The sequence below is a fragment of the Muntiacus reevesi genome, chromosome 13 (genome assembly GCF_963930625.1).
Source record: "Muntiacus reevesi chromosome 13, mMunRee1.1, whole genome shotgun sequence".
Classification (NCBI taxonomy): Eukaryota; Metazoa; Chordata; class Mammalia; order Artiodactyla; family Cervidae; genus Muntiacus; species Muntiacus reevesi.
Window position 1 is genome coordinate 3453899 of NC_089261.1, and position 121896 is coordinate 3575794.

The following is a 121896-nucleotide window of genomic DNA, read 5'->3' on the forward strand; positions in this document are numbered from 1 at the left end:
ATTCGTTTAGCAGACTTTCTCTAGTTGCTGAGCACGGGCTCTAGAGCTTGTGGGCTCAGTAACTATGGTGTGTGGGTTTAGTCACCCTGCAACATGTGGGATCTTAGCCCCCTGACCAGGGATCAGGGCGACTAAGTTGGTGACTATATATATTTCCCTTTGGGATGATAAAAATGTTTTGGAACTAGACAGAGGTGATAACTGTATCACATTGTATTTGTACTAAATGCCACTGAATTATACCTTAAAATAGTTAACTTTATGTGGTGTGAATTGCACTTCAATTAAAAAAAAAAAGACCTGGGCTACCAAAGCCACTTAAATAACTTCGTGGGCACTGCCTTCTCACCAAACTGAACACCACCCCTCTGCTTAACAAAGACAGGGAACCACAGCTAGGGACCTTTCCAAGCCGACAAGCCAGGGAGCCGGGGCTCCCCTTCCTCACTCCGTCTCCACCTCAGCAACTCTGTCTCTCACTCTCTGCCTAGTGAGGCCACATTGCCCCCAGAGCCCTCAGAGGTGAGAAGGCAGGAAATCAGGGCAGAGGGGAGCTCCTGAGCACTGACCATCCTCCAGGCTCACTGTGTGCCTCCTTCACAGCCCCCACAGTAGTTCACCAGCTGCCCAAAGCATCAGTCCTGCTAAAGGGGTCTATGCAGGGGGCCCAGGTTCTATCCTCGGTCAGAGAACTAAGATCCCTCCAGCCTTGAGGCGCAGCCAAAAAAAAAAAACAAAAAACAGTTGTAAGACTACAGTTCAAAAAAAAAAAAAAAGACTACAGTTCAAGTCCAGGTCTTCCCTCTCCCAAATGAATGCTTTTAACCATGACATGACCACACTTTATTTGCAGGCTGACTAGTCCCAGAGGGTTCTTTATCTCCTTCCTTTCCCCATACAAGCTCCTGTTTCACACCCAACCTTGTCCTGTCCTCTGAGCACCAAAAACTCCAGGCAAGTGGTTTCTTCTACCTAAATGGTTTCTGTTTCTAAGCACTCTCCTCAATTGTTCCCGATTCTCTACAGTCTAAAGCCAAATTTCCTTAACCTGAGAATCAAGGCCTCTCAAGATCTGGCACCAGGTGTCTTTTTCTATCACTCTGCTCCACACACCCAATATTCTAGCCAAACAATTCTTTCTCTGCCCTTCCGTGAATCATGTCCTTTCTTGACATACCATGTCCCTGAAAAACCCTCTCTCCCCACCTCCACAACATAGCCAAATCCTGACCCTTTGCTCTGATCCCACTTCGTATCTTCTTTGAGTTCAAAATTTACACACATATACACACACACACACAGGCTTTCATTCTTCCTCTAGTTCTCATGGGTCTCTGTATAGACCTTTATGCATGTGTCCCTGTGTTAAGGTATTTCAACATATATTCCTTAGAACAGCACAGTAAACAATCCAGAGCACCCAGTCCCAGTGTTTGGCACATAGTGGTACTCACAAAAGTCATGCCCAACTAACTGAGGTGAATTCAATCTCACTCCCTCACTCAATTCAACTCACTCACTCAATCACCTCATTTCTCTTTTCCCCCAATGGAAGTTTTCCTGCCAATTAGAAACACTACAGGCAATTCGAGGAAGGTATTTAGAATGCTAATGAATGAAAATAACTTTCAGTCACATCTATTTCATATAATCACTATGAGTTTTATGACCTTGCTGGTGGCATGCCCGGCTCAACTCAAGGAGTGGAAGTGTTCCCCTACCAGATGATGTCAGCCAGGGGTAACATGAAGGGAATGAGAATTCAACATCTGAGGTATCCATATCTTCCTGAGTTCATTGAGATCCCTCCTGCCTCTTCCTCAACTCCAACTGAGAGAACCAAGTAGTTGGGAAGTCCAAAGGCTGTGCTGCAATTCTGATCTGACAAGGTCCCAGGAAGGCAAGCAAGAAAGGGCCAAGCCAACAATCCTCACTCTAGGTGTCATGTAAGGCTGCCCTCAGCAGAAGTGCCCTTCCATTTCCTAACCACCACTGCCCCCTGGTGCCCTGAGTGGCCACATCTGACAATGTTTGTGCAGCCCAAACCTCTAGTGCAGCACTGCCCAACAGAAATATAATGCAAGCAAAGATGTAATTTTTTTAATAGCTACATTTTAAAAGGTAAAAAGAAACAGGTGAAATTAAGTCTAATAATATAGTTTATATAACCCAATATATTCAAACTATTACTACTTCAACATGCAATCAATAGAAAAAATATTAATAAAATAGTCTATGCTCTTTTTGCCATGCTAAATATTCAAAATCTGGTGTGTATTTTATATCTATGGACACCTCAATTCAGACAAGTCTTTTATGTTAAGTGCCTAACAGTCACATGTATCTAGGGGCTACTGTAATGGACAGTTTAGCCCTAGTGCCTTGACCTGCACTGGCCTAACTAGCATTATCTCGTGTCCCAAGCCAATGGTAACTCTAGATCAATCCTCTCCCCTGAGCTCCAGGCTCAGAGAACTAGCTTCCTTCTTGGCCTCTCCACTTGCCTGTCTAACAGAAATCTCTGTAAGGTCTCCAAAACTGCACTCACTTTCCACCCCAAAACCTGTCTCAACAGCCCACTCAACTCAATAACATCACCATCCAACTGGTTGATGGAATTAAAATCCAAAGGGTTATCCTTTTCCTTCACCCCTGCCCCACTTCCAAGCAGTCATTCAGTCCTATCCATTCAGCCCGTAGATATGTCTGATTACTTGTCTCTACCTCCACTACCACCACCCTCATCCAGGCCAACATCATCGTTGCTCTGGACTACTTGCACCAGCCTCCAAACTGCTTCCACTCCTACTCTCCCAACCCCTCACTCCACACCCACAAGGAGCACCGAGGGATCAGACTTCTCATATCCCTCACACTGTCCACATCTTTCCATCAGCTTCCCAGTGCCTTCTAATAAAATCCAGAGGCTTTCCTGGCAGTCCACTGGTTAAGAGTTTGTACAACCACTGCAGGGGGCACAGATTTGATCCCTAGGCAGAAAACTAAGATCTCACAAGTCAAGAAGCACAGCCACATACATACAAAAAAAAATCCAAACTCCTCTCCTGGCTTGGCCACTCCCTTCATCACCTGCTCCCTGCACCTGGCTGCCCATCACTAAACTACCAGATATATTCTGCAAACAAAACCTGCTCAATTCATTTCCATGTCCCTCTGTCTGGAATATTCTTCCTCCTCCTTGCATGGCTGTCTCCTTCTCATCATTCTGGTTTGAGAAGCCTTCCCTCACCATCCTATCTGCCATAGTGCCCTCATCTTCAGTCATTTTATATCCCACAACCTTGTTTTTATTTTCTTTATAGCATTCATCATCCCCTGAAGTTGTCTTCCGTCTCCTCTGGCTAGAACATAAACTCCATGAGAGAAAGAACTTCCCTTCTATTGTCCACCTTTGTTCTTCTAGCAACTAGAACAGCACCTGGCACACTGTAACCTAGGAATGAGAGCGTGAGTAAGTGAACGCTATTCCCTCCATTTGGAGCACTCTCTCCCTTCCTGGCTTGGTTCCTTCTTCAGGTCTTAGGCTGAGTGGCACCAGCCCAGGGAACCCTCCCAAACTGCAGTGCTTTATCTTTTTTCTCAGCATCCTCTCTGCTGCTCTCATAGCACAATTTTGACCACAGTCAATTTGTTTACTTCATTTTTTGTCTTCTCTGATCTCTCTTACCACCGCTGTACACTCTGCACCCCAGAAACAGGGCGGCATCTGCTCCATTCGCTCTGTCTCTCACAGCCTAGCGCAGAGCTGCACTTGTGGGGTGGCGCACACATCCTAATGAACAGCTAACTCTTCTTGGTTCCTCCCAGACCCCCGCCCCCGGGGGTGTTCTGCAGGCCCGGTCCCCTCCGGCTCTGGAGCTGCGGTTCCACCTCGTGGACTCTGGCTCGCACCTGACAGGAGAGGGTCCCCCACCTGGAAGAAAGGGGAGGGGGCGGGGGCGGAAGGAGGGGAGACCAGCCTCCAGAGGGAGCCGAGTTCAGCACCCCCAACCCCGTCCCCACCTCCCTCTCCACGTAGGTAAAGCCTCCTCCTCGCGAAGGTCTCTGAATCACCGCAGGCCACGCTGCGGGCGCCTTCCGCCCGGAGACCCTGCCCCGCCAGGCCCATCCCCAGTCCGCTGCGTGTCTGCTAGAGCGCCCCCGTGGCCGCGGGAGATCCTCCTTCCCTCAGTCTCGGGCCGCGGGGGCTGCGGGGGACGCGGGGGACGCGAGCGCCGCGAGTCCGGCCGCCCAATCACTGAAGCTCGGGCAGGGGCAGGGACGCGGTCTGGCCTCCTTCTCTGAGTCCCTCCGTCGCCCCTGGGAAGCCACCGAAGCCGGGTGGTGACCCCCACTCCCCTGGCTGCGGCACCCGCAGAAGCCCCGCCGCGTCCGCCGCCAGGTCAGGGTCCCGCCACCCAGCTCCTCCCATCCCCACGGACCCTCGGCCTCGACGGCGACAGAGCCCCGAGATAGCACAAGGGCCGACGGGAAACTGCGGCCGTGTGACCTGACCAACTGACCTACTGACCGGCTGACCGACTGACGGGACCAACAGATTGACTGACAAACTGGCTGACAGGATGGTTGACAGAAATGACAGGCTGACTGGACTGACAGGCTGGCTGACTGGCTGAAGGAACTGACAGGCTGACAGACAGAACTGACAGGTGACTGACAGGCTTGCTGGCAGGATTGACAGGCTGAGTGACTGGACTGTAAGACGGCTGACGACATTGACTGGCAGGTCGGCGGCGGCGGTGGGTGTTACCATGGCCTCTCAGCCTCGGCCTCCACCTCCCGCTCACTTCACGCCAACTCACCCACCGCGAAAGGTTTCCACAGAGACCTGTGGCCGCGACTTCTTTCAGGGGCCAAGACGGAGACCTTACGCGGTCCGCGGGGTCACCTGGTGGCCTCACTCTGAACGAAGGGGCAGGGTCGAGGGGTGGGGCAAGGGCTGTGGGCGGGGCCATTGGTGGGGGGGCGCGGGAGGGCGGGGTCGGTTGGGCAAGGCGATGGGGGCGGGGCAAGGGCTAGGGGCGGGGCGACGGGTATATAAGGGGCTGTGATGGGAGGAGTCGGTGAGTGGGCGGGGATAGAGGCTGGACTATGGCTGGAGAAATTAGAAGACGCTTGCTCCTTGGAAGGAAAGCAATAACAACGTCGTAGACGGCATATTAAAAAGCTGAGACATCACTTTGCCGACAAAGATCTGTAGAGTCAAAGCTCTGGTCTTTCCAATAGTTATGTACAAATGTGAGAATTGGACCATAAAGAAGGCTGAGCGCCAAAGAATTGATGTTTTCAAATTGTGGTGCTGGAGAAGACTCTTGAGAGTCCCTTGGACAGCAAGGAGATCAAACCAGTCAATCCTAAAGGAAATCAATCCTGAATATTCATTGGAAGGACTGATGCTGAAGCTGAAGCTCCAATACTTTCGCCACCTGATGCGAAGAGCAGACTCATTTTGGAAAAGATCCTGATACTGGGAAAGATTGAAGGCAGGAGGAGAAGGGGACGACAGAGGATGAGATGGTTGGATAGCATCACCAACTCAATGGACATGAATTTGAACAAAATCCAGGAGATGGTGGAGGACAGAGGAGACTGGCGTGTTACAGTCCATGGGGTCCCAAAGAGTGGACAGGACAGCAACTGACCAGCAACAACAGCAACAGCTGGAGAATGGCAGATTTCCCCTTCACCCCTGGGCCTCCTCCTCTGGAGCAGAATGGGCGTGTCCCCTCAGGAGCCTAAGCCGTGCGGCAGGTCAGTCAGGTGACCTGTTGGAGAGAGAGGTTTCCGCCTTCCTTAGAACCTGGGCATTCTGGGCTTCCCAGCTTCAGCAGGGGATGGACAGGGCCTCTCAGCGACAGGCTAGCACAGAGCTCCACAGTGATGGAAACCTCAATATGCCTGGGGCCCCAGAAATCCTGGAGGGCTCTTCAGGGACCTGGGGGACCCAAGTGAGCAGGTGGGGAGAGGAGCCAGTGGGATATTCATTGTGTCTGTACTGAGCCCACACTCGCCCCCATCTACTCCCTCCCCCCACCCGCTGGTCCTGGCAGCTCATCAGCCAACTCATCTGCCTTCCCAGGGCCTGTCTGGAGTGCAGCGAACTCCGGCGAGCCCCCTAGGTGGCGGCAAAGGACCGATAAAGTGCTCCCAGAATGGCCTGTCGCTTCAGCCCTGAGCCCAGAGAAGTCTGGAAAGATGGAACCACCTCGCAGAGAACCGAAAGCCCGAAACGCAGGATCGCCTCACATCATGCGATTTGAATTCTGACTTCTGGTTCAGGAGCAGAGACAAAGCGAGAGAGGACAGGCCAACAGGAAGGGCCGGACACTTGCCATACCAAGGGGTCCTCACCCATCTGAGGCTGTTTTCTTACCTGTAGAATTAGGTCCAAGAAGGGCACCTGCTCTTACAGGAAACTTTGAGGATTCACTGATACACTGAATGGAAATCACTTGGTACGTTGCCTAATACATGTTAAGTCCTCAATAACTAGTCACGTTAATAAACATAAAGCAGCTTCCCACACACCTCCCAAACCACGTCCAGCTGCAAACTGAGTGTGATGGTCTTGTTTACTGTGTCAGCTTGGCCAGGTTATAGTCCCCAGTTATTGCAATCAAACACTAATCTTGGTGTCATGATGAAGGTAGATGCAATTAAGTCAATTGACTTTAAGGGAGATTATCCTGGCTAATCTGGATGGGCCTGATTCAGTCCTATTTGGAAGGACAGAGCTTAAGAACCAAACAGAGGCTTCCCTGAGGAAGAAGTTACTCTGCCCTTGGACAGTAGCTCCCGCCCTTGGCAGGAGTCCCAGCCTGAACCTCACGATTTCACACTCACTTTGCCAGCCCCACACTCACGTAAGTCAGTTCTTTGCAATAAATCTCTTAATGTGCATCTCCTATTGGTACCATTTCTCTGGCTGAACCCTGATGAATATACACAGAGGAAGCAGGGGTGAGTTAGTCTGTCTGTATATGTGTGTGCTGGCATCATAGGGCCCAGTCCTCTTGTTAATTCATTTTTTTTGCAGCTCAAGGTAGCCTATGTCTTTAGGGTCCTATCAATTCAGTCGCTCAGTCGTGTTTGACTCTTTACAACCCCATGAACTGCAGAATGCCAGGCCTCCCTGTCCATCATCAACTCCCAGAGTTTACCCAAACTCATGTCCACTGAGTCGGTGATGCCATCCAACCATCTCGTCCTCTGTCGTCCCGTTTTCCTCCTGCCTTCAATCTTTCCCAGCATCAGGGTCTTTTCCAATGAATCAGCTCTTCGCATCAGGTGGCCAAAGTATTGGAGTTTTAGCTTCAACATCAGTCCTTCCAATGAACACTCAGGACTGATCTCCTTTAGGATGGACTGGTTGGATCTCCTTGCAGTCCAAGGGACTCTCAAGAATCTTCTCCAACACCACAGTTCAAAAGCATCAGTTCTGCGCTCAGTTTTATTTATAGTCCAACTCTCACATCCATACATGACTACTGGAAAAACCATAGCCTTGACTAGACGGACCTTTGTTGACAAATTAATGTCTCTGCATTTTAATATGCTGTCTAGGTTGGTCATAACTTTCCTTCCAAGGAGTAAGCGTCTTTTAATTTCATGGCTGCAATCACAATCTGCAGTGATTTTGGAGCCCAAAAAAATCAAGTCAGCCACTGTTTCCACTGTTTCCCCATCTATTTGCCATGAAGTGATGGGACCAGATGCCATGATCTTAGTTTTCTGAATGTTGAGCTTTAAGCCAACTTTTTCACTCTCCTCTTTCACTTTCATCAAGAGCCATAAGGGTGGTGTCGTCTGCATATCTGAGGTTATTGATATTTCTCCTGGCAATAGCTGGAGGCTAAAGCAAAACCATGACTGTTTAATAGCAGGGCGTGGGGGGGGGGGGCGGGGGGCGTCGACTGGGAGGTAGATGGGGCGGGTGCCTGGGTGCAGATCTCTTATTCCCTTGCACCACCCCTGCCGCTAGGCTTTAACCTCATGGGTGTGAACTGCTTGTTTCCAGGCTTTTTCTAAGATGCCCTTTTCCCAAGGGAGGCCAGGCTCATCTTCCTCCCCCTGCAGCAAGCATAGGATTGGAAGGAGGGGTGCAAACTGTGCTGTCTTCCCGGGAGCCAGCTGGTGAGGAGGAGGCTTCTCCCTCAGCCATCAGCCAGTCTTCATGTCCTTGCCCCGCCTTTCCCACCTCCATCCCACAGGCCGTGTGTCACATGAACACCCCACACTCCCGCCCTCCTGCCCTCATCCTGATAGCTGCCGACACCCATCGATCCAGTCTATACTGGAGGACCATTCTGATCACTTTACTCACTTCATTCAGCCTCAGCACAAATCTATGGGGTGGGAACTCCTACTGTCATTATCCCCATTTTACAGAAGGGGAAGCTGAGGCATGAAGGTCACTCCTCCTGGGAAAGCAGCCTGGGGAAGGGCCCTAAAGCACAGATGACAGTGGTGAAGATGAAGAAGGTGGCCCTTGGAAATCCTGTCAGCTCTGTCTTCCAAATATATGCTCCTTTTACCTGCCTCCCATCACCCAACTCCCCCGTGCCAATACTCCCTCCTAGGCAAACTGCTCCGTTACTCTGCCCCACATTGCAACAAGATTTTGAAGATACAAACAGGACTGTGCTTCCTGCTCCTCTCAGCACATCCACGGGGCTGCCTAGCACTCTGGTCACCTCTCTGCTCTCATTTCCTGCCTGCCCACTCCCTCCTGCCCTGCAGACTGACACAGCTTCCTTTCCATTCTTGGTGCTCTGCACACTCCCTTTGCAGATGCTGTTCCCTCTGCCAAACAGACTTCTCCCCACCTACACCATCCCTCCCCCGTTACTAAGTCCCCTCCTGCCGCAGCTGCTTCAGTCACCCGTGTTGAACACACCCCTGGTGCCCTGGGCCCTCCCTTCCGAGCACTGCATTCAGTCTGCACTGCAGGACTCACCTGGTGACTGCGTGTTACCTCAGCCCCCACCACACACACACACACACACACACACACACACACACACACACACACACACAGCTGTGAGTTCTGTTAGGTGGGTTTTGCTCACTGTGGTATACCCAGTGCCTACACACCAAAGAGCAGGATCCATGCTTGTGGGATGAGCCGTAGGTGCGGAAGTAAGGCCAGGCACTAGCCTGACCTAGGCAGGAGCCACATGCCCTGGTTCACTGGGGGAGGCCCAGTTTTCACCTTTTTCATCCAGTGTAATAACCACCGTGCCCTTATTTACTCCCCAGTGTCCCAGTTTGGTGACATATTAAATGGTCAGCCTAGTTATTAGAAAGTAGAAGGGCTTTATCCCAGAGCTTCTTTTCCAGCCCCCACATTGGCTTCCCATTTTTTTCCCTACAGGCCCAAAGCTTTTACTTCTGGTTCTTGAGATCTTTGTAATGGCTCCCTACATTGTCCCCGCCCCAAGCCCCCAGAAATACATAAGAATTCTATTTGCCCATTTTACTGCAGAACTATCCTCCTGGAGGGTTGCCATGGTGATTGAATGATGTCACTGCCTTAGAAACTGTTGCCTAGGAGATGAGTGATGTCACTTCCAGGAGATGATTGCCATGGAAACCCTCTTAGTGGAACTAGGGGGTGGCCAGGAAAGCAAAGGGGGGGGGTGTGGAGGGCGGATGCAATAGGGACAAATGTGAAGGGCGGAAGGAAAAGGGAGGGGGAGAGCAGGAAAAAGGCCAGGAAGAGGATGGGGACCATCCCAGAGCAGTTGAAAATAACAGACCATCATAGAATCTCCAAAATGCAAAAGTACCCAAAGACCACCCCAACCATCTGCCTCGGTTTTAGAGGCTGCTGAGACGTCAGGACACGCTCAAACCAGTTTATAGGTGATGTTAGAACTAAGCTCAAAGACTCATGACTCTGGTTTTTCTTTTTTTTGGGGGGGGGGGGCCTACACCACTAGGCATACAGGATATTAGTTTCCTGACCAGGGATCGAATCCATGCACCTTGCACTGGAAGCATGAAGTCTTAACCACTGGACTCCCAGGGAAATCCCGACCCTGTTTCTTAAGTGGCTCATTGGTAGATTTGAGTGTGGAAGTGAAGGATTCCTTCTGTTCACTTCTTTTTTCAAAATTTTGGTGTCAGGTCAGTCATTTACTCATGAAGTCAACAAATTCTTACCCTGAGCTGTGTGCTGGGCCCTGAGAACTTGAGTGGCGTCTTTATAGTTATTGTATTATTTTATGTTTGTATTGTATCCCCCCCACTAGTTCTAGCCCCACAAGGACAGGTAATTCACCAAGGTATCCACCCCCAGCACCCTGACCAGTGCCTACCACATGGTAGGTAATGAGTTGTTGACAAGACAGGTGATAAATGCCATCATGCGGTGCAGACCCACAGTACAGGAGCCCAGGGGGGAGCTATAGATGAAGAAATCCAGTGTCAAGTTCGTTTTCCCACAAGCCATGAGGCGCTGAAATCATTCCTATCTTCCAGGGTCTCTGTAAAGACGCAGAGGCCAGGTACTTAGTGTCTAGAACACAGAAGGTGTTTGAAATGGCTGTGCCCATCAGCCCAACATCTGCGTTTTGTAACAGAAGATGATCTATTCAGTCCCACCCAGCTGCGACTCAGTGCCTGTGCCTGCCCCATAGCTGGGGGCGGGGACCGGGGGTGTCCTGAGAACGGAGGACTCCCTCGGCCTCTGGCAGGGCCCAACAGTGGAATGCAGCCTACTTTACAGAACCAAGCAGCGCCCTGAGCTCCCCAATCCCAAGTGATCTGAGATGGCCAAGTATTTACCCCACAATAGCACCATTATCAAGAGTCCTCCCCTTTCCTCCAAATCAAACAAATGGACCTTTGAGCAGGGTTTGAGGAGTTATTGAAAATCTAAGCATTAGCACCAATACACTGAGATACTCCTTGCCAAGTGTAATTCGTTGAACTGTAAGTGAAATATTAAAAGCACTGAAAAGTGTACCCAGAACAAGATGTGTGTGACATCCATTTTTTCTTCTCAACCCCAAAACTGTAGTCCAGTGAAAAACAACATAAACAAGGATTCCGGGGATCTGAATGCTAATCTAGGTTCTGGTACCAACGTTGCAGTGCAACCCTATTCATTTCTCTGGTCTCATTTCCCCTGCGGTAACACTGAGATGACCCTATTTCATTCCATAAATTTATCTTGACAAGGTTTTTTTCTTTTTTCTTTGATCTTGACAAGTTTTAAAACATCAGAGCATGCCGAACTGGAAGGAAACCTTTGAGACCACGCAACAGAGATGGTTTCAGCTTTACATCACGTGTTATTTCAGGTCCTCTCAAAGAACCCTGTTTATTACTTGTGGGGCTGACTGGAATTATGTGTCCATACTTCCCCACACCCTGTTTCCAGACCCAAGAGCCTGCCTTGCACATGGTACTCAAGAGTTGAATTAAAACTTATATTCCAAATTCGATGAGGGACCTGAACCTCGAAGGTTGTCAGCTGCCTGGGGCCCACCAGAGGGCAGTTAGGACTCTGAATTAGACTGTGAATTAAGACAGCCTTAGGTCATGGGCAGAGGCTGCCTGTGGCGCCAGCTGATTCCAGAGGTCCGCCAGCTCTGCATCTATTTCCTACCCCTGTAAGGGAACAAAACTTTTCATAAGACGGCTGTGAAGTGAAAATGTGCTTGCTTTTTCTAAATCCCTTTTTGTGAGGTGCATTCCTAATATAAGAAGTTATAATGTTTGAAGTATTTTCATCAAAGCCAAGTACCTTAGCCACATAAAGCTTATAGCTTTAAAACACGTGACCTACTAATTGAAGCAAAACTCAGTAATGATTTTTGCTAGCAATTAGGTCAACCAGAAATAGCTTCCTAAGGACTACTCATTAGCATGTGGGTCGTATCAGGGTGAGAAAACAGGTTAAGTGTCCATGCTGCTGTGCTCCACCACAATGGAGGACCAAGGACAGACTCGGCATGGCCCCCTTCACCAGTCTAGTGTTCAGCGTCAGTCAAGAAGGCCCTATGGGGCTCAGGGCCTTTGTGTAACCCACCCGCTGGACAAGCATATCCAGTCCCGAGTATCAGGCTGGCAGTGCCAGAAATCATAAGGGGCTGGAGTTCAAGGGTCCAGTTGGTGACACAGGGCTTCAGGAGTTGCCTGGGGTGGAGGCAGATGGCGGGGGGAGTATACTAGGGGCCTGGCCTTTCTTGTTCTTAAAACTCAGAGGGAGTTCTGTTATCCTATTTTAAAGAATACTCAGAGCTTTCTTAATTATGATTGCTCAAGATTGTACTGGGTATCCAAGCTGTGTCCCTAACATTTTACTCCACGCAGTGCAGAAAAACTATTAAGAAAAATGGTGAACCTACTTTGTGTGTTAAAAAGCAGCCAACATTCTGTGGGGTGGCTGGAGGTACACCCTCAAAGTCAGACACAGACACAGACACCTTCCAGAGGGGCTGTGCCTCAGAAGACGCACTAGGGTCTTCCCTTTAAAGGAACCAGCAACAGGAAGAGGGGACCAGAGAGGCCACATTAGCTGGGTTCAGAGAAAACTACTTAGAATTCATGAGTCTTATGTGTATGCTGCAAAACCTGTGATGGAATCAGGAGGCACAGCCTCCCTATTCCAGAAATGCTTTGGAGTTTGGAGAAATCAGATCAGGATTCAGAGCGGGGAGCTCTGACAGCTCTTCAAGTGAAAGAAATGAAGACCATACACGTAGAGGTAATATCCCCAAAGCAGCATTTTTATTTACCCACTGAATTCCAAAACATTTAATTTAGGAGTCTGGCATTTCATAATCACCCATCTTGATTGACATGGGCTGACACACATGGCGCTGTCAGGATACACAAGGACGATAGCCAAAGAGTTACAAAAAATAAATTCATGATTCTTAAACAATTGCAACCAAAAAAAAAAAAAAAGTTACAGGTATCAAAACTTTAGATGCATTGCATTGAAAAGAAGGTTTGTGCACGTCATAATTTAAAGAGGCGAACAAGGTGCTACTGAAACCTCACGTTAAAGTTTATTATTAAGCTGATGGAAAGGAGCAAGTGGTCTCTCGTCCCGGCTTCCCTTAATGGGTTTCCGTTAGCTAAGAAAGAAGAGGGAGGGGTGAATTCACTTTTGCATGCACAGATGTACTGCTTTAACAAAACACTAGCAGCTGGTTTGAAGTGGACCATTTAAATACCAACTGTAGCCTGGGTGGCTAATTCTCCTCTCTAACTTTCTGTGGCTTTCGCCTGCACTTCACCTAGACAGGCAAGCAAACGAAAATGCCTCCTTCAGAACGCACCTGTCTGCACAATCCAAAAAGGGAGCTCCTGTGGGCTCAAAGCAACCGTCAGTCCAGCAATGCCCATGAATTAACTTATCTGGAACTGCTTCCCGGGGCGGAGAGCAGGTCTGAGTAGCTGTGCTGCCGTACAGAGAGGTTGAGCACTGGATACTGGGTGAGTGTGGCGAGGAGGGACTGGTGGGGGGGCGGGGCGGGGCGGGCCGAGGCGCTCAGTTGCCTTCTCCGGCTTCCTCGTCCTGCTGGTCGCTCGTCCAGAGGGTGAGGTTGTCTCGCAGCAGCTGCATGATGAGCGTGGAGTCCTTATAGGAATCCTCGTTTAGCGTGTCCAGCTCGGCTATGGCGTCGTCGAAGGCTTGTTTGGCGAGGAGGCAGGCCTGCTCAGGCGCGTTCTGGATCTCGTAGTAGAACACGGAGAAGTTGAGGGCCAGGCCCAGCCGGATGGGGTGCGTGGGCTGCATGTGCTCCTTGCTGATCTCGAAGGCCTCCTTGTAGGCCGCCTCTGAGGCCTCCACCACACTGTTCTTCTTCTCGCCAGCAGCCACCTCGGCCAGGTAGCGGTAGTAGTCGCCCTTCATCTTCAGGTAGAAGACCTTGCTCTCGTACTGGAAGTCGTTGCAGTTCTTGATGAGGAACTTGTCCAGCAGCGCCAGCACGTCGCTGCACACCGTCTCCAGCTCCTTCTCGATCTTCTCCCGGTAGGCCTTCACCTTCTCCAGCTTCTTCTCATTCCCGTCAGCCATGGTCTTCTGCTCGATGCTGCTGATGACCCTCCAGGAAGACCTCCGGGCACCGACCACGTTCTTGTAGGCCACGGACAGGAGGTTTCGGTCTTCATTGGAGAGAGGCTCATTAAGCTCGGTCACCTGCAACATCCCCAAAAGATAAACACTGAGACCCAAGTTCGAAAACCTGGGAGAGATCTTCCCTTCAACCCGTCAACAACCCTCCTGAAAAACAGAGGATTATGTGGTACTTCGCTGGTGATCCCATCGTTAAGAGGCCATGCTCCCAATGCAGGGGGCACGGGTTCGATCCCTTGGTCAGGGAACTAAGAAGCCACATGCCTCACAATATGGATAAAAAATATCCAAAATGAAACAGGATTACAGAGAAGCCACTCAAGAAAAACCAATTGGACAAGGACCCTACCTCAAGGGAGACTGAAGTCTAACAGAAGAGACAGACACCAACTCAAAAATATTAGAACTTCAAGAGATTCATAATTCAGGCAGGCCTGTGCCAAGTTCTTAAAAAGTGAAACAAGCAATTGTCTATCACCACTTCCCTCCTCAATAAATCCCAGACAAAATATAAACACCCTCCCTCTTCTAGCTTTCCCCATTTCCCAATCCCCAGGACTCTTCCTCTTCTGCTACAAGCCCTTAGCCGGGGATGGTCTCCCCCTCTGCCCAATTCATCAACCCAACCACACTTCATTCTCCACAGTGTCTTCAGCTGCAAGCCTCCCCGACATTCCCCAGGAGGGTTGCCCACAAGCTGGGCTCCTTGGTACCATCACACAGATAGGAATGGTGTCCACACAGGTCTGAAGTAATCCCCTATTCTCTACTCACACACATTCCCAGGTCCTTCAAGACCTGGAACCCCACTGGTGTTCTCCAAGGACTGCCTTTAGACACTCACATACTCGTATCGCCTTACTACAAGTATAAAGAGATTTTATATTTTCCTGATAATTTGGCCTTTTATGGAAGCAACTCATATAAATCAAAATTCTATCTCAAATACTATGACAAATCTCAGAATGCCTGAATCCTTTAGAATGACACTTTTCTAGGACAATATAGCATAAAACAAAATGTGAGGCAAGAACAGAATTGAGAAAGCGCCTCAGATCTTCCAGTAAGCAAATCCCAACTAAGGCCACTTGATATTAAAGTGCAAATGACATCCATAAGAAGTCACTATATAATATACTTCATCCTGTGACCAATAAAACTGCTTTTGTTGGACTATTGCAAAGACACCTCAAGATACATCCCCGGAGTATATCATTAAAATTGAGTGCATACCTGAAATATTTATATATCACAGAGTGTTTGTACAAGAGGCAGTATCATTATTCAGAAAAATCCTAAGACATCTGGAACATAGCCTGAGCTAGTTGTGACCTTCAACAGAACACAACTTTTCTGGGCATCAAAAGTCAAATTAGTGAAGCCAGCCCAAACAACCTCCAAGGATTTCTTCAGCTCTAAAACCCTAGGATTCTGTTTTTCCTGAGCAATAATAGGTGTGGTTAAGGCCTGAGGTCAGTACTATAATGTGTGGGTCTATCTGTGGGTCCCAGGAATCCACAGGTCTGATCCCTTCTCCATCCAGAATAAACCGCCAAAAAAGGCTACTGGGCAATATTTGTAATGACACCTTCACAAGAAACACTACTGCCTAGGAGTGTCAGTGTTTATGTAACGATCACCTGGTCGCCTGCCAGTCTGAATGAATCACTATCGGCATCAGCTGAGTGTGACTAACAGCTAAACAAGCATTGTTCTCAGAACCCCAGCCAAGGCCTAACTAGGAAACAACTGCATATGTTTAAATATAGTGTTTTTTAATACTCCTGGATTACAACTTGGCTAACAAAAGGAAACTTATGGGAGGAAGATAGCTTTATTACTTGATCAGATAACTAAAGAAAAGTGGGCATTTTCCCCAGATTGGAAAATTATAGACTGAAGTGAATTCCGATGGCCTGTTGTAAAACAAGATTTACAGCCAGTCTTGACTATTGATACTTACTGCAAATAACCTTTGCTAATGTTTGTTAGTGCAAATTCTCAACACTTCAACTTCCAAAATACAGGAGCCAGGATACTTAAAGACAAGTCTGGTCACCCACTAAGAGGGGTAGATCCTGAGGGCAACGCAATGCAGGGCAGGAAAGTAGGAACTGCTGGTCCCAACCAACCCTCAGAGGAGCCAGGCGGGACAGCCACCTGCAGGTTCAGCAGAGAGGACTTCCTGCATCTCTAGGATCACAAGTTTCCGAACAGCTAATCAGGAGCAGAATGACTAGATACGGAATTCTCAAGACAGAAGAGACCTAGGCAAGGATTCTCAACCTTCTTTCTCCTCCAATGTTGGTTCCAACACTCTCATGTCCATCATGAGATGTCCACTGGGCCAGCTGTGCCCAGTGCAGCGCCCCCCTGCCGACACTGAGTCTTCACATGGCCACGCCAGCTTTGAGGGACTCCCCCACCTCTGCTCACAGCCCCTCTGTCTGGTTCTCCCGCCCCACTCCTCACCCCAGGTAATCCTACTTAGATGCTTCCTGAAAACCTTGAGATTGTTGAACCTTTCCCATTTGGGAAGGAGCTCCTCCCATCTCCTTTGAGGACTGGCCTCCCTGCCAGTCATTCTGCTCATGTGTGTCCTCACCAGGGAGCCTCTGGCTGCACCAACTCCCTTCACCCTTCTCTGCTCTGGACCACATGGCATTTCTGAAAGCATCGAATGACCTGGTCAGTTATGAATTTATTTATCTTCTTGTGACACCATTGGCTTATTCAACAATCCCCAAGGGCCTCCTCCCACTAACTCAAAGGGCAATAAGCTATGTGTTTGTGAGTAAAAATAGACCCGCTGCCAAAAATAGCACATGAACTATTTGGGAAAACTTAAAGTTCTCAATCTGGGAAACATCCAACCTCAAAAGTAACACTGAACAAACAAATGAAAAAAAAAAAAAAAAAATCACCCCTGAGCTGCCAGACCACATGGCTCACGCTGAGGTTTAGATACTCCTCCTCCCAAGAAGACTTCTCATCCTTCATGGCCAGACACACTCCTACCACTCCACACATTACAGCCACCCACACCTGCATGCTACCAACAAGCTTGCTTTTGATATAGAAGTTTACAACAGAGGAAAAAAACATCCTCAAGAACAATTACATAAACATAACCACATGATAGTCTTTAAGCTTCTTTGGCAGAACCCTATATAGATTTTTAAAAAAGAAAAGTGACCTTGAAGAATGAAAACTTTTTTGGGGGGGGGCTGATTCTTTCCCAAGTTAATGCCCTCCAAAGTGAGGATTCTGCCTGGTGCCCCACTGGCAAGGCACCCGTCATTGGTCTCCACTTGCCCTAACCTGGCAAGACCACCTTCTGTCCTCACCAGCGAGAAGCTGCAGGTTCTGCAAGGCCAGGAAGGGACCCGGCTTTGAGCTCACAGCAGGTGAGTTCAGGTAGTGACTGTTCCCTCTAAGCTCACTACCGGTCAAAATAGCTACCCTTGTATCGTTAAGAAACCACCTTTGTCTCACTCTGGGCTTAAGTAGACATTTTCACGGGCCGTGACTGGCATTAAACACAACCCCATCTGAACAGGGTTACTGCACACTACTGCCCTGAGGCACTAGCTCCGAAGTCTTCAGAAGCTGAGCCGGTTCCAACCAGGGAAGTGCCAAAACCCACCACTAAGGAGCGGACGCCACTGCAGGTGAGGAGCAGGAGGGGCAGTTTCAGCTGGCTTCTACCTGGACACTTGGAAGAATCTGACCAACCTAAACACTGAAACTTGGGGGGTCTCTAGGCTTGTAAAATATACTAAACACAATATGGAGAAACAATCTCTTAAAACTATAATTTAACAGTCTTGCACTTCTCAATTCGTAACAGGAACTCAAAATAATACTTTGCTTCCTAAGCTAAAAGAAACCCAAAACAAAACTGGTCTTTAAGAGACCAAGCACAATCCAGATGTGAGTCTGCCTATGTGAGACCAAGCATAATCCAGTTATGTTCCCCTGCTGTAGCTAAGACCCATAAGTGGCAGATTCTGTCTTTAATTAAACTTGGCATAAATGACTTATTTCTAATAGAGGGAATTATTTGTTCAGTAAGTCCACTTATGTGACTGGCTCAGAACTTAAGTCACCAATGATGACAATGGCTAACGGATGAGAAAGTACAGGAGAAAGAAACTTGATCCCTCAGCCTCATGGGGCATCATCACTGGGTTAAAGGGACAGCTCTAAACTTGAGAGCCGAAATCTTCACTTTACTCGACCTCTTTACTCTCAAGCTCGACCTTGAGAAAATTCATCTCTTCAAACCTCATTTGTAAAATGTAGTAACAGGATCCATCCAGAGTTGTTCTCAAGAGTAAATGAGAACATACACATGGAATCAAAGCCACCATTTATTGAGTGCCTAATAGGTAAAATGGTAAATTTAATAAACCTGATGAACTATAACATGGAACACAAACTTGTGTTAGCCCCCCGTCATTATTTCTGAAAAAGTGTGACAGTGAAGTCTTATCACTAATATTAAGTTCCAGACAAAGAAGAGAAAATACATTTTTGGTTTCTTTAAAGGAATGGTGGGGTTTTTGACAGCGGGAGCTCTTTTGGGGATAATTTAGGAACCCCAAATCCAGATGGGGACAGCTCATGTCAATGCAGCACAGCTATGTAAACTGCTCACCAAGTGAATGTCTTTTAACTGAGAATACTACAGGACTAATGCAGAGCCCTCTTCCTTCCTCAGCCATTAAGACAAAGTGGTACTTACATTGGCAACACGGCTTGCTGGTTCACATACATGTCAAGTGGTAGTACCAATGTGGCTGTATGATGCACACTGGTCAGTTCTGATCCACCTCAGAATCATCCTTAGTTTCCATATCTGCAACATGGGTTAAGTCCCAGCCTAGGACGCTCAGCTGTGCTCTCCTTTCACAGAGCACTTGCTCACTCCCTACTTCCTGAGATCTTACAGCTATTGGAATTAACAGCCTTTGGCCACCAGGCTGGACCTCAAAAGCCGCAGCTTTGTTGCCTGCACTTAAGATTTCTACAGATAGCCTTCAAGTACTTCAGGTGTATTTCTCTCCATCCTTTGTCGATGACTGTGCAACAATATTAGAACACACCATGCCATCCCAAATAATTTTGACATTTTGTAACTTCATGATTGCCACCTATGTTTCAGTATGGATGACTAAGGGTAGTGACATGACTGAATAATGTCTATCCATGAGTATTCACTAGAAATCTGATTAATTATTCTTTCCTTAGATCACTTAGTTTTATGCACTAATATTTTTATCCCACACTATGGGTCTATCTCATAGTTCTCAGGAGAAACTAGGCTCATTTTATGGAGGTGATGAATTGTATAAGGTCATTCCAAGACTGGTCTGAAAAGGACTTGGGTTCCAGAATCTTTCACAACTTTTCTTTCCACTATTCCACTCTAAGCAGTTAGATGTGAGATGAGCTGGAAGACACATCTTTATTTAACTTCAAAAACATTTCTTGCCTCTTCAAATTGAGGGATGAGGCAGGGAACTGCAGCTCTCAACCGATGTGAATAAACATGTTTGTTTTCAACATGCGTGATTTTCAGGCCTTACCGACACCATCCTCCAGGTGATGCTGGGAGCATAAGGAACATCAGTCATTACAGGCAGGCAATATTATTAGGTACCATTTAGACGATAAAGGAAACAGAAAACAAGTTAGAAGAATGAAAGCTAAAAACCCACTTGACAGTAATACCAACATAACTAGTTTTGCACTTCAGAGGACCAGGAGACAAGAGATTGTGAGCTTCAAGGTCACAGACTGGCTGCATTAGAGCATTTCCTCACTCAGGTGCTTTACAGCAGTCTACTTACCTGCCCTGAAGAAAACCCCCATAAACCTAGAGAGTTAACAGAATCCCAAATGTTCCCAAAAGCTGTATTTTAGGCCTAGGATATCAGTGAAATAGGGACCAAGCCTTCAAATAGGGACCAAGCCTTCAAAACATTAAAAATTTAACGTTCAAACGTCAACTTAGGTAAAATGTGAGAAAGTTTTCCACTGACCTTGCTGAGTCCTTTCCAATAAATATATCCGTTAATTTAGATGAGAAAAAAAAATTTCTTTAATAGAAGAAACAGGCATATTGACCAAAAAAGTTCTTGTTTTAATAGCAGTTACCTTGAGGAAATGATTCTCACAATTCTGAGATGACATATTAGAGCTTGGATTGAATTTTCAGGAGCCTACCCAACCCGAGCCTATCCAACCCACCAATCATCTCTGATACCGATGTTATGTTTCCAATACACGTTTGCAAAATCCTACCTTAATGTCTCAGAGAAAATCTGTGGCCACAAGTAGGAAGCTACAGGAAAGCATTTTTCAAGCCTGCTTACAAAGAGCAGAAAACCAATTATTTTTTCTCTGCAAACTCTATTCCTTTCCTGTTACATCTCTGCACTCTCTCCTTACTTCTCATTTCAAATTTCCTGTTTCCCACAGTTCCACAACTGCCTTCTAGTCATTTTCCCTTAATCTCACTCACTTTGTTTCCAGCCCCCTCTTTAGTCCCCAAAAGGCTTCTAACACCGCAGTCTTCAGGTCCCACTGGCAGGACAGGTGAGGGCCTCACTAAAATGTCCAGAGAATGGTCTCAACCTGCACAACCCCGGGGCTACTCAGTGACGAGGGAGAAGAGGCGCACTGTAGTGTGACGTGCTGAGTGGACAGGAGTGGCTTTATCCCAAAGATTAAGCTCAGGGCCCCTTGCGAGGAAATACACTCATAGTCAGTCTTATTTCTGTAAAATCTGCTAAATTATTAAATCTTTTTTTTTTTTCCTTATGAAATCCTCAGAATTACATAGACTTCAGGTTCCAAACCTACATCGTGCCTGGCCTGGATGAAAAGCTCCTTCTTATCTAGCCCATAACACCCTGCTTGGGCTCAACTGGAGATAAGCAATGAGTCAACAAATAGGCGGTGGTGATGGTGGTTTCCAGACACCTGGTTCAAGGTATGATGTGGAGAACATGGGAAAGATAGTGCTTCAAGTACCCTTCTCACCTGGATGTTCCTAAATTTGGACCCCAACAACAGATTTTACAACAGCAGATTTTGTATTAATAACAAAAATCTTAAAAGGAGCTTTTCACATGACTCTGAAATTTTAGGGAGCCACTGTATTTGAGGATTTTTCAGTACCAAATCTCCTCCCAAGGCACGAAAAAAGGGCAAAGGAGCTAAATAACCCGGGACAGTCATTCTTGAACTTAAACCCACTGGCACTTGCCTTGAGGGATGGGTAAAGGGCAGCTCTGAGACCCACCCCCCCCCACCCCGAGTATCTGAGTCTGCAGGTCTAGGGTGGGGCCCCAGCGGATCCGCCCCCGTCTCAGGAGGTTGTGCGCTGGGTGAACTGGGCAGGTTGCGGACTGTGGCTCTAGCCCTGTGACCTTGACGCAGAGAGAAGTAACGATCATTTAGAGAAGACGTGAAAACACTACTAGGAGACAGAGCAGTGAGGGGGTCGCTGGAACTCTAGGTCTCAGACACGCAGGTGGTGTCTAATCCAAGGCACTGGCCAGGGTGTGGCCGGCCACGATTCCGTCCCCGGAAATGGAGCTGCAGGCGGGTCTCCGAGGATCTCGAGAGGGCAAAGGCACATGGGTTCGGCTCGCCCAGGAGTCGCAACCCGTTTGGGGTTCCAGGCAGACGGGCGCAGCGTCCGACATGGGAGGGGGCCCCACGCCCTCGCCTGACTGCAGGGTAGGGGTCTCGGCACACAAAGCGGACCCCGGGCGTGGGAGGATGGAATTAGAGCGGTTCCGGGGAGCAGAAAGAAAGCGCATCGGGATTACACCGACTTCGGGTCGTGGCAGCGGAAACCAGTGGAGACAGGGCGCCACTCACTAGGTGATTCTTTATTACAAGTTGGGGTGCGTGGAGGAAAGCGAGGGGGTGCCCCAGCCTGGCGGAACGGGCCGGAGGAGGAATGCGGCTCCCCCACGCTCCCCCGGGCACCCTCCCCCATTCGGGGCTCCAAGCTGGGATGCCGCGCCCCCCATCCGCCCGCGGGGTCCCCGCTGCGTCCCCCCCGGAGACCCCACCCCGCCCGGCCGCAAGAAATGGCGGGACGCGCGGCGGGCGCGGGAAGCGAGGGCTGTGGGCCAGGGGCCGCGCCCAGTCGGGCGGCGGGCTCGCCCCGGGCCCGAAGGGGCTGCAGCCAGGCCGCCCACCCCTCCCCTACACCGGGCCCCCGGCCGACCACCCGGACTCCCGGCCCGCTCACCGCCTTCATGGCGGAGGCCATGTCGTCGTAGCGCTCCGCCTGCTCGGCCAGCCGCGCCCGCTGCAGCAGCTGCTCGCGGTCCCCCATGTCGCTGAGCCCGGCCTCGCCTCGCTTCCCGCTCCGCTCGCTCGCCCGCGCGTCCTCTCCGGTCGCCGCGGAGGCCGCCGCCGCGCACGCGCACTGGCTTGCCGGCCGGCCGAGGCTGCAGGCAGCAAGCAGCGCCTCTCGCCCTCTCGCTGGCTCGCCCCGCGCTCTGTGGCTCGCGCCGCGGACGCCGCCGAGGGAGGACAGGCGGCCGCGCGGGGGGCGGGGGATGGGAGGACGGGAGGACGCCTGCGCAGTGGGAGCGGCCGGGCCGGGCGGCGCGGAGCGGCGCGAGTGGGGGGGGGAAGGGCGGCCCGGCCCTAACGGTCTATTTCAAGGTGACGTCACCTTCTATAAATAGCTGCGGCCACCGCCCCGCCCCAGAGTCGCGCAGGCGCCGTGCGAGTGCTGCATTTTACCGCCGCAGAGGTGGAGGTACGAGCGGGGAGCCCTGGGGTGGGGACTGCGGAGCCGGGCAGCGGAGCGCGGTAACGGAGGCCCGCAGGCCGCGCACTGTCACGGCCCCATCCAGAGAGGAGGCCCTGAGCTCAGGATAGACGTCTGGCTTGAGGAGGGGCCCAAAAGCAAACACACTTAGTGCTTGGGAGAGCCAGGAGGCCGCGTGCCCGAGGGGCGGGCAGACCAGACTCGCGCCCGCCCAGCCTGGCCGTTGGGCTTCTGTGGACCACACCCTGCGCTTGGGTCCGCGCTGGCCGGGCGGGGTGGGGTCCAGTCTTCAGGAACAGCCCCACGCACGTTCACTCAGGGGGTCCCCACCCTGGGAGGTGGCCTTGGCCCTTCCGCCACGGGAGGAGGGACTGAGTGGCCCCGCTGGAACGGGTGACACCACACACCTGCTAGGAGCTGAGCCGGTGCTAGGCCCTTGCAGGCACGATGCTATTTAATGCTCACAACCCCACCCCCGTGGGCCCTGCTGGTCTCCCCATCTTTCAAAGCCGGAATAGTGACATGCTCAAGGTTACACCGCCTGTAAGTTGTGGCATGATTCCCCCTGTGGGAAAGAGGAGAGTGGACCAGCTGTTCACTGAGCCCAGTCCTGCCGTTCCACGCTTAGGACCCCTGATGCCAGGCCCTGGGCCAAGGAGGAAAATCCCAGTGACTGAAGCCTGGCCAGACTTAGTACAACATGCCAAGGGAAGTGCAGGAGAAGGGAGGGGCCTTTTGCTCGCTGAGGACCTTATTGAGCGCCTACTGCATGCTCAGTACTGGGGAAAGGAGTAGCTACAGAGTAGGATACAGTGCCTGCCTCTGAGAGGCAGAGACCTAAGTACTCAAGAGCAGGTGGGCTAGATGTTGAAGGAGGTGAGTCAGGGAAAAGGTCTTAGGGAGTGGGGTCCAGCAAGGGTGAGGGCTTGGCAATGAGGAGAGAGGCCTGGCAGTGGGACCTGAGGTTGAGTAGAACAAGATCATGGAGTGTTTTCAATGCCAGACTGAAGATCTGAGTCTTTCCCCTTGGGTGACTGAGAAATACCAGAGGCATGGGAGAGATATTTTGGGTCCAGAATCTTGCTCTGCAGAGTCAGATGCATTAGAATGGAGAGGAAGGGGACTTCCCTGGTGGTCCAATGGCTGGGACACCACGCTCCCATTGCAGGGGCCAGGGTTCCATCTCTGGTCAGAGAACTAGATCCCACATGCCACAACTAAGACCTAGTGCAGCCAATAAATATTTTTTTAAAAGGTGGGAGAGTCTCCCTGCTGGCTCAGTGGTAAGGAATCCATCTGCCAATACAGGAAACGTGGGTTCAATCCCTGATCCTGGAAGATCCCACATGCCATACAGCCAACTAAGCCTGTGTGCCACAGCTGTTGAGCTTGTGGTCTGGAGCCTGGGAATTGCAACTACTGAGCCCATGTGCCTAGAGCCTGTGCTCTGAAGCAGGAGAAGCCACTGCAGTGAGAAGCCCACACACTGCAACTGGAGAGTAGCCCCGCTCACCAAACCTGAGAAAAGCCAGAGCAGCAATGAAGATCCAATGCAGTCAAAAATAAACTTTAAAAATTATTTAAAAAGAAGGGAGAGAGAGGGACTGTACAGTGGGCCTTTTTTGGACCTCAGTTTACCACCTGTAGAACTAGACTTGAACTGTTGAAAGCACTGTAGAATAGGAGAAATCCTGGAATGTCAGAGCTAGCAGAACCCTTAGATTCACCACTGTCTGACCCCTCGTCCTGATTCGGGGAGAGTGAAGTCTCGGGGAGGAGGGGTTGGCCCCAGTTTGCACAGCCAGCAGAGCCAGGGCCTCCACACTCAGTCCTCTACCTCCCGGGCCGCCTTCTTCCTGCCGTGATGCTGCAGTGAGGGCCCATGACGCAGCATTTGAGCGTGTGTCTGGAAGGAAGCCCCCACCCCAGGCTTCTCCATGCTTTGAAGAGTCACCTTTGCTAACTACAAATGGAATCAAGGTTAAGGAACCAGGCTGATCTTTCCCCTAGTGAATATCTTTAAGGTGTGTGATGAGTGACTGTTAGTTGCTCAGTTGTGTCTGACTCTTTGTGACTCCATGGACTGTAGCTCCCTAGGCTCTTCTCTCCCTGGAATTCTCCAAGCAAGAGTAGTGGAGTGGTTTGCTATTCCCTTCTCCAGTGGATCTTCCCAACCCAGGGATCAAACCTGGTTCTCCGGCATTGCAGGCAGATTCTTTACTGTCTGAACCACCACGGAAGCCCCAAAGAGTGATAGATACTAATTTATCATACATCTTGGGCCCCAAGAGGATGGGTTCCTGTGACAGGCAGGAGGAGGGCAAGCACTAGGGGGTGCTTCCACAGTGCCTTCCAGTCCTTAGATGTATTTGAGCCCTTCTGGCTCCTGATCATGTTGGACTGAGAGTGATTTCAGAACAGTGAAAATCAGGTAGACTGGGGCATTCATACGTGTCAAATGGGGGACAGTGGTTCTCCCATAAGGCTTTTTTCTTCTCACAAAACATCAGTGTCTCCACCTCCCCCACCCCTTAATCCAGTGTACTCTGGCTCTACATCCACTCCTGCACCTGGCTGGCCCTCGCTGTGGCCACCAGTCCAAGGTCACTGCACAGTCCTCCCCTTCCTGGCCCTCTTTTCTGCACTTGGTACAACTGCTCACCCCTCCTTAGCAGGTTCTCCTCTTAGCTTTCATGACCCTGCCTCTTCTATATTGCTTCAGCCACCCCTCTCTGTCTCCCGTGTGGACTCGTCTTCTCAGCCTACACAGAAATGCTAGGGCTTCTCAGAGCTCTGCCCAGGCCCTCTGCCCTATCCTGGGTGACTTCATCCACTCCTGCTCTTGAAAGGAAGGGAACTTCTACCCCATTGCCAGCTCTGGGCCAGGGGCTTTGCAGAGATGTAAAGTTGGTAGGACCTCCACCTCCATCTAACAGATGAGGAAATTGGCTTGAAGATATTCCATGACTTGAATAAAATCATGCAGCAGACCCAGGATTCAAGCTCAAGTCTATCCACCTCCTGGGCCTGATGGCCCCACGATGTCTTGAGGTGTAGCTGAGAAGGGGTCAAGGTGTGACTCCCCTTTAACGGTCACTCAGACTGTGAAAAGCACACACAAGCGCCCCTCTTGTAGCCTACACATTTACCAGCATCCATCTCCTTCACCCTCAAGGGAGAGCTGCCTGCTCCCTAAAGTCTTGTAAACAGAGACCAAGATGACCACCTTAGGTCACCTTCTCCCAGAGCTCAAAGTACCATCAAAGAAACATTACTTCTGAGCAGTTTCCAAGAGGGCCGCTGAACCCGGGGATGGGGGCTGATGATCAAGGTCAGACACACTGTGTGGCCCCTCGAGCTCGGAGCAGGTGCCCAGAGCAGGGGCCAAGTGCGCTGCATCCTCACCTAGCAGGGTCTCACCCGGGGAATGGAGCAACACTCTCCCCACTGATACGTGCGTGTGACGGAGATCTGGGCTTGGGTCTGCTCTGCCGGTTACCAGCTGAGCACCCTTGGGAAAGCCACCTGTCAGGAGAACCCTGTTTCTTAGGGTTGGGGATCAGCAAGAGCAAGTTCCCACCCGCCTGCACCAGCCATCACAGCTGTAGAAAATTCCGTGCTATGCCCTACCCTGAGCCATTGGTAGCGACTGTTTCTCATGCGGGACTGGATTTCCAAAGCATCACCAGAACCCTCCGCCGGAGCCCAGTGAATAGGTGACCCAGAAAAGGCACGTCCTACTTTTATTTTTTTTTTTTTTTCCCCCTCTCTGGGACACTCTGAGCTCCCTGTGAAGTCTGGACACCAAGGGACGTGTTACAAAGAAGCCCTAGTATTGTTCTGGAGAGATGGCGTTCACACCGTCGGCATGGTTACCAGCTTGAGCAGGAGGGGCCGCCCGCCCACAGATTCGTGTCACCTAGATAGGATTTTCAATTTTATTTTTCTCCCAAATGCAGGCCTCCTGCTGCTTGAGTGACCTGGCCAGTTCCAAGCCAGGGATGATATCACCACCAGGAGCAGCAGCAGCAGCTCTCGCTGTTAATTGCTGGCTCTCTGCCTGCCTTGGGGGTAAACACTTGACCCCTCTGGACCAGCTCCCCAAGTCCTCACATCATATGGATGAGGAAAAGGAGACCTAGCTAGAGCAGTGAGGTGCTTGCTCAGTGGTCAAGGCAGTCACGCCCAGCCTCCTTGTCCACGCCCACTCTCTGCCAACTGGCCAGGCCCTTTTGCAGATACCAACTTCCATCGGCTGTGTCTAAGGTCAGATTTCCGGATCTGAGTGCACAGATTTCAGGATCAGCCAGAGTATCCCTCTGCTCTTTGAAAGCCCTCCTTGGGAGCAGATTGGCTTCCACGGCAGCTTTTGGCATTAAGAAGTGCGAAAATGTCCTGGTAGCCGCAATCTGTGAGCTGGTGGGGAGCTTGGAGCCCTGTTCTCAGCAACCCCCCATCCCCTCCCCCCCCTCCCCCGCAAGCTTGTTCAGCAGAGCTTGGCTCTGGGGAAGAAGGCCAGGCTGTTACCTATAGAATCATAGTGAAAACAAGGGCGAAAAAGGCTTCTGCTTCAGTTCCACAGATGATCAAGGAGTTTGTGTTTCTTAGCCAGAATTTTCTAGATCCTGTGGCTGGAACCATCTGGATAGTTGCCTTCTGTGTGGCTCTCAGGAGGTAGGCCCAGGTGGGAGAGGCTGTGGTGGTCCAGGAAAAGCTGGAGTGCAGTGACTTCCCTTCTCAGAGCCTTGGACTTCCTGGCTATGAAGCGGGAGGCTGTGCTGGCAGACGGCCGAGTTCTGTCTTTTTTCGAGCTCTGAAGGTCTAGGGTGTGACACCACTGGAAGTTCCATAAATGACATGGCAACTCAAGAGGATGAAGCAGTGATGCCTCAAAGGCCCAGTGTCTGGCACACATCCACACAGAGAGTGGAAGAGGGAAGCAGGACCTCCTCCTCCGCAGGCCGTGGGCAGCGGGTGACCCGTGAGCTCCCGCTCAGTCAAGGTAAGGACGGTGGTGTTGCTGTTCAGTCAGTAAGTCATGTCTGACTCTCTGGGGCTCTGTGGACTGCAGCACACCAGGCTCCTCCTCCTCCACTATCTCCTGAAGTTTGCTCAAACTCATGTCCATTGAGTTGGTGATGCTGTCTAACCATCTCATCCTCTGTCACCCCTTTCTGCTATTGCCTTCCATCTTCCCCAGCATCAGGGTCTTTTCCAACAAGTCGGTTCTTTGCATCAGGTGGCCAAAGTCTTGGAGCTTCAGCTTCAGCAACAGTCCTTCCAATGAATATTCAGAGTTCATTTCCTTTAGGATGGACTGTTTTGATCTCCTTGCAGTCTAAGAGACTCTCAAGAGTCTTCTCCAGCACCATAATTCGAAAGCATCAATTGTTCAGTGCTCAGCCTTTTTTATGATCCAGCTCTCACATCTGTACATGACCACTGGAGAAACACGAAGGTTCGGTATTTCCGTTCCGATTTTACAGAGGAAGAAGCTGAGGCCCAGGAGGTTGAGACTGTCCCACTGCAGCACAGGGAGCAGGGGGCGGGAACCCGGATCCTGACCCACCCCACCACCATCACCATCCTTCCCATGCCCGCCCTGACCTTGTGAGCACGTGAAAAGTTCTTTCAGTTGTTGAGCTGCGTGCATAACTGTCATTAACTGCTGCTTAAACCATAGCGTTGGAAGTGAGGGTGAGAGCTGATAAGTTTCTACCAAGGTTCTCTGCCAGGCAACTGTGCTCAAAAACAGCTTTTCCTCCCCAGTATGTTAGTAGGAGGCAAGCAGATTGCTGCAACCTTCTGTCTTCTTCCAGACGACAGTGGTGGGCTGGCCCCGACTCGGGAGACAAAGGGATCTAGAATCGCCAAAGCCAGGGGAGAAGACTGACTCTAGAGGGCTGGTCTCTGCAGACGGCCCTGAGTGGCCACCGGGGTCATAGGTAGGAAGAACGTTCTCACCCTTAAAAGATGCAAACCCCTCTGCCTGGCATTTTGTGACCTGGCCCTGGCCCACCTTTCCAAGCTACTACCTACTCTATGGACATCCTAAGACCACTGGGTTCACAGGCCCTGCCCCAAGTTTCTGCCAACTTTCCCATTCTTCCATCTTTTCCTCTAAGTCTTTAATACTCAGCTGAAAGCTCACCTCCTCTCAAGAGCTTTCCCAGGTCTCCACCAAGAAGCTCTCTCTCCTACTCACTCCCACCATGACTCTAGTATCCACCACCTGCATGGACTTCTCTTGGTAGGATTGGTATTTCCTGACCAGCTACTAGGCATCAAGCCCTATGTTATGCAATTTAATCTTGTTTAATCCTCATGACAACTGTAACGTGGGAGCATCCTCTTGTACCCATTTAAACAGACGAGGAAACGGAAGCTCTCATACCCAAGGTTGTGGAGCTAATGGGGGCAGAGTCAGGATGTGAACCCAGGCCTTTCTGACTACGAACTTCATGCTTTTTGTCACTTTTACCAGCTCTTCCTGCTTCCTAAAGGAAGTTGGCATTTCCCGCCTAAAAAGTAAACACTAGAGGACAAGCCTGCATTTCATTTCGTTCACCATCTAGGGGTCCGGGGTGCCATTCTTCATGAATGCTCAATCAAACCTGATCATACCTTGTGCCTACTGCAGAAATGCCACTACAAAGGACTTCCCTGGTGATTCCGGGGGTTGAGAATCACCTTGCAATGCAGGGGATGAGGGATCGATTCCCTGATCGGGGAACTAAATTCCCACATGCCACAGGGCAACTAAGCTCATGTACTGCAACTACTAGGCCCACACACACCAACTAGGGAGTCCGTGTGCCACACAATGAAAGATCCCACATGCTGCAACTAAGACCTGACATGGCCAAATAATTTTTTTTTAAAGAAATGCCACCACCAAGATCCCTCTTTGTAAGTGACCAAGGTCTTCTAGGAGGGGAATGTGCTTTATACTGGCCAACAACTGATTGGCAACCTCATGGAAGATAAGACAGGAGGGAGCTGAGGGAGGAAGGCAAGAGTGCAGGGCCCAGGAGGGGGCTGAGATGAGGAGGAGGAGGTCTCCCTGTTGAATTTGGCCACCTTGCAGTAACTTGGAGTATAAGATCAGGAGTTGCCTGATGGGGCCTCAAATCCCAGCTCTTCTGCAGTAGCTGGAGGAGCCTGGACAAATCATGGCACCTCTCTGAGCTTCAGTTTCCTCATCTGTAAAGTGGGCTTGTTGCTCCCCTGGCCCCTGATGCCAGGAAGAACAAGGATGAGGAAGAGAGTGGGTGCTGCCTGCCTGGCAGTTGTGGCTGTGCTGTTCCATCCTTTATGTGAGACGTTGGAGGACCAGGCCAAACTGAAATGTCCTCCTCATGAAATCGCTGGGCGCTGCAGGCCTGGGGAGCAGTACAGAACTGACTGAATCACAGACTTGTAATAGTGGTCCAGCAGTTAAGACTCCGAGCTCCCAATATAGGGAGCCTGAACTGTGGTGCTGGAGAAGACTCTTGAGAGTCCCTTGGACAGCAAGGAGATCAAACCAGTCAATCCTAAAGGAAATCAGCCCTGTATATTCATTGGAAGGACTGATGCTGAAGTTGAAGCTCCAGTACTTTGGCCACGTGATGTGAAGAGCTGACTCCCTGGAAAAGATCCTGACGCTGGAACAGATTGAGGGCAGGAGGAGAAGGGGGCAACAGAAAATGAGATGTTGGATGGCATCATCGACTTAATGGACATGAGTTTGAGCAAACTCCAGGAGACAGTTAAGGACAGGGAATCTTGGCGTGCTGCAGTCCATGGGGTCACAAAGAGTCAGACATAACTTAGCGACTGAACAACAACAGGGAACTAGATCCTACAAGCCACAATGAGGACCTGGCACAGCCAAATAAACAAATATTTAATTTTTTACCATTTTTCCTCACCAGGTATTGAACCTGGGCCCCCTGCATTGGAGGTGCAGAGTCTTAGCCATTGGACCACCAGAGAAGTCCCTAAATAAATGCATAATCTTTTAAATAATAAGGATCTTAGAGACAACTGAGGCTGGCTTTCCCACTCCGAGACCACACTGCATGATGGGCTATTAGCTAGCTCTGCCAGCAGATGAGCCTGGCTCCAAATCCAGCCCCCGCTTGCTCTGTGGCCTGGCTCCTCATCTTTAACAAGAAATTACAAATAATTGCTTTGCCACGGCTCTGTTGTGAGGATCAGAGACCCAGGCTGGTGTTAGTGTTAACTATGGGGATGAAGCTCAGAGAGGGAAGGAAATTCACTCAGTCACACAGCAGAGCAAGGCATAGGCCCTGCCCCCCCCCCACCCCCACCCAAAGCCAAGGCCTGGGCTGTCCTTGGGCAGCTGCAGCCTTAACCTCAAAGAAGGCTGAGGAATTCACACTGTGATCTCTCGTGGGATTCTGGGTCTCATTGAGCTGAGACCCCAGCTGGGTTGCCTGTGGCTGGAAAATGTCAGAGAGCCAAGTCAGAGCCTGGGGTCTTATGTCCAGCTGGGGTCTGATCCGCAGTATTACCCAGGGCTTGTGATGTCACCTCTCTGAGCCTCAGTTTCTATGCTCCCCAAATCAGGGTAAGGATCCCTGACAGGGTGAGGAATTCTATGAAGGCACAGAGCTATTTTCATAACAGTTACTCCTGAGTTCTCGCTGGGCATCAAACCCTCTGCCATCATTAGCTGTGGCTTCCTAGAGTCCTCATAGCAGCCGGTACAGTGGAAACCCAGCTGCAGGTAAATGACTGAGGAGTGATAGAACTCAGGTCTGAGATCTGATCCTAGTCCTTCTTGCTAAAACCCTCACCCGTCCTCTTTTCAGACCTAACTTGGGCTCCTTCTTTGGGTTTAGCATAATCCTAGTTTCCTCTGGGAGGATCTCTTGGTCGCAGGCAGGCTGGGGTGGGCGCCCCCCTGGCTCACAGCACTGGGTCTACCGTTCTGCATTAAGACAGTTTCTCCCTCTCCACCACCAGACAAGAATGTCCCATGATGAAGGACCCCGTCACCCTCATAACTGCATCCCCAGAGCCTAGACCTGTGCTTGGCATACTTGTTGTTCAGTCATTAAGTTGTGTCCGACTCTTGCGACCCCATGGACTGCAGCATGCCAGGCTTCCCTGACCTTCACCATCTCCCGGAGTTTCGTGTCCATTGAGTCAGTGATACTATCTAATTGTCTCATCCACTGTACGTGCTTGGCATACAGCAGGTGCTCAATAAATATCTAGCATCAGGATGCCACTGGGGCCCTGAGGGAGCCAGAGAGATGGGAGGAGAGCTCCTGGACTCCTGCCACGCCTTACATTAGTGGCATCTTCTCCAATAATCGGCCCCCAGGGACACCATCTGAGCCGGCTGAATTCCGGGCACCGCTTCACCTTGGAAAGAAGGCCACAGCTCTCATCAAACAGCCCAGTAATTGACGTCATAGCAGTGCCGGGAGCGGCCCTGTTAATGTTTAATGAAGACTCCACTGCGGCAGAGCTGCAGGCTAGGAGGGCTGCGGGGCCATGCTGAGTCCCCACGGGGTCGTGAGGAGGGCACAGATGGTAAAGTTTCCTAAACCGGAAAGCCCCCCCCCACCCCACCCCGGCAGATGAGCTTCACAGCAATGAGTTTTAGTCCCCCGGCTTAACTCAGAAAGAGCCAGGGTATCACGTGCCTGCCGTGAGACAAGGAGACTGCTGACCAAGCCCCGGCAATAAATGTGGGGGGATTAGGGGCTCCCGGGGACGTTTCCTGGAGACAGTGGGGGGACAGAGTCCTGGCGCCGAGCGGTCCCAGACTCCACCCCAGGTTTGCATTGCACAGCTGGGCGGCAGCTGTGCCACTGAGCCTCAGTTCTCTGATCTGTGCAATGGGAATCATGATACCGTCCCCGAGAGGCTCCTTTGAGAATTAACGGAGATGAATGCTGTAAATCGGGAACTCGCTGGTGGCTCAGTTGGTAAAGAATCCAACTGCAATGCAGGAGACACAGGTTTGATCCTTGGGTCAGAACGATCCTCTGGAGAAGGAAATGGCAACCCACTCCTATATTCTTGCCTAGAAAATCTCATGGACAGAGGAGCCTGGAGGGCTTATAGTCCAGAAGGTCACAAAGAGTAGGACATGACTGAGAGTCTGAAGCACCACCAGTGATGTAGAGGACCAGCCCAGCACACGGCAGGACCTCAGCAGACACTGTGTGCCTTCTCTCAAACCAGGTGTGGGGGCGTTTCATGCGTTCATCGGCTGGAGTGATGGGGGAAGGGAAGAAAGAGCAAGGGGGCGAGGGAGGGGAACTCCGTCGCTGTCTTGGGTTTGGACTTGTCACCGTGGTGGGGCAACGTCCCAAAGAGACGTCAGACGGAGGATGGACAGAAAGCCCAGGGTGGCAGGAACCTTGTGAACCGTCTCTTCTGATTATCTGACCCCTTCACTCGACAGAAGAAGATACCAAGGGCCCCGGAGGGAGCAGATCAGCCCAGAGGCTCACACTGCAGAGCCAGGGTCTGACCTGGTCTTCAGTCACCCACCTGAGACAGCATCAGCTGAGGGATGTACCCAGGGCCACCCGCATGGAGGCAGGTGACGTGACAAGAGGCCCTGTCCTCTGCGTCTCTGACCTGGACAGAGCAGGGCCTCATCATTCCGCCCCTCTTCCCGGTCTCCCGTCAGTGTGTTTTCCCACAAATTCCTGGAAGTTTCACAAAAATGTAAATCCAACCGTGTCATCCCCTGCGTAAAGCCCTCTGTGGGCCCCAACTCAGGGGTGCCAGAGACGATGCAGCAGGCCCCGTTAAAACTGAATTTCAAATAAACAAGTAATGGTTTTTAGTATAAGAATGTTCCACATATTGCGTGCCTATAATTATACTTAAAAATGTATTTGTTGTTTGGCTGAACTTCACAGTTAACAGGACAGCCTGTATATATATATATATATATATATATATATATATATATTTTTTTTTTTTTTTTAAACCTGGCAATCCTATGCAGACTACCTTCAGGAAAGAGCTGGAGTCTTTTAACTGGCCTCCAAAGCCCACTTTAATCCCATCCATGCTTAGCCACTCAGTTGTAACTCTTTGTGACCCCGTGAACTGTCGCCCACCAAGCTCCGTCCATGGGATTTTCCAGGTCAGAATTCTGGCCATTTCCTTCTCCAGAAGATCTTCCTGACCCAGGAATTGAACCAGGGTCTCCTGTATTGCAGGCGGATTCTTCAGCTGAGCTACCAGGGATGCCCTATAAGCTCCTCCTTTCCCCTCTGCTTCAGACACAGCTCTTTGCCTTTACCAGACAATCCCCAGCTCTCCCCACCCTCTGGCCTTTGCAGCTGCTGTTCTTCCGCTGGAACCATCTTGGTGTTTCCACGCCCCTGCTGCCCCACCGTGCTTGACCTGACAGCCTTCAGGCCTCCAAAGGATCATTGCTTCCTCCTGGACGACTTCCTGGCTCTCCAGGCCTGGGTGGTACTTCTTGGCTCCCACCACGCCTCGGGCAGGTTCCCCGTCCTGGTGCCTCAATGCAGAGTAGGGATTCAGCAGACATTTGTTGCCTTAGATTGCTAAATCCCACAGCCCCTCACACCTCGCCTATCAACGGTTTCCCCTTCTTTATCCAAGTTCTTTGCATTCACATATCACCTCCTCAGAGAGGCATTTCCTGACCATCCTGGCTGAAACAGGAAACACAAACCCCCTGTCCCAGTCAGCCACTGCCTGTCCCATTACCCTGTCTCATCCCGTGCACAAGTCCTTGGCGTTTTTTTTTTTTTTTTTTTTTTTGGCCGTGATTGTGGCATGCAGGATCCTAACTCCGTGATCAGGGATTGAACTCCCATACCCTGCATTGGGGGCACAGAGTCTTAACCACTGGACTGCCAGGGAAGTCATCCACAACATTTACTGCTGTCGGAAATCACGGCTTATTCACTTGTGTTCCATCGTCCATCTCCTCCACCAGGCAGCCGCTTCCCTGAGGGCAGTGCTATAGGGGCACATTCCTGTCCATCTCCCTAGCTCCTGTGGGGTGTCTGGCCCAGGGAGGATGCTGCAGACTTGCTGATGGTAACTCCTGGGCCTGCCCCTTACTGGTGTGGCACTTGGGGTGCAGAGTGATGGGCATGAGCTCCCATGTTCTGTGTCCTCCTCGATCCTCGCCTTTGGGAGGGCAGGCCAGGCTGGGCTGTGTTTCAGGGGCAAGAGCTTCAGGGAGCCCAAGCTGAGCAGGAAGGAAAGAAATCTGCCAAAGCATTCGTTTTCAGTAGGGGCTGAGATTGCAAGCAAGGACACCACTGGGTTTTCCTTCCTCCAAGTTGATGGCTGAGTACCAGCCACCCAGCACATCCTCCTGAAGGGTGGCAAAGCTGAGACCCTAGGCCACAGGAGACGGTGTTGGGGGCACTGGGTCACTCCTCAGCGGCCAAGGATTTCTAAATCCCTAACACAAAGTAGATCCTCTGAGCCTGTCTTCTCCAGCACTGCCTCCACTGTGGGAAATGCACACCCCAGAGCAACAGCACCTGCTCTCCGATGCCTCACGGAGCTGCCGCTCTGCATCCTGTGGGGGCAGAGAGCCCGTCACATGTTCAAGTCAGCCCACTTTCGAATCAGGTGGCCTCCTGTCAGAAGTGTGGTCACACTGCCACCTGTGTGACCTTGGCATGAGGCTGACCTTCCTCGAAGCCGGCCTCTGCATCTGTAAACAGTGGACAGTGAAGACCCAAGGCTGCAGTGAGGAGTCAGGCAGGCCCTCAGCTCAGATTCAAGCACAGAGCAACGTTAAACTGACTGTAATGTTTATGAGCGTATCTTCTTGCGTTCATGTAGCAGGGTAGACAGCAAGGTTTGCAGTGAAACAAGGACCCTTCCTGGGAACTGGAGCCACATTTAAGAATTGCCTGGCAGGGACTGGAGTTTTGATGTGAAACCCTTGGCCCACGTTAGAGACATTGATTCTATTCGGCAACTGTTCTCTAAACAGATGAGAGAACCCCTCAGAGCATCCCTTCAACCCTCCTGGGGGCCCCCTGGTATGGATAAGCCACTGGTTTCAGGGTAGACCCCTGACAAGGATTCAAGAGGCCTAGGTTGGAAGGCCAGCCCTGGCATGAATATCCTGTGTGATCTGGCACAAATCGCTTGCCCTCTCCGGGCCCTGGCGGCCTCATCTGTAAGACAGGTCATTCCTCCCTGACTTACCAAATTCACAGAGTTACTGGGAGGATCAGAGATTTGTTGGGGGAGTTTTTGTTGAAGGAGGATTGCTATTAAAACTGAAAGCACCATGGGAAACTGCTGTACCTTCAGCTCTGTGCCTTTGCTATGAACCTAAAAGTGCTCTGAAAAACAAAGTCTATTTTTTTAAAACAAAAGGACCCGTATATTTTCCACCAAAGACCCTCTAAGAAGCCTTTATTTAAGTCAGGCAATGTAATGAGGGTTCAAGTTCTAACTTGTAACTTGTGTGACTTTGGGCAAATGAGTTAACCGCTGGCAATGCTAGAGGTTTGATTTTTCATTCTGTGGAGACAGTAGCCCTGGGGCAAGAGAAGGATTGGGAATGTGCTGCAAGATACAGGATAGATGAGACGAGGAGGAGAAGCTCAGCAGCCTCCCAACACCTTGGGCAACTAAGAACTGACCCACCTGACTTTGAGCTGAGGTGGGGCTACCTGTTCGTTTGCATCCCCTGCAAGCAGCCCTCTGGATCTCAGCCCCACCCCAGGTAGAGAGAGACTCAAGCTGTTCTGCAGAGACTGGTCCCTCTGCTCCTGTTGCCATGGCGCTGCAGCACCAGCCTGGCCAATCAGGAAGGAGACGTGTATCTGAGCCTCTGTTGCTAAACCCAGAGCAGGACACCCAGCCAATGGGAAGGGTGGCAGAGTGGAGCCACCATGGAAACCTCAGCCCTGAGGTTCCAACTGGGTTTTTGTCTCCATATCTTGTATGCGGGGGTAGGGGGAGGGGTAGGCTGGGTTTTCTGAATTCCTTTTTCTGCAGAGAGTATCCTGCAGCCTGTGGAGGACACCCAGGAGTCACGGCAGGGGTGCATGACAAGCAGATATCTTCAATGAGTCAGAAAGGACCCCAGCTTAGCAGGACACAGCTTCAGATGTCCCCTTCATCACTCTTCCCCCAGATACTCGGCATCACCTGTGTCTGTGATCTTAGCTTATCCCCACAGCTCTGCCTAGCCCCATCTGTCCTAAGAAACAGTGGTAGGCTGCAGAAGAATCCCCACCCCCAAAGTAAGAAGAGGACAGTGGGGCTAACCTCAAAGGACGCTTTTCTGCCCTGTAACTTTGTGGTTCTTTGAAATATGTTCCCCCTGTTCTGCTACATGCAGGGTTGAGCAGGAGGAGAGAGAAAAGGATCAGTCAGACACAAGCGCTGCCCCTTTGTAAAATCAGAGGATGGGGCAAGCAGGTTCTGCGAGTCCTCTGAGCTCACATTCTAGACTCAATACTGATTTTTTTGTTTTTGTTTTGTAAATATTTATGTATTTGGCTGCTCTGGATCCTAGGTGCAGCATGTGGGCTCAGTATGCAAGATCAGCCTTCAGTGCAAACTCTTAGTTGAGGCATGTGGGATCTCGTTCCCTGGGCAGGGATCGAACCCGGGGCCCCCTGCATTGGGAGCACATAGTCCTGGCCATTGACCACCAGGGAAGTCCCCTTGGTGCTGTTTTAACCTTCAGGCTCTAGATAAAGGGGATCTACAAGGAATAACTTCCCAAGGGGGAGCCCTGTAAATAATGCCAGTGGAGACAAGTAAGACTCAGGTTGCTTTATGCCCTTAAGATGCCCGGCCGGCAGGGCTGTCCATTGTGGAGCCAAAGCCCACAGAGATGAAGCTGCCCCCTCAGGTCACACAGCTGCCCTGATGCAGAGCCAAGCCTGGAAGGCTAGCTAGCTCCCCAACCCAGCTCTGCAGCCTGCCATGTGTGGTCTCCTCAAACCAGCCTTCCCACCCCCAAGCAGGCGCGTTCGTTCATTCGGGGAGGGGTGTACGCCCACACTCCCGACATCCTTATTTTGCAAACACAGACATAATAACAACAGCAAGGGAAAGTGTGTCCCACCCCTTCCCCCGCTCTCTTCTCACTTTCACTCTGTTGCCTGGCAACAGCTCCATCCAGAAACCTAGGTAGCATCCTAGGCAGCTCCCTCGCCCTCATTCTTCCCACCAAACACATCGCCCAGTCACGTCCCTTTATCTTCTAAATGGACTCCTCGCCCACTTGTTCCCCCGCCCCCACCCCTTCCCAGCCCGAGGTTCCATCATGGGTTTCCTGGCTTCTCACAGGTCTCCTGCTGTTACCCCTGCCTGTCCCACCCCTACTTCCATTTTCTATAACCACAGCCAGACAGTCTTTACAAAATTTAAATCTGACCATGTCACCTGATGCTTCCTTAGAACCTCTATGGATGAAAATTGAAATCTTAAACAGGCCCAGGAGGCCCTGCAACAACAGGCTGACACCCACCTGCAACTTCGTCTTGCCCTGGCATGTGCTCTGCCCTCTCTGCCTGGAACATTCCCCAACACACTTCCATTCCTTCTAGTTACTCCAACTCACCCATGAGTTCTCACTTGCTCAGGGAGACTTTCTGACCTCCCTGAATAGGTCGAATCATGCTGGTTTGGACTCTCCTGGCACCACGAACCCCTCTGACCATATTACTTCACAGTTGCAGTTTTATACTTATTCATGTCATTATTTGATTCATATCTGTAAGCCCTGTCCCACTTGATGTAAGCTTTTAGTGACTTTTTTCTTGTTCTCTACCTGAAACATGTGGATGGAAGGATGCATGTGGGTGTTGTTAGGTGATGGACAGGTGTATGACTGGATGGAAGAATGCTCTCACTTTCCCCAGGTCACTTAGATCTAATCATATCTCCCTCTATTCTGAGCCAATCACATTCATTCAACATGCACCAAGCATCTTTCATGTGCCAGGAATGTGACCACAGAGCTGTGACAGCCCAGGGAAAGAGATTGCTCTGCCCTGGAAATTTAGGTAATAATAACAGCCACTTACTAGACCCATACTTGGGCTTCCCTGGTGGTCGGACGATAAGGAATCTGCCTGCAATGCGGGAGAACCCAGCTTCCATCCCTGAGTTGGGAAGACCACCTGCAGGAAGGAATGGCTATCCGCTCCAGTATTCTTGCCTGGAGAGTTCCATGGACAGAGGGGCCTGGTGGGCTATATACTCTTTGGGGTGGTAAAGAGTCAGGGGTGACTGAGCAACTGACAACAGACTCGTACTCAATAGACCGCCGTACGCTCTCCTCCCGGGAAGCTCCCCACCCTTTCCTCTCTACTTGTCCAGCCTGGGAAGTGTCTCTAGGTTCAGCCTAAGTGTCAGCTCCTCCCCTGACCCCCCGTCCTCAGAAACGCCCTGGCTCAGACGTCTGGGCCACTCTTGCAGGGCTTTTTTGGTAAATTGCTTCACACGATCCTTTCCTCTGTGAGGCCCCTGGTCTCTGCCAGACTCTAAGTAAGCTCCCTGGGGACAGGATTCACTCTCCTAGAAGGTCTCTCTCCTTTTTTGAAACCTCATGAGACCCTGAAGGTGACAATGATTACCCCCATTTTAAATAGGAATTGGACTTGCCCAAGGTCACACAGGTAGTAAGTGATGCAACTGGTGCTGAAAGCAGGTTGAATCTAAACAAAGATTCTTAATTGGTCCCCCCGCCTCGACCCTGGTCAGAATATCTTCTCTACCAGCCCCTGATGGAGCCCCCCAGCTGTGCCTGGACAACTGTGATGGGGTGGGCTGCTCTGCGGTTGAATAAGTGCCTGTCAGAAACTATTCTAAGCCCGGGACGTGCCCGTCTGAAACTGCTCCCCAGTGACCCCGGGGTGCAACCAGAACAAGCGTGTCCCCTCTTGCACATGGCAGCCCGTCAGTAATTCACGGCCAGCTCCTGTGTCTCCCCGCATTTCATCCTCTCCATGGAGGGGCTGCAGAGTGGAGACAGCGTTCACCCCCACTCAGCTGCTGTCCACAGACCAGGAAATTTCAAAAGAAAATTAAGTAGGTAATTTGACAAGTGGTGACATTAAGAGGAAAAAAAAAAGTGGAAAGAAAACCTATCTCAACCTCCATCACCCTTGTTTCATAAAAGAAAGGGCATCTTGACACACAAAAAAGGAGGGCATACAATCTGAGAATTAATTTAGCTTTACAAGAACTCCCTGTAGTGTCCCGGTTTTTCTCATTTTGGCACGTTCTGGCTCAGACTTGAGGTGGGGGGACCGGCCCAGGACTGGAGCCTGCGAGGACCTCTGGTCCAAGCAATCGAAGGAAACAACCATCAGCCAGAAAAATGAGGGCATCGGGACCCCAGAGTTGCCCTGTTTCGAGAGGGAAGGAAGAGCTGGACGTCTGGCTGTGAGCCGGCCAAGCTCAGGAAGCCAGACGGACTTCCCCATAGAGTCGCTGCTTCATGTTCCATTTCTGTCTTGGCCTCGCTGAGCAAAGGCTCTCCCGATGCCTGCAACCTTGTGGGCACCGTGTGGAAGAAGGTAATCTGCAAGCAGGGGCTGCCCCTGGCCACGCTGCGAGCAAGTGGACCCTCCTGGAAGTTGAGAAGGCTGTTCCTGCTCTGTGGCCGGAGGCTGGTGAGGGAGGCCCGTTGGTTCTGCAAAGGCAGCAGATTTTTCTCTTGGGGCGGTTGTATGTGCAATCCAAAGGCTGTCTCCCCACTCCTTCACTTAATATTTACCATATGCAAACACCGTGAGTACAAAGGTGGCAGAGGATGACCTCATCTCTGCTCTCGTGGAGCTTAGGGTCTCATAGGAAAGGCGCACATCCACCCAGGGCAGGCGTGCGTGCCTGCTCATGGCTGCAACAAGGGTGGCAGAGAAGACTCCCCGTTGCAGGGTGGAGGGGTGCTGGAGGGACCCCCCGTCAGAGGTTTCGGGAGGCTGAAGGGCCATGACCAAGTGAGGAGGCCTCAAGCAGGGGCAGAAAGAGAGAAGGGTCATTCTAGGCAGAGTGCCTGGCGTGGGGTGAGCAGCCGTCGAACAAAGAACTGACATGAGGGGACTTCCTGGTGGCCCAGTGGTTGAGAATCCGCCTTGCAATTCAGGTTCAATCCCTGGTCAGGGAACTAATATCTCGCATGCCACAGAGCAACTAAGCCAATACAACACAACTAGAGAGTATGCACGCCACCATGAAAGATTCCACATGCTGCAATTAAGCCCCACACAACCAAATAAATAAATACTTTTTTTAAAAAAAAAGAAGAATTAACATGAAGTTGGTGTGACTGCAGAGGGTTGAACATGAGGGAAAATTGTGCAAGGTTGAGGCTGCAGAGGGAGGTGGGGCTGCCAGGCTGCTCCCGGGGGTTTGGTCTCTTCCCAAGTGGAATAGGAAGTCCCCGGAGGGTGCCATGCAGGCAAATTGGCCAGGTAAGTGTTCTTGCCTGGAGGCAGAGAGGAAGCAAGAGTCGTGTCTTTCAAGAATCAAACTGGTGCCAATGGTGGTGAAAATCGCAGTAGAGGCAACAGTGGAGAAGGAAATGGCACCCTACTCTAGTATTCTTGCCTGGAAAATTCCATGGACAGAGGAGCCCGGCAGTACAGTCCATGGGGTTGCAAAGGGTCGGACACAAGTGAGCGTGCGCATGCACACACACACACGTTCACCTATGAGGTGGGCAGTGTTACTTTACAGCTCTCAAAATCGAGGCCCGGAGAGATTAAGTAACTTGCCCAAGGTCACAAAGCTTGTAGGGGGTAGAGCAGGCAGGTGACCGAGCGACCTCTGAGCACCTAAAGAAATGACTGTTGTAAAGAAATCAAAGGACAGGGAAGTGCTGTCTTGCAGGAGAGTCTGGGGACAGCAACGCAGGATGAACCTGACGTGAAACTTAGGCCCTGTGTTTGGTTCTGTGATCAGGCACTCAATGAGTACCCACTGCATGCTAGGTACCCTGTTACTGTAAGTACTGAGGCAGGAATGGAAAGCAGTCCCAGAACTTACATTCCACTGAGGAAAGAAGAGAGTGCACGCGTGGGCCAATGACGCGGGTGGATTCAGGTGATGTCAGGGGCTGCGAAGGGGAGATGATGGGGGGTGTGACGGGCAGTGGAGGGCAGAGGGAGGGTGTTTCTCTAGACAGGGGAGTCAGGGAGGGTGACAGGTGACATCAACAATGAGGAAGCAACAGAGCCACGATCCTGGGAGGAGGATTCCAAGAAGAGGGGAGAGTCATGCAAAGGCCCCGAGGCAGGGGCAACCTTGGGGCATTCATGGAGTAGAAAGAGGAGGCACTGCCTCTTTCGGAGTGAGTAAGAGCAGTCAAAAGAAGCATCCAGAAGCCCAGGCCCCATATCGCCATGTGGGTCATGGCAAGGAGTTGGAATTTCATCCCAAGTTGACGGGAAGTCACTGGTGGGTTTTCAGGCAGGAGAAGGATACACCCTGTTTTGTGTTTGAAAGGCAGCACATTAGTCGCTGTGAGTAAAGTTTTCAAGGCGAAGAAGGATGCAGGAGGACCAGCCAGTGGCTGCTGCTTCAGATAAAGGTGGAGGTAGGAAGAAGGGTCACAGTACATTTTTGCTAATGGATTCAATGTGGGGGTGGAGAGAAGGAAATAAAAGATAACTCCAAGGCTTTCAGCCTGAAAACTGGGTAGGTGATGGTTTTTATTGTCATTCAGTTTCTAAGTTGTGTGCACCTCTTTGCAACCCCATGAACGGCAGCACGCCATCCTCCTCTGTCCTCCACTATGTCCTGGAGTTTGCTCAAATTCATGTCCATTGAGTTAGTGATGCTATCTAACCATCGCATCATCAATCACCCCCTTCTCCTCCTGCCCTCAACCTTTCCCAGCTTCAGGGTCTTTTCCAATGAGTTGGCTCTTTTTATCAGGTGGCCAAAATATTGGAGCTTCAGCATCAGTCCTTCCAATGAATATTCAGGGTTGATTTCCTTCAGGATTGATTAAAACTAGCATGACTGTGGGAGGAGCAGGTTTAGGTGGTAGCAGGGAGGATCAGCTAAATCAAGACCTGTTTTTTGTTTTTTGTATTTTGGTTGTTTTTTTTTTTCACCACAAAACATGGCTTGTGGGATATTAGTTCCCTGACCAGGGATAGAACCCAGGCCCTTGGCAGTGAAAGCACAGAGTCCTAACCACTGGACCAGCAGGGAATTCCTAAGAGCTGTGTTATGGGCACATCCAGTTCATTATGCTCTCTCAGGTCTCTAGGGAGGGCCAAGAAGGCGACTGGACAGACAGGGTGGAGTTCAGAGTCGAGGCTAGAGGTCTCAAGTGGAGACTCACAGGCATGTTGATGGTGGCCAGAATTACAGGACCGGCTCGCCGGGGGAATGAGACGCAGAAAGGAAGTTCAGGGTGCCTGGGCTGGGATTCTCCAATGGAAAGAGCTTGGACAGCGGCCCAGAGGTCAACAAGGGAGGTCACAAAGGAGACACAAGGAAAGCCCACCTGGCCCAGCTCTGCTCCGACCACCCTTGTAACCTTGGGCAAGCCGCCCCTCACCTCCAGACCTCGACTTCCTCTCTGAAACCACGAAGGGGGGCCCCAACCCGACCCAGCGCTGAGGTGCCTCCAGCCTGTGGCCCCTCGCCGGATGAAGAAACCGAAGCTCAACCTTGTCCACCTCGCTTCCAGGCCTCTTACAATCCGACTTATGTCAGATGAAATACAAAAATATAGCAAAACCCAGCCCAAAGGGCCACCAGCCACGGGGCAGGTGCCAAGGCAAGATCATGGTGACCTGGAGTAGAATCCAGACTCTCCCACTTGTCAGCTGGGTGGCCCCGATCCCCAGAGGGTCCTTATCTGTAAAAGTGGCCAGTGGTCCCTAGCATGAGGGGCTGTTGCTAGAAAGGAGCCAGGTCCGAGTGGAGCACCCGCATGGCTCCAGGCGTGCGTGCCTCCGGGCCAGCTCCTTTCCCCCCTCTAGGGAGATTCCTTCCCTGAATCAAGAGAGGGGCTCCAGGTGCGTCTACCCTTGCAGGACAATGCAGTCCTGCTGTATTCAGGCCCGGGGCCGCGGGCTCTGCGTCACCCCTGCCGCTCACCTGCAGGCACGTGGCTGCCATGGCAGGAATCGGGTGTCTGCAGAGACCAGGCTAGTCAGTCATCTGCTGGATCCTGCCTGGGGCGCCGCGGGGACTAGGAGGAGGGAGGGGCCGTGGGCTCCTAGTCTGGCTGTGGCTGTGGCCCAGCGCCACTTTCCAGGCGTCATTTGCGTGACTGGCAAAGGGCAGTGATGTGACAGCAGGGAAACGCTTTAGTAGAGAGCAGGCTGGAGCTCGGGCCAGTGTGTTCAGCCCGATGACAGCTCCTGGCTCCGTGTCTCCTGGAAGCATGCCGGGGGAGGCAGAAACTGCAGCCACTGGAGCCCGATTCCTGGTCCCGCTCAGTCACGATTAGACTAATGACTCCACTTAGGGGGCACCTCCGCCGTGCCAGATGCCTCGCCGGCGCTCTATGTAAGGGCTCAACAAACCCTGCAAGGACACTGAACATGTTCCTACTGAAAAGATGGGGAAACTGAGGCGGGGGGGGGGACAAAGACTTGCCCAAGGTCCCCCAGCCTTCAACACACCCCTGGAGGATGCACCAAACAGGTAGAACCTTTGTGAAGCCTGCAAGGTCCTGCATGATCCAGTTTCTGCGATGACATCGTCCCCCACTACCCCTGAAGCTTCTTTCCATCACAGGGTCTCAATCTCCTGCAGCCAGGAGCTCCCCTGTCTACCGTCTCTGCCCTTTGCAAGCCCTGCCATCCACCAGGTCTCCATGGAAGAGCCTCCGTGAGCCCCAGTCTCGGTCAGGTGTCCGTCAGACCTTGTGCAGTGGCCTCTCCATGGCCTTTGGAGCATTTTTCCCACCTATATTTATTTCACAGCCATCACCATATTTATTTGTGTGGCCTTTGACCGTGTCCTTCTCCCTCCTGTATCCACTCAAAGCCTGGCACATAGATGGGTCCTAACGTAATGATGGATGGGAAAGTGGAAGCTGAATGCGTTAACAGTGAATGAGTGAACAAACCACACACACCTCCCTCCTGCAGTGACGGGATGGCTGTGGCTCTGCCCGGAGACCAACCCGCTTAGAGCCTAAATCATAACACTGGGTAGAAACAGCATCTTCCGGTCATAGGGATGCTGCCCGAGGCAGCGAGCACAGTGGGAGGTGGACCCCAGCTCCCTGTGTGGGTCCCCACACCAGGCCGGCTCCTCTCTGTCGTCCTCTGAGTCTCAGACCCCAGCAGTGGCAGACAGGCTCCCGCTCCTGCAGAAGGCGGTGGTGAGGGGGTGGGCCAACTTGCTTCCTGTCTCACAAGGGGAAGTGTGTCCCATTTCACTTCTGCTTTGAGGCAAGGCACATCCTTTGTGTTAGACCACCCTGGAGTGTTCTCATCCTTGAGCACCAACTACCAACGGCGGCCAGTGCGGTGGTCAGGCCCTGGGGAGCCCGGAGCCCAGCCTGCATCCCTGTGGGGGAGTCCAGGCTCGCAGCCCTGTCCTCCCTGCTTCTGGGACGTGGCCACCCCGCCCTGGAAGCCACTCTTGGTGGGCTGCTGGCTCCCACGTCTCCACCTGGGGTGGAGAATCCTGAGTCCAGTCCTTCCTGTGTGTGTGTGTGCGCTCAGTAACCCAGGCTGAGTCCCTCCACTTCCCTGAGGAGCAGGGGTGGGTGGGGAGGGACTGTCCTCAGGCCCCAGCACCCAGACAGTGGACGCACACCGGCGGCTTGGAGGGGGTCAAGGTTACCTTTCTTCTGCTTTCTTTCCTTCCCTTCCCAAGTTTCCAACCGGCTGGTGGTACACCAGGCTCTCAGTTGACCTCCGGGCACATTCAAGTCAGAAGTTTTGGACGGGTGCAACAGCCCTTGCCCAGCTCCCCTGTACAAAATTACGCCCCCTCTTCTAGTTCTGCCGTACTTCACGCATCTGCTGTCCTTCACCAGGAGTGCAGGGCCGCCTTGGTCCAGCTTTACATAAATGTTGGCTGAACAAATGAATTCAACCCATTCTACATGAGCACCCGTGTGGCGTGGGCACCCGCAGTGAGGGTACACGGTGAGCGAGGTCTGCTCTCTGCTCTCGAGGAGCACAGACACAGCTGGAGAGGCAAGCTACGGGTACCACGAAAGGGAAACACAAGAGCCGCCCTGAAAACCACATCCCAGGTTGCTTATCCAGGCTCCATTCCTGTCCCCCCGCCTGGAAAAGCAACCCGGGACGTGACACTCCATCCCCACCAAGGCTGCTGAAGGACCAAGAAGGGGGCACCAGCCCTCTCAGCCTTGGCTTCCTGCTGGTTGAGAAGGGAAGGTCTGGAGTCCCCGGGGCCCCCGGGTTTCACCCAGACTTGCTGCCGAGGGAGAAAGTGCTCAGAGAGCCAGGGGCCTCTGGGAATGGCACTGCAGCTCTCCTCCTCCTCTCACCCTCATGGGGAAGAGGGCTTCTTCTCGGAACGCTGCTGTGAGGATTCACCGAGAAACAGATGGCTCTTGCCGCAGCCGCAGAAGCGGGCAGAGGTCAAATGTACAGGCTGGTGGCACTGAGCTCTCGGCACCCGCACATTCCAGGCCAGGCCTGGGGCCAGCCTGAAGGCTAGGAGCTGCCTGGAGCGCTTGCAGGCTGACGTCAGGGGCTTCAGGCCAGAGGGGGGCAGCCTGAGGGAGAGGAACAGCCCTTCCCACCAGACCTGACACTGCACCTCAGCAGAACAGTCAGCTGGCACAGAGGGCCCCCAGGAGGGAAGGGTGGGCGACGCCTCCCTGTCCCAGCTCCCTGGGGAGAGGAGGGGTGCAGGGCAGTGGACGGGGCCTGGCTGGGCTCTGGGGTCCCACAGACCTGATTCCAGCCACGGTCGGCTGTATGGCCTGGGTGTGTGACCTTGGGGCTCCCACCCTCATCTGGTCGTGACAGCTGTTGATAAGATTACAAGACGGAAAACATGGCAAGTATGCTTACACTGTCCAGAACACAGGCTCAAGGAATGGCGCAACCATTATTATTTCACGCATCTGTTTTCCAGGTAACTGAAGAGGCCTGTGACTGGTTTCTTCTGTCTTCTCCCCCGCTCCCTCCACGTGAGCAAAGCCTTGTGGCATCTCAGCTGTGTATCGTGTGCTCCTTTCTTGTACTGCCTGAACCTTCCATCTTGTCTTGATGGGTCTCTTCCTACAAACGGGCTTCCCTGGCTCAGACAGTAAAAAATCCGCCTGTAGTGCAGGAGACCCAGGTTCCATCCCTGGGTCGGAAAGATCCAGTGGAGAAGAGAATGGCAACCCACTCCAGTATTCTTTTGCCTGGAGAATTCTGTGAACAGGGGAGCCTGGTGGGCTACAGTCCGTGGGGGGTCAGGAGGAGTCAGACACGACTAACCGACTTTCACTTCACTTCTCTACAAACAGGAGACGGGCTTCTGTGCCTCTCTGATGGAGAACTTGGCAGTGTTGGCCCAGCCTTTGGGGGTCCTGTGGCTTTGGGGTCCCACGCACTGAGTGGTCCTTGTGGCTCTCTGTCCGCCCCTACTGCCATTGAGCTGTCACTTGTCATTCACCCTGCTCGCGAGTCCTCTGGCTTCGGGTGTGTGACCTTTGCTCTGCTTTGGTCTGAGAACCAGATTTCCAGGCGGGTTAGGGCTGCAGGTGAGGTAAGTGGGAAGAAGCCCAGAGGAGGGGTCTGGGGGCAGGGCTTCTCAAATGGACCATCTAGAGACGGGTCACTTAGGCGTCATTTACAGCACAGAGTCCAGAGCCCCCAAACCAGAATCTCTGAAGCAGGCTGTGGAGCCTGCAACTTAAGGTGCTCCTGTGCAGAGGAGCCTTGAGAAACCACGGCTGGGGCTAAGGCGGCCCCTCCTGCTCTGAGGCCCCGCTGGCTACATTCTTGCTGCTCCGGTAACGGGATGCATTTCTTCCACACCCGCCCCCACCCCGCCCCCCGCGCTTTCCTTCCGCAACCCCCATGTGGTTCCTCACCCCAGGCTCATTTCTACATCCGGGAGGCTGACGGGTGCCGCCCAGGTATATAGAGGGCCTGTGTGCGCCCCCTACCCCCGGCGCAATCAGCGAGCTGAGAAACGTCTCCAGAACTCCCAGCCTCGGACCACCACCCTGTTCCTGATGGGCAGGAGCCAGGAGGCTCTTCTTCCTGCTCTCAGCTCAGAGACGACTTTCAGTGAACCCACAGCCACACGCCCCAGGTGGATTCTGGAGTCCTCCCCAGCATCCGCGGCCATGTCACCAGCCTCCAGGGCCCCGGCACGGGGCATAACCACCCAGCCCAGGAGGGGGTAGCTGCCACCGGGGACCAGATTGGGACCGAGATGCTGCCTGGGGCACTTTATTCCCGCTTCTGCTCTGTACAGGTATATACAGCTGTGTGAGCCTATGGTACATTATTTCACAAAATTATACATCCTGTGCGCACTCCTCCTGTGCCCGCTCCCAGGGCACAGCGGCTCCTGGAGCCTCCCTTCGGGGAGAGCATGGATGCTGGTGGGGGACATGCACCCATCCCCGGAGCCTGCCTGACCGTCCCCCTCTGAGTCTCATGGGCAGTGGGACGCCAGCTCCCAGCACCCCGGCCCATCACGGGGCGCTGGCGTGCATCTTCTCCAGGCAACCGGTCCAGAAGGCCAGCAGTCGGTTGTCACGGTTGCCGCAGAAGTCTGTGAAGTCCTTCAGCAGCCGGTCGGCAAACCTCTCGTCGCCGGTGGCGCTGGAGCGCCAGGTCTTGGTGAGCATGGTGTTGTAGGCCCAGTTGTAGCCCACGCGCTCCTCGCAGAACAGGGTCTGGCTGGCGGAGCTGGTGGAGTTGCGGCGCCGCCGCGGCTGCCCCGAGAACTTGCGCTTGGAGTAGGGCAGCTGCAGGAACACCGTCCCTGGGGGAGAGGGCCGGGTCGCGGTGCCGCCAGAAGGGAGGGAGACACGGACCCCAGGCCAGCCCGCACACACCATCCTACCCCACCACCCACGCCACGCCCGGGGTGCCTCACCTGTGACGTGAATGTACTGAGGCTTGTTCTCTGCTGGGAAGTTGAAAGCGGACGCAGAGTATTTATCTTGAACAAACCCAAACCTGAAGGACAGACAGGGAGACACGCTGCTGAGGATCTCCTGGGCCGGAGTGTTGCTGACACAACCCTTGGGTGGCCCAGCCCGGGAAGAGGGGACTTGGAAAGTCCCAGGGGAACATCCCCGCTGCTCCTCTCCATCCTCACCTCTTCCCACCCTCTGCCCCGCCCAACTTTTCCCCTCTGGGGAGCTGAGAGCCCCTCACCTGCCTGGCTCTCCTTCCTCCAACCTTCCTCACTCCATCGCACTGGCCCTCCCTCCCTCTCCCCTCCACCACCCCACCCCCGAGACCCTCAGCTCCCCAGGGAAGGCCCTTGTCTTAACTCCGCTGAGTTGGCCGGCCTCACTCCCCTTCCTGTCTGTGCTCCCACGCTAAGTGCAGTGGTTCTCAGTAAGGGCTTTGCACTGAGCAATGCCGTAACTGCAGTCATTTTCCTTAAACCGAGAAACACACGGGGCCCTGCCTCACTGTGTTCTGGAAATGGGCAGGAGGGGCTGTTTTTCATCCATGCGTGGTTCTGGGCCTGGTTTTTCTATTTCCACGAAGCCCATTCATCACAGCTCCACCTGCCAAGTGCTGTAGAGGATGTGCTGGCGAGCGCAGCTCCTGCCCTGACTTGAGGGGTTTTTGTAACAAGGGCTGTGAGGCGGCAGAACTAAAGTAGGTACAGTCCTGTTTCCTTCCTCTCCTGGACTGAGCTCTGGGGAGGTGCTGTGTTGCATCCTCGGCAGAAGCTTCTGGTTTCACACGGGCACCTGATAACTCTTTGCTGAAGGACACGAGAAGTCAGATGCGCAAATTAAACAGATCGGCTGCTTGCGCCGTGAGCTCATCGCCATCGGCCAGTTCTAGCACAGGCAGGCACCGCTCTGGAGTTCACCCTTCCTCCTCTCAACTTTCCCATCAAGGCTATCTACTCAGTGTGGATCAGCACAGCCTGCTGACAAACTCGGCTGGGGTCTTCCTAACAGTAACTACTGTCTCCTGGAGGCTTACTAGGTGACAGGAGTGTCAGGGAACCCTGCCAACAAGTCGGGAGAGCATGGATGCACCGCAGCTCACGACTCCTCGGCTGGATGCTTGGTGGAGGGGTGGGCGGGGCAGAGGTGAACCAGGCTTGTCTGCTTCTCGTGTCAGAGTCCTTTCCCACCGACCTCTTCACTTGATGGCCCCGAATCGTACACCCTCCTCCTGGGAGGAGGAAGCCAGGTCCCTGGCACTTATTTCACAGCCTTAACCAGGCATCAAAGACAAGGGCAGAGGCAGACCTAAGGCAGGCCTGGGCCCGTTTGGGTGGAGGAGGCTGAAGGGTCTGGACTTCATCATATGGTTGTGGGTGTGTGTGTGGTGGGGGTGTGTCTGTGCATGATGGGGTGTGTGCACAGTAGGGGTGTGTGTGTGTACACGGTGTGGCATGCACACATGGAGTGTGTGAGCATGGTGTCTGTGTGCATGTGTGCTTGTGCACAGTAGGCATGTGTGTGCACAGTGGAAATGTGTGTTCATGGTATGTGGGGGTGTGTATGCATAGTGGAAGGGGTGTGCACAGTGAGGTCTGTGTGCATGGTGTGTGTGTGCACGGTGGGTGTGGCTGTGCACAGTGGTGTGTCTGTGTGCATGGTAGGGGTGTGAGTGTGCATGTGAGTGTGCACGGTATGAGTGTGCACAGTGTGGGTGTGCACAGTGCTGTGTGCATGGTGGGTGTGGGTATGCACAGTGGTGTGTGCATGGTGGGTGTGGCTGTGCAGTGGTGTGTCTGTGTGCATGGTAGGGGTGTGAGTGTGCATGTGAGTGTGCATGTGAGTGTGCACGATGTGTGTGCATGGTGGGTGTGGGTGTGCACAGTGGTGTGTGCGCGGTGGGTGTCTGTGTGCATGGTAGGGGTATGAGTGTGCATGATGCGTGTGTGCACGGTATGTGTGTGTGCACGGTGGATGTGGGTGTGCACAGTAGTGTGTGCACGGTGGGTGTCTGTGTGCGTGGTAGGGGTATGAGTGTGCACGATGTGAGTGTGCACGATGTGTGTGCATGGTGGGTGTGGGTGTGCACAGTGGTGTGTCTGTGTGCATGGTAGGGGTGTGAGTGTGCATGTGAGTGTGCACGGTATGAGTGTGCACAGTGTGGGTGTGCACAGTGCTGTGTGCATGGTGGGTGTGGGTATGCACAGTGGTGTGTGCATGGTAGGTGTGGCTGTGCAGTGGTGTGTCTGTGTGCATGGTAGGGGTGTGAGTGTGCATGTGAGTGTGCATGTGAGTGTGCACGATGTGTGTGCATGGTGGGTGTGGGTGTGCACAGTGGTGTGTGCGCGGTGGGTGTCTGTGTGCATGGTAGGGGTATGAGTGTGCATGATGCGTGTGTGCACGGTATGTGTGTGTGCACGGTGGATGTGGGTGTGCACAGTAGTGTGTGCACGGTGGGTGTCTGTGTGCGTGGTAGGGGTATGAGTGTGCACGATGTGAGTGTGCACGATGTGTGTGCATGGTGGGTGTGGGTGTGCACAGTGGTGTGTGCATGGTGGGTGTTTGTGTGCATGGGAGGGGTATGAGTGTGCACGATGTGAGTGTGCACGATGTGTGTGCATGGTGGGTGTGGGTGTGCACAGTAGTGTGTGCACGGTGGGTGTCTGTGTGCATGGTAGGGGTATGAGTGTGCACGATGTGAGTGTGCACGATGTGTGTGCATGGTGGGTGTGGGTGTGCACAGTGGTGTGTGCACAGTGGGTGTCTGTGTGCATGGTAGGGGTATGAGTGTGCACGATGTGAGTGTGCACGACGTGTGTGCATGGTAGGTGTGGGTGTGCACAGTGGTGTGTGCACAGTGGGTGTGGGTGTGCACAGTGGTGTGTGCACAGTGGGTGTCTGTGTGGATGGTAGGGGTATGAGTGTGCACGATGTGAGTGTGCACGACGTGTGTGCATGGTGGGTGTGGGTGTGCACAGTGGTGTGTGCACGGTGGGTGTCTGTGTGCATGGTAGGGGTGTGAGTGTGCACGATGTGAGTGTGCACGACGTGTGTGCACGGTGGGTGTGGGTGTGCACAGTGGTGTGTGCACGGTGGGTGTCTGTGTGCATGGTAGGGGTATGAGTGTGCACGATGTGAGTGTGCACGTGTGTGCATGGTGGGTGTGGGTGTGCACAGTGGTGTGTGCACGGTGGGTGTGGGTGTGCACGGTGGGGCTGGGACTGCTGAAGGCACCTGAACAAGGTGAAATGACCCTAAAAGCAGCATAGGGGGCTTTGATTTTCTGTGGTTAACACCGGGCAGCCACCGGAGCCTGAGCTACTGACACTCTGGAGACAGAGCTGGACTGGCCTGAGCCCAGGAAAGGCCTTCCTTGGTACACACAGCAGGTTTCAGTAAGTAGCCACTGAATGTATCTATTGCTTGTTAAGTGTTCACTGTCTTCTCAACATGGGTCAAGCGGCTCCCGAAAAATTCTACTGGTCATCTCCTGGCAAGTTTGGCTCTGGGTGGAGGCCGAGGAGATGGCTCTCTGCTCGCCTACCAACATGAATGAGAGGGAGCTGGGCCTGAAAAACTTTAGCTCCAGGACCTGGACAGGAGGTGCCCATCTCTGAAACCACGGCAGAGGGACCTGTTGGAGATATGCAGTAAATCTGTCCTTGGAGGACTGGATCTGTCTCCCGAGAAAGAATGGACTAGCTTCATTGTTTGAGACAAACACCGGCGCTTCCCCATGCTTCCTTCTTGTTAAGAACAAACCTGTGTGCAATGGCTTCCTGGAAAAGGTGCATTCGGTCCCAGTATGTTTCTGGTTCAAAGCCTGAAAGGAAAAAAATAAATGCTGAGTTGCTATTCCAAGCTTTGCAATCATCCCTGGGTCCGGCCTCCGTGATCCCTTACTACTCTTGGCAATTCTCCCCCCTTGAGCCTGAGCTCTGCTTTTCCACGCCACCAGCTTTCAGAACTGGCCTCCACCCCAAGGAGGAACGTCCTAAAGAGAATGACAGCCCCCAAGCTCCATCAAGGTCTAGAAAGGGGAGGAACACGAGTCCTCAGCGACCAGCATGAGCAGCCAGAACTTGCTATGAGACTCATTCTAATGAAGCCTGTGCCAAAAGCAGAAAGGAGCAGGATATTAAATCCAAGCGAAGGACAAGCTTTAAGTGCATGCTATTTGCTTCCAAGGAGAGAAAAACGATTTACCAATTTTCCAGCTTAGGGGTGGGGAAACTGAAGCAAATCAATATACAATGGTTTTTGGAAAAGTGATCAGCTGGGGAGGGGCGTGGAGTGGGGTAGATGGGTGCCCGCCCCCACCACCCACTTCGTGCTGCGGCCTGGCTGGTGTGAGGAAAGGAGCAGGGCAAGGAGGTGGCAGGGCTTAGGCAGCTGTCACACGGTAGAGGCCACGGGCTGGGGCTGCTTTTGGGGTCAGAGTGCTGAGTGCTAGAGCAGCAACCACTCAAGACGGCGTCCCAGAGGCCAGGGTCACCTGCAGGGGCCTGGCTGCTCTTTCCTTCTTTGGAATTTTATACATATGATAGATGTGACGATTCTGGGTAACCAAAGGGCAAAAGAAAAAAAAAAGACTTTGGCTTTAATTGGTAAAAACAAGACACAGCGTGTTCTTGTCATGTTTTTAAGATTTTGAATCCCTTCTTATCAGAAGGGGAGAGGACAGGAGAGATGGCACAGAAGCAAGAAAATCGACTTTCAGATTCAAACCCTTATTCCTTTCAACTAGGATGCCTTTCCTTCAGCCGTAACCATGGCAACCAACAGAGGATGCTGGTCTTGCAGACTGGTTACAACTGGCAGGGAAAACCATCAGCTCATACAGCAATGTCCTCCGGAGCCAGCCCTGTGAGCACTCCTGCCCAGTTACAGCGAAAGTGGGAGACCCCAGAAGAGTCTTTGGATGGTCTGGGTGAAGATCTCCCTTCTTCACAACATATTAACAACAGCAATAGGAGGTGGTGCCTGGCTTAAAGTCATCAGACACAGATATAAACATCTGGCAATTTCAGGACTGCAGAAAACGGTCCCTCCGTGGCCATACCACAAGGGGAAAGAAACAAGAATGTGGGGGGTGGGGGATGTCATAAACTCCAAGGATCACGGGATCTATGGCCTCCAGGGGTCATGCAGCTCGCCTGGATCCCCAGTTACTGCATAAAATGTTGTGTCTGTACAAAAATGTCTTCCAAGATGTAAAAAACATACAAATGTACCTTCAGAACAAAAGCTCTTTGCACCCCAGTGGGGGGTGGTGAGGGGGGAATGGTCTCTGCCATAAACCACGCCACGGACTCATGAGAACTCAGGGAAAGTACCTCCTTTGCCTCAAAGGTTTCTTCTTCCACACTGATAATTTCTACACCTAGGAAGCTAAAGGGTTCCAATCACCAGCAGTGACTCTAGCTTTTCCTTATAAAAAGGTCATCTGTGAGCTTATGGAAGACTTTGCAGGAGCTAACGAAAGGCTCATCACAGTGCACTTGGTGATGGAAAGTCCGTGCCGTGTGAACGCAGCTCACCCCGCGGTCTGTCCACACCTGCCCCTGGAGTCAGGTGGGCGAGGGTGGAGCAGCGGGCGAGGTCGGCCCCGTGGGCTCCGTTCTGGGGGAGGGCTGGGATCAGGGGGTCCCTCGTCCTCCTCCTGCTCTGCCTCCTTGGGACATGGGACTGGAGCCCTCCAGGTGCTAAGGCGCCTCAGCCGTGCACAACAGCACACTGTCCTGCCCTGCTCTCAGTGCCTCCCCTTTCCAGCCCTTCTCCGTGGAGCAGTGGATGCAAGCCTCCCATGAGGTTCAGCTTCCTGCCACCCAAACCAGTTAGGCTGTAGTGGAGAGAGGAGGCCGTGGTGAAAACTCAAACAACAGCGCCCCCTCCCCACCCACCATGTTCTCCAGGCCACACGAGGGTCTCCCTGAGCTGGCAAGGCAGCTCTGGCCACCCCCATGTTAGAAACAAGGCCATTTGAGGCTCAGAGACATTAGGTGACTTGTCCAGGGTTGGCCAGCCACTGAGTGAAGAAATCAGGATTAAACGCTGGTCCCTTGTCCAGAGGCCCCTTCTTTTCACCACCCACGAAAAGCTGACCTCCCTCCCGGTGCCTCGGGAGGCAACGCTGGCGGTGGGGGGTGGGGTGCAGGGGACAGCCCTCAGGAGGGGGGTGTCTCTTACTGTCAAATAGGTGCTCGCTGCCCTCCTTGAGCAGGCAGCTAATGTTGAGTGGGATGAACAGCTGGGCCCGGAGCGGGTCGCCGTACAGGTAACTGGGCAGAGCAAAGGGCCCCTCCAAAACCGGCACCAACAAAAAGCCACAGGAGGTGGCCTTGCGGTGCCAACCTTGGACCTGGTGGGAAGCACAGAAACAGAGTTTCCTGTTATGCACAACTCCTTTTTTTTTCCTGTATCAAGCAGCATGCAGAATCTTAGCTTTCTGGACCAGGGATCGAACCTGAGCCCCCCTGCAGTGGAAGTACTGAGTCTTGACCACTGGACTTGCCAGGGAAATCCCACATAGGTTAACTTGTAAGAAACAAATGCTATTTTAAAAGTCTTCCCCCGAAAAGGAGGCAAAACCGATTAAAAAAGAAAAGAGGCCGACTTATTCATAAAGATACATAGGTGATAGAAAATTCTCAAAAAATTATCTACCTGTTAAAAAAAAAAGGTGACAGGGCCTCTACCTGCACAGAATGTCTCCACCGTAACAGCAAAGTGTCAGGGCAATAGATGGAAGTTCCAGCGAACGGTGGGAGGGTGAGAGAGAGGGTTACTTTTTGCTCTACACCAGGGATTCTCAACTGGGGGCAACGCACCCCTCCCTGGGCACATTAGCAAAATCTGGAGACATTTTTGGTTGACATAGGAGGGGGTGCTACTGTGGGTGGAGGCCAAGGATGCTGTTCAACATCCTACAGTGAACAGGCCAGGCCCTCCACTCCTGACAGAGAACAATCCGTCCTACATGTCAGTAGCCCCAAGGCTCAGACACCCCCTGATCGACACCTTTTCCAACTGTTTGAATTTTTCACAATGTTTAATTTTTTGAGAGAGGCTATTACAAGGGTCCACGTGGAGGTAACAGGAGCCTGAACTGAAAACAGCTGTTTAAGGGACGAAAATCCCTGCACAGGCCCGACCGCGCATGGCGGGGGTGCCTACCATCTCAAAGAGCACGGCGGCGGTCACAGCCATCCAGTGCAGCTTGATCTCGAAGGCCGCGTTCAGAGAGAAGTTCCCGTGGTAGTAACAGCTGCACCACTCCAGGCGGTCCGTGCGGTTGTTCACGTCCACGTCCAGGGTCACGGTCCTCTGCTCCGGGACAGTGGCGGCTACGTCAGCGCGCAGGTGGAGGGGAGCCCAGGGGAGGGAAAGGAAGGCAGGGGTGAGGAGGAGGAGCAAACAACCGAGCATATAGATGTGAGACTGCAGATTCTAGACGCTTCCTGGAAGTCGTCCAGTCCAGGGCTCGGCAAATGTTTCCTATGAAGGTCCAGGTAGTAAGTATTTTAGGTTGTGTAGCTATAAGGTCTCCGTTCTCACTACTCAATGCTGCTGTTAAGAGTGCAAAAGCATCTATTCCCCATCCCACAGAGTCCAAAAGTCTGTTCTGTACATCTGTGTCTCTTTTTCTGTTTTGCATATAGGGTTATCATTACCATCTTTCTAAATTCCATATATATGTGTTAGTATACTGTAATGGTCTTTATCTTTCTGGCTTACTTCACCTCTGTATAATGGGCTCCAGTTTCATCCATCTCATTAGAACTGATTCAAATGAATTCTTTTTAACGGTTGAGTAATATTCCATGGTGTATATGTACCACAGCTTCCTTATCCAGATTCATGTCAATGTATGACAAAAACCACTACAATATTGTAAGGTAATTAGCCTCCAACTAATAAAAATAAATGAAAAAAAAAAAAAGAGTGCAAAAGCAGCCAGACATTACCTAAATGAATGAGCACACGGTGTTCCAATAAAACTTTATTTACAAAAACAGGCAGATTTGTAGGGCAGTGAGACTACTCTGTGTGATACTGTAATGGTGAGTGCTCCTGTGCTGTGCTAAGTCGCTTTAGGCATGTCCAACGCGTTTCGACTCTGTGGACTGTGGACTATAGCTCGCCAGGCTCCTCTGTCCACGGGATTCTCCAGGCACGAACACTGGAATGAGTTGCCATGCCCTCCTCCAGGGGCTCTTCCTGACTCGAGGACAGAACCCGCATCTCCTATGTCTCCTGCATTGGCAGGAGGGTTCTCCACTAGTGCCACCTGGGAAGCCCCATAATGGTGAGTACATGTCATTACACACTTGTCTAAACCCGTAGAAGGCAAAACACCCAGAGCACACTTTAAGGGAACCGTGGACCTGGCTGATGATGATGTGCTGGTGCAGGGTCATCGACTCTAACAAACAGCCCACTTCAGTGGGGATATGTCGACGGCGGGGGAGGCAGGGGTGGGCAGGGGGTATGCGGAAACTCTGTACTTTCTGCTCAATTTTGCTGTGAATCTAAAACCAAAGTTATTATAAAACAAACAAATGAACAAAAATAGGCGTGTTTGTTCATAGCTTGCCTCCTCTAATCCCACCCCCAACCTACAGATGAGGAAACAGCAGCCCATGGAGGGGAACTGCCCTGGCTGAGATCAGAGTCAGAACCTCAGCCAGGCTGAGCCCCAGATCTTCCGATTCCAGAGACCAAGCAGCCTAGACCAGAGTGAGGAGTGGGTATTGCTTTTTGGTTTCAACCCAGGAAGGCAACAGTTCTATAATCTTTTCTCAAGAAATGAAACTCTTACTGAAGTCTAATGCTCTGTCCCCGGCTTCCCAAGTGGCCCTAGTGGTAAAGAACCCTCCTCGATGCAGGAGACGCAGGTTTCATCCCTGCGTTGGGAAGACCCCCCTGGAGAAGAAAATGGCAACTCACTTCAGTATTCTTGCCTGGAAAATCCCCATGGACAGAGGAGTCTAGCAGACTACAGTCCCTGGTGTCGCAGAGTCGGACATGAATAAACATACATATGCAATGCTCTGTCACAATGACCGGGTGCTGCCCACTGATGCCAGCTCAGCACCAAAGTAGCTCATCCGACCTGGGCTCCTGCTCGCAAATCCTTCTCAACCAAGACGGGTGTTTTAGAGATGGGTCAGACATAGAGTTCCTGACCAATGGCCTGAAGCTGGCTCAGAAGTAAATAAAAACCAGGGCTCCACTCTTGTCTTTCTGGGTGAGGCCAGACCCGGGGCTTCTGTAAACTGTGATCGGCCCCATTTCCTCCCTCCCCCTCGAATCCAATGGCATTTCTTCATGGGCAGCAGTCCACTGTAACAATCATGGGAGCTACTGAAATAGTAAGAGTGTTTTCCCAGAAAACAATACACATGAAAGATTCTGCTTAGTTCTAGATGTTCCTAAAGAAACTGTCAAGAACCAAAATGATAACACTTCTCCCAGAAGCAGAAACTCTAACAAAGGGGTAAGTGCAACACACGGGGTCCTGCACCCACCCCTGGGGGGACCTCGGTGGTGGGCGGTGTCCTGCCCCACCTCTCACACAGGGCACCGGCCACGCAGGCTCTGAGTGACTCTGAGGATCTGGAAACCAGCACGGTTTCCATTCCACCAGCCAGGCAAGAACTCAAGTTAGCCAGGCACTTCCAGGCTGACCAAGAAGGAACAGGAATTTCACTGGAGTCTGGCCTGTGTTATGTTTGTTTCCCTCCTTCTGGGGGGTTTTCAGGGTCTCTCCAACCTGCCTTTGAGGGGAATCTCACGACTCCTTGCCCAGAACTCACATCTCAACTCATCAGTCTGGTTCTCAAAATCAGAGGTCACCATCATTCAGTAAGAATGTATTCACCCCACCTTAGGCAAGGGTCCTGGGGTGCATGCCCCAAAGTAAGCACATTTGGAGAGGGAGGGCAGAGGGGAGGTCCACGCTCAGAGTGAGTGCCTGGAATGGACCACCTCTGAGATCCTGTCCTCTTCTGAGGTCCTAAGATGCTCTGGTGTGGGGATAGCCCCTGACAGGGGCTAAACCAGCAGAGAATAGTCATTCACACCCACTGTGTCCTGACCCCTGGGAAAAGTGACCACGCTGTCTGTCCAGTCCATGCAGGACTAGCACCTGGCCCTGATCTGACAACTGCCGAGCCCTGTTGGTTGGCTGGGACAGTAATGCACGCGCCCCACTCAGCAGGTGGAAGCTGCACAGGAGCCCGCAGCATTGACAGTCACAGCATGACAGCCGCGGCGGCCCCAACCCTGGTTCCCACGGCACTGCCCTCTGCCCAGCTGCCCGCCAGCACTCCCCGGGCCCCACCAGCCCAGACACCTACCCAAGAGTGCGGCGGCCTGGCTGCGGCCCCCGAAGCTGCGGCTGAAGGAGCTGTGCCTGCTGGCGTAGGAGGCTGGCCGGCTGGGCAGCCAGGGCAGCAGGAAGGCGGGGATCTCCGAGTGCAGGAGCTCCTCCGCCACGAAGGCCACCTCGAACCACTTGCGCTGGAAGCTGGCGAAGTCATCCACTGCCGTCGTATGCCAGGTGGTGGGCTGCTGCACAGCCACTGCAGAGGGCGGTGGAGGGGGGCCTCAGCACGGGTGACCGTGTTTTCACCGATTCGCGCCTGACGCAGTGAATCTGAAAACACGGCGCTAAGAAGCCAGCCATGAAAGGCCGAGGAGTGCGTGAGGCCACTTGGGTAGAAATGTCCAGAACAGGCCAGCCTTTAGAGACAAGACAGCTGACTGGTGGCCAGGGCCTGGGCAAGGTGGAGTTCGGGAGGGAGCACCCGTGAGAATGGGGCGTCCCTTCAGGGTGATGGAAAGGTCATGGAACTAGACAGAGGTAGTGGCTATGCGACACTGTGAGCCCTACGTGCCACTGAACTGTCCCCTTTAAAATGCTTAGTTTGGGGGAATCCCCCAGTGGTCCAGTGGTTAGGCACTTTCACAGTGGTGGTCCTAGGCTCAACCCTTGATCAGGGAACCAATGCCACAAGCCACGTGGCATGACCAAAAAACAACAAAAAACAATGGCAAAAATAAATAAAATGGTTAGTTTCATGTTATGTGACCTCTACTTCAATTAAGGCTATTTTATAGTGCAGTGACGCTCAAACTAAGTACAGATGCTCAGGGAGGTTGACATGTCTGTCAACCGAGGGAACAGCATCACACAAGGAGCCTGAGAAGCCCTGTCATTTGAGGGGGTGCATCGCCGGGAAACCCCTGCCTCGCAGGCAGCAGGCAGCCTCACCTCGCTCGGGATCTCTGTCCATCACGATCTTGTAGAAATAGAAGCCGTAGATGAATGTCCGCCAGGCTTCGCCAGAGGCGTGTGTGATGAGTTGCTCTTCCAGCATTTTCTAGAAGGAGAGTCAGCGAAACTCTGAAATTCCTGCAGGGGAACATCTCAGAGGGACAGCCCTCAGAACCCACCCTCCTCCCCATCAGCTGTATCGGCTGCACTGTGTTAAATGCTGTGCCTGATACAGATTACATTATAAAATGCAAACACATAATACAGTGTCATTAGATATTTCAAACACACAGACAAATACAAAGAAAATTCAGGTCATACCATCAGCCACCTTTGACTAATTTAACTTTTTACTATACAGACTTAAGAGATTTGTTAAAGATCCTGCAAGCCATGCAGTGTGGCCAAAGAAAACTAAACAAAATTTAAAAATCTCTATGGATTCTCCCATGTCTCACTCCCTTTCTCTCTATCCAGAAATAAATGGTGAGTGTAATATAATTCTCATGTATGTTTTTTAATAATTTTATTATACAGACACATACTGATCAAACGTCATTGATTCTTCATGGGGGCCTCTGTGTGGACAGGACGGTGTGCACTGACCTTTCCCTTCCCCCACTTCTCGAGTTTAATTCCAGTTCTGAACAATGTCATTAAATTCAGCAAGGGCTGGCTCAGTGCCTACCATGTGCCAAGCAATCCTCAGGCACACAAGGTCGGAGCTGCCCTGTTCTCAAGGGGCCTGGTCAGGGCGGAGGATGAACGAGATGCGGACAGACCACACACGGCTGTGCCTGGCGCGCTGGGAAGTGCAGGGAGCCAGGAAGGCGCTGAGGCAGACAGAGGGCCTTGCCTGGGCACTTTTCACAGGGATTCCCCACCGAGGGTCAGAAGTATAGATTCTGCCCAGAACACTTCAGCGCACATGGCAGACTGTGCCTGATGTTTAAGTCAGGGACGGAAGTGCCTTGCGAACCACGACGGGCCTGTGGTTCATCGGTTAGCCCCGCGCCGCCCCGGGGCCTCACCTGCATGATGTCGATGGCCATGGCCTGCGTCTGGACCCCCTCCACGTGGTTCACCAGCCAGTGCACCACCTCCGCACTGATGAAGCAGCTTGGCGACAGGCCCTTCTGCTCAGGGAGCAGCTGGACACCTGTCCTGAGTTCCGAGGAGGCCACAAGGAGAGACAGGAGGTACGGAAAGAAGAGCGTCCCCCACGGAAGGGAGGGCCCTCACAGTACAATTCCTCCCCGCTCTCCCCAGATGCAGGGAAATCCCTGTGGCTGGACACAGAAGGCGTGGCAGGGAAAGGAGACAGGGGAGGGGAAGACCTGGCCTTCAGAGAACACCTGCGACTCAACCACTGCAGCCCCACTCTACAAACAAGCTAACAGGGCTCGGAGACGTCAAGTAACTTGCCCAAGGTCACATAGCTGTTGAGGAATCAGGTATAAACCCACCAAACCCCACTGCCTGAGCAGTGCCCTGGCTCACGCCGTGGGATCCTCTGACCCCCTGCATTCATCCACAAGAGAAGCCACTTACGAGGGGTGCTTCATGGCCTCCAGGATCTCCACCAGGGTGGAGGAAGAGGTCAGGGAGCTGGCCGCCAGTTGCTGAGAGCTGCAAACAGAGAAGGAGAGTGACCTTTCTAAGAGTCTTGACCTTCCTCCTTCACTTCTCATGGAGCTGGAAGCCAGGATGATCTGGACACCACAGATGCGGAAGCAAAGTATGGCCAGCTACAACCTGGGGATGTCTCAGAGGGGCTGTCCTGCTTCCAACGTGCGCGCGCGCGTGTGTGTGTGTGTGTGTGTGTGTGTGTGTGTGTGAGTCGCTCAGTCATGTCCAACTCTTTGTGACCCCATTTACTGTAGCCCACCAAACTCCTCTGTCCATGGAATTCTCTAGGCAGGAGTACTAGAGTGGGTTGCCATTTCCTTCTCCAGGACATCTTCCCAACCCAGGGATCAAACACTGCAGGCAGATTCTTTTCCATGTGAGCCACAAGGGAAGCCCTTTCCAAATAAGTATATCCCCTGGGGACTATATACGACATCACGGCTGCCCTCAGGCTGGGCTGGTTGGGCTGATCTGATAAACCTAACTGCGGGGCAAAAATAGAGACTCAGACCTACAGAACAGACTTACAGACCCAGCGGCAGCAGAAGAGGGTGGGACGAATGGAGACAGTAGCACTGAAATAGACACATTACCATGTGTAAAATATTTAGTGAGCTAATGGGAAGGTGCTGTGTAATGCAGAAAGCTCAATCCGGCGCTCTGTGACAATCTAGAGGGATGGGGCGGGAGGGAGCTTCGGGACGGAGGGGACATACGTACACCTGTGGCTGACTCACACTGCCGTATGGCGGAAACCAACACAACACTGTAAAGCAATTGTCCTCCAATTAAAAATACATAAATTTACTTTTAAAAAAAAGAATTCAAAGTGGTTTCGTGTCCTAACTTGCTTCCTTTAACGAGCCCCTCCCCTTTGAATAATCTATGTCAGGCTCGACCACTTCCAAGATATCTCCCTGGAGGGACGCTCTGGGCCTCCCACCCGGGGCGTCCTTCTTCCCTGGTGCCTCAGGGGTAAAGAGTCTGCCTGCAGTGTGGGAGCCGCAGCAGACGAGGGTTTGAGCCCTGGGCTGGGAAGCTCCCCTGGGGGAGGGCATGGCAACCGACTCCAGTATTCTTGGCTGGAGAATCCCCATGGACAGAGGAGCCTGGTGGGCTACAGTCCATGGGGTCGCAAACAGTCGGACATGACTGAGTCACTTAGCACGTACGCAAGCATTAGGTAACTGTGGCCAGAGCACGGGGTACAGAATCCCACGGTCATCACCACCAGTGGGAGGGCCTCTGGTTTTACTTGGCCTCAGCTTCCCCATCTATAAACTGGGGAGGACACTGTTCCTGTCCTCCAGGGTTGCTGGGAGGTTAACGTGTATAAAATACTGAGCCTGAACTGACGCCCACCAAGTCCAAAACAGTCAGTGATACTAAACACAACAGTAACAGCCACCCTCTTGAACTTGGAGACATGAAAGATGCTGGTGAAGGGGACTTCCCTGGCAGTCCAGTAGTTAAGACTCTGAGCTTTCAATGTACGAGGCACAGGTTCAATCCCTGGTTAGGGGACCGAGATCCCACATGCCACATGGTACGGTCAAAAAAGAAAAAGACCTGGTGAAGGTCAAAGAGCCAGGAAGCATCAAGGGTCCACATTTGAATCCCGTCTGCCTGCTCCCAGTGCCCAGATCTTTCTATCACCCGCTCCGCAAGCTCTTCCTTGACAATACGACGGTTCATAAAGATGCTAAATACTCAGCAACTGAACCCAGATCCCAGGGCATGGGTCACACCAAACCTGGGGCTTATCAGGAAGCTCCTTAATCCCCATCCCCCTCCCCAGGTGCCCCTGTCTTGGCCTCTTCTTCCTACTCAGCAGGTCCAGGACCCACCGGAGCATTTCAGAACCTCAGGGGTTAAAGAAGCCTTTAAAGAAAGATCCTGGAAGTGAACTTCCTTCTGATGCCTGAGTCCCTGTGACAAGCATCTGGACAGAGGCTGCCCCATCGTGTGAACATCATCAGCGGCAGAGAGCTTGGTTCCCTGAGGCAGGAGCAGCTGCCTGGGGCTCTCTGCCGTGAGATGGAGTGTGTTCTCTGTAATTCAGCCAGGCGTCCTGACTTGTGTCGGTCCCGGCCTTCTCCAGCCTAGACATTCCCAGTTCCTCTTCCAAAAGCAGAAGAGAACCTACTGTTCTACCCTCGTGAGCAACAAGGAAGCAGAAACGTGCACGCCTTTCCTGCGCTCTGGACAGCTGGAGCTGAAGTGTCCACCAGGCTTGGTGGGGACGTGGGCCTGGAGAGACGAGAGGCTGGACGGGCCCAGCCTGCACAGCGCCTGATGCCTTGGTGTTTCTACAGGAGCCTGTGAGGAGGGCCGGGCATGGACCACCAGCCCCGTGGAAGATGCCGGTGAGGACTGACTGCTCTGGGCTCCCAGACATAACTCGTAGTCGAGTCAGAACTCGGGCCCGAGATCCAGACCCCCAGCCTCTGCAGCCTCTGAGGTCAGAGCGCCCCCACCGCCCAGTAGCACGAGTGTGGCCTTCCTGAGTCTCACCTGCTATCACTGGAGTTTGCGGAGGGGAAGCCCTGTTCCCCCAAGCTCTGCGAGTTCCCGAAGGTCTGGCTGTTGCCCCTGTCCACGGACTGGCCTGTGCTCACCCCCAAGCTGCTGCCGTCCAGCACTGGGGCGGCCGTCTGGTCCAAAGACACCTGCAGGAGATTTAAAAGTTAACGCCAAAAAAAAAAAAAAATTAATGCCAAAAACCAAAAACCTTTCAGGCTGTTCACAAGTACAGTCCTTCCTATCCCTCTCCTTCCTAGTCCCCGCTGGTCCCTGGGGGAAGAGCTAAAGGAGTCCAGGGACTGCCTCCCACCAGGCGTGCACCCTCTTCCATCAGAGTAGGGGGAGTTCATGCACCCCAAACCGAGGCCATGGGAGGCCATTGTGCACAGTGGCCCCCAGACCAGCACCTAACTCAAACCACAAGATTTACACTAAAGAAAACCCCAGGAAAAGGAGTGAAGAGGCCGTCCCCCCGGGCTGGGAGGAGGGAGACAGCAGCCCCACACCCCCCAACCCTGTCCTCCTAGCCCACGTCCGTCACGGGCCCGGTCAGTCTTCCCAGTTGCCCAGGTTCACACCTCAGGCACACCTGGAGCTTCCTTCTCCCGCCTCTCCCCTAAGGAGAGGCCTCGTCCTGCGGCCTCCCCTCTGCTGACTCCCAGGGCCCACCAGGTGCGCCCAAGAACCACCCAGCTCCCACCGACGAGGGGGAGCCACCTCACACACACCCTACCTGCGAGCACTCCAGCTTCACCCTCCTGAAGGACAACTCAACCCCATCACTCCTTACCCTGACATCTTTCCAGTCTCCGCACGAGTTATCAGACTGAGACCCGACTTGCAGAACTGGGGGCTTCTGCACACACACACACCCACACCCACGGCTGCATTTCCAGCAGAGTCAATCCTGTGTTCAATCCTCTCTGTGTGCCCCTCTGGGACTCCCTTCCCTACCAACACGGGCTAGAAACGCTGTGTTCCAAGTGCTGCTCCCTTAGTGAAATGCTCCCTGACTCACTCTGGGCCCCAAACAGAAACCTCCTTCTCTGCTTTCCGTCTCTGACCCTCGCCTGGGGGCTGGCACATTTTGCTTCACGTCATGGTTTTCTGTCTCATTCCCTTTAAACAGCCTGAAGGGCAGGACTGTGACCTGCCCACCTAGAGCGGCTGCACCCAACAGCGAACATCTGGAGAGAACAGCAAGTCTCCAAGAGCATTTCTGGAAAACTACAAGCCGCCTAGTCTCTCTCACACGGGGTTCTCGAGTACTTACAGAAGAATATTATCAGATACTCTATTAGGTGATAAAAAAAATCACTCCTTCTAAATAAAACAGAGCATCTCAACCCTGGTACTGCTGCCATTACGGGTCAGATAAGCCTTTGCTGTGGGAGTTTCCCAGCTGGCTCAGTGGTAGAGAACCTGCCTGTAACGCAGGAAACACAGGTTTAATTCCTGAGTCGGGAAGATCCCCTGGAGGAAGAAATGGCAACCCACTCCAGTCTTCTTGCCTGAAGAATCCCATGGACAGAGGAGCCCGGCGGGCTACAGTCTTGGGGTCGCAAAGAGTGACTGAGCACCCACGAAGCCTTTGTTGTGGGGACCACTGGGTGCAGTGGGTGCTCAGCAGCTCCCCTGGTTTCTGCTCACCAGACACTAGCCACGACCCCCTTATCATCTCCCTCTGCTCCAACTGTAACGAAAATACCTTCAGGTATTACGAAAGGTCCCCTGGGAGACAAAATCATCCCTGGTCTGAAAGAACCAGTTTGCTCTTCTACACCAGGCTCAATGAATTGCCAAAAAAAAAAGAAAAGGACCACATAGACTCTGCCAGCCCCAAAAATACAGAGAGAAACGCAGCAAGAGGTAGCTTGCAATTACCAACCACCATCTGCCCTCAACCAGTAAGACTTGGGAAGAAGTGCCATGCCATGAAATTAAGTTAGAAGCTAATGCAGGGGACCAGACCCAGCTCTCTGGCACAGGTGCTCTTTCCGGGCCTCTCTGTGGGTTATCTCTTGTCTACTGCCCCTGAGTCTGGACCCCACCACCAGCCCACACCAGGATGTGGTTAAAGAGTTATCCTCTAAATCAGAAGTTGGCAAATATCTTCTGTCAAGGACCAGACGGTAATTATTTTAGGCTTTGTGGGCTATAAGGCCTGTTGAAACTGCTCAACTCTGCATGAAAAAGCACAAAAACAACCATCAATGATGTGAATGAAGGAACGTGGCTCTGTTTCGATAAAGCTTTACTGACAAAAGCAGATGGTGGGTCAGACTAATGTTTGTATGATTACATGGTTAATCAATATAAAATAACAAGTTAAAAAAGATAAAACTTCCCCTGCCTTCATGACACTTACCATCTGGGAGGAAAAACAAATAAGAGTTCAGCTTTTAAGTCAGGTTGCTACGTCATATGGACAAAAACACCTAAAGGGGAAGATGCTACCATGTGGGTGAGTCAGCAGCAACCACGTGGGCAAAGATGAAGACAATGAGCCCCCTTTGTTGCCACAAACAGAAGGTACTGCATCTCCAAGATGAAATTCAATTTCAACTGCCCCTCAAACTCAGCTTCAGCCCAATTCCAGGTGTTTTCAGAACCAAGCTGAAGGCCAGGTCAAGGCTTCAACTGACAGACAGGCACACACGGGCTGCAGGGCCCTGGGGTTGGACTGACCTGCGGGTAGAAGGCGGATGCTGCTGTGCGCGGGCTGCGGACAAACTCCATAAAGAAGGCCCCGTCCTGAGGTCAGAGCGGCGGGAAGCGGCGGCAGGCGCGAGGGGGTGGAGGATGGCACGCGGCCCAGCGGTGAACCATTGCAGGAGAAAGAAGGGACGAAAGAAAAAAACAAAAACAAGGAGGGAAGGAGAGAAAGACGGGCACATGAGGGGAAAGGGGGAGAGAGAGAGAGAGAGAGAGACCCATCCACCCAGGAGGAAGATATCCAAATGCAAAGCATTAGCAGAAACCCACACCTTCCCAGGCAGAGCATCCCAGCCATGTAGGCGCAGCACCTGGGGGAAGGTGTGTCCAAGCGCCTCAGCTCTCATCAGAGCCAAGCTTGGATGCCTGCGCCCCCACATAGCTCTGAATGTCCTTCAGACCCACGCCAAGGGGACAGAAAGGCAGGGCAGCGTGTGTGTGTGTGTGGGGGGTGCACAGGGCAGGAGGGAGGGCAGTGTCCTGGCCTGGTGGGGAGACTCCCAGGCTTCTGGAATTTACATGGACACCTGAAGCTTACTGCTAAACACGGCAGCAGGTGGGAGAAGAGGATTCAATGAAGGAAAAGTTCTTGCTAAATTTTCCAAGCGAACCAGGGAGACAGAAGCAGCAGTACCTTCTCCCCTGCTGGTTGTGTAACAAAACCACGAAGCCGCTGAGACATTTACAGTGTCAGACACGTGTGTGCTCACCAGGAGGGGCCCCTGGAGCGGCCTCCCCGCCATCCTTGCAGGGTTCGGGTTGCCGTGGACTTGAAACATAAACGGCAGAGAACTTTTCCAATCACACCTCCCTCCCTCCTTCCTTCTTAAGGTCAAGACATATCCTCTTGTCCCTTCAAAATCTGCACTTTTTATGTCATTACTGAAATTTGGAAATAGCACTCCATATCCCTGAAGGTCTCTGCTTTCCTACCACTTCTCTTTAATTCTAGAAGTAGAATCACTGAAGTATTTCACTGTCTGTTTTACCAGGACTGCTGTCCTGGCCCATCAGCCCCGACAAGCTCCAGTAACGAGCCGTGGAAACACACACATGGGTACCCTGCACACATCCCAACATGCAGGAAGCTGCCTGGAGACAGTGTCGGGCCATCTCTGACCCCCTGCCTCCCGCGGACCACTTGGAAATCCATCCCCAGGCAGACCCATGGCCACCTGTGGATTTCACTGTCCAGCCGGAAGATGAGGGGAGTGCTGTGGACAACAGTCTCCTATCTGCTCACCGGCATATGTTAAGCCTAATCCTTGTGGTTCTGTAATCTCTCACTTCTCAGTACAGTCCCCACAGTTTCTAGTCCTCAGAGAGGACAGCCAGCGGAAGGCACACAGGCACTTGTGTGCCCATGCTCTATTTGCACCCCTCCTCTGCCAGAACACAGAAAGAGGTGCTGCTGTGAGGCGCCCGTGAGGACAGGTGAAAAGACTTCCTTCACTGACGGGTCGTTCCTGACGCACAGACTGCACTGGGGACTGGACCCAGAGCCACGGTCTTAGAGCTGGGCTTGCAGAACAGCCTACAGAAAAATGTGGTCCCCTGGTTATTCCAGCCCATGAATTGAGAACTTTTCAAATTTTAAATGGTGGAGGAAGAGTCCACACAACAACCTGGATCCTGCCTCTAAGCCCACAAAGTCTAAAATATTTATTAAGGTTTGCCATCTCAGGTCTATGAACTCCCCAAGCTGCTTGCAGCCTCAGTTGCTACTTTTCCCAGATTTTAACCCCTCCATCCTAGTCATCTAATTCTAGGAACTTATCCTGAAGAAATAGTCAGAGATGTGATCAAATAATTATGTGCAAGGCTGTTCGCAGCATTATTTGTAATTGTGATACACTGCAGAGTAATTATAAAAACCTTACAGAATAGTTACCAAAAACTATTTTTAAAAATCAGAAATAAAAAAAAAATAAAATAAAAATCAGAAACCAACATACATATTTTTGTAAACAAATGAAGGTCTATCCACATGATGAAATATTATATATATATTTTTTAAATCATGCTTTGGAGAAATAATGAGACAGGGAAATGTTCATGATGTGGGAGAAAAATAAATAGGCAGATGGATATATAAGTTAACCACAATGTTGAAAAATAAAATACATCTATTGGATCTGCTTCATCTCTGAGTGAGAGAAACCAGATAAGGGAATGTGCAGCCACATCAGAACGATCTCAGGTTCTGAGTTTCTGGGGAAAATGAGCTGACAAAGTCGTATCTATTGGTCTTCGAGGGCAGGACAAGCCTACCCTGTGGAGTTTTCAGCCCCTCTACTGTACTCGCCAATTCCGTGCAGAGGCCAAAGTCTCAGGTTTTGGTTTCTGTCTCCCAGGACACTCCCAGCTGACTACTTCTCAGGAGTCTATGCAAACTGATGGGAATTTCGTTCACCAGAGTGAGCTCTCCTGGAATCTGCCTCAGTCGTTTTCTATCCTCCCCCCGCCCACCCACACACCCACCCCCGTCCCTACCCCACCCTCACCAGGGAGGGCTGAAGACGGAGCTGAAGGGGAACCAGAGGCCAGCGTCACAGCTCAAGCCAAACCTTCAGTCTTGACTGACCCAGTTAACCTGACTGATTTTACACCTGCTTTCATCAGGTACTCAGCTTCCTTACAAGTCCCTCCATCAACACAGCGATGCTACAAAGGGTTCACCAACTCCTCAGCACACTTGGTTCTGGCTCCCAGGGCTGTGTGCTGCCTCCCACGTCGAGGCCCTGAGTGCACACGCTGGCCCCCTGCCCATCCGAGGGGCTCCTTTACCTTTCGCGGGCTGTCCATGTAGGTGGGAGTCATGGCAACACCGCTGCTCTCTGCCGGCGGGGCGGAGCTCTTGACCCCATGTGCCACTGCCTGCTGCTCTCCCAGGCACCTGAGAGGAGGAAAAGCCCAAGGCGGTTCTGCTCAGAGCCGGGGGAAGGAGGAGCGTCAGCCACAATGGGGCAAAGGCTGCTCTGTGGCCATCATCTCTGAAACACGCTTTTCCCTTTGTTTCTCCTCAGACCCTGTGTGGTGCCCTTAATTTCATTCTTTGTCCTGAATGATTGCCAGCTGCCACCGAAAATCAGAAAATAGCTCAATTTTAAAAGCATCTTGGTGGTCCCGTGGTTAAGATGCAGAGGATGTGGGTTCAATCCCCTCGTGGAAGAACTAAGATCTTGCATGTCACACAGTGCAGCCAAAAATAAACAAGTAAATAAAAGTATCTTGGCACAGCTTAGGGTTTACATATTCCTTTGAAAAGGCAAGTGACATGGTTTGAGTCACTCCATCTGTGAATACCATGCTTTCAACTCTCTGGGACAGAGCTTTTCCTGTTTTTATTAAATAGACCACCAGAAGCACACTCTGAAAATTAGGGCTGTGTTACCATCCAGCACAACTAAATAGGGTGGAATGTGTCAACTCTTTACATATTTGGAAGATTTGTTAATCTTGCAAATGCACACACTTAATCCCTCCCCACCCCCTAAAAAAAGCCACGCACATAACAGGCATTATCTCAGACGCAAGACCACTGTGGTTTTCTTATGACATCTCCTCCCATCTTGGTTCTGGAGTCCATAAACGCCTAATTTCACATTTATTTTTCTAGTTTCTTTTCTGTACTAAAATAAACCATGAACCACTGTGACTTAGGGCTTCTCAGGTGGTTCAGTGGTAAAGAATCCACCTGCCAATGTGGGAGACCTGGGTTCGATCCCTGGGTTGGGAAGATCCCCTGGAGAAGAGAATGGCTTCTACTCCAGTATTCTAGCCTGGAGAATCCCACGGACAGAAGAGCCTGGCGGGCTACAGCCCATTCAGCTGAGTTCAGTTCAGTTGCTCAGTCGTGTCCCACTCTTTGCAACCCCATGGACTGCAGCACGCCAGGCCTCCCTGTCCATCAGGAGTTTACTCAAACTCATGCCCACTGAGTCGGTGATGGGTCAGTCTACGGGGTCACAAAAAGAATCAAACATGGCTTAACGACTAAACAATAACAAGTTGTAACTCAAATGAGCCCCCAAATTAGACTTTTAATATATCACTGACTCTTTACTTGGTAAGTCTTAGGAGGCTCCCATCCCAGTCTTGAATGCTTGGTTGTTACTGTAACACACACACTCGCAGTGGGCACTGCGAGGCCCAGACCCTCTGCATGGCCGCACTGCACCAGGACCTGCGTGCTGTCCGGCGGCCCCCAGCAGCCCTCCAGGAGGGCCCACGCCCCTCCCCAGGCAGAGAACCATCACAAAAGGGTGTAAACGCCTGGCCCGGGTCCAACTCGGCTCACTTCCCAAGGCGGCTCCAAGGGGAGACCAGAGGCGTCAGTGGGTTTTCCTGCAGCGGGGCCTCCCCCTCCAGCCTCTGCCCCCTCCCTCCCCCAGGAAACCAATTCGTGACGTTTCTCTCGTCTTAAATTCTGACACGTCTGTTACTGATGGTGAGGTGATCTCATATCAGAGATTAAAAACTGGTTTCCATAGTAACCTGCTACACCATCTCTTTTTGGTTTTTATCATGGAAAATTTTCAAACCCATATGAAAATACAGGATCATGTAATCGAACCCATGATCTACCTGGACCCCAGGATCATTTATGATGGAGCCAATCTTGTCCCATCTATACCTACCCACCTCGATTATTTGGAAGCAAAACTCACATATGCTATTATTTCATCTATAAATACTTCAGTGTATACTGCATCTCTAGAAGAAAATAAAAGAATAACAATCCCATCAGCACACTTAAATTTCTAAAAATTTTCTAGTATCAAATATTTCTCTAATTGTCCCCAAAAAACCTTTATACAGTGTGCTTGTTGGAAGCAGTTAAGGTCCCTACGCTGCAGTCAGTCATGTGTCTCGAGCATCCTTTGAGCCGGAAGCTTTATCTGTGGGAGAAAGGAGCTCCCTGGTCCTGTACATTTACCATCTGGATGTGCTCATCACATCCTTCATTGTTTACCCCGCCCCCCTGTGCACAGCACTTCCTGAGAACTAGAAACTGTATCTAGAGGTTTGAGCACATTTAGGCTTGATGGGCAGGACCTTCTCCTCAAGCATGCTGTGTGCTTCTACCCGGAGGCCTCGGCGTCTGGCGATGTGAGCGGTCAGTGGTGACCTCTGCTAGATCCGTAAGCGATGGGGAGCCCACATGTGATGATGTTTGAGCGCTCCCTCTGGACCCATTAGCTTGAATACTGGAGAGACAGACACCTCCCCACACCAATCGCTTGGCTACTCTGAGGGGTGATTCATACATGAAGAGCGGACTAAAAGTTTGACTCCGCCTGAGCCCCGTACATCGTGCCGTCTCTGCATCACATCACGGCATGTTCCTCTAGGCCTCGTCCACAAACACACACTGGGACGTCCGCCTGTGCTTCCTGGGAGCCGTGGCCGTGTTCCTGGCTGTGTCCCCGGGCTCCCTCATCTGACACGTGTGACAACCCTCATGTCCTGAGCTGCTGTCTATGTGCTGACCTGCGGACCAGGAGCTGGGGATTTAGAGACACCCAGGACCTATCCTTGCCCTTGGAGGCGCCACAGCTCAGGGGAGAGGATGCCACCAAAAAACACTGCTATCCTGTGCACGCCCATACACGAGACACGTATGGGGCACACTGCCTTCTTCCCAGAGGCCATGACGACTGCCAGGTGGGCTCGCTCCCTGCTCTGACTCCCTGATGTCAGTTTATCTCCACCAAACAGAAGCCACAGAGCCCATACTGCCCACAGCCCTTCTCCCATGGCCCCTGCCTCCCACGAGAGCCTGACGCCACGTGAGCGCCTCCAGGCAAAGACTCAGGAGAACTGGAGGAAACCGACACACGTGATAAGATGGCAGGACTACAGGTGAAACTTCTAAACCTCTTCTTCATATTGCTGCAACACAGTTTTCCATAATAAAACTGGATCTGCTTGGTGTAGCAAAAAATAAAGAAAAGCACAAGGTAAAAAATGCCACATGAGCAAACATTACGTAAAGGCCTGGCTCCCTCTGCTCGGCCTCCAGCTCTGAGAAGAGGCACCACGTCCCCCAGGAGCGCCCATCTGGGGGAGAATACATCTCAGGGCGCCCTGTCCTGCCTCCTGCTATGGGGTCAGCTGAGCTCCCCACACACATTAGGGGACACTGTCACCCCAAGACATCCCTCCTCTTTCCATCTGAGCAGAAAGAGGCTCCTTGGAGTGCTCGGAACAATGACTCACTGACACATTAAAATAAGATTCCCCCGCCCCCAGCTTCACACCCCTCCCAGCAACATATGTTCCTTGTTCTTTTTTTCCAGCGGGAAAGGTCTGTGATTAGCTAAGGGACAATCTGCAGGCAGAGTTCTGGGGTCTTTCCTGGGTCAGATTTTCTGGAGGCCCCAGCACCCTCAATCACGGGCCTGACCTACCCCAGCTTTGCCTGTCATCTGCCTGCCCCGCCCTCCCTCCCCCACCGTCACCCTGGCCACCCTCTTGCCTCCCCGCTGCATCCCTTCCTCTCTACCCCATCCTCGCCTCCAGCCTCTCCAGCCTCTCGCCTGGACCAGTGAGGCCTCTGCCTCCTGAGCCTATCCACCAGGACTTCCCATACGCAGGACCCATCTCTGCAAACGCCACTGCTGCCAAAGATGCTGAATGAATGTTTCATGATATTAAGGAACTGCTGTGGCTTCTTAGGTGAATTACGCTATTACAGCTTGAAGAGTACTTATCTTTCAGAGATGCACACTGAAATCTTACAGAGGAAGAGATGAGATGTCTGGGGTTTTATAAGAAATAAAAGGAAGAGAAGCAACTGGGATATAAATGAAACAAGACTGGCCCTGAGTTAACAATCACTGAAGCTGGGTGATGGGTAAATGGGGATTTATTATGCGAATCTACTTTTTTTTTTAATGTTTGAAATTTTACATTAAAATAAAGAAACTTTTAAATGGCCACTCTTGCTATAGGAACATGTAGGAACAGCTTCGAGTCTGACTTCCCACGCTGTCTTTCCAATTGTATCTCCCGTTGGGCCACAAGCTCTCTCACATTACCTTCTGAAAGCTCAACATCTGTGGGCTCCTGCAGGCACGGCTCGGAACCCCCCAGCCCACCAGACAAACAGCGGGGAGCACAGAGGGGACTTGATCTGGCTGGAAGAGTGGAGGGGGCGGGGTTAAGGTTAGGGTTTGTGGCAATGTTTTCTCCTTTTCCCCAAGTCCCACCTCCCCTGGTATAAATGCATCCCTTCCTACAAAGACATCTTAAATCCCACCTCCCAAAGCAAGATGTGATCCCTCTGGGATCCTGAGAGGCTACAGCACCTGCTGTTCACTCTAATGCCCAGAGAAGCTGGTCAGGGGCGGACTGAGGGACCAAGTCAGGTCCAAGCACATAGGATGCGCTGGCTCCCCAGTAAACCAGGGCTCAAGTCCACCTAAAGTGCCAGCCCATACTCCGTGGCCAGGCTCGAATGGGGACCCAGTGCTGAGTCTCCACTAGCCCAAGCAAAGCAAATATTACATATTATATGTAACATAACTTTATATGACATTAACTATATTTTTCATATAGCCATGCATCATGTATGTATATGTTATCTATTTTTTCATACAGGAATTTACTAAGAAATTAAGATTTTTTTTTTTTTACTATTTACTTATTTATTTTGGCTGTGCAGCATGTGTTATCTTAGTTTCCCAATCAGGGACTGAATCCGTGCTGCTTGCAGTGGAACCACACAGTTTTAACCACTGGACCACCAGCCCCCGGAAGTCAAGATTTTTACATGAACTCTTCAAATGAAAAAAAATTGACTCAAATATTCTACAAATATTCTGTGTTTTTTGGGTAGAGAAACTACTCTTTAATGGTGGCTATGTGTCATTATAAGTTTATCTGCACCCACGGACAGAGAAGCCTGGTGGGCTACAGTCCATGGGATTGCAAAGAGTCAAACACAAATTATGACTAAACCACCACCACACCCACAGAGTGTGCAATACCAAGAGTGAAGCTTGATGTAAATAAACGGTGCACTTTGGGTCCATCAATGGTACCAAACGGGCCTCTCAGTGAGGGACATGGATAATATGTGGGGAAGGGTGCATATGGGAACTCTCTGTACCTTCCACTCAATTTTGCCTTGAACCTAAAACTGAATTAAAAATAGAAAAGTATTAAAAATAAAGACAAACAAAAAATCAACCCACTAACAACAACAACAACAAAAAACTTTGTGGACCAAACCAATTGTACCTGTACTTCAAATCAAGCTCTAGACTACAAGTTTATAAATTCTGGCCTATTTCATGACATTCGACACTTACCACGTATTGACCTTTCTTTTCACCTGCCTGTCTTTTGTCAATTACTGGCTCCTTGGCAGACAGAAGCCACATTTCACTGCACTTGGGCCTGTGGGGTGCGGAGGTGTCTCCCTCCACTGGACACTTACTTCTGACTAGCCTCCATCTCCAGCAGGGCGGACAGAGCTGAGGTTCCCTTCTTCCCAACCGGGGGGCCAGCCGACTCGAGGGAGTGCGTGGGGATGGGCCCGGCCATCTGCAAGCCTTTCATGGCGGCCCCTTTCTAGAGCAGAGAGAAGGAAACAGGCCATCAGATGCCACTGTGTCCGCTGTGCCTCAGGTTCTGGGAACCCATCAGTACAGTCGGGGAGGATGAGGTCCAGGAGCCGGAAATGCCAGGGAACAGCTTTTTACTCAAACCAAAAGTCCCAAATAGCTGGCAGACTCAAAACAAACTGCCTCCCTGAGGCGGTTTACGTACATCATCTAATTTTACTCTCCTCATAGCTTGAGGAAGTAAATAATGTTACATCTACTTTATGGAAAAAGAAACTAAGTCTCAGAAAAGTGAAGTAATGTATCCCAAATCCCACTGTGGCAGGAATTGGAACTCCAGTTGACTGACTCCAAAGCCAAGGTTCTTTCCACTACACAAGCTCTCCTGGAAATGATGCTGTGTACAGAAGGCAGCTGAACTTGAGGTTAAAAACGAAAAGTAAAAACGACGACTGATGATGAAACACTGCTCAGCAATGGAAAGGAATGAACTGTGGAGCCAAGCAACAAGCTAGATGAATCCCAAAGGCCTTATGCTGAGGGGAAGAAGAGCCTTGAAAGATTATGTGCTGTATGATTCCATTCATAAGATATTTGGAAAGGACAACCGTAGAGTGATGATAGCAGACCAGTGGCCACCAGGGTTAGAGGTGGAGGGATAGTGTGACTCTAAAGGGCGCTGTGAGAGCTTTCCTTGGAGTGATGGAACTATTCTGTGTCCTGACTGTGGCGGGGATGGTGGTGACATGAATCTATACATTTATAAAATTCAGAGACCTGTGTGCGGAGGCACACAGGCCTGCAGCGGGCCAAATCACCCCAGATCAGCCCTTTGTTAGCTGCGTGTCCTCAGACACATCCTCCCATCACCCCTACAAGCCTCAGCATCCTCACTGGGGAGTGAGTCACCGAAGGTGCGGGGAAACTCCACAGGTGACAGGAGTGACGCGGCTGCTGTTGAGCAATCCAGGACCAGGGCACGCAGGCAGCTGGCCTGAGGCTGGGAACCCTGCGGGGAGCTCATGGAGGGCTTTGTCCTCCGGTGGGGCGCTTTCCCCCGCTTCCCCCACCACCAGCCACTTCATCTGGACTGAAGATAATCCCTGGGCGGCTGTGCGGTAAAGAACGGGCCGCGAGAGGCCGCTGACACGAGAGGAGGCGGGCCCTGCAGCCCAGACCGGGCGCAGCCCGCGAGGGGCCCCGGGGCCTCACCCGCATCATGCGGTCGGAGCGGTGCCGCCGGCGGATGCGGTTCAGGCCCTCCACGAAGCGGATGAAGCCGTCCAGGAGCTGCCACTCCTCCTCGTCCGCCCGCGGCCGGTCCCCGTAGATGTCGCAGTGGGCCTCTCCCTCCGTGATGCGCTTGGTGGCGGTGACGCAGGCCGGCAGCAGCAGGAAGCGTGTCCTCCAGAACTTCAGGGACTCGATTAAGCTGCAGAGGGATACGGTGGGAAAGGAGGCGGAGGTGAGCCCAAGCTGGAGGTGAGCCCAAGCCGGAGGAGGCGAGCCCAAGCCGGTGAAAGAAGCAACTCCGGCGAGGTGCATCCATCTCAGCAGCTCCCAACCCCCACCTCAAGAGCGGGGTGTGAAGGTCCTTCTGCCTGGGAGCACGTGCCCATCTGAGGTCGCAGGCTCAAAGGAAGACCTCCAAAGCTGCTTTTCCCTTTTACCCCAGAGACGCTGGAATGCTTGTGTGCACCCAGGCCCTGGGTCGTGGCAGCATTTTATCATCACAACCATAAATCACGCATAAAAATGAAAACTTAAAAACAAGACATCACAAAGCTTTTTATGTAGAGAATGCATAAACAACAAGGTCCCACTGCACAGCACAGAGAATGTATTCAGTAGCCTGTGGTCATAAAAAAGAAGGAAATACTGCCATTACTGCGACATGGATGGGCCTAGATATTATCATACCGAGTGGAGTAAGTCACAGAGAGACAAATATCATATGCTATCACTTATATGTGGAATCTGAAAGAATGGTACAGATGAACTTATTTACAAAACAGAAACTGAATCACAGATGTAGAAAACAAACTTAACCGGTTACCAAGGAGGAGAGAGAGTGGGGAGAAACAAATTGGGAGACTGGGATTGACATATACATAATACTGTATATAAAATAGGGCTTCCCTGGTGGCTCAGTTGGTAAAGAATCTGCCTGTCACACAGGAGGCCTGGGTTCAATCCCTGGGCCAAGAAGATCCCCTGGAAAAGGAAATGGCAACCCACTCCAGTATTCTTGACTGGGAAATCCCATGGACAGAGGAGCCTGACAGGCTACAGACCTTGGGGTTGCAAAGAGTCAGACATGGCTGAGTGGCTAAACCACCGTATATAAAGTAGATAACAAGTAAGAACCTACTGTCCAGTACAAGGAATTCCACTCAATACTCTGTAATGATCTATATGAGAAAATAATCTAAAAAAGGGTAGACATAGGTTTAACTGATTCACTTGGCTGGACACCTGAAACTAACACAACACTATAAATCAACTATACTCCAATTTAAAAAAAAAAGAAAAGTATATTTACATGAAACCATCACACTGTACACCTTACATATATACTACTTTTGTCAATTATACCTCAATAAAGCTGAAAAAAGATTTTTAAGGATCCCAGGATAAACCATGGTGGGGGGGGTTTCCTCTGGTGGCTCAGATGGTAAAGAATCTGTCTGCAATACAGGCGACCCAGGTTCGATTCCTGGGTCGGGAAGATCCCCTGGAGAAAGGAATGGCAACCTACTCCCACTATTCTAGGAGCCTGGTGGGCTACAGTCCAAGGGTCGCAAAGAGTCGGATCGGATGCAACTGAGTGACTACACTTTCACTTCCACAGGATAAACCATAATGGAAAAGAATATTAAAAAAAGAAAGTACATATATAACTGAACCACTTTGCCGTGTAGCAGAAATTAACGTGCTATTATAAATCTACTACACCTCAATTTAAAAAAAAGTTACAAGCAGTCAGGAAAATGTGAAGAGCACTGACACCCCACCAAAGGGACATCTTTACCAGGTTTTTGTTGTTGTTTGTTGTTTCATGTGGCAAAACACATGTAACAACATTTACCATTATAATGATCTTTAAGGGCACCTTCAGTGGCACTCAGTACGTTCACACTGCTGTGCAATCGTCCCCATCCATCTCATCGCTGAGTTTTTAACCCAATCCAGATGTGTTTTTCCCTCCATTTTTTTTCCCCCTAAAAATGTCCTCATTTTGCAATCAGGAGGAAGGACAGAGGCATTAAATTACAGACATGTGGCAGGCCACGATGGTGGGAAGCCAACTCGGGCTCTCTGACCTGAAGTCCTCGGAGCCGGCAGAGCAGATGTACTGATCTAAGTAATTCCACTTGTACTCCTCCAGTCGCTCGTGGGAGAATTCCACCCAACAGGAGACGAACTCTGAATCGGAGTGGGAGGGGCAGAGGCTGTAGGTGTAGTGGATCTGGGCAGACTCGTACGGGTACCTGAAAAACAAAGGTCCAAACAACGATACCCACCAACTCGTCTGTACCTTTTCTTTCTCAATACACTTGGCATTCAACCACAGTAACCATCTCATCTCAGGGGACTGGTAATGGAGATTTCTCAGTTTTTAAACCAGAAAAACATCTACTTTTGCTGTACTGATTATGCCAAAGCCTTCAACTGTGTAGATCACAACAAACTGTAGAAAATTCTTCAAGAGATGGGAATACCAGACCACCTTACCTGCCTCCTGAGAAATCTGTATGCAGGTCAAGAAGCAACAGTTAGAACTGGACATGAAAAAATGAACTGGTTCCAAATTGGGAAAGAAGTACGTCGAGATTGTATATTGTCACCCTGCTTACTTAACTTATATGCAGAGTACATCATGTGAAATGCCGGTCTGAATGAAGCACAAGCTGGAATCAAGATCACCGGGAGAAATATCAATAACCTCAGATACACAGATGACACCACCCTTTTGGCAGAAAGCGAAGAAGAGCTAAAGAGCCTCTTTATGAAACAGAAAGAGTAGAGTGAAAAAACTGGCTTAAAACTCAACATTCAGAAAATGAAGATCATAGCATCCAGTCCCATCACTTCACAGCAAATAGATGGGGAAACAATGGAAACAGTGACAGACTTTATTTTTTTGGGCTCCAAAATCACTGCAGATGGTGACTGCAGCCATGAAATTAAAAGAAGTTTGCTCCTTGGAAGAAAAGCTGACCTAGAAAGACCAACCTAGATAGCATATTAAAAAGCAGACATTACTTTGCTGACAAAGATCTGTATAGTCAAAGTTATGGTTTTCCCAGTAGTCATGTATGGATGTGAGAGTTGGACTATAAAGAAAGCTGAGCACTGAAGAATTGATGGTTTTGAACTGTGGTGTTGGAGAAGACGCTTGAGAGTCCCTTGGACTGCAAGTAGATCAAACCAGTTAATCCTAAAGGAAATCAGTCCTGAATATTCATTGGAAGGATTGATGTTGAAGCTGAAACTCCAATACTTTGGCCACTTGATGCGAAGAACTGACTCCTTGGAAAAGACCCTGATGCTGACAAAGACTGAAGGCAGGAGGAGAAGGGGACGACAGAGAATGAGATGGTTGGACGGCATCACCGACTTGATGGACATGACTTTGAGTAAGCTCCGGGAGTTGGTGATGGACAGGGAAGACTGGTGTGCTGCAGTCCATGGGGTTGTAAAGAGTTGGACACAACTGAGTGACTGAACCAAAACCACCTTATTCTTCTATCATATTCTTTGTTTTTAATTGGAGTGTTAAGACTAATGCTAAACATTGTAAGCTGAATCAAATCCCTTTCAGAAATAGGTGAGCTACAACCATAAAACACAACCCTGGAAAGCAGACTTTCCTGGTGGTACACTGGATAGGAATCTGCCTGCCAGTGCACGGGACACTGGTTAGATCCCTGGTTCAGGAAGATTCTACACGCAGCGGAGCAGCTAGGCCCATGCGCCCCAAGTCCTGGAGCCCAAGCACCTAGAGCCTGTGCTATGGAGCAAAAGAAGTCACTGCAATGAGAAGCCTACACGCAGCAACTAGCCAAGACACCAGCCCAGCCCCTGCTGGCTTCAACCAGCCCCTGAAAAGCAATGAAGACCCAGTGGGGCCAAAAATAAATAAATAAAAATTAAAAACAAAAACAAAAGAAAACCCTGGGAAACAAAATAGTAACTCCAAAACAACAACTACTCACTCAATCTCCCCGGTTTGAATATACATGTAATTCAGTATGTGGACAGTATGTGTTATAAACATCACTTGGTAGGCGGACATGATCTAGGACAGAAGCTGAAAACGTTAAACACCCAGGACTCACTTGGGAAGGTACCGGGTCACTGTGATCATCTTGTCTTTCAGTGTGACTTTGTGGAAGGTTCTGCCCATGCTCAGCCAGTACTGGTCTTCCTTCTCTGGGCGGTTTCGGGACACAAGGCCTAATAAGGAAAAAAAGAATTTCCTCCATCTGGTTGAGGGTCCTTCCTTTAAAAGGCAACTGCTTCTCTTCCACATAGATTCAAAAAAGGAGAGACAAAAGAGGCAACACTTTCAGTTTGGCGATTTCGTGGAAAAGAAATACTCTTGGTTAAAAAAAAAAAAGTCCTGAAGGTGGAAGATTTTTCTGTTACTGAACCAGCCAGCAGGGGGCTGGAATCGGGGGTACTGACAGCGTCTGGATGATACACTCGAGGCTGAACCACCTGATGCCGCGTCCCCTGTGAAGGGAAGCTCTGAGGCGGATGTTAACTGACTGAGATGGAACCCCACCCCTCTCAGGCAGAAGCTGTCACCTTGCATCTGAGACCCTCACCCCTGGGGCGGCCCACCCAGCCCGTGACGCCCACTCTGCTACACCATGTTTCAGGCTTAAAGGACCGCTTACTGGGGACTGCCCTGGCAGGTCGGTGGTTAAGACTCTGTGCTTCCACTGCAGGGGACATGGGTTCGATTCCTGGTCAGAGAACTAAGATCTCACATGCAGTGCAGCCAAAAAAAAAGGAACCACTTATTTAATTGATCAAATTTCCTTCTCCAAACATCTGCTCCTGTTGCTTCTTCTGCCTTCTCTTCCTGGGCCACCTTCAAATTCCTAAAGATTGTTTAAGGTCACCATCAAGTGCCACCTTCTTCAGAAAGCTATCAGACTCCATCAATGGTGAATTCTACCCTGGATATAGCTCCTTGTATGTGTCTGTCTCACTCCATGACAAAGTAAATGTTCCAGGAGGCCAGGGCCCAAATCTTGTTCATCTTTGTATTGTCAGTAGCACTGGATAAAGTGCCTGTTTAGAGAAAAGGCAGCCTGGATGGGATCACTAACATGAAAGGGGAATTCATACCACCGTGTTTAGGATAAGAACAAAATCCTTCACATGGTCTGTGCAGCCTGGGTCTCCTGATGTCTCTGGCCATGTTGCTGGCTTATTCATGGTCCTCCCCACACTCATCTTTCAGGTGCCAAGAAAATCTCACAAGGTCTCCAGCCACAGGGCCTTTGCACACACACTAATCCTGCTGCCTAGTATGCTCTGCCCTCCACTCCTCTCCCCTCACACTAAAAACTCCTGCATTTGTTTCAGGGCGCAGCTCAAACATTACCTCCTCAAAGAAGCCGCTCCTGACTCTCCAGACCAAACCAGTCCCATATTAAATAATCTCGGACGAGCATTTTGATTTTTCCTTCATGGTCTTTATCATAACATGGAATTATATTTCATAATTTGACTAATGTTATTTTGTCCTATAGAGCAGGAGCTTCAAAAATACTAATGAATGAGGGACTGAATGAATGAATGAAATAATGAGTGATTGAATGAGTGACATAATAAAATGGGTGAACTAATGAATGAATGAGTGAACTGATGAACAAATGAATTAGTGAAATAAGGAATTAATGAATAAAATTAGTGAGTGAAATAATGAATGTGTGAAATAATGCATGACATAATGAATGAATTAATGAATGAACACATCATAAATTCATAGACCCACGCTGTCCTATACCAGGCACAGTGGCTTCCATAATGGAAGATAATAAGATGAAGCTGAAGTTATCCTAGCACTCAGAAAGGTTATTATTAGTAGAGTCTATAATATGAGAAGAAGGTGTCAGGTGATACATACCACAAGAGGCTTTTAGAAAAAACCCAGAGGAGCCCAAAGCTTCATGGTGAACAAAGGGGCATGGACGCAAGGACCACTAAGCCCCTGCTGACAGGTCCATGCTTCTTTGATCCTCTGACTGGAGGAGCTTTAATGGAACCAAAGCTGACCTGAGGTCTGGTTCTGGCTGTCTAGGGAGCAGGGTGGGGTGCTCATTAGCTATAAGGAGGAAGCAGGGGACGAAGAGATGCTCAGTGATGGCTCCAGGAGGTGACCGCTGCTCTCCAGTTCCAGGCCCCAAAATGTAATTCCCGCTGCTGGACTTGTTTCAAGGGAGACCTCCAGAGCCCAGCTCAAACTCAGCCAGCACCACTGAGTCTCTATACTCACTAGCCTCGGCCACTCACGGACGACCCATCTTGGCTTCAAGTCACTGAGCTGCGGTGAGCTGCAGTGACAGAATAGGGAAGGAGAGGAGAACAAGCATAAACTTCAGGTTCAGGTAACATTAGAGGACCTACAGTGTCAGGCACTGTGCAAGAAATAAACCCAGGCCTCTGGGATGGGAATATTCACCCTGTAGTTTGATGGTTCGGCCCCTGCTCAGCAGCCTGGGACCCAAGGTACTGCTCAAGCCAGGCTGGAACAACCCTGAACTTAGCCATACCCTCTTCCTTAAAAGGAGAGTTGATTAAAGAGTTTTAAGATAAGTCTGAACCCAGAGGAGACATTAATTCTTGTATAAAGTAAAAATTTAAAAGGGAAAAAAAATGCATAAACAATACAGCAGAGAATATGTGTAAATATGCCATTGCATAAACATATTATGTTATATATTAGTATACATAAATGTATGAATCTATGTACCTAATATGAAAGTACTAGATCAAAAAAAAAATGTGTGTTGAAAAACAATGATTTTAAGAGCATGTATTCCCTACTATCTTAAGAACTTGTTCGTACAAATTGAGTACAGAAGAAAACTCAGGGTCCGCAGTGGCACCTCACCCCGGCTGTAGAGCGGGCTGCTGCTGAGTGGCGGTGGGCCGACAGGGCTGGGCTTCTGTGCACGGGGCTGAACAATGATCTGGTAACCCTGCATGAGCCGCTGGCAGATGAACTCTTCAAACACCTGCTGGGCCGTCATCTGCACACCCTCCTCGTCCCTCCTAAAAAGACAGACGGCGTTCACAGGATATGCCAGGGGCACAGTGACAGAGTCCCCAGTCCTCAGCTCCATCCCCGTGAGCCTTTCCATGGTGGTGCGTGAAACTGAGGATTTGCAAACCAGTCTTGGGAGAAGCAAAAGCCAGGCACCTTCTCTCTGTCACCGACCTGTCGATGTCAGCCTCTGGGAGGAGATCGTAGCAGCCCTCCGTGTAGTCGTTCTGTAGGCCCTGGCGGTCGGGGAAGTAGTCCGTGGTGAGGGGGAGGCACGCGGGAGTCGTGAGTGACTTCCAGTCCACACCAACTGTGCAACAGAAGCCTGGCACTACAGGGGGAGCAGACAGCGTCAGAACTGCCTCGTGTGAACAGGGAGGAAGGTAGTGAGGTCACCAGGCAGGTGTGGGATGTGGGTGGGGAATGGGGGGGAGGAGGGTGGTGTGACAGGTGATCAAATTGCCAGGAAAGGGAGGGAGAGAGAAAGGGAGGGGGAGGGAGAAAGAGAGAGAAACAGAGGCTGTTAGACAACGCAGTGCTTATCCGATCCCACCATGCAAATGGGAGTCGCAGCCGACACTTTTCATTTTCTGCTGATTGTGAGCTGCAGCCGTGAGTCCAGTGAGGTTACGGCAAGGGCAGGCCAGGCAGAGTTACACATCGAAGCAAATCAACGTCCTGAGAGCAGAAGAAAGGCTCAGGCCGGGAGCCTCCCCGAGGCTCCCCGAGGGGGTGGGGGGGCCAGGTAGGGAGAAGAGAGGGGAGCAGCTGATTCTGGCACGAATAGCACAGAGGGGCAGAATTCAGGATTGAAAAGTAAGTCACGGATCCATCAGGGCAGGAAGAGGAGTCAAGGGAGGACGTCTGGGAAAGTTACGAGGCTGGAACTTTAGAGCTGGAGTTTAATAATCTAGAAATGAGAGCTGCTGTGGCAGAGCGGGTCCGACCCCCTGGGTCGGTCAGAGATCGCCTGCACTTTGGTGAAGCAGGGCTTCCCCACTTCGGGGCATGAGACCTACTCTGGTAAGGATAATTCTCTGTAATGGGGGCGGTCCTGGGCACTGCGGGATGTGGGCAGCCTCCCAGTCCCTACTCACTACATGCTAGTGGCATCGCCTGGTTGTGGAAACCAATGGTATCTGCAGACACGGCCACATGCACCCCCAATGAGCAGAATATCCCTTGCTGAGAATCACTGATTTAACACAGGGGGGTAGTTAGCTTCTTCAGTCAAGTAAGTGAACATTATTTTTCAAATCTTCATACAACGGAGCAACGAGAAGCAGATATACTCCACGCTTCAGCCTCTGAGTCCCTAGCAAGACCCTCGGACGCCTCATCTCCTGTGGCTCCTCGGTCTTCTGCCCGCTGTCCTCCCGACAGCCCTCCTCTGAGCAGCTGTGGTGGCATCATCAACCCCTTTAAACACCTGGCCGAGCTGAATCCCCCCGAAGTCACAGGACCAGAAGCCTCTCTGCTCAGGGATCTTTCCTTCATAAAGTGACCAACATGCCCCCAGGAAAATAGTGTCCCTGAGCCTGGGGGCCGGGGGCCAGGGGCCAGGAAGACTTTCGAGCTGGGTCCCAGCGGGAAACATGCCCCGTGTGCAGCCACAAGGCTTTGGGGAAGATGACCTGACCTGCAACAAGCCTAACTCCATGGTCTCCACTCCAGGTCCCAGGGTGACTTCCGCTTGGTTGGTCTGAATTTTATTTTATTGTGGTAAGAACACTTAACTTGAGATCTACCACCTTAACAAATTTTTAAGTGTACAATTCAGTATTCTTAAACTTGGGACAGTGTCATGCACCAGGTCTCTAGAGACCTTACTCATCTCACAAGGACTGAAATTTTACGTCCACCAACTAGCAACCCTCCGCACCCTGCCCACCTTCCCCTGGGACCCTGGCAACCAACTCTCCACTTTCTCAGTCTATGAGTCTGAGTCCACACAGGCCTCTTGAACTCCTTAATACCCCAAGAGCTCAAAACACAGCTAAAGGGAAACGGGAGGGAGAGGAATGGACTGGGAGTCTGGCGTTAGCAGATGCAAACTACTACATGTAGAATGGATCAACAGCTAGGTACAGCCACAGGAAACTATATTAAATATCCTGTAATAAGCCATAATGAAGAAGAACATAAAGAAAATAATGTATGTTTGTGTATAACTGAGTCATTTTGATGTACAGCAGAGTTGCACAGCATTGTAAATCAACTACATTTCAATTAAAAACAACAACAAAAAAACCCCAGCCCACAACATCCTAGTTAGCACCCCAATTTCCCATATGGCAAACAAGGATGAGTTTGTGTGAGCTTCCTTGTTAGAATCAGCAGCAGAAGGTGGGTACCGCATGGAGCCCCCAAGGGGAGGCCGGAAATACAAGGCCCTCTATCTCAGCGCCTTCTTACACCCTTGTGTAAGCTGGCCCTTGCCAGCTCCCTGACCCTTGGGATTATAAAAGCCTTTTAGAAACAGGGTTCGTGGGCACACATGGAGACTTCAGACCTCGTGGAGAGAAACGCTCCCAGTTCTTAGCTGGATGCTGCTGCTGCTTCCCTGGGTAAAGAGTCTGGGTGGCCTCTTTTCCACCTCCAGTACCTCCAGGCCCTGCCAAAGCCTCTGAGGTGGTTCCAGCTCAGAACCACACAGTGACAAACACAGATGACAAAATCCAGTGCAGGGCTTGCAGAGGAGAAATAGGCTCATCTATTCAAGGCTGGCAGCTTTCTAGAAAACAATCAATCTGCCAACTATTCTTTGGAATATATTCCAAGGATCTGAACCAAGAGAAAAAAATACACCCATGACACCATGCATTATATGCTAAAAAAAAAAAAAAAAAGTAGAAATCACCCAAATGGCCACCAATAGACCTGATTATCCAAATCACAGTATAGTAATACGTTTGATATTGACATGAAAAATGACTAGCATGCCAGACCTGGAGAACTAGTGAAATGATTGCTAAGTTACTTAAAAGTGGGGACAGTAAAAGATTTGGTGATGTACATACATCCATCGGTCACAGTGAGGTAAAGCAACGTTGATCAAGCAGTAGAGTTTCTTTTTCTGGTCTTTTGCTATTGCTGATATTTAGATGTTCAGCTATTTCAACAGACAAGGATGATCAATGTAAATACAACCCAGACACACACTTCCAACGGCAGGGATGTAAATAGCTTCAGGTCTTATTCCTTCCGACTTCTCCCCAGAGCCATTGTTAGGCATCTCAGAGCCAAGGCCAGCGCTGGGAATATGGCCACCCTTCCCGTGTGGCCTCCCCGCTGCTCCCTTTCCATCAGACAGGCTAGAGACTCTCCCTCACCACACTGCCTTCCCGCACCTGAGACATGAACGTCCAGGCTGTTCTCCCCCCACAGGGCAGCTCCCTCTTGCTCCCCCACAGTGCCCTGACCATCCACCTCACACCCCCACCTCCCTCCGTCAGTCGCCCCCTCTTACTTGGGTCTGGAGAGGTAGACACACTGTCCTCCGGAGAATCCTTATTCTGGGTCCGAGGATTCACACCTACGGAAAGATAAAAAGAATCTGTTTCACTGAGGCTCATTTTGCAAAAAAGTTCTGACCAGTTATAGTTTAAAAAAAAAAAGAGACAGAGAGAAGCTTCCACACCAGTCATTAAATAAGGACTTCTCTCTTTTCTCCAGAGCAGATTCTACAGTTCCAAGACTCATCTTCTGAGGAATCAACGGGTCTATGAGAGCTGCCTCCCCCAGGCCCAGAATCACACTCCATGACCACCCGGGGAAAATCCTGAAGCAGTTACCACCTGAACCCATGGTTCCCCTGCTTCAGGTCACCAGGAAACTCGCTCCAAGTGTGGTTCCGTAAGCCCCAGAGCAGCCCTCCTTTGTATGACTTGACCCCAAACAGCTGGGAAGGTCAAACTCTGGATTCCTATAAAGTGGCTCCTTTTAGCAAAGTAACAGAAACGTTGCCTTTATCATACTCTTTTTTTTGAAGTTCTTTTCTTTTAATATTTATTTGGCTGCATAGGGTCTTAGTTGCGTCATGTGGGATATTTTTGTTGCAGCACATGGGCTGTCTAGTTATGGGGCACAGGATGAGTTGCTTTGCAGATTGAACCCACATCCACTGCACTGCAAGGCAGATTCTTAACCGCTGGACTGCCAGGAAGGTCCCTTGCCTTTATCATATTCTGAAGGCACTTTCCAAGAGCCTGGAAGCCAACTACCATTTTCAGCTCCCAAGCACAGGGATCAAAAATATCTTAGCCCCAAACTTTTATTCAATATGTCTTCTCATTCAAAATGAATGATGGAAAGATGGACTAGAAATAGGAAGGAAATAATTACGATACTTTAGGAATCCTCTCACTGCCAATCCAATTTTCAAGCCTTAGTTATAGGCCACCAGAAACATCACTAGCTGAATCCACCCATGAATGTAGGCAAACTTTATTAACTAATTTTATAAAATTTCAATCCCATTGTTTTCCTCAAGTCAACATTCAGAAAGGCAAGTTAACAAAGACAAAGACATGAAATAGTAAGTTCATTTTTTCTTTCAGTTTTAATGTTTTTCATATTCATTTGGTGTAGTATCTATCCTTTGAGGCTTTCCAAAATCTGCCCCCCACCCATCTAAACTCATGTTCCCCTACCCCTGTAAAGGTTCTCTGAATAGTGCAGAAATCAGAAACAGCAGCCAATGCAGGAGACATAAGAGAGGCGAGTTTGATCCCTGGTCAGGAAGATCCCCGGGAGGAGGGCAATGCAACCCACTCCAGTATTCCTGCCTGGAGGATCCCATGGACAGAGGAGCCTGGCGGGCTAGAGTCCATGGGGTCGCAAAGCGTCGGACACCACTGAGCACAGAAACAGCAGGAACAGCTGGCTGCTGGCTTGAGAGATCAGAATAATATCTCCACATCTCTGGGTGTTAAGTTGCTACATGTGTAAAGTATATTTAATGACTTACTCCCTACAGGAATGATCAGATAACAAGTGCTTCCAAAAAGCATACAGCCTGTATCAGTAAAAGCTCCTACCCTCCCTGCACTTAGAATCCCTCACCTTCTAACTCTCCTCCTGACCAAATACCACCCCTTCGTGTCTGAGGTGCCTATCCACTTGTGTAAGCCAGTGGTCCTCAAACTTTTTGGCACCAGGGACCGGTTTTGAGACGATTCAAGCACATTACATTTATTGTGCACTTTATTTCCATTACATCAGCTCCACCTCATATCATCAGGCATTAGATCCTAGAGTTTGGAGACCCCTGCTGTAAGCAACAAGGTCACCCTTCTCTTCTCCAATCTCAAACCACACTGCTCCCTCTGGGTCTCTGATCATTTTTATGGGGGGGGGGTCCCCTTCCACATATAATTGAAAGCTTCTAAGCCTGGTGCGGCCCCCAATAGTGATCTCATAAGCAGCCCTCAATCACGACTCACTGACAGACCAATGATAAATGTGTTCCCGACCAACATGTTCTCAGCTAAAAACGTTAACGTGCGGCCCATTTATAATTCCATGCATTATACAGCACAGCTTCTAAATAGGTCACCCGAAATTGTGGCTGAAATGATCCTGAAATAGACACGGCCCTGCTTTTCTGTCCCATGTCACTCCCAGGGGTGGGCCTGCTCAGAGCGTCTCTTGGGCGGGTTACCTGCGCCACTGCCGCTGAGCAGGCTGACCGAGAGCTCCTCCGTCCCAGCGAAGCTCAAGAAGGACGTGCTGTCGCCGGGCTGGCGGGAAGAGCTGTGCCTGCAGAGAACAAACAGAGCCCAGCCGCCTGGCTTACTGTGGATCATCACCTCTCTCATCCTGCTCACCCTGTCTCCGGGGGGCTTTCATCAAAAACAGGCCTGAACGTTTGGCCACACGGGCTGGCAAACACCGAGATCCACATCACAGCTGCCAGGCTTCAGGATTCGGAGCACATGCCAGCTCGAGGCTCCCACCCTGGCACCCCGGCTGCACCCCCATCGCCATGCCAGATGCCTGCCCTCTCCTTCCGAAGTCTGCCCTTGCTGATACCCACAGCAGGACGTGAGGTGCTTCAACAGAGCTATCACGTTAACCTGGTAAAGAGGGTCACGCCCTGCCTGTGACCCACATCCAGCCCACGGGATGCTGGGATGACTGGAAAGGGGTCAAAGGTTGCCCCTTGCGAGAGTAACGCATCACAGCAGATCCAGCGTAGCCAGGGCTAGAGCACGTCAAGGTTTAAATGACTTTCTTCCTAGGCCGACTCTCTCTGGATGCCTTGTAACACATTTAGAACCCCGGTTCAAAAAGACTTTTTTCTATAAACACAGGCCTTGGTCTCCATTGTTTTTACTTATTTACTTTTTATCAAGCAAAATTTTAATAATATAGAAATATGTAATAGTCCTTAACTTGATCAAAAATATCACTGGAAAGTCAGTAGTACCCATCTTATGATTTGCAATTTGTCAACCATTGCTATTAGATAAATTCTTATACACTGGTTATTTTGAGATCCTAAACAATGCAATAAAACATGAAAAACAATTAAAATTATAAATATTTGCAGTGAAGGCAAAGGATTCTAATTCATTTGGGATCCACTGCTTTCAGCACTAACACAACAGTGGGACTCCTCAATGACCAAAATGACAAAAGTCACAGACTGACTGCCCAGAATACACAGCAGGAACCACCTGCCCTGGAATTTATTTTCAGCCTTGACTGAGGATCAGAAGTAACTCATGTCTGCAGTTGACAAAGTATGTTTTGAATAAAAGCAGAAGCTAAAGCAGGGCCCGGGGAACATCTCTGGCAAAAACACCTCAGGCTGTCTGTGTCCAGCGGGCCCAGTGAAGGGGACTGACAAAGGGATGCTGCACCCCACCACGTCCCCGAATCTCCCGGACGTGACGTGTCGTGGGCAGCCCGCTCCGCCATCACCCCGGCATTCTCACAGCACCTCCTGGAGCCCCAGGCCCAGCCTCACCTGCCGGCGGCCTCATGGTATGCCAGCTCCAGCAGCTCCGCGGAAGAGTGGGTCAGGTCCCTCTGTCCGCTGCCCTGCAGCTCTGCCATGTTCTGTCGGGTCTGGTGATGGATCTGAATGGCCTCTCCAGACGGTCCTATCCAGACAGAGACCCACTGACTCACCGTCCCCCCAGAAGCCAGAGCCGCGCACTCTAACTCACACTGTCTCTCTTCCTGCTGCGAGGACACGGGCGCTGGAGAGGCTGAAAGGCAACTGCAGCACACGGGAACATCATGTCCTCAGCCCTCTGGCTCCCAGACAGGACATCGCCTTCTCTGAGCAAGGCTTGTCCTCCTGTGAGGCCTCAGCCTAAGAATATTGCAGGGACTTCCCTGGTGGTGTAGTGGATAAGAATCCGCCTGCCAGTGCAGGGGACACAGGTTCAATCCCTGGTCTGGGAAGATCCCACATGCCTTGGAGCAACTAAACCTGCACGCCACAACTACTGACCCCAGGCTCTAGAGCCTGAGAGCCTCAAGACTAATTCACCAAAATAAGAAGCCCACACACTGCAACTAGAGAGTAGCCCCCACTCACCACAACTAGAGAAAGCCTGCACATAGCAATGAAGACCCAACACAGCCAAAAATAATAAAAGAAAGAAAGAAAATTGTGGGAGCCTTTGTTTCACACACATCAAGTGAGATACAGCACAGAAAGACAACAGCACAGGAGGCAGGGGCTCCTCCCAGGAGGCTTAAGGCAAGTCAGAAGAACACACGTGGCTGTCCCAGCCTCCAGGTGCAGAGAAGGATGGCATCTCTGACTGAGGCAGAGCAGGAACTAGTGCTGAGGGCCAGGACTAGGATTTCCGGGCTCGGGCTCTTTCCCGGGAAAAACATACCCACAGGGAAAGTGTGCATCCAGCGCCTCCTGTTGGACGTGAGCTTCATGGGCATCCGCGAGGGCGCAAAGGGGTTAATCAGTGCCCGCTGGGGCGTGTACCCCCCGGGGCGGACGTGCAGCATGGACTCTGCGCTGCCCACGTGGAACCGGCCCGGTGCGCTGGAATCCCGCTGTGGTGGCTCCATCATGTTCTCCAGGACGTCTGCCAGTTACCACGGGGACAACAGGGGGGCAGAGAGAGAAAGCACAGGGTCACAGGGAAAGCAGGACTAGGCAGGAGGTCCTCCGGGGCTGACAAGGGCCTTGGAGGGTGCACGTGTTCGGGAACGAGGGAGACGAGTGAAGTGACCAAGTTATAAAGAAATGGAATACTGGGTTTGTTTACTTTTTAAACACTTAAGAGAAGGAGGTTCTGGTCCCTAAATTACTAGCCTAGTGAAGCCACACCCAAAGCCGACGGGGAGGACCACACATTGCCTGGATACCCCGGACTCTGAGCTGGATGCAATGACTCCATGGAGCTGTCTCCTCTGGGGTGGGTGTGTTCTGTATACAGGAGGAACAATACATGTAGGTATTTGGTGACCAGAAGGGCGGACCCTGGCAGAGACAGCCAGTGTGTTTAGTTCACTAGACCCATTTGACTTTCCTCTGAGGCTCACAAGGAGAGGGCAGTTTCCAGCCCCTTTGCACTGGGGCCACATAACAGAGCTCCAGTCAGCAGAGCAAAGGCAGAAGCAACCTGCTCCACCTGAAGGCCTGGACCACTGACATCTCCATTCACAATCTCCATTCTCCTCTCCCCTGCTATGGAAACTCTGGAGACCTGAGTTGATGACCCTGGCATCCCAGGATAGAAGGAACCCCAGGCCCTAGGTGACTGGGTAGACAGAAACCCCCTCCCACTGATGCAGAGGCCTGGAACATGAATAAGCAATCAATGTGACTGTGTTTAAAACAACAATAATAAATTCATGGGAGGAAAAAATGAGGAAATGAGTACATCCAGCCTTGACCAGGCATGGAGATGGCGTGCTATTTAGACCCAACCTGTCCCACCCAATTGCAGACAGGTCCCTAACGTGAGTGGATCAGAGAGCTGAAACCTACTACCAGATCCCCTGGTGAGTGTCCCACACCCACTAAGCAAACACCCAGGTTAGGAAGTGGGTCCGGGGACTTCCCTGGTGGTCTAGTGGCTAAGACTCTGTGCTCCCAATGCAGGGGGCCTGGAGCCGGTCCCGGGTCAGAGACCTAGACCACACGTGCCACAACTAAAAAAGATCCGAACAACGAAGACTGAAGTGCCTCAGTGCTGCCACTAACACCTGATGCAGCCAAATAAATAAACAAACAAAAGAGCAAAAAGGCTGCCCAGCCCTGCCCTCTGACCTCGAGTGCTGGTGTAGCCCAGGGAGCTGCTGACTTCGTACTGGTGCAGGTGGGGGTGAGGGATCACCAGGATGTTGGCGCTCCTGCCCAGCGAGCTGTCGTCGGAAGCCTGGCTCCTCACCTCCTCCGTGGGCAGCGTCCGGCCGGGCAGCGAAGGACTGGACGAAACGTCACAGGAGCTGGCGCTCTTCCGGCTGTGACTCTCCCGCTCTCGCACAGACCTGGCAGGCGAGAGACCAAGTCACTGTCTCCAGCACAGGCTGCATGGAAGACCAGTAATGATGACCCCTGTGGGATCTCTGGGTGGGAGGTACTCTGGATGCAGGAGGTACTCTGCCCAGAGCAGCTCTGGGAAGAAACAGGGGAGATGATGGACAGTCCTGCTGTGGCCGGAGTCCTGGGATCACAGCCTTATAGAAGCGATCCCTCAGTCTGACCCCACCTCATCCCACCATCAAGCTCGTGTCACGGAGAATGGAGTTTTGACTTGAGGTCATCCAGGAGGAAGCACACAGCACCACCTGAGACGTCTCCTGGCATCAGAAATTGAATCTAAATTTCACTGGGCCTCCAGAGACAGTTGCCAATTTACAGAAGACTCAGAGACGACAGGGCAAGTTAAACATAATCAAGGAAACAAAGAGCCAGACGAAGAAAAAGCAAGACACTCTACAGTCACAGAAAGGACACAAGATGAAATGCCACCTGTGCATCTTCTTCACGTCCTAACTCAAGCAAACTAACCATAAAAACTGCATTTTTGAGACAATTAGGAAGTCTGGAGAGGGACTGGCTATCAGAGGATATTAGCAATTAGTGTGAATTTTGTTACCAGGAAAACAGGTACTATTATTTGTTAGAGACACACACTGAAATATTTACACGTTAAAAAAAAAAAAAAGAGGGTATCTGAGATCTGTTTTAGAATACTCCAGTGAAATTTCAAATGTGGGAGAAGTGATAAAACAAGATTGACAACATGCTGATAACTGTTCATTTCACTAGTCTCTGAATGTTTCCTTAATAAAAATGAAAAAAAAAAACACCAGGATGCCCTTATTAAAACATGAAACTCCCTGAGCGGGGAGCCTCTGGAAGCGGCAGGAAGAAGGATCAGAAGGAGAGAAGTCCAATGGAAGCAAAATTTCAGAATGAAAGAGTCAGCAACTGCCCACAGGGCTGCCCCTGGAGTATCAAAGCTATTCTCTCTCCACCTGGAAGAGTTTTAAAGTGAGCTTAAATGGAGCCTGAAGATAGATCCCAAGGGCAGACTGCACATTTCATTATTTCAACAATAAATACTTGAGCACCAGCATATGCTCCACCCAGTGGAGGGACAGAGCACCGATTAGGGCACGGTCTATGCCCTCAGGGAACACAGTCTGAGTCTCTGAGACATCGGGTCTTGCCATCTTTGGTCAGAAGAAAGAAAACCAAGCATCTTGGACCCAGAAAGTGTTCTTAGATGCTCAGAAGAAAAGCACCACCAAGCCCTTGGGCAGCATCCAAGTGCAGGGAGCTGCTGCTAACAGCACTTACTCTGAGCTCTAAGCACTCTCGGGACCAGACATCAGGATGGGATGAGGGGAATGGACAGAAGACAGGCACGTGGCCACGATGAGCCCGTCTGCCATGATGTGAAGAGACGGGAGGTTTTTCTAGCCAGTGGTACTGAGTTACAGTACACTTTCCATACTAAGAAATGCAGAAAATAGACTGGCGATGCTTGGTCAACGAGGGGGAAAAAAAATTAAAAAATAGAACTCTACTTCCAACATTCTAAAAAAAAATTCTACACAAATCACTAAGCACAAAAACTAAGACTATAGGGACTTCCCTGGTGGTCCAGGGGTAAGGGCTTCAAGTTTCCATTGCAGGGAGGTGTGCTGTTTGATCCCTGGTTTGGGAATCGCATGCCACAATGTGCGGTCAAAAACAAACAGACAAACAAACAAAAACCAAGACTAAAAGAATTAGAAGAAAATACAAAATACACATCTTGGATCTGGGATGGCTTTCTTACATAGACCCAGAAATGAATATGTTGGTAAATCTAAACACATCACAGTGGAAAACTACTGGGTGACCCAAATACCAGGGAGCAAATTTCAAACACGAGAGTTAAAGAAGGAAAGGTATCTTGCCCTCTGGGAATAATAAACCTAAAAGAAACTCTGGACACTAGGATCGATCTATTGATCTATCTAACTTGGTGGTTCAGACGATAAAGAATCTGCCTGCAATGCAAGAGACCTGGGTTTGATCCCTGGGTTGGGAAGATCCCCTGGAGAAGGGAATGGCTACCCACTCCAGTGTTCTTGCCTGGAGAACTCCACGGACAGAGGAGCCTGGTGGGCTACAGTCCATGGGGTTGCACAGAGTTGGACACAAGTGAGTAACTAACACACTTTCACTTTATCTATTAGTGGCTGCTCAGTGAAATGAAGATTCTAGAATTCAATTGTTCCTCTTGGTTAGAAAAAGCAGGATGCTCTCCTCATTTGGGAACACTTCATCATAACAAACATAGCTAACCAAACAGCTAGGCCAGAGAACGGGAAAACAGACTCCCTAATGATGTATATACTATGGCTTCCATTTGGCTAATTTTAATTTAAGATATTTTCAAGGTTGCTCTCATGTAGGTCCCTCTGGGGCCTCAGGTTTTCCTAATTAGTTTCTACATCCACCCCAAAGCACATCTGGCAGAGAACCTGCAGGTGGCGAGGCGCTGAGCCCGGGAGGGACCTGGCAGCCTGAAGACTTGTGCGTCGTAAGCATCGTAATCCACCTGGATGGGAAGGGCGTTCTCAGATTCTTTGGGGGTCCCGAGAGCTGAAACACATGAATAATATCAACTGTCATCAAAACACACTTCAACAAGAGGCCTTTGGATGGTCTTCATCAAAATCTGCAAAGTATAGGTCATCATCAGCATCTTCTCATGGAAAAAAATGAGATAATAACCCATGATCAGGTTGCAAAGAGTAAATGATTTTTGCATCAAAACGATAGAGAAATTACTATTTACAAGCACTAAGTAAAGGCCAGATGATGGCACCATTTCCTTCTATGATACCATTGTTAAAAAACAGCATTTTACTGGGATGTGGGGGCTGGGTGGGAGGGAGGCTCCAGAGGGAAGGGATATACGCATGCATGTAGCCGATTCACACTGTTGTATGGCAGGAACTAACAAGGCATTGTGAAGCATCTATACTCCAATTAAAAGAATAAAAAAGCAATCATAAAAAATAGCACCTTAATGTATATATTTAGTCCTTTAAAACTTTTCACCCGATTCCTATAACCAACCTATGGAAAACAAACACAAGATTTTGAAAAAAAAAGAAAACAAAGTTTTGTTATCACCCATTTTGCAGTGGGTAATAGGACAAAAACATATGCAGTCATCAAGGGACCTTCCAAAGGTCACACAAGGCGAATTCAGGTCCCAAACTTGGTCATGAACTTTTTACGCAACCTCACAAAAACCTGTTGCCATGGGTCAGCTGACTCTTCCTAAAAGTGATGAAAGAAGGAAAAAAATACTCACATGTATCACGGCCGTTTTTTGCTTTCTCAGAGGTGGGCTGTAAAGTTAAACAGATAGTTAATCAGTCCTGGAATTTGCCCTGGTGTTTATTTATTTAATGCAGAAGACTATAAAATCTTAAAACGAATTTCTCAATTGCTATTCATGACCACTGGGAAACGGCATAACTTAGGGCCAAAATAACAATATCAGTGACAGTCCCCAAAGGCCCTGCTGGTCAGTGAAGCCTACCTTCTTTCCTGCCAGTTTAATTCGTGGAGTGAAACTATTACAAAAGAGCTGGCTTTTGGATGTGTAGAAACTGTGAAAGAAACAGACAGGGTCACTCATCTAAACCCCTTTCATTTTATTTTTAATTAAAAAAATTTTTTTTGACGGTGCCACACAGCATGTGGGATCTTACTTCCCCTACCAAGGATCAAACCCACGCTCCGTGCAGTGGAAGTGCAGAGTCTTAACCACCAAACCACCAGAGAAGTCCTCAAACCCCTTTCATTCTAAACCTCCAGACACAGCTGGAATCCCAGCCATTGATCAACCCTCCTAGGAATGCTCACTCAGGCCTCACTGATCTTTCCAATTCTAACTTTCCTTTGTAATTACTAGGAAACATTGATTGCGTTTTAAATTATTGTTCTATGCCTTTTCCCCATAAATTGTCTCATGTGTGGTTTAGAACCCCCTCCTTGAGCTGAAATCAGCAGGAACACGGAGGGCTGGTCCCAGTGAAGAGGAGGCCCAGGGAGCTTCCTACAAACAGAGGGGCCCAGGCCCAGCATCAGTCAGCTGTGGGCTGTGGGAGTCGGGAACTGGTGTGGAAAGAAGTCCTTCAAACTTGGTCTTATGCTTTTCACCACAGACTGCAATTATGTCATGGCCATGGCTTTGCATGTAGACAGGTTTGAAGCAAATGTTACACCTTAAGTTTCCACACTTTCTTGACAAAAGATTTTATATTAAGAGCTCAACAGGCTTGAAGAAAAAATGGCAAGGGAGCTAACAGAATCCCTGATCACCTACGGTGAATCTGCTCTCGCTCACCTGTGGTTTATCCAGTGAGGGATGTTGTAGTCATCGCCCAGACGGGAGTCGTGAGGGGCAGTCCGATTGTGCAGCTGAAAGGGAACAGACCATGGACCAGGTGAGCAGGGAAGCAGGCGGGACCCGGAGCCGCCCAGCTTCTCCGATTCTAACTATTCCAGACCACCCTGCACTGGAGCCTGGCTTTTAGCAAGCAGGGCGAAATCAATCACCTTGAACAACGGGACCGCGTGCAGCGGCTGCTCCCCCATGCACACCAGGTCCACACCGATTCCTAAGGAACAAAAAGGAGAGTTGGGGGGTGCGTGTGATTTAAGTGGGGTCAGGGTTCGAGACACAGCTGACTTATCAGCGCTGCCCAAGGCAGGTAAGAAGGAAATAGGTGCATTCCATCTTTCTAACCTTCACCAAGTCCCACTGCACCTGCCACTAATCAGCGTTTGACAATCCGCCTCTGACTGCCTTGTAGGTCATGATCTGTCAAGCAGACCACCATGCAGCCATGAGCAGTTTCAAGGCCAGAGAGGAAACGGAATCCTGCCAGCTCAGTAAAAAACAAAACAAGTCCATCAGTTCAGAGTCTCTTTACTGGCCGTCGGGACTCATGTTCCCAACTGTGTCTTGCTGTTGGAACACAAATCCAGCTGGGGGAGGGCGCAGGTTGGGGACATCACGGAGGGAGTACCAGGCGATGCTGTGGCACTTCCCAGGACGGGCCGATGGGCACTGGATCCTGGAAACAACCCCCAGAGGCGTTCTCCAGCGTCAAGTGTGTTTGGGAGACTCAGAGTGCCAGTTCTGTCCTTTAGAGGCAAACAAGACACTCCGACACCGTCACACTGGCGATGAGGAACTGTGCCTGACTGCGTTCCCAAGCTGACCGACCATGGAACTCTTTTTGGTACCTGACGTTACTCAGGTCCCCAGTCCCGATACTCAGAGCCCTAAGGCTAAGCCAGGCTATAAACACAGGACGCAGGGCAGCGCCCCAGGAGCATTACCGTTATCTATCATCCGCTGCTTGGTCAGGATCATGAGCAGCCGGTCCACTTCGAACACGCCCACCCCGGGTGTGATCACCACCGACATCTGCCCGGTTCGGTCAAAGTTGCGGTTGATATAGTGCTTGTCAAACACTTGAAACAGAGCAAAAAGTCCTCCCATGAAGATGCTACAGTGTCTCAGAAACCAGCCAATGGCAAGCGTTCCTGTGCTCTCGGACCCGCTTCGTCCATGTCCCTATCAGAACGACTGCCACCTCCTGGCCTGAGCTCACGACTGTCCTTCTCCTTCAATGTTAAGAGCTTCTTATGTACAGCTCTATGTCCCTGTCACCTTTGTTAATCCCCCTCTTCAAGGGTGTATACCTCATTTGTGCAGCCTTCTGTGAGAAGTGAAAGTGTTAGTCGCTCTGTCGTGTCCAACGCTTTATGACCCTGTGGACCATAGCCTGCCAGGTTCCTCTGTCCATGGGGTTTCCCAGATAAGAATACTGGAGTGGGTTGCCATTTTCTCCTCCAGGGGCTCTTTCTGACCCAGGGATAGAACACATGTCCCCTGCATTGCAGGCAGATTCTTTACTGTCTGAGACACCATGCCTAAATTTCATGTGGTTAATTTAAACCATCCATAAATGGATCTGTATTGCAACTTAGAAGAACCAAATATTAATTAAGACAGTATTCTCTGCTAAATGTTACATGGCAGCCTGGATGGGCGGGGAGTTTGGGGGAGAATGTATATGTATGGCTGAGCTCTTCTGCTATACATCATGCTATTAACAACGGTTCCTTTTTGGGAAGGATCTGACAGTGGAGGCAGAGGGGATATTTTTACTTTACTTGAAGTACTTTTCTAGTATTTGAATTCTAGGAACATGGGTTCCTTCTGTGATTTTTTTTTAAAAAGTAGATATAAAAAAAATTACCTAGAAGCAGTTAAGGGATAGAGTAGAAAATAGTTAAGAACACAGTTTTTAGGAAAATAAACGACCCAAGGAGAATTGCCTACAGCTCTTTACCCTTGGGTCAGCGTGAGACAAGCAAGTCAACTGCCAACAGAAGCCCCAGGACCTACATGGTGGCCATTAAATCCATCTAATCAGGACTTCCCTGGCAGTCCAGTGGTTAAGAACCAGCCTTTCAATGCAGGGGACATGGGTTCGATTCCTGGTGGGGGAACTAATATCCGAGAGGCCATGGAACAACTAAGCATTGCCACAAAAGATCTCGCGTGATGCAATGAAGATCCTGCGTGTTGCAACTACAAGCCGACGGAGCCAAATACATGAATATATAGTTTATAAAGTTACTGCTTTCAGTTAACCTGGGGGGTAGGTAGCTGGGGGCATCACCAGTTCGGCCTGGGTCTCTGCACATCAATAAAGAGAGGTTCACGGTCACGTGATCAGCAAAATGCCCACAGACCGTGGCCGGCACCCTTACTCACCGTTGAAGGACAGGTTGATGGCCTCTAGGTAATTTCCTTGTGCTGAGGTAGAATTGTCTCCTTGAGGAAAGCCCTCTGAAGCAAAAGACACAGAGAAGGGACATCATCTCATGAAAGGTGGACTCGCAAGGAACAAGCGGAAGGTGCCTGGCTCCGCAGGGCCCCACCCTGCAGAAGGGACATGACTGAACTTACTGCACGCGCAATGACCAGCGGGACCCCCAACCCGAAACAGACACCTGGCCAGAAGCAGAAGCCACACCCCGCGCTGGAAGGGAGGCAAGCAGGAACCTCTGCGTCCCCCAGCCTCCACCCGACACTCCCTCTCCCACCACGCCTCCCGGCACGTTAAGTGCAGTACCTGCCTGTTCCAGTCGCACCAGCACTGGGTACTGGATGAAGAGCTTTTTGATGGTCACGAGGAGTGAGGTCCACTCTTCCCTCCTCTCGTTCTGCACCACCACCCTGAAAGGAGCACCATCGAGAGGTGGGGCCTAAGCAGCGATGACACATGGGACGTCGGGTCCCTTACAGGGTTTCACGGAAAGGGGAGAAGGGACTCCTGGAGCTGGGGTCATTTACCATACAACCATACATGAAGTCAAATGTGTTTAACAGACATGAGCAGACTGGACCCCTCTAATGGTTCAGTGGTTAAGAATCCACCTGCCAAAGCAGGGGACAAGGGTTTGATCCCTGGTCCGAGAAAATTCCCTGTGCTGCTGGGCAACGAAGTCTGCTGCCACGAAAAAGAGTCGCCCCCACGAGATACAACTAGAGAAAGACTGAATACAGCAACAAAGACTCAGCACAGCCAGCAACAATTAAAATGCTCTAAAAAACAGCAAACTTGAGAGGAGGATATAGACACGTCCCACGTACTCCCCTCCCCTGACTATGGTCAATACTCCTCATTGGAGTGGGGCATTTGTTGCAATTCCTAAACCTACAGGGACACATCATCATCGGAAAGTCCCTTTATTCTTTAGGAACAAAATGCTTTAGTATCTGTCATTTGCTCTAAAGTAAAATTTAATACACTCACACACACACACACACACACACAAAAAAAAACACAGGTGAAGCAAACATGGAATGATATTAACTGTTTAATCCAGGAACTAGGGGTATGGGTTCATTATATTTAGTTCATTCTTCTTTTCTGCGAGAATTTGAAATTTTTCACAATAAAAAGTTTGGGAAGTTCAAAAGCAATGTGATATCCTAAACTGGATGCTGGAATAAAAAAAGGTGCATAAGTGGAAAAACTGATGAACTCTGAGAAAAGTCTGAAATCTAGTTCATAGCAATGTACCAGTGTGGGGCTTCCCAGGTAGCGCAGTGGTAAAGAATCCACCTGCCAAGCTGGAGATGGGGGTTCGATCCCTGGGTTGAGAAGGTCCCCTGCAGAAGAAAATGGCAACCCACTCCAGTACTCTTTCTAGAGAATCCAATGGACAGAGGAGCCTGGTGGGCTACAGTACATGGGGTCGCAAAAGAGCCAGACAAGACTGAAGCGATTGAGCACACACCAGCGCTCATCTCCAAGTTCTAACAGATGCACCTTGGTGAGGAAATGTTCAGAGGCAACTGTGTAAAGGGTACATGGAGCTCTCTGTGCTAGCTTTGCTACTCTCTGCAAGCCTAAAATTATTCCAAAGTCAAAGGGTAATTTTTTAAGTCAGATAAGAAACAAGCAAGGAGAAAAAAAGGCAAAAAAAGCAAAGCACCCAAACATACTTGTAAAAGTCTTCATAGAATCGCCCCTTGTGATCCTGCCTAATTGAGGCTCGGTTTATTTCAGGAAATTCATCTGAAATAGAGAAAACAACATACAGAGATCAGATTGAAGAGAGAAATTCAGCTTCTCTGCTCCCCCTTCTGGATTGAAGATCGACATCACACAAACACACACAAAAGATAACTATATTTCTAATAAGTTGGGAAGTTTTCAATTAGCAATAATGGCACCTCGGATAAATAAACCTCATGGGCTACGATACTGCCACTGTGCAAAACTAGCTTGGTTTTAAGATGGATCGCAGCCCAGAGACTTCTTGCATTGACTAATGGACTGAGTCATTTTCTACTCTATCCTATCTTTTAACAGAAAAATTGGGAGAGATGGAGCAGGAGAGATAAAATGATACAGAGTGAATCAGGATGGATGTGTGGAAAGCTTAATAAAAAAACAACTTTAGGAACAGTTAGAGGTTGGGATGGACATGTACACCCTGCTATACTTGAAATGGATAACCAACAAGGACCTACTATGTAGCACAAGGAACTCTGCTAAATGTCATGTAGCAACACGGATAGGAGGGGATTTGGGGAAAGAATGGATACATGTATATGTATGGCTGAGTCCCTTCACTTTTCAGTTGAAACTATCACAACACTGTTAATTAGCTATACCCCAATACAAAATAAAAAGTTAAAAAAAATATAGCTTTGTAAGAGAAAGAGTTACTCACCAAGAGATTTTGCATCATAAAAAGTCCTAGAAAACAGGACCACTGTCACTTCATGACTGCAGTTCTTCTCCTAGGCATGAATAGAGAAAAAGAGGGCTCAAGTTTAATCCATTTACTTCACCATGAAGCAGCCTGTGTGAACATAGCAGTTTCAGCTCTGGAAGGCTCGGAGGCTCAGGTATTGGGTGACCTCCTGTAACTGTAGGCTGCATAATACAGCGGAGAGATAGCTAGGCTGACTCGTGGCTCTGAAAGTGACCACTACATGACCTTGGGCAAGTATTCTGAAGTCACTGCAAATCACTGGGTTTCCCCGGTGGTCCAGTGGTTAAGACTCCACGCTTTCACTGCAGGGGGCACGGCTTCCATCCCTGATTGTGGAACTAAGGTCCTGCATGCTACACAGTGCAGCCAAAACAAACAGACAAACAAAAACTGCAAATCATCAATAAGGTGGGGGTGCTGTCTCCTTGCTGTGGTGTGAACAGACCAGCCCACTGTCAGAGGATCCTGGTATTTATACCTGGTGTTTTTTAACCTTTTCAGGACTGTGGTTTAGAGAAGAACAGAACTTAGGGTAGTGGGATGCCAGAACCAGACACTCCCACCTACTTCCAGGGTCACAGGACGGGGACTGGATGCTGCTTCAGATGCAGGGGTTGAAATTAAGGCAGAGAATTACCTTTGGACTGGGATGGGGATGAGTGAGAATAAACATTTCCATGCAGTCGGGAGTTCAATGTTCTAGAAGTAGGGTGTTTACAGACGGCATGAAATTTGGCCTGCACCAGGGAGTCAGCAAGCTCAGTATCAGTTCCTCCTGGTCTTTGAAAACAGAAACCCACACTAACCAACCTAGACTCGAACTCAGCCTACTGATTGCACAATTCAGCAGTCATCATATAAGGAAGACAACATAACGCACATCGCACGTCACCTTACGTTCTTCATAGCTATCTCTCAGGTAGACAGAAACTCCTAAATACAAGCCACAGGACCAAGGGCACACTTTCACTAGCCGCCAACTCATTTATTGGACATCTAGCACTCCAAATGCAGCTTCAAACTCATCTGATTGGGGTGCAAGTTTTAGACAGGAAAAATGCCCGACAGCAGGCTGGCGTGGGCATGCGAGCTTCTCAACCCATGTATGACGGAGGAGGTGATGTGCAATGGGGCTGACATGGCTCAGGATTATAGAAACACAGACAGGATGGCCTGGGGTTACAATCCCAGGAGAGCACTAGGGGAAAGGATGGAGTAGGATTAGAATTCTTATTCTGCTTTCGTAGGCTACTGATCCCAGGCAAGGTACCTAACCTCTTTCAGCTGTACCTTCCCTATCTGTGTAAGACTGACAAGAGGATTCAGTGGGATAATGTAGGTAAAACACTCATAACAACATCTGGCGGCAGTGGTGGTTGTTTAGTCATTCAGTTGTGTCCAACTCTGTGCAACCCCATGGACTGCAGCCCACCAGGCTCCTCTGTCCATGGGATTTCCCAGGAAAGAATACTGGAGAAGGTTGCCATTTCCTTCTTCAGGAGATCTTCCCGACCCAGGGGATCAAACTCATGTCTTCTCCACTGTAGTCCGATTCTTTACCGTCTGAGCCACCAGGGAAGCCCTTGCGTAGTATTGCTATCTTAACAATATTAAGTCCTCTGATCTATGAACATGAGATGTTTTTCACTGATATGGGTCTTTCCTTGAGCAAAGTTCTGTAGATTTTAGTGTACAAACCTTGCACCTTCTTGGGTAAATTATTGCATAGTGTTTTATTTCTCTGCTGCTGCTAAGTCGCTTCAGTCGTGTCCGACTCTGTGCGACCCCATAGACGGCAGACCACCAGGCTCCACCATCCCTGGGATTCTCCAGGCAAGAACACTAGAGGGGGTTGCCATTTCCTTCTCCAATGCATGAAAGTGAAAAGTGAAAGTGAAGTCGCTCAATTATGTCCGACTCTCAGCGACCCCATGGACTGCAGCCTACCAGGCTCCTCCATCCATGGGATTTTTCCAGGCAAGAGTACTGGAGTGGGGTGCCATTGCCTTCTCTGTTATTTCTCTGATGCTCTCGTAAATGGAATTTTTATTTCTCTTTAAAATTTTTAACTCCTTGTTTTAATTTCCTGTTCAGATTGTTCATTGTTGATGAAATACAAATGATCTGTGTGCTGATTTTGCAACTCTGCTAAATTTGTTCATTAGCTCTGTTTTTTTTTAATGGACTTGGGGGGGGGGTTCTACATAGAGGACGTCACCTGTGAGGAAAGATAGTTTTACTTCTTCTCTTCCAATATGGATGCCTTCTTTTTCTTTCTTTCTTTTCTTGGCCTAGTTGCTCTGGCTAGAATTCCCAGTACAACACTGATTGTTGTTGTTCAGTCCCTAAGTCGTGTCTGACTCTTTGTGACACAACGGACTGCAGCACACCAGGCTTCCCTGTCCTTCACTGTTTCCCAGAGTTTGCTCAGAATCCTGTCCACTGAGTCAGTGAGGCCATCCAACCATCTCATCCTCTGCCGACTTCTCCTTTTGCCTTCAGTCTTTCCCAGCATCAGGGTCTTTTCCAATGAGTTGGTTCTTCACATCAGGTAGCCAAAGTATTCGAGCTTCAGCTTCGGCATCAGTCCTTCCAGTGAATATTTAGGATTGATTTCCTTTAGGATAGACTGGTTTGCTCTCCTTGCTGTCCAAGGGACTCTCAAGAGTCTTCTCCAACACCACAATTTGAAAGCATCAATTCTTTGGCACTCAGCCTTCTTCATAGACCAACTCTCACATCTGGACATGACTACTGGAAAAACCATACCTTTGACTCTACCGATATCTGTCAGCAAAGTGATGTCTCTGTCTAGGTTTGTCATAGCTTTCCTTCCCAGGAGCGAGCATCTTTTAATTTCATGGCTGCATCTGCAGTGAATACTGGTGGTGAAAGCAAGCATCCTTATTTTGTTCCTGAACTTAAGGGGGAAAGTTTTCAGTCTCTTACCACTGAGTTTGATGTTAGCCCTGAGTTCCTCGCAAGTACACTTCACAATGTTGAAGTGATTAAGGTAATTTAAATCTACAGTCTCATCAATCAGACTTTAGCTCTGGTGCCTCCATTAAATGCAGATTAATAGAAATTGTTTTTAAAATCTGCACTGAATGATGTTTATACAGCAAGACTTGGTGATGAGAAGAAACATACCTTCCACTTGGTAAAGAGATCAGCAAGGAAACCATTCACAGCTTTCTCAAAATACAGATCCCCTGAAAAGAAACAATAGGAAGAAGGTGAGAATTCTCTTTATTTCTTGCTTGCAATTTCTTCCTCCGTAAAGTAATAGGAATAGGACCAGTCAAAGAGAAGGTGGGTACTGCTCTATCCTAAGAGTGGTTTCAACCTAGACTTTCTATTGAGCCAAATTTAATATTTACCTCACTCAGTAAGAGGTCATGGGTTCAAGGTAAAACACAAGATTGAACAAGCTGTGATGCTTGAAAAGAGTGTCTCTTCAAAATGAGAGAACCATCTAAAGTATTCTCATAGTGATGGTTCGTATTTGTTCGAAGGTGATCTGGTAGACCCTGGGCAGTCACTAAATTATCACTTGCAGTTTCTGCTGTTCTCGAGAAAACCCTTGATGACCTACATGAAAAATTAATTTGTAGTTTTGCTAAACACAAGTTAGAACTGCTTGAAACATGAGGCTGGTGTGTTGGGCACAGCATCCACACTTCATGGCAGTTTTATCATACTCGACTTACAGTACGGTAATTCTAATAAAATGAGACAAACCTGGTGATTTCTGTGAGTGATAGAACATGAAATGAAAGTTATCAAAGAAGCTGCTGGTTCCTGGCCATAAAGTCACTACCTCTATGACTTTTGATTCTGTACTTGTAGAATAATTGAAGATCTGAGAAGACAGATTTTTCATTAATGCTTTACTACATTTCATGCAATTCACTGCATATATAAAATGTACATTTATTTTTAACATTTGAGGATTCCTAAAGATTCAGGACATATCTTCAGAGAATGTTCAGAGATTACTGTAAATGATACCAATTTGAAGGAAACCAGAAACCTCCCCATTAGCATTACAACCCACACTTAGGAACAGTACCATAAATATCAAAATCCCACATTTCACAGCTCATCTGAATAAATATGTAAACCATAGCCGACGTAGAACGGAACACCACCTGCAATAAACAAAAACATAATTGCATCAAAAAGCAATGATGGATAGAATTTCAGTTCTGCAAAATGAAAAAGTTCTGGAGATTTGTTTCAGAATGATGTGAATATACTCAACACTACTGAACTGTACATTTAAAAATGGTTAAGGGAATTCCCTGGCGATCCGGTGATTATGACTCCACCCATCCACTGCAAGGAGAATAGGTTTCGACCCCTGATGGGGAAACTATAGCCTATATGCCTTGCAGTGTAGCCAAGACAAAAAAAAAAGAAAAAAAGGAGTGAATTGCTATAAAACTGGGGGAAAGATCACTGTAAAATACCAATGCATGCCCACTAGAGTGGAAAAAACTTTCAAATTTTAAAACTGGGTACTGGAGAAAGTAAAAAATATGAGGTTTTATATATGGGTACTAGGAGTATAAATTGTTCTGAAGAATTTAAAAGATAATTTGGCATTATCTTACAGAGCAGAACCTATGACATAACAAATACACTCCTAATCAGGGATTTAAGATATAGTGAGTACAAACAAGACAGCTAAAAGAGAGAGTGAGAGGGAGGAAGGGGGAGAATACATTTTCATTCCTCTTTAATAAAACTCGAAAGTAAGCAAAACGAGTAATATACTGCTTAGGGTAAAACATATATGTATCGTCACTATATAAATAAGCAAATTACAAAAATAATTTTTTGTAAGACAGACTGGTTATGTCTCAAAGTTGCCCCAAGTCCTCAACTATCTTGCCCGCCCAGGGGACGTCTGGTGGTGGCTGGTGGCCTTTCTGGAGGTTATGACTTGCAGGGGGTGGGGACGGGGTGGGAGCTACTGGCATTTACTGAGTAGAAGCCAGGGACCCTGACCCGCCCACAGCGCCCAGTACAGCCCCCCCACAACACTACTGCCCTTTTGGGCCAGGTGATTCTCTTTCTGGAGAGCTGTGCTTCATGCCGTAACAGGCTGAGCAAAATCCTCCACACAACCCCAGTTTGACAAACAAAGATGTCTCCAGACTTTGCAGAAAGACCCCTGGGGAGGCATGGTCACCCTGGGGTTGAGCACCACTGCTCTCAAGGGAGGCTGTGGGTGGGAACACGGAAGAGCAGACAGGTGCTTTCGCCAGGGTGGGGAAAGCACCCTGTGCTCTGGAGCCCTGGGGCCACAACTACCGAGCCCTAATTCCCAACAGCGTGCGGACGCTCATGGGTGCTCAGCTTGGAATTTCCCAACTGTACCAGAGTCACAGGAGGAGATTCCTTGGCAAAGGTCTTTCTCCGGGTTTACCAACACAATCTTCTACTGAGCTTAACTTTTGCTGTGTATTAATGGGCACAGAAGTCTGTGCCCTAGACACTTCTTTCTTACGTCTGATATTAAACAAAAGAAAACAAAGATCACCCCCAAACCAGAGAGATCAAACTGTAAAACCCTAGAATTTCAGGAGTCCCTGCTTTATTACAGTATTATTCCAGTTGGGCAGATGGTAAGTTTGGTCACGAGCTTGATTGTGAGATCAGGTTTTTACTAGTTTCTGTTTTGTTTTTGATTTCACGACTTACAGACATCACAACATGGGGAAACAAATCCAAAAAAGCATCGTATCGCCCTCACCCTGGTATCTTCGCTGATATAACCACACATGACCTTCTCATTCTTGACCCACAGCTCACCAGCCTGTGCCCTGAAAGGAGACGCACACGCATTATTACGAGTCCTACATAAACCAAGAAATGGAGGAGCCTTCAGGGTAGCTCCCTCTGCTCTGTCATTGTGACCCAAATAACCTGGTCACTTACAGATTTCCAGAGTGCCACGAACACAACACAAAGAACTTTCACCGTACACTGAATTTATACAATAGGACCTCTTGATTTGGGGGTCCACAGACAACCTCTCAATTTGAGGAAGGGCTGTGGGGAACCCACAAACCCTCTAAATGATGTAATCTTTCCTAAGCACAGAACTGTACACTCTGTCAAATCTCAAAAGGGTCCATATCACAAAAACCATTAAAAAGCACTGATGAACAAATCTGCTAATCCAAGCTTTGAGATAATGAGCTTCAAGAAAAACAAGATCCACTGCAATATCACAAGTAGACAGAACGTATAAAGGCACGGGGTCCCTACTCAATGGAGGCCATCTTTTCCTGGACGAGCCATGCAGCATGGGGATCTTAGTTCCCCAACCCAGGATCAAACTCACGCCCCCTGCACTGGAAGCACAGTCTTAACTACTGGACTACCAGGGAAGTCCCAGTGGAAGCCACTTCACTGAAAAATTTTCATGTCAGTATTAAGTAATATGCTATCTTCTGCCCCGCATCTTTTTTACTACACATTTTTGTTTATTTTTCAGTCATTGTTGTGAGATTAAGCTATTGCTTTTTCTTCTTTTTTGGCTATGCTGGGTCTTTGCTGCTGCATGGGCTTTTCTCTGGTTGCATCGAGCAGGAGCTACTCTCTGGTTGTGGTGTGTGGGCTTCTAATTGCAGTGGATTCTCTTGTTGCCGAGCACAGGCTCTATGACGAGCGGGCTTCAGTAGTTGCGGCTCCTGGGCTCCAGAGCACAGGCTTGGCAGTCATGTTGCATGGGCTTAGTTGCTTGGTGGCATGTGGGATTTTCCCGGACCAGGGATTACACCTGTATCTCTTGCATTGGTAGGCAGATTCTATCCACTGAGCCACCAGGGAAGCCCTCCTCTTGGCTACAATGAACAAGCACTGTATGTAAAAATATTTAGCACACGCCTGATACACAGCATGTGCTGAACAAGTGGAGCTCAACAGTGTTAATTCCACAACCAGGACATGTGTGTTGAGACTGGTCACCACATAATCAGAGCTCAAGTGAGAGAGAAGGTTCCAGAAGATCCTCTGCAGTTGGGCAGATTGAGCAGAAAAACACCCAAATTGGACATTCCAATGGGCTTTAAGTGTGCCTAGCAAACATATCTATTCGCTCCTGGACCTACTGTGTATTTTATTATATGGATATCCACACGCCTCAGAGGCTGTATGTAAAACAGTTACTGCACTGGATCCTGCTCCTGTTTACAAGCTGATGAATCAAGAGTGACACAGTAGTTACCTGATGCCAGCGAATTCCACCTTCTGAGTGATATAGGCACACGTGCTGACCTAAGTGGAGAGAGAGAGACTCAACAGCACATCGAGGCCATAACACGTCACAAAGACAGTCTCCTGCTTTCTAATCTCTTCTAACAACCCGATACTCAATTAACACGGGAGTAATAGATTTATCCCACAGGGAGACCTGCTGGGGCGGGTCTAACAGTAGGTTCTTAAGGGCTTGGCAGGTACAGACAACAGTGAAGACTGGGTGGATAGTAAGGGGCCAGCTTCACTAGTACACTTGTCATAGATGCTCACATATGCACCTATTATTTACACATAGAACATCTACTTCTCATTTTAGAAAATGGAACCTTCTCCCACCAAATAAAAAATAAGCAAAGACATCGCTGTCTAAAAATATACAGTGTGGACATTTTACTTAGGATTTGCTGTTCCATAACTGCCAAAGAGTCCAAAAGGAGAAGCTTCCGCACCAGCTTGCAATTCTGATGAACTGATCATGTTCAGTGGAAAATGCCAATTAAAAATAAATAAACAAGGAAACATGGGAGGAGGGGAAAGTGAAAAGCAGCCTAATCTGGAAACAAGATCTGGGTTCCAGCCTAGTGTCAACTGTTTACTGGCTTTCTTGTCATGAAAACTCACTCAACCCCTCTATCTCAGTTTTCATATAGATAAATTCGGGGTAATAAACGCCTATCCCCAGGAGGAGACATGAGGAACAAATGAAATCAGGTGAAAACTTGCAAATCAAAGTTCCATTTAAATGTAAAATCATATTATACTTTTCCATTCAGACCAAAAAATGCAGAGTAAAACTCTGTGACAATAAACAAGCAAAACAAAGCATTAAAAAACACATGAAAGGGAGAATGGAAGGAGACAGACAACATGTCTACAATAATTGTCTGTAATGCTGGAATCAGAAATGATTTTATACTCTTCTGACTAGATATAAATCTCCCCAGTGACATGGATTATTAACATAATAGAAAAAGTAATAGACTTTAAAACAAAAAAAAATCACATCTTACCAAACTTTTCTTTAGTCGCCACATATCCCCACGGCCAATATATTGATCCTTAAAGGTTAATTCCACAAGGTCAAGGGTCACATCCTAAAAAGGATAATCAGATGTATGTCTCTGCATTACTCTGCCAGGCTTTACAGTTGTAAGATAGTGCTCAGTCACCACAATGAAAGTTTTTGACAAAAAGACAACCACTGAAGACCATTCAGTAGCGAAAGTGAAAGTGAAAGTCACTCAGCCGTATCCGACTCTTTGTGACCCCATGGACTATACAGTTCATGGACTTCTCCAGGCCAGAATTCTGGAGTGGGTAGGTAGCCTTCCCTTCTCCACGCATTTTCCCAGCCCAGGGATCGAACCCAGGTCTCCCGCATTGCAGGCAGATTCTTTACCAGCTGAGCCACAAGGGAAGCCCATTCAGTAGCGGAACCCCGACAAACAGAATCTTATCCTGCCTGAGAAGGCTTTTGAGGACAGGGAAGTTTCCAACAGACATGACAGCCACTGTACAATGGTCAAGTGCAAAGCATACCAGAGTAGAGAGTCAGGGTTTTAGTCTTGATTTTGGTGCACAAACATGACACTGAGCGGTGGGCTTTATTTCCCTAGATAATATCAATCATGTCTTTTGGACAATGATTTTTACCTCTTAATTTTATAGCATCATTGCTCCAAGTAAAATGAGAGCACAGAAAGAAATTTTAGTATTTTTATAGAAAATTTTGTATTTAGCTTCACAAACATACATATATGTACAGAACCTTTATAGGACAAGCTTTTTAAAAAGGAGGACTTTAAATACAATGTACATTCTGTCCATAATCTAAATGACCTATGCATGACCACATATTTAACAGTCTAACACTATACTTGGTGTGTTAGTTGCTCCATCATGTTTCACTCTTTGCAACGCCATGGGCGGTAGCCCACCAGGCTCTTCTGTCTTTGGAATTCTCCAGGCAAGAATACTGGAGTGGGTAGCCATTCCCTTCTCCAGTGGATCTTCCCAAAGCAGAGACTGAACCCAGGTCTCCTGCTTTACAGGAGAGTTCTTTACTGTCTGAGCCACCAGGGAAGCCCTAAGTAACTCATGATTTCCTTAGAGACCTAATGTTGAGGAAGGGCGTTAATCATTCCCCATAAGATATTCAAATCCAGAATAAAGACGCACCTTAGGGTCTACAACATTCACATACACATCTTGATAAGGTCTTAGCCGGAACACCTGAGTCACCGTCTGGTCCACACTGATAGTTTCTGAAACAGAGAAGAAATCTGGATCAGATAACACATTCTGAAAAACCAGGTAAATACATTCTAATCTATAAAAGGCTTCCGAGGTGGCTCAGTGGTAAAGAATCTGCCTGCCACTGCAGGAGAAGCAGGAGATGTGGGTTCGATCCCTGGGTCGGGAAGATCCCCTGCAGAAGGAAATGGCAACCCACTCCAGTATTTCTTCCCTAGAAAATTCATGGGCAAAGGAGACTGACAGGCTGCAGTCCATGGGTTCACAAAGAATGAGATATGACCGAGGGCATGCGTGTGCGTGCGTGCATGGGCACACACACACACAATTTATAAATACCCAAACATCCAACAAACAATACAACTGATCCTTTGTTAAGGGCAAGACATGTTCTCCACCTTCAGGAACTTAAACCTTAGAGAGTTCTCTGCTTTTCAGGTGAAGTAAGACCTGAACCCAAGCAATTAAAAAATGAGAGAGAGACAGACTGAAAATTTACATATAGAGAGAGAGAAAGAGAGAGAAAAGAATTTAAGAAGCAACATAACAAAGCTCAAAGGGTCCTGAAAACTTAGAAGAGGAAAGAGATCACTTCTCTTTTGGAATGAAAGCAGTGCTGGTAGTCAAGGAAGAAACAAACTTTCCAATGAACCCTGAAGTCTGGTAAGTAAAAAACTGAACAGGCAGCAGGAGATGAGGTGAGAGTAAAAAGGACACTCAAATTTGAAAGCATGTTTTCCCATCAAGTTAAAACATAAAAAAGTGGTTGACATCAAAATCCTTTAGAGAAGATTTTTTTAAAAATTTTTTTCTTTTCAGTGCTATTTAAGGAATTACTTTTATTTGCTATCAACTAACATTTTAGTTCCTAGATCAGCATGGTACAGTCATTAGAAGAAAGGATTTGGATCTAGAATGAGTAAGTATTGATAGAATCACTGCTCTGGTTCCTTCACTTGCTAACACCAGGCAAACTTGCTCATCCCACTGAGACAAAGGTTCCACCCTCACTCTAGTGGGAGCTAGTGGGAAGATCAAGAAAGATAGATGACAAACAGCTCCAGTACAGAGCCTTGCACAAGTGCCAGGTAATCAGCAGAGTATGTTCCTCCCCTGCTCCAACCCAATGTAGACACTTAACAAATATTTTGTGAAAAAATATAATATTGAGGAAAGCATGCTTTGCCAACAATTGTTTTGGAGTTTAAGTGTAGGGCTTCACCTTCTTTCCTTCTGATTCTAAGCATAGTTTTTGTTTTCTTATTAATATTTATTTATTTGGCTGTGCACGGTTGTGGGAACTCTTAGTTCCCTGACCAGGGATTGAACCCGGGCCCCCTGCATTGGGAGCACAGAGTCTTAGCCACTGAGCCACCAGGGAAGTCCCTAAACATAGTTAAAAATTTCCAGTGCCTTCAAGATGCTGACAAATGAGATTCCTCGGCAGTTTTGGTATCTGACAATATTTTTACAAGCAGGAACACAATTTGATAAGGAGAGATTTACTGTGCCCTCATTGTGAAGGGGGGTTTCTTAAAGTTTCTGAGACAATAAAGTGTAAAAAATCTTAGAAAAGAGAGATGGAATTTTTACCTTTCTGCAAATCCTCCTTAAGTGACTTGACCTGCAAAAGCAGAGGGCTGTGGGGAAGAAAAAGCAACAAAGAGAAGAGATGTTGTCAGTAGTAACTAATCAGCTTTCTTTACCACCCACAAAACACAAACAGATCACTCTGGACATACTGATAGCAGCACCAGAACAGGGGAGTTCCTTCAGAAACAAACTGCACTTGTACAGTGAGGCCCCTACATCCAAACCCTCAACTTGTGGACTTTCAAAGACGTGACCATGCGTGCCTGCCCCTGTGTGCCTCCCACAGTACTAGACGGTACTGTGCTGTGAGATTAAATTATTTTTTGTGTTTTTGATGTATGTATTATTTGTGTGAAAAAGTACTAGGCTGGCCAAAAAGTTCATTTGGGTTTTTCCATGGAAGAACTCGAATACTGGCCAGGCCAATGTTCTGAACCTACTACAGCGCAGTACTGTACAGCCGATTATGTCAGCTGGGAACCTAGGCCAACTTCGCTGGACTTAGGGACAAACGCACTCTCAGAACAGAACTCATCTGTATGTCAGAGACTTACTGCATTCAAGGAAACGAATAAATGCCACAGAATTGTTCAGAGTTCTCCTCTCAGCTTCGTAAACAGAAAGAATAGACTCCTTTTAAAAAGATGATTGGTCTAGCAAATCCCAGAGGGCAGGAACATTTTTATCCCAAGGCAAAGAGACATCCCGCCCTCCATCCCCTTAGACAACACATCACCTGGAAACAGCGGGCTGCCCAGCTAGCCCCCTGCTCCTGCTTAGACGCTCACCTGTACTCATCGTTGGGGTGGGCAATCTCCACGATGTCTCCAAGCTTGATGTGTGGAAATACTTTGGGGTTCACAACTAGCTCATCGTCTGAAAGACAATTCAGGGATCTTAGGCAGCAAGCAACTCACTTGGGTTGTGGGTTGCTGCGTGTTCTCATGCTGGGTCCTTACAACCCCATCATTCAGTGTGACAACCCCATCTCACAGAGGAAGTTCCATTTAAAATTGAGATTTAAGGTTTCCCCAGTGGCTCAGTGGTAAAGAATCCACCTGCCAATGCAGGAGACATGGGTTCGATCCCAGGTCCGGGAAGACCCCACATGCCTGGGAGCCGGGAAAACCCCACATGCCTGGGAGCAACTAAGCCCGTGTAGCACAACTATTCCGCCCAGAGCCCACAAGTACTGAGCCCAGATGCCACACCTACTGAAGCCCGCATCCCCCAGAGCCTGTGCTCTGCAACTAGAGAAGCCACTACAGTGAGAAGCTCATGCCCCACAACTAGAGACTAGCCCCTACTTGCTGCACCCATAGAAAAGCCTGCACAGCAACGAAGACCCAGCAAAGCCAAAAATAAATAAATAAAATTATTTTTAAAAATAAAAAAAATAAAATTATTTTTAAAAATAAATAAATAAAGTTATTTTTAAAAATAAATAAATAAAATTGAGATTTAGCTTGACTGAAGGATTTGTACAGGAAGCCAGAACTGGTGAGCAGCTCAGTGGGATGGTGTTCGGGGACCTTTGTCTCCAGAGCTTTACCTGACAGCCCACTGCTCCCAGGGAGAAGGCAGCTCTTCCTCTCTGGGAATTAGGCCTCTGGGGCAATTCTTTACTTCCTCAAATGGTGTGCATCTGGCATCACCAGGAACAAGACAGCCAGGGGCCCACATACAGCACAATCCCTTCTATTTAATATTCAAAGATTTTTTCAAAATGCTGTCTGAATGTGACCCTCACAATAAATCTCTAGAGCTAATAGAAGCAAGGAAACAACTTAAGAGATAAAGCAACTTGCCAAAGGTAGATAGCTAGGAACAACAGTACACCAGGACTGGTTACTAGTCCAGGGCTCCAAAACCCACTGTCTCTCACATCCCTCAAGCCAAATAAAACACCCTGGACTTGGAGGGCAATGCTTGATCAGGGAAAAAATTCACATATAGCAGAATTGAACAGACAACAGAAATAACTTGACAGAGGACAGGATGCAAGGATACAGTATATACAGTATATCTATAATGTATGAGAGTCTTCTTTTTCAGTCTGGAGCTGGGTACAGGAGACTCTTAAAATATAGAGAGAATGTGATTTTATATGTTTATCTATCCCTGCCCCACACTAGGGGTTGGGGGTGGGGGGAGGGAACTCTTTGAAATATAACAAACTCAGGATCATAAAGATATGGTATTTTTTTGTTGCTGCTTTTTCTTTGTCTCTGTTTTAGCTTTTAGGGAAAGATGGTCTTTTTTTTTTTCCTTTTCTTTTTTTTGGCCATGGCTTGTGGGTATTAGTTCCCCAACCAGGGATCAAACCCAGGCCTTCAGTAGTGAGAGCGCAGAGTCCTAACTGCTGGACCACTAGGGAATTCCCAACATATCCTTCTATCATGCTAAAATTATGACAAATAAATATGTCCAGATTTCAGATATAATCAGAACCAACAAGAATTCAGCCTAGGAAAGCAAAGTGCTGAGTTAATCCACAGTTGCTTTTTTTTTTTTTTTGGATATAGATTCCATTGACAGGTGTAAAGCAAATCCTCTATGAAGTCTTCCTCTAACTTTCACAGTCTAACAAGTATTCCTTCCTGTTTAATCTTATCATTTCTTTTTGCATGTATGTCTCAACAAGTTGAAAGCTCCTTAGGGAGAAGGAACCTTGTCATATTCAAAATATGCTTGGTATAGGTAGGTGATTTAGTCACTAAGTCGTGTCCGACTCTTGCAACCCCATGGACTACAGCCCACCAGGTTCCTCTGTCCATGGGATTCTTCAGGCAAGAATATTGGAGTGGGTTGCCATTTCCTTCTCCATTGGTATAGGTATGTACCTAATAAATATTTGTTGTATGTATTTTTTCAATTTGATTTTTATTTTATTTATTGACATAAAATACTGCATTAACTTCAGGTGTTCAGCATATGATTCAGTATTTTTGCAGAATATATTCCATTATGAGCTATTACAAGATAAGAGGTGCATTCCCTCTGCTATGTAATAATATCATTGTTGTTTATCTATTTGATACATAGTAGTCTGTATCCACTAATCCCATATCCCTAATTTGTCCCTCCCACTTCCCCCCCTCCTTTGGTTACAAGTTTGTTTTATATGTCTGAGAGTTTGTTCGGCATATACATTCATTTGTTTTGTATTATTTTTTAGATTCCACACATAAGTGATATCATAGTATTTGTCTTTCTCTGTCTGACTTAATCACTAAGCATAATATTCTCTAGGTCTATCCATGTTGTTGCAAATGACAACATTTCATTCTTTTTTATGGCTGAGTAATATTGTAGGATGTATGTTTTTCTTTATAATCTTGCAGCAGACTGGGTAAGGCAGGGATCCACCACCATCTTGCACACATGAAAAAGAAGACTTGCATACATTGTATTAATAGATACACTGTATATACTGTATCCTTTTATTCTTTCCTGTGTCAAAAGTTATTTCTGTTTGTTCAATTCTGCTCCACAAAGATTTAGACAGTTTCCACTGCATACAAAGTACAATGTTAACAACAGACTGTGGTTTTAGCAGAAATTATGTTTTAAATATAGTAATGCCTGGTATATCCTTTTCCTGGTACTTACAATGGCTACATTTATTTAACAGCTAGAAGGAGCCTGGCTGAATACTTTACATACATCACTTAATTTGATTCCTTAAGATCTTATGATATAGAAACTATTATTCTACCTTTTTGGCAGCCCTTACCTTTGGGAGGCTCATACATATATAACCCAGGAGCAGATATAAAAGTGAAAGTGAAGTCGCTCAGTCGTGTCCGACTCTTTGCGACCTCATGGACTGTAGACTACCAGGCTCCTCCATCCATGGAATTTTCCAGGCAAGAGTACTGGAGTGGGTTGCCATTTTCTTCTCCAGGGGATCTTTCCAACCCAGGGATTGAACCTAGGTCTCCAGCATAGCAGGCAGATGCTATACCATCTGAGCCACCAGGGATTTTGAGCAAATATATAGTAAAATACAATTTTTTAAATACTGTGTTGTTAATTCCAATTCCTGAAGTAAATAAGGTTATTAGAACAGAAAGGAAATTTATTCCTTTAGGGGAAAAAGAAAAGGTCATATAAATAGGTGCTTCCTTATTCTGCAGATTCATAATCTCAATGTGCTAAGAAAAATGGAGAAATTACCCTAAAGAGCTGGAATTTGTAATTAAGGTAAACTAGAGGCTTGCTCAAGGTCACAGGGAAATGAGAGGCAGAGCTGATACCCAGATTCAGGTGTAATGGAGGGCAACATGCTGTGTCCTGCCCCGACTCATGGTGCTTCAGGGCTCTGCAAAGGCTCCTGCTTTGATCATACCTGTCTCACGCACACCTACTACCTCTCTTTCATTGAACATAAGTTTCTCTCATCTGCCGAACCAACGCAGACTGGAATTTTACAGAACATACACAGTAAATATGAAATAAAAAACACAAACAAATCAACAAGGACCTAGCACACAGAACTATATTCAACACCATGCAATAACCTGCAATGGAAAACAATACTTGAAAAAATATATATATATGAATTACTTTGCTATACATCTTAAACACAACACTGTAAATCAACTATACACCAATTAAAAAAAAAATAAAGCAAAAACAAACACATGAAGAGTAGTAAGCTAGAAATATCCACAACATCCCTGAAAATGCAGAATGCAAATGCTTCTGGAAGAGGCTTGTGCTCTCTGGTCCTGCTACCCTTTCAATACTTCAGCATCACACCTGCTGCTTCACTCAGTTAAGCTACCTGCCTAGCCTCCATTGTCTCCTCAGTCAGCGTGTAAACTTCAAGGCACAGGATATATCAGAATCTCAGCCAACTAACAGAAGCCCAAAGACCAATCAATACTGACCACTGCCCCCGAAGCCCTTCTTGTGGATGACGAGTTTGTAGACCTTTGTTGTTCTCATCTTGTACTGTCGTTTCCTTCAGCTGTTCCAAGTTTGGGGGAGAGAAGTCATCTTGCCTCCCTGCCAGTGAAACACAAACAAAAAAGGCTGGAATGTCAGAGTTTTCTTTGCAGTTTTCTTTGATTTTAGGGCAGTGAAAATACTGCTCTCGCTTAGCTGAGAGGTGACACCAATCCTTGGATGAAATCACTCCTCCAAATACCAAGAGGGATGGGAAAGAAACAGAACCAACCAATCTGGGAATGCAAGGGAATTCAAGTCAGGGTCTACTTCAACCTCCGAGATACGCTATCATACCCTAAAGGGGAAAACTCGGAGTGAACGAGGCACCATTACCTTGCCTCTCTATAAATCAGTAACACTCAAACATTAAAGAGACCTTAAAAGAGGTTTGGTACATTCATTTTGTAGATGAGGAAAGTGAGGGCCAGCGCAAGGGACATGCCCGAGGTCTCTGAGACAGAGAATTCCTACTGTTCACGTTCGGCCACCGATGTCTTGGGCGAGGAGAGTGTAAATAGAGGAAGGCTCGCTCCCCAAACCACCTGCACAAACTCTCCGCGGTTCCTACCCGTACCAGCTCCCCTCTTGTCAGAACTGATGTCACTGAGGCTCAGAGACGGACAGAGACTTGTCTAAGGTCACACAGCAGGTTGGGGGTAGGGCCAGGATTCGAACCGGGGCCCTGGCCCTCTCCTCCTGATCCCCAACTCCGGCCCCGGCGGACAGGTCCACTCACCCGCAGCTCCGGAGCCCCTTCCCGCTTGAGGCCGGGGTTCCGACGGCCGGACCCTGGCCAGGTCCCCGCGCCTCCTCCGGACGTCCCTCCTACGCCCGCAGAGTCCGCGAGGATCCGGCGCGCGCCGGCCGGCCCGCCCCAGCCACAGAGCGCTCACCTGAGAACCCGCGCCGCTCCGGTGGCTCCGCCCCGGGGCACCGCCCCCTTCCCGCCCACCCGCGCCGGGCCGCTCTGGCCGGGCCTCCGCCTCGTCTCTGTGTCCACGCCACTTCCCCATCCGGGGCTCGCATCGGGGGCGGGGCCTCACGTGCGGCCTATTGGCCGGGATGCCGGACGGCGTTTCCCGCTTCCTAAGGGCCGTCGACCCGGGCAAGAAATCGTCTTCCTCCTAGACGTTCCGAAATAGATTCGAGCCCAAGAATTGACTTCCGACCTAGTGATTTCCCCCACAGGACGAGCGTCCCGGGATCTATAAAGGATGTTACGGACCTTCGCGGGGCCTCCTAGGGCAACGGAGAGGCACAAAATAAGAGTTTCTGGGGGAACTTTTGTAAAATGTAAAGGGCTGAGCACGTGCGACTTAGTGCGATGGCCCCTGCTGGGAAGTATCCACTTTGGGGGGGCTTTTCAAATTCTTCCAAACCCCAAGTGGTGTTCTGTGCCTCTGTTTATTGGTAATAGCTATCATGGTTTTCACAGACATTCTTATGTAATCGTCACATCCCTTTATGGAAGCAGACACTATTTCATTTCACAGACAACTGGAACAGGCTGAGGACAGAGAAATCCTCGGGAGGAAGCGAGTACGGATCCTGACCCAATGCAGTCAAACTTGGCTCCAAGGCTGAGCGTTTAACTAGCATCCTCATGTCTCACGCAAGGGCCTAAGCTCCTATTCTGTTGGGACACCTTTCTCTTCTCAAGGGAAATTAGCGCCGTGTGGGCAGTGCCTGAAGCTGGCTAAGGGCTTCAGGCAAGTTTCCAGCTCCATCTAATTGACCTATGAAAGTGAAAACTAGTCGCTGTGGGTTGCCATTCCCTATTCCAGGAGATCTTCCCAATGGAGGGATCGAATCCGGGTCTCCTGCATTGCAGGCGGATTCTTTACTGATTTTGACTGAGCTACAAGGGAAGGCAATTTACCTATAGTTTTTGGAAATTTTCTGAATGCTGAAAGGAAAAAAGCACTGCATATCACAAAGGAACTGGGGGGTAGGTGTAGGGTTCAGAAGTTAAATAATTTTTAAATAATTGTAATTTTTAATAGTAAAGAAAAGCATGTAATCAAGCACACTGCAACAGTTGCAAAACTTTTCAAGGATAAAATGTTAAATGTTAGACATGTTTATGTTGCCATTTCAGGGTGGCACCCCCTGATCTCTCAGACGGTTTTTGTTTGTTTTTTAGTAGCTAGTGAGAAGTTCTTCCATCCCAGACAGAATTAAGGGGACTCTATGTCCCTGGCCCTCGGGGGAATTTGATTCTTTCTCCTGAGCAATGTCCATAATTGGTGTCATATCTTAGCAATACAAATATTTCACTTTTTAATTTGGCAAAAATTCCTTAAATCAAAAAACGACAACAACAACAACAAAACCTTGTCAAGGTTTGAGACTTTAAAAAATGTCTAAAGCTGGGCAAAGCTAAGGAAGGCTGGAGCAGGTAGCCGAAATACTGGGGAGTCAATAACCTTGGTTCTACAACCACCTGTGGGATTGCCTGTTTTTAGCTGTGTACCTTTGCACAAGATAATTCTCTTTGCTCAAATTTCTCCCTTGACAGATGGGAATTAAAAGTAAGTGTTATTCTTCCTTCGCAAGGTGTTTGAGGGTCAGATGAGGTGAAGGACATGTTACATTAGGTCTTTGAAATTAAAAGAACTTAAAATGCCATGTAAATGTCACCAAAAGCATGGAATTTATCAGGAAATTGGCTCTCATTGACTTTTAGGGGGTTGAATGATGATGCTTCTTTGAGGTCTCTTTGTGTTTACTACATACAGAGCTAAGAGCAAGACTAGGACTAGGGTGAGGTGGGTGAGGCTAATGAGTTGTTCAGTCATAAATCCTGTCTGATTCTTTTTGACCCTTTGGATTGCAGCACACCAGCCTTCCCTCTCCTTCACTCTCTCCCAGAGTTTGCCCAAATTCATGTCCATTGAATCGGTGATGCTATCTAACCACTTGCCTTATTTAGGGCACAAAATGCTAAGGGGGTGCCAAAAAACTCAGCGAGATAAATGATAATGGTGATTGTTTTTAAAGGAAGCAATACAAA

At 49.7% G+C, this 121896-nt stretch overlaps 2 protein-coding genes and 1 pseudogene across 6 annotated transcripts; all 3 read right to left on the reverse strand.

Annotated features, from left to right (window-relative positions):
* Positions 1-12737: 12737 nt before the first annotated feature.
* Positions 12738-22703, reverse strand: YWHAH (tyrosine 3-monooxygenase/tryptophan 5-monooxygenase activation protein eta). The gene is made up of 2 exons (XM_065903978.1): positions 22395-22703; positions 12738-14182 (listed from the first exon to the last, which is right to left on the reverse strand). Exons 1-2 carry the CDS (start codon positions 22479-22481, stop codon positions 13529-13531), a joined length of 741 nt encoding a protein of 246 aa, XP_065760050.1. The 5' UTR covers positions 22482-22703; the 3' UTR covers positions 12738-13528.
* A 25566-nt stretch (positions 22704-48269) lies between these two features.
* DEPDC5 (DEP domain containing 5, GATOR1 subcomplex subunit) lies at positions 48270-119783 on the reverse strand. Of its 5 annotated transcripts, XM_065904561.1 has the most exons (43): positions 119620-119783; positions 118823-118940; positions 114716-114803; positions 113928-113974; positions 112260-112345; positions 111092-111175; positions 110050-110099; positions 108571-108640; positions 106882-106960; positions 105960-106021; positions 102765-102834; positions 102031-102103; positions 100652-100755; positions 100291-100365; positions 98844-98978; positions 98055-98116; positions 97843-97916; positions 97033-97102; positions 96802-96838; positions 95960-96080; positions 93246-93466; positions 91852-92055; positions 90966-91101; positions 89655-89752; positions 87462-87527; positions 84167-84323; positions 83840-84000; positions 81048-81165; positions 79029-79196; positions 76918-77137; positions 75579-75712; positions 69920-70028; positions 67106-67171; positions 64409-64563; positions 61817-61894; positions 61297-61429; positions 60263-60371; positions 59346-59570; positions 56161-56330; positions 55174-55345; positions 52747-52807; positions 48945-49027; positions 48270-48830 (listed from the first exon to the last, which is right to left on the reverse strand). In XM_065904561.1, exons 2-43 carry the CDS (start codon positions 118878-118880, stop codon positions 48538-48540), a joined length of 4782 nt encoding a protein of 1593 aa, XP_065760633.1. In that variant the 5' UTR covers positions 118881-118940; positions 119620-119783; the 3' UTR covers positions 48270-48537. The 5 variants fall into 5 exon arrangements, with proteins under 5 accessions (XP_065760633.1, XP_065760635.1, XP_065760634.1 ...); XM_065904563.1 differs by lacking the exon at positions 67106-67171; XM_065904562.1 differs by lacking the exon at positions 67106-67171 and having other exon boundaries at positions 84167-84350.
* LOC136146226 (U4 spliceosomal RNA) lies at positions 102181-102310 on the reverse strand (annotated as a pseudogene).
* Positions 119784-121896: the final 2113 nt, after the last annotated feature.

Coding starts and splice junctions, on each gene's coding strand:
- YWHAH (XM_065903978.1), bottom strand. CDS start 22,481: ATGGGGGACCGCGAGCAGCTGCTGCAGCGGGCGCGGCTGGCCGAGCAG. Junction 14,183..22,394: donor TGGCCTCCGCCATGAAGGCG/GTGAGCGGGCCG, acceptor GGGATGTTGCAG/GTGACCGAGCTTAATGAGCC.
- DEPDC5 (XM_065904561.1), bottom strand. CDS start 118,880: ATGAGAACAACAAAGGTCTACAAACTCGTCATCCACAAGAAGGGCTTC. Junction 100,756..102,030: donor TTCTATGAAGACTTTTACAA/GTATGTTTGGGT, acceptor TGCTCCTTTCAG/GGTGGTGGTGCAGAACGAGA. Junction 89,753..90,965: donor TACCATGAGGCCGCCGGCAG/GTGAGGCTGGGC, acceptor TGTTCTCTGCAG/GCACAGCTCTTCCCGCCAGC.